The sequence below is a fragment of the Lepidochelys kempii genome, chromosome 3 (genome assembly GCF_965140265.1).
Source record: "Lepidochelys kempii isolate rLepKem1 chromosome 3, rLepKem1.hap2, whole genome shotgun sequence".
NCBI lineage: Eukaryota > Metazoa > Chordata > Testudines > Cheloniidae > Lepidochelys > Lepidochelys kempii.
The window spans coordinates 96,919,713-97,060,608 of NC_133258.1; the positions used below are offsets into that span (position 1 = coordinate 96,919,713).

General features: G+C 43.4%; 1 protein-coding gene across 2 annotated transcripts; it reads left to right on the forward strand.

Moving 5' to 3' along the window:
• The first annotated feature begins 26,586 nt into the window (after positions 1-26,586).
• On the forward strand, positions 26,587-115,740 carry RSPO3 (R-spondin 3). 2 transcript variants are annotated; one of them, XM_073335190.1, is made up of 5 exons: positions 26,587-27,541; positions 69,214-69,405; positions 74,829-74,975; positions 77,360-77,557; positions 115,560-115,740. In XM_073335190.1, the coding sequence occupies exons 1-5, from the start codon at positions 27,445-27,447 to the stop codon at positions 115,592-115,594; spliced, it is 669 nt and encodes a 222-aa protein (XP_073191291.1). In that variant the 5' UTR covers positions 26,587-27,444; the 3' UTR covers positions 115,595-115,740. The 2 variants fall into 2 exon arrangements, with proteins under 2 accessions (XP_073191291.1, XP_073191290.1); XM_073335189.1 differs by lacking the exon at positions 115,560-115,740 and adding an exon at positions 114,534-114,938.
• The last annotated feature ends 25,156 nt before the right edge of the window (positions 115,741-140,896 follow it).

The following is a 140,896-nucleotide window of genomic DNA, read 5'->3' on the forward strand; positions in this document are numbered from 1 at the left end:
GTGCCAGCTACCTTCCACCAACAGTTTTCCATAAGAATCCCAATTGCATGTTACAGCTGCCTTGCCTTGACAGACCCCCATGGGGGAAAGGGAACAGGGCAAATGCGGTCTGCCTCCCTTGGGGGTGAATCTTCTGTTGAAATCAGCCCCTCACTGATTAAGGGGCTGCAATCTGCAGCACCCGCAGTGGGGAATTCAAGCCCTCTGCATTCTCAACAAAACATGTCATAAGCATTATTCTAATGAGACTAAACATATATACAATGCTTTAATGTAATGGTGCCTGCCACTGTCTGAGTAATATAGCTGCCATTACCAAAAATAAAAAAGGAAAAAGAAATTAATAAGAAAGCTGGAACAAGGCAATGTTAGCAACTTTTATATATAAAATAGTCTAGAAATATCAAATATCAGGTTTTCAGTGTAGAAAAAGAAGAGTGCTGTACCTGCCATATTAAATTACTCTCGGTCATGTTTTTATCCCTCCTCTCCCCCTGGGATTTTAAAAATCTTGAAGAAATATGTGTGCACTCTTCAAATATTTCCTGAAGTCAGTAGATTCCATATGTTCTTAGGAAACAAATTGTTCTTTCTGACGGTCATTCTTGATGACATTTAGTTTTTTTAACCAGTACACTTAGGCACTGTGCCGTTTGCTTTTTCTTGGACTCAGTGATAGAGACGTTTCCTCCTCTAAAATATATTGGACAGCAGCACATTGTACATTTTAAGGGCAGGACAAAAGAAATACAGTATTTTTCTTAAACTAAGCCGAACACCTTGAAATTACTTGCACTAGTGATTGCATACATGATTTCTAAATTTAAGAGTCAATCATTCTCAAGGTAAAAATGATACTTCTAAAAATCATTGCCTGACCTATGGTGGTATTTCTGCATTAGAATACTAAAACAGAAAACAAATTCAAATCTAGTTTATGCTGTTAGTGGCTGTCCCCTTCCCCCACCCTCAAAAAAGCCCTCCTGCAGCCAGCTAAAAGAGCACTTCTTTAGCTGTCAGTAGCAGAGGACTGTGTTTGTGGCACTGAAGGACAAAAGTTGTAGTCCTAGCTCCCCAACACTGTGTGATTTATGCAGTGATTATGTCTGTTATAAATATATACATATGCTCAATCCTGTACTGAGAACCGTGAAAGCACACCCTTTTCTCCATATAACACCCCATTTAAGTTAAGTCTCATGTAGGACCATTGCAGGGTTGCCAACTTTCTAATTGCACAAAACCGAACACCTTTGCCCTGCCCCGCCCCTTCCTTGAGGCCCCGCTACAGCCCCACCCTTCTCTGAGGCCCCGCCCCCACTCACTTCATTTCCCCTCCCTCCATTGCTTGCTCTCCCTCATCCTCACTCACTTTCACTGGGCTGGGGATGAGGGGTTTGGGGTGCAGGAGGGGGCTCCGGGCTGGGGCCAAGGGGTTTGGAGTGCGGTAGGGGGCTCAGGGCTGGGGCAAGGGGTTGGGATGCAGGAGTGGGGTGCGGGCTCCGGCTGGGAGTGCGGGCTCTGGGGTGGGGCCAGGGATGAGGGGTTTGGGTGCAGGAGGGGGGTGCGCACTCCAGGGAGTGCGGGCTCTGGGGTGGGGCCAGGGATGAGGGGTTTGGGTGCAGGAGGGGGGTGCGCACTCCAGGGAGTGCGGGCTCTGGGATGGGGCCAGGGATGAGGGGTTTGGGTGCAGGAGGGGGGTGCGCACTCCAGAGAGTGCGGGCTCTGGGATGGGGCCAGGGATGAGGGGTTTGGGTGCAGGAGGGGGCTCAGGGCTGGGGTAAGGAGTTGGGGTGCGGGCTCTGGGAGTGGGCTCAGGACTGGGGCAGGGGGTTGGGGTGTGGGCTCTGGAAGGGAGTTGGGGTGCGGGAGGGGGCTCAGGGCTGGGTGTGCGTGGTACAGGCTCTGGGAGGGAGTTAGGGTGTGGGAGGGGATTCTAACGGGCTGGGGGTTGAGGTACACGAGGGGGTTCAGGTGCAGGCTCCAGCCAGGTGGTGCTTACCTCAAGTGGCTCCCAGTTGGTGTTGCAGCGGGCCTATGGCAAGCTCCATCCCTGCCCTCGGCCCCACCCCCGCCCGGAGCCCCCTCCTGCACCACAAACCCCTTATCCCAGGCCCCACCTAGAGCCCGCACCCCCAGCTGGAGCCCTCACCCCTCTCCCACACCCCAACCCCCTGCCCCAGCCCGGTGAGTTGAGGGAGTGTGGGTGAGGGAGAGCAAGTGACGGAGAGAGGGGGGATGGTGTGAGCAGGGGCAGGGCGTGGGGAAGGGGCGAGGCCCCGGGGAAGGAGCAGAGCAGGGGGCAGGGCAAGGGTGTTCAGTTTTCTGCACACAGAAAGTTTGCAACTCTAGCATTCTGGGATATCCTTTTCCAAACCAGGAAGTGTGAGAAGAGTTTTAGAAGGAAATTTGAATTTTTTTAAAAAGCAGCCTAAACTTATTTCAGTTCCAAGTTTCTCCCACAGCGTAGTTCGCAGGGTTTTCAAGATATATTTTGGTGCTTAATGTCATTTTCAACTTAACTTTGTAGTTCATCTTTACAGCTGTTGTCTTTGAAACAGCATAGAAAAGCCACCTGATTTTAAGCTTGATCTACTAAATAGCTCATTATCATCACTGCCTGCGTCTACAGAAGATGGATTAATTTTTTTAAATGAGTAGCACCTGTTCATATTGGTGAGCTGGATGAAAATCTTCAAAACAATGGAGTTTGCTGAACAAATACTCCATATAACATTTGTAAGGAAAGCAGCTATTCAAAGGAACCTGTTAGGAATGAGACCAGAGCTGTAAAAACGAAAACCTGTTTTGCAACCTTGTGCATTTTGTTCAATATTCTAAAAGTCCCCCTGGTGAAAAGCATGCCTTGCCATGTATGAAACACAAGGGGGCTCGATTCACAAGGGCAACTGTATATAAATACTTAAATATTCATTGGGCTGGCAAGTGAACGGTAATGACTATGTAACTTAGTGGTTAGAGCACCCATCAGGAAGAGCTGGGTTCAAAGCCCTACTCCCCATCATGCGGAGGAGGGATTGGGCCCTGGTCTCCCACATCCTAGGTAAATACTATCCCAGCTGTGCTATTGGGTAAAAGGGGGATGGGATAGCCACCCTGTTTTATGTGAAGGGTTAGGCGTTCTCTGAGTACGTCACCTGGCTCATGCCTTGCAGGTGAGATCGTGGTGGGGGAATGCCCAATTTGTGAACCCCACTGGGATTAGGCATGAATGAGGGGCACAGCTGCTCAGTAGTGTCATGACTCTGAGATAGCTGAGCATGTGCCCAGCCGCTGAAATGGGATGGAAACTTTGGTGGAAACTTTGGTGCCTATGGACTTTGGGCACCTCCAGGGCTAGGCAGCAGTTGAGTAGGGGTTTTGTAAATACCAGTGGTGCCTAATTGTTGGACTTTGTCCCTTAAGTAGCAGTCAGGCACCTACGTCACCTTTGTGAATCTAGCCAAATTGAAAATGTAGATTTGTTTTACTTATATCGTCATTTCTGAAGCTCTTGTTATTGTTACTTATCTGTATTTCAGTAGCCCATAGAGGTCCCTTCCCCACAGCCCTGGGCCCAACTAGCCACTGCCCTGGGAACTGTGCAAACACATAGCTAGAGCCAGTCCCTGCCACAAAGTGACCACAATCTAAATAGGCAAATCCAATGCAGGGTAGGAGGGGAAATGGAGGCACAGAGTGGGGAGGTGACTTACCCAAGTCACAGCAGGTCTGTGGCTGACCCAGATGTGGAACTGAGGTCTCCTGACTGCCAGTCCAGAGTTCTAACCTCTAGTCTAGACCACACTGCTCTTCATAAAAGCCCTGTTTGATAACTACCATCTTGTTGAAGAGCAATAATGTTGGCAGGAGGGGGGGACAAATGCTAGTGAATGAAAACCAGTCTGCTATGTTTACACTGAATTTTCAATGTATAACAGGAATAAAGATAGGCCCAAATCACAAAGTTCACAGCTAGATTCATAGCTCTGGGTTCAAGCTCTCTCCCAGTTCTGAGGTATTTTCATTTGAGATTTTTGTGCTGGCTGCTATCTAAACAAAGATTGGTATTAAGGAAAGTGACATAGAACAAGTTTTATTGCAATAAGTAAATGTATAAAAACTAGACTGATACTGAGGGCCTGTTTGCAGCATATGATTACAACCGAGTGATTGGGGCAGAGCAGAAGTGCCTGACCCCTGTAGAAACACAAGGAAGCACTATGCCTAAAGTAGGCACAATATCTCCTAGCTCTTTGGACAACAAAGAGAGAGCTTTAGTGGGAGACTTATACGCACAACCAAGGACAATATTTAGCTCCAAGTGTCTAAATAAAGTGTGTTTTGTCAAGAGATTATATTCAGAAAAAATGTGCACAGAGAGTTTCTGCAAGTTGCTTAAAGCAATTGTCACATTGTCTACACAAATCATCGCCAGTTACTCCAGCTAATCTTTGCAAACTATTTAAGCTTTCGATTCAAACACATCACACATGTTTATGTTCAGATCAGCAGCATTATTCAGAATTTTCAACAGGATATGAAAAATGTCAATAAATCTGGAAGTTTGTGGTCTGACAATTCCTTCTACTCGAAGTGAAGACATGTCAGCTGAACACACTATAATAACACAAAGAGCTGTTAAGATGCCTTCAAAAACAATAAGAAATAACACCACCTTATAAAAGTTAAACTGGGCTATTACTCAAAGGTATAACTGGGCTAGGATCAAACTGGACTAACCCCAGGGCTGTCTCTCCTTATATAAAGCAGAGGTGTTTATTTTTAAGCTACATTGTAGAACAAAATGACTTTGGCCCAAATTCTACAGTTGTTACTCAAGCAAAATGCCCATTGACATCAATGGGAGTTTTGCTCAAGTACAACAATCACAGAATTTGGTATCTTAATATTTTTATTGCCTTTTCTTTATCTTATTTCACATTTTTCATTCCATGCCCTTATGTATTTTTTTTTCCAAAAGAGGACCTTTCAACCAGGAGGCTCTCTCATAGTTACAGATGTTTCCAAGCCAAAACCAAGGATCTGAAGCTCCTTCAAATCTGAGCAAGTTTGAATCTGGATCCAGATTCAAATCCATGATGTTTTTTTCTACATCCTTGTTCTATTTGTTTTATTATCCTTGAAATTTTCCTTCTAAGTCTTTTAAAACTTTCTTTCCATTTTTCTAAAAACACCCAACCCTGTATTAAAAAATGTGATGCACAGCAAATGTTTCCCTTAACTCACTCTCAAATATAAAGGCTTTGGAATAGTCATCTTAAATATAAATTTCACACGTAATGGTGTTCAAATGAAATAACTCGATATCACCAGTTTCATTTATTACAATTTTTCTTCTTGTAAAATATCATCTTTTTATTTTAAAAACATCTGCAATAAATACAAGGTTCCAGATTCTGCTCTGATTTACACTGCTGTAAATCCAGAGTAACTCAACTGATATGAATGAAGTTACACTGGTATAAATCCGCAGTAAGTCAGATCAGACTCTGACCAGGCTCTCTGGATAGAGGTGCATAAGAATTTAATTTTGTCATGAGGATAATGGGTTCTCCTTTTGTTTGCTTTATATTTTTTTGCTGAGCAGGGTTGAATTTGGTCCTTTGTTCTGACAATGAAGGACTGATAATATTAAGGCCATTTCCAAACAGGTCTGTCAGTGCTCCTCATTTCTAGCTCCCAACACCCCACCCTGAACTTCTCCTGAACAGATTCTGCCAATCATCATAAATCGTGCAAAATTTGTGATGGATTTGTGATGCGGAAAAAAGTCCACTAGGGACTAATTTGACACCATCAAACTCAATTTCCCTTTATTACCCTAAGGCAACATTTAAACTAGTTTCCAGGGGTTAAAGGTCAGTACATTAACCCACGATGCTCACCTCAGCAGGATTCTACTTATACAGTCTTGAGCACTTTTAAAGTGTGCTTCACTACACAGTTCCTCTTGCTTTCTACATCCCTTTTTTGAGTTTTATTGTAGGGTTACTGTTCTAGTCTTCTTTTTTTAATCTACCCCCTCTTGTTATATTAGTACCTAACGTTCTTAGGGCCCAATTCTGCAACCCCTTTTTCATACAAGGCGGCCCACTGAGTTTGACTCATTTACTTCAATAGCACTGTTATTGAGGTAAATGGTACTCAATATGAGTCAGTGTGGCAGAATCAGGCCCACAGTAATTTAGAGCCTCCTCCCATTAAAGTCAACTGTAAAACTCTCAACAGCTTCAACTGGAGTAGCTCTGGTAAGATAACTCAGGTTGGACACACACTCATTCCTCTTTTGAGTTTCTTGGCAATAGGCTAGTTTAGTTCATTGTCCTTGTGTTTCTATTTTGTTCATAAGGATTGACTATTTTTCAGCAACTGTACACATGATGTAGAGTTTGCTGCAATATAAAAATTGAAAGAGGAGATAACTAGAATATAAATCACCTAGTAATGACAGGTGAAGTGTTACTTGTATGACATTTTGTAGTGGAAGTCTAAGTATTTCCAGTGACTAGTAAGACCATGGCTCAATGCCATTCGGGGAGGTGATTTACTGTGTTGCCAGAATGGGGGCTTATCTCAGCGGGAGACAATTTTGAGTGTAGATACGAGCATAAATAGGTTGATGCATGTTGACTTATGTCAACCTAACTTTGGAGTGTAAATCAATCCTCAGAATTGGGAGTTAAGAGCTCATATGTTTTAAACACAAGTCTTCTACCAACTTGCTCTGTGGCTTTGGACAAGTCATTTAACTTCTTTTGCTGTGTTTATATTAGCATTGTTCCAAAGAAAATTTTCACTGGTGCAGCTCCACTAGTGCTAGTAATAATGGTAGCACTAATGTAGATTTACTAGGAGTATTTTAACCACTGTGTCATCTAATTGTGGCTCAGAGCAGATCATGATAGTTAAAGTCAATATTGGTGGCTGCTGGTGGCCCATCTACACTAACTCTACCACCAGTAGAGCTGCAGCAGTGGTAGTGGGAAATTTTTAGGAAAAATGCCAGTTTGGACAAAGCCTCTGCCTCAGCTTCCCCTTCTGTAAACTAAGGCCTTCTCTACACTACAGAGTTTTGTCAACAAAAGGCATCTTTTGCTGACAAAACAATGAATGTGTACACACTGCGATGCAACTTTTGGTGTTAAAAATTCCCTGTTTTGGTGATAAAGCCACCCCATGGAGACACATAAGGCTTTTTGTACAAAATTTTTGTCAACAAAGTGCCAGTGTAGACACCCCCAGCCCCACCCCTTTCGTGCCCCCCATCAGAGCCCAGAGTTCCCCTCATCACAGCTGCCAGTCCCTGCCCCAGGCTAGAGCCCCCAGCCCTGGAGCACTGGGAGGGTAGGTGGCGCGGCCCAAGCCGGGGCCACCCCACAGGAAGACTGGAGCTATGTGGAGCAGGAAGGGGAATCTGGGGGCAGAGCGTGGACAGGGCCATGCCTCTCCCAGCCTGTGATACCCACCACCCATGGACACCACACTTGCTTTTATCACTTTAATTGGCCTCTAAGAGGTGTCCCACAATGTCCATCCTGACCACTCTGGTCACGACTTTGAACTCCACTGCTCTGCAGCCAGGTAAACAACCATCCGCTCCTCCCCCTTAGAAGCCCCGGAAAACTTTGAAATTCCATTTCCTGTTGGCTCGGCATGGAGAGGTCTCATCGCATCTTCCCAGGTGACCTTGGTGACTTATAGCAGCAAACGCTCTCCTGCTTGGACCACAGCAGAGCTGCTGGAGCTGCTTGGCATCTGGGGAGAGAAGGCTGTACAGTCCCAGCTGTGCTTGAGCCAAAGGAATTTTGATACCTACGGGTAGATTTCTTGAGGTTTATTTGTGCGAAAAGAGCTGTGATCGGGACATGCTGCCATGCAGAGCGAAGATAAAGGAGCTCCGGTGCTGCACCAAAGACCTGGTTCTACGAGAAGCTGGATGCTATCCTTGGTGGTGACCCCACCTCCACCGCCAAGAGCCCCGTGGATATTTCGGTGGGCCTGGAGGTGGCGGAAAGAGGACCTAACCCAGAGGATGAAGTCATTGATGAAGAGGTGGAGTTAGACGACGATGTGGAGCTCCTGGCGAGGTTGCCTGTTAGGGCAGGCAGCCAGGAACTGTTCACCACTCCAGAGGTGTCTACCCACTCTCAACGGTTGCTCTCCAGTGAGCAAGAAGCAGGAGAGGAGATGCCTGGTAAGTGGCTGTGGTTTGTGTAGTGCGGAGGTGGGTTCAGGGTATAGAAATGTAGAAGGCTAGCTGTGTTTCTGTGCTGGACATTCCCCTGTAGAGCTAATCAGTACGGCGGAACAGGGTGTTGATGCATGCTGAGATTTTACAGGAATCCTCCAGAGAGATCTCCAAGAAAGTTTCCTGGAGGTACTCAGCAATCCTCTTCCTTGGCAGAGCTGCTTTGTTCCTTCTCCCATTGTAGGAAACTTTCCCGCGCCATTCGGCAATCACTTGTGCAGGGACCAAAGCGGCACACAGGTGAGCAGCATAGGGACCAGGGCAGAAGCCACAAGCATGTAGCAGATATGCCCTTGCTTCCCTGTTTACGCTCAGAAGTGAGATATCTGCTACAATGATCCCCGCCTGAGGAAGAGTGTGGGAGAATTTTAGAATATTTTCCCCAGTTGGCTGCAACGCAACCCTTGTGAGTGCTTTTTTCCCCATGTGAAGTGCCCCGCCAACACTCACCATGCTTTGGGTGTTCGCTGAGATGTGTGCTTGCCAAGGGTCAGTGAGAAAGTGATTGTTAAGTTACCAGAGGTGTATTTTATTGAAATGTTTCAGTGCTGTTCGTGAATTTAACAACCATGCTTCTGTGCCTTGTTCCTTGTGCTTCGGCAGATGTGGCCTTCAGGAACACCCCCGCACACACCAGCCGAGCGTCTCCGCCAGATAAGAAAGCGCCCAAGATGGAGCAAAGAACACATGTTCCGGGAGGTACTGCACTCCTCCAATGCAGAGAAAAGGGAACACAAGGAGTGGAGGGAAGCCGAAAGACAGGACAGAAAAGAAAATCAGGAGTTTGTTAAAGACGCTACTGAGCGGATGATTAAAGTAACGGAGGAGCAAACACAGCTGCTGAAGTCCTTAATAACACAGCAGACGGAGCAGATCCGTGCCTGCCCTCCCCTGCAGCACAGTCAGAACGCTTTTCCGTGCCCCCCCAAACTCCACCTGTCCTTTCCGCTTTCTGGGACTTCTCGGTTTCCCCTTCACTCCACCCCCTCAGACAACTTTCATCATGATAGCTGGATCTACACACCGCTCTGAAAGCCTGCCCTTCCCTGGTACCTCCTTTGCCACAAAGCGTCTTTTTGTGTGTGGGTGTGTGTGTGGTGTCTTGTGCAATAAAAGCAAAGTTTTTGAACAGTCGCTCATCTTTATTTGTTTCCTACAAATTGAGACAGCAGGCACCACCAATGCATACTCAGGCCGTTTAGTCATTTGCTTACTGGAATATAAGGCCCCAAATTTCACCATTGCTTTCTCAGAAAAGTACATGTAAAGTAACACTGCAACACCAGTCACAGAGATATACATTACTGGTCCTCATTTTCAAAGTGTTGCCTCAAAGCTTCCCTGACTTGAATTGCCCCCCTCTGAGCCCCTCTGATAGCCCTGGTATCTGGCTGCTCCAAATCAGTGGCCAAGTGGTCTGCCTCAACACTCCACCCCTGAGCAAACCTTTCACCCTTAGCTTCACAAAGATTACGCAACGTACAACATGCAGCTATGACCATGGGAATATTATCCTTATTAAGGTCTAACCTGCCATAAAGGCATTGCCAGCACGGCTTTAATTTGCCAGATGCACATTCCACTGCCATCCGGCACCTATTCTGCCTGTTGTTGAACTGCTCCTTACTGCTGTCCAGGCTTCCCATCAGGGCTGTCCTGAGGCGTACATAGAATACATAGCTGCGTAGGGCATCATGAAATTTGGGGCACCAAATTTCATGGTGCCCTAGGCAGCTACATGCTGCCTACGCGGCAGCACCAGCTCCAGTGGCCAGCCCTATCCCCCAGCCAACCACCGGGGCAGGGCTGTCCCTAGTGGGGTGTGGGGCCCAGGACAACTCCCTCTGCCCCACCTCTTAGTGTTCCCTCCTGCTCCAGCCCTCGGCCCGCCCCCATTCTACCTCTTCCCACAGCGATGGACGCAGCCCGGAGAATTAGCAGGGGCCCTGCACCGGCAGCAGGGGTCAGGCCCGACCCCACACTCACCCGCAGCAGTGGGAAACGAAGCAATCCGGCCCCAGCCTGCTACACTTGACCAGCTCCCAGTCACGTCATTCCGCTTCCCGTTGCAGGTGAGTGCTGAGGGTGGTCCTTCCCCCTCCCCAAAATGACATGGCTGGTGCCGGGGTGGGGGAAGTGGTGCGGGCTGGGGGGCTCCTTTCCCCAAACCCCCCTACTCAAGCAACATGCCAGTCCCAAGCCCCCCACTAATCCCCTGGGCCCCACGTGGGGGCCCCCAAAGCAGCCCCCCACAGCTCCTGCCTCTGTAGCCCCTTAGCAAGTGGCCCAGACCTTCTGCAGCGGGAGGTAGGGGGATGTGGAAAGCAGGTGTTCGGGCTGAGTAGGGCACCATAATTGGTTGGGACGGCCCTGTTTCCCATGCAAGGTTTCATGAACCATGGCTGTAAGGGGTACACCGAGTCTCCCAGGATCACTATGGGGATTTCAACATCCCCCACTGTAATCTTCTGGTCTGGTCTGCTTACAGCTTTCTACACAGGCCGGTGTTCCTGAAGGTGCATGCGTCATGCACTTTCCCAGTCCACCCCATGTTGATGTCAGTGAAATGCCCACGGTGATCCACAAGCACCCCTTCCTATTGATGTACTCCATCACAAGGTGGTTTGGTGCCAAAATTGGAACATGTGTGCCATCTATTGCCCCTCCACAATTCGGGAAACCCATTTTTACAAAGCCGTCCACTATTTCATGCACATTTCCCAGAGCCAAGGTCCTTCATAGCAGGATGCGATTAATTGCCCTGGACACTTGCATTAACGTAGCCCCAACGGTTGACTTCCCAACTCCAAATTGATTTGTGACCAACTGGTAGCAGTCTGGAGTCGCCAGCTTCCACATAATGATCGCCAAGCTCTTCTCCACTGATAGGGGAGCTCCCATTCTAGTGTCCTCATGCCACAGTGCTGGGGTGAGCTCTGCGCACAGGCTTTCTGCATCCAAAAGTTCTGTAGCCACTGTTTGTCATCCCAGACCTGCATGATGATACAATCCCACCATTCAGTGCTTGTTTCCAGAGCCCATAAGCGATGGTCCACCGTCTGCAGCTGTTCCATGAATGCCAGAAGCAATCTAAAGTTGCTTCTATCCATAGTACACAGCATGTCAGGTGACTGGGAGTCTTCTTCAGTTAGGAACTTGTGATTAACTGCACTGCCATCCGCAATGTCTTCATGACAGTTATCAGAGCATAGGAGAGCAGTGTAGGATCCATCCCTTCACACAGAGATGGCGGGGTGAACAACAAAAAAGGGCCATTGAAAAATGCCATGAAAGAAAGTCAGACGCCCATGGAATGCTGGGACAGAAAACAATACATCATGGGACATTGAGCCATGTTCCAAGATGCACCGTGATCTGCTCTGCCTTCCCACAAGACCTAGCAGCAGAAGGTGTCCAGCTGGATTGTGGGATAGGTACCCACAGTGCATTGCCCCAAATGTGGATGCGCTCTGCGGCCAGAGGGAGTGAGTGTGAACATGCAATACCGATTTTTATTATAGCGTTTCTTGCATGTCGACATAACTTTTGTCAACAAAACTCCGTAATGTAGACAAGGCCTAAGTAGAGATAATGTTTGCGTGGGGTTCTGTGAGAAGTAATTAGTTAATGTTTGTAAAAGTTGTTCAAAGATGAAACTTGCTAAGTGTTATGACCTGAGTTCTCAGAGAGTAGTTACATTTAGGGGAGCAGCCAACCAGCTAAATAAAATAAAGTGCCTTGTCACAGTGTTCTAAAGATGCCGTTTCTTGGCTGTAGAAGAGGGCACATGCAGTCCATAATTTACACATAATAACACGCACAGACTTCAAAGCACTAGTTGTTCTTGGACTTTCAAAAACCTAATTTATCATTTTTAATAAAAAAGGTCTTTAAAAAAACACTTGCTGATCACATTTGCTGTTGGATTTAGGGAAATGCTTCATATTAGCCCAAACCTGCTCTCCACCACTCTCAATGCTGATTATTTTGCAAGACACACATATGGTCTTTCCAGCAGTCATAAGGCCTGTCTTGTTCCTCAGTGAAACTCAGTATCGTGACTAGAAGGAGTTAAGAAGCCAAGTTCACTCAAGACTGTGACTAGTCTTCTAAATCTCTAGGTATAAGAGGTGGGGGGACAAGAGCTGATCCTCTCCCATTCCCACCACCCTTATCCAAAGGCTAGACCAAATCTGATTACAATGGCCAGCATAAATAGACTCTGTTTCCAGAATCACATTAGGATTAATTTCTCCAAAAGTGCAAACAGTTTGGTGACCTTCTTACCCAATATACACCACTAGTAATAAAAATGTCCAGCCCATAATCACTGGGATATAAATGTCTCATTTAATTATTTTAATAGCTTTTATATTCCTTATACTTTAGTGCAGCATTTCTCAAACTGGGGTCCGACTTCAGGGGGTCTATGGGCCCCACTGATCAACTCCTCAGCCTCCCTCCCTCAACTTCTCCCCCTCCCTCCCAGCTCCTCCTGCATGCTGGGGAACAGCTGTTCAGCAGCGTGCAGGAAGCGCTGAGAGGGAGGGGCAGGAGCGGGGATGGGGCGCACTTAGGGGAGGGGGCGGAAAAAGGAGGGGAAGAGGAGGGGCGGGTGTGGGAAGAGGTGGGGCGGGGCCTCAGGGGAAGGGGTGGAGTGTGGGTGGGGTTTGGGGCTGAGCATGGGAATTGGGGGTCTGTGAAATTTTTTAAAATCAAAATGGGGGTCCTCGGGTTGCTAAAGTTTGAGAACCACTGCTTTAGTGCATCTACTTTAGATTCACTAGTCTCTTCTCAATGGCACTTTTATAATAGTCTTAATAAGATAATTTTTGAGGATTTGGGTTTTTTATATAACATTTCATACTCATCGTATTTTGCTTTACAAAAGAAATAGGTAGATGCTAGTGCAGTGATTGTGGTGCAAACATGAGGCCTGATCACGTCCCTGAAATCGACGCAAGGAGTGCTTCCTCCCTGTAGAGATATCTGTCACATACATAGAACAAGGGCTCAGACACTTATGTGGCCTCCCCCACGCCCACCTTAGGCCCCACAGAGTGTGTTGTACAGGTCTGAGGAGCCGTGCATCTAGCAATGGGGCAGGCTGAAAATGAGGCTGTGAGGGACATTCATTATTCCGCTGCTGCTCTGAAGAGATCAGAGAAAAAAATGTAACACGGACTAGGGCTGTATTATTGTTCTCTGGCTCTCCCTCTGTGGCGAAGATCCTTCCTGGGAGGAATCCACAGGTATCCACCAGCTGCAGAAGCCCTATGCTTGGAGCTCTGTTAGAACCATGGAGATCAGGGAATCTATGGCATTTTTGTGGGTTGATCATATCACCTGTTCCACAGGGTGGCAAGCCTTATTCCCTCAATGACTGGGGAGAAATCTCCATAAGGGGAACCTATGAGCATTGCCTGCCTTTAGTTCCCTCCTAATGAGCTTTTCTGCTGGATGAGAAATTGGGCCCATAGTTATTGTTAGAGATGGTTATTTCCTACTGTTGTTGAAGTGCAAAGAGATCTTTAACTTCCACCTGCACAGCTACTAAATAGAAGTAGAAAAGATTCTAGTCTAGCGCCAGATGGTGTGGGTGTGCAAAGTGGGGAGAGCACAAGGAGCCATGGCTCTGCCCTCTCTGAGACACATTCCCTCCTAAAGCTCCATCTAAGATGGTGCAGCTCTTTACCAACTCCAGCATGGGCGAGGGTCTTAAAAACACCATCAGGTGATCAATGTCTCATCCAGAAGCAGGAACATCTAATGGTGCCGAACCACTCTAGTATGATCGGCATTAGTTACCACGCCATGTTCTAATACAGGACTTGAATCCATAGCTTCTGGTCAAGAGGCAAGTGTGTTTACTGACATGATAATAAAAGGAGGACTTGTGGCACCTTAGAGACTAACCAATTTATTTGAGCATGAGCTTTCGTGAGCTACAGCTCACTTCATCCAAACCTGACATGATAATGTTGCCGGTTTCTATCCAATGGTAAATTAGTATTAAAATGATTTGGCATGTAATAGCTCGAGTAAATCTTAACATGGCCCTACATGGTTAAGTGATGCCAGAGATTAATTTAGGCTTTGTCTCCACTTCCACTTTTGTAAGTAAAACTTTTTGTCGGTCGGGGTGTGGACCCTCCCTCCCCGACCGACATAAATTTAACTGACAAAAGTGCTCATGTGGACATCGCTATGTCTGCAAGAGAGGCTCTCCTGCTAACGTAGCTAGCGCCGCTCATTGGAGTTGATTTCATTATTCCAGCAGAAGAGCTCTCTCCTGCGGGCAAAGAGCAACTATACAGGAGACTTTACAGTGGCACAGCTGTAGTGGTACAATCTGTAGTGTAAGAAATAGCCTCAGTGTCATCAGGGGACAATATACTGACTGTTTTACCTCAGGATTAGATGTACATAAATGAGGGGGAAATATTGTTTTTACTTTTATTATTTTTAGGCTCTGTAAAACTTAATCAAAGTCTCCTCAAAAGCACCTGAAAAGTCTAGCTCAATGCTTCTCAGATACTAGAGGTATACAAAGCACTCACGGAAATGATCTGACTTAGAAACAAGCTCTTTCTCTCTCAGTTTAGTTTATAAAACTTTAACTTTACTTTCGTTTCTTTTTTAGTTGCCAAGGTTCTGTTTAGTTAAAAGCTAAAACTGATGCTTGCTGGTTTCAAAGAATATCACGTTAAATAATGCTTTCTAAGTGCCATTAGCACATATCTGATCTGAAAATGTACAAATATATACAAACAAAAGCTCTATATTAATAGGCATGCCTAAAATAGATAAACAGGAAGCAACTAGAATGTTTCCAAAGAAGAAACAATGGTTGAAATGTATTAAAGATAAATAAGCTTTCTTAGATTTGACTCCCTCTAGAGTATTTTTAAGGAAAAGACTTGATAACAGAGATTTCTTTTCTATTACAGGTTTCAGAGTAGCAGCCATGTTAGTCTGTATTCGCAAAAAGAAAAGGAGAACTTGTGGCACCTTAGAGACTAACCAATTTATTTGAGCATAAGCTTTCGTGAGCTACAGCTCATTTCATCGGATGAATGCATCCGACGATGTGAGCTGTAGCTCACGAAAGCTCATGCTCAAATAAATTGGTTAGTCTCTAAGGTGCCACAAGTACTCCTTTTCTTTTTTCTATTACAGAAACCCTAGCACATTAGTCCACAAAAATGCAGTTCTTTCTAAATGCAATCTTTTTATGACGAATAGATTCTCTTACACAGAACGTTCCTCTCAGCGCCATTCAAATTCAGCCTCCTCAGAGCAAACAACAACACTGGAGCAAAAAAATGAAAAATGAAAAAATGTTCATTTTGAATAAAAATGTGGAACAGCAGGAATGGTATATGTACCCATATTTACCAGCCAGGTAGGCCTAAGCTTGCTTGTCTTAATCATGTATCTGGTCCTACTGAAGTCAATGGGCTGCATCCATGAGAAAGGGGAGTAGCATTTGGCTGATAATGACTACATTAGAATATAAAGGACCCATTCTTATCATTCCTTTATGTGCAAAACCCTTACTGACTTAAATGAGAGTGCCTTGTAGAATTGGCTCCTAAGTGGTTTCCATTCATGGTGCCTGACTTGTCAATTGTCAGGCAATGGTGCCCAACTTGTTAAACCACCAAAAAGGCCACTAGCTCTTCATTTAAATACTAACAGGTTCCAGGTAGCCTCTCACATTTCAACGACCATATCATCTAAACATATTCAGGACATCTTTACATGACACAGTGATAAAAATGCCCATCAGCCAGTGGCATGTTGTCTTTTTAATGCTCCTACTGTTGGTACCACGGATGGAGCTGCCATGGATCTGAGCAATGGTAGCACATGTATCAGAAAAAGGCTAGTGTAGAAAAAGCCATTGATGCTGGGAAGTGGTGTTTAGCAAGTTGAGTTTTCTGTAGAATTCCTCTTTTTGTTTTTCTGGGTAGCAAAAAAAGACTAGGGTAAACAAGGTGTAGGGTCTTTCAAGGCAGATTATATCTTAATTTATAATGTAAAAACAAGCAGAATACCACGCCACACTCTTGTCAAACTTCATACAGAAGCTAAAGAAGGAACAGTCTATTCACACCCCTACCCCTTTGCAGGTCACTTTGAAATGCAGTTGGGAAGGTCCCCAGAGAAAAAAATGCAAACATGCTATAGCTGTCTGGGTGCTGAAATAAGAAATAGGATTTGAATGATGGAACATAACCACAATTGGTGCATGAGTCACTGATTACTTCCCATCATAGGGTGGATCCTCAGCTACTACTTCCTTGAGATTGGTTAATACCCAGTCTTTGAGCACTAAGGCTCCTTTTAAGGAAACACTGCATTTTCTAGACTGCCAGACGAATGATTACGTACAGGGATGTGTAGATAGATTAATTCCTGCTGCAACTGCATTGACTTCACTGTAGTCACTCCAGGAGTAAATTTGGACCATTATGCCTCAGTAGCCAAAATGTCAACATGACATATTGCATATCCCCCTACATTACAAAAAAATTCCTTAACCAAGTATTTAAGTGCTCCTTTGTTCCCTTTTCATGTTATAGTTTCTTATGAAATATTTCAGTGGGTGATTTTGGAGGGTTTGCCGTGTTTCATGAAATCTATGCATGAATGTTTTGTTGAATAGAAGGTAAGCTCTATGAGAGAAGCCCTTTATAAACTGTAATTAATTTCATATAATACTTGAAATAAACTGATTTTGTTAAAAAAAACACATCTTGGTGTATGCTGACACAGAACTGTTATGCTTGTTAAAATGTAAAACCAATTCAATAGAAATATAAACCAAGCATGTAAACCTAATCAATAAATAAAAAAATAAATAATTGCTTACTTGTTTCATAATAGCATTAAAATACTATTATCTGATGAGCAATCAAGTGCCTCTCAGATGTGCCTTAAGTGTTTAATTCATCTAGCCCAGTGGTTCTCAAACTTTTTTTTTCAGCGTACCACTTAACTATCTTTCCAAATGTTTGTACCGTTAGCTAACTATTGTAAAGCGTTTTGGATAAAAGCACTATATAAAAAAAATTAATAATAAACTGTTTTTGTTCTACAAATAAAAGCACACAACTCACATTTTAATATCAGTAGTCTTACCTTTCTAATGCAATGGATGTGCCCTCTCTCCCCTGCCACCAAACTGGGGCTGGGAAGGAGCAGGGTCTCTTCCCCGCCACAGCAGCCGTCTCCCCCCCAGCAGCCTCAGCCCTGGTGCTAGGGAAAGTCTCCTCTTTCTCTGGCCACCGCAGCCCTGCACATCCCAAATTCCCTCCATCCCCTCTTCTCACTCCACTGCCTGCTCCCACCTACCCTCTATTCCCCCCAAGGCCACCTCACCTCACCTTCTCCAGGGTCCAGGCACCTAATTAGTGGAGCCATGCCTGTGCAGCTCCACCAATTAAGTGGGTGGCCCTTCATTCTTGTGTGCAGCTGCTGAGGTGCGCACCTTAGAGAGAACTATCCGTGGACCACCTGAATGGAGCTCGTGGACCACAGTTTGAGAACCTCTGAGCTAGCCTATCTCTACCTGATGGGTAGCAGCCCTTCAGATTGATCACTGTTATTTAATTTAAATAAATAAAATTGAAACCTGTTATTTAATTATTAACCTGACTGACTAGCATCCCACAGTACCACTTCAGAAATGCATGCAGATGATAATAGTGTGTGAGATTATTTATTCTTTGAAGCATGAATAAAACAAATGTTTCACATTTAAACAGCTCTGACCTCAGTTGGAGATTTAGAGCAGATTATATCTTTTGCAGGTTTATTGAGAAAACACAACCCTTATTTCCCACAAATTGCAAAATGTGACAACTAATCTGAATACTATTGCAGTGGATGGGTCCCTGTGATGTCTGCTAATGGACCCTTCCTATCCCACAGACTGGAGTTACTTGCCTTTTTGTTTATTTAAATGACACTGTTGTTTGAAAGGATGGGGGCTTCTTATCCTCTTGAGTCATGCATTCTTTGTCTGCGATCCTCTGTTTAGGCACTTTTAGCACCTCATTAATTACTAACTACAACAAAGTCATGCTGTTTTGCAACTCTAGTGCCCTTGTTAAGAAATCACAGTCCTGTGTTAAAATGTGAAAGGAGACTGTTAACGGCCATATACCCTGCGTGACTCCATATTCCAAAGTGGACCTCTAGTTCCTGTGAATGTGCATACATCTACACTATATAGTAATTTAGTATATTTTACTTGGGTTAAATAGCTTGCCAAGAGCATGAGGAGAAAGCAAGATTTAATATCTTGATTCCAGACATTATGAATAATGTTGTATCATAAGGACACAATTTCTCAATGACTATCCTGCAGTTCCATTATAAAACACACTCTAGTTGCCTTGTCATGAATCTGTGACCATTGAAACCCTCCCATTGAGTTAATTATTTACAGATTAAATAGCTGGAGACTTAATTTCAGTTTTAAAAGGCAGTTTTGGGGAATATTATGACCTAAGAAACTGAGAGGCCGTTCACCTCTATGTCTTAGTAGTAGTACTATTTTGTATCTATGTTGTTTTGCTCCATGAGTATGTTAGGTTGGTGGTAACTAAACGTTGTAACTGTCTGATGTCTGTGTTGTGGCATTTGTGAAATTAGTTTACTGATGTCAATCCAGCCCCAGTCAGTAGGTATCCAACTCACAAAATGCTTCATCACCATTGGCAGGCTGAGAGGAAAGGCCAAGGACTGAATGAATGTGGAATATGAGACTAACCGATTTATTTGAGCATAAGCTTTCGTGAGTTACAGCTCACTTCCACTTTCATGCATCCGATGAAGTCAGCTGTAGCTCACGAAAGCTCATGCTCAGGTAAATTGGTTAGTCTCTAAGGTGCCACAAGTACTCCTTTTCTTTTTGCGAATACAGACTAACACGGCTGTTACGGAATATGAGTAACTCCTCTCCACCTTAGAGGTGTTCCCTCCAAGTCATAAATAAAAGCATAGGTGGGAGTAGTGTCATAAAACTTCAATAGGACATGCTTAGCTCTCATCTACACTTAAAATTTAGATCGACCTAGCTATGTCCCTGAGGGATGTGAAAAATATACACTCCTGAGCACTGTTGTTAAGCCAACCTAGCCTGTGTTGTAGATGCGGCCAAGCCAATGGAAGAATTCTTCTATTAACCTAGCTACTGCTGCTTGGGGAAGTGGATTAACTACATCAATGGAAAAACCACTTGTGTTGATATAAGAGGCATCTACACCACAGCGGCATAGTAGCTACAGCACAGCAGCTGTGCCACTGTAGCACCCATAGTGTACACATGCAGTGAAATTTATAACGTGTTTAAGGCCCTGATTCAGGAAAGCATCCTGCTCCACGACAGCACAAAGCACATACTTAAATCCCATTGACCTCAATGTGCTTAAGTGCTATCCAGGATAAGGATGGACTTAAGCAAGGGGTGCTTTCTTCAACAAAACCTAAGGACTTTGCTGGATCAGGACTAAACATCAGACCTACTCTTCAGATCTGTTATTCCAGAATCTTTCAGGAACTTCAATTTACACCGTTAAAATAAAGAAAAGGGCCAGTTTAGTAAAATAAGTGTTAATTGATTATCAAAGGTATTCACTGAGGTATGTCATATCCATTGCATAATTACTAATGACTCAAAGGATAGTGATCCATGGCTTGATGTCTAGTTGGCATCCGGTATCAAGCGGAATGCCCCAGAGGTCGGTCCTGGGGCCTGTTTTGTTCAACATCTTTATTAATGATCTGGATGATGGGATGAATTGCACCCTCAGCAAGTTTGCAGATGACACTAAGGTGGGGGGAGAGGTAGATATCCTGGAGGGTAGGGATAGGGTCCAGAGTGACCTAGACAAGTTGGAGGATTGGTCCAAAACAAGTCTGATGAGGTTCTACCACGACAAGTGCGGAGTCCTACACCGAGGAAGGAAGAATGCCATGCACTGCTACCGGCTGGGGACCGACTGGCTAAGCAGCAGTTCTGCAGAAAAGGACGTGGGGATTACAGTGGATGAGAAGCTGGATATGAGTCAGCACTGTGCCCTTGTTGCCAAGGAGGCCAACGGCATATTGGGCTGTATTAGTAGGAGCATTGCCAGCAGATCAAGGGAAGTGATTATTCTCCTCTATTCGGCACTGGTGAGGCCACACCTGGAGTCTTGTGTCCAGTTTTGGGCCCCCCCACTATAGAAGGGATGTGGACAAATTGGAGAGAGTCCAGCAGAGGGCAACAAAAATGATCAGGGGGCTGCGGCACATGACTTATGAGGAGAGGCTGAGGGAAATGGGGTTATTTAGTCTGCAGAAGAGATGCATGAGGGGCAATTTGATAGCAGCCTTCAACTACCTGAAGGGGGTTTCCAAAGAGGATGGAGCTAGGCTGTTCTCAGTGGTGGCAGATGACAGAACAAGAAGCAATGGTCTCAAGTTGCAGTGGGGGAGGTCTAGGTTGGATATTTGGAAACACTATTTCACTAGGAGGGTGGTGAAGCACTGGAATGGGTTACCTAGGGAGGTGGTGGAATCTCCATCCTTAGAGGTTTTTAAGACCCAGCTTGACAAAACCCTGGCTGGGATGATTTAGTTGGTGTTGGTCCTTCTTTGAGCAGGGGGTTGGACTAGATGACCTCATGAGGTCCCTTCCAACCCTGATATTCTATGATTCAATGACTTACCTAAATTTAACAAAGCATCACCCCTCATGACATTTTAATAGTCATCTTCATTTAGCAATCAACACTATTTTACAAAATCCTAATTAAGGGCCAGATTGTGGCAGAGACCTTCCAGTGTCCCTTTAAGTAGGGACCAGCCAGTGTGTCTACGGAAAGGAGCCACTCTTACATTCTGCTGTTGGCAGTAGGTGAAAAGGATAAAAAAGAATGGGGTGATGTTAGGATTATGGCATCAACACCCATGCATCAGCGAGCACAGCTTGCCAAGCAGAGGGTGGGAATGTGTGCTACACTTGTTTAAAGAGTGGTGGAGTTGCCTTTTCAGTATGTGCTTACAAGAAGCCCAGCAGGAATTCTGGCTGACTCAGCCAGAATTCTTGCTGAGGGCTCCCACTGCAGCACAGCTGCGCTAGCATGGGACATTGCTGAAAAGCCACAGTCTTGCCCTCTGTGTGCAGTTGAGTGAATTTAGGGACACTTAATTCCAAGTGTGACCCATACAGTTAGATGAGCCAAAAAACAGAGATGCCAACTTTCTGCGAAATGCTAAAGCATTTTGTCTATGGGCACGCAAATACTATGAGTGCTATAGAAAAGCAAATAAATAAGCAAACAGAGTCAGAGCCTGTGGTCCCCATGAAAACCTTTGCTCTATGTTACCCATATCCTGCAGTCTTACTCCTTCAAAACTCCCACTGTCTTGGGGGCTTTCCAACATGGGAAAGTTATACTGGTATATACCAAGGTGTGAATTTAATGCAGCCAAAGTATACTGGTGTGTCTCCCTGCACGGTCCCACTATTCTGGTATAAGAAAGCCTTTTTTTTTTTTTTTTGGTCTAGTTTATATAGCTTTGCAAGGGATTTAAGAAAAGCCGCACCCTCACAAAAAAACTGACTCTTGTTCTGGAATAAGTGTCCATGTAGGGAATTATAGGTGTATCATTACATCAGTTTATTTATTATTTATGTTACTGTAGCAACTGGGGGCCCCAGTCATGGACCAGGACCCCATTGTGCTAGGCGCTGTACAAACACAGAACAAAAAAAAAGTCCCTGCCCCAAAAGAGTTTGAATCTAAGCATAAGACAAGACAGATGAGATACAGACAGATGGGGGAATACAAGGAAACAATGATTTAGCAATGGTTTAATCAGGATGATTATACAGATATAACTAGTAAAACTTTTCCATGCAGACAAGCTCTCAGTTTTATTTAGGTATTGATTATGAGGGCTCACCTGCTTGAACTTTCTTAACTAGGCTGCTTACTAAGCATTCCTACTACAGAATCTGCCCACATTTCCCCACAAATACTCTTTTATTCTTACATACCACAAAACAGAAAGTCAGCTCATTTCCAATAGCATCTAGACGGCCTGACCCCAAACCCACTGAAACTGATGGAAAGACTTGCACTAACTTTAATGGGCTTGGGATTGGGCCCAAAGTGAGGGACACTGATCTAATTTGCTAATTTAGGACCCAGGGCTCCATATTTTACACAGGCAAAACTGCCTTTGGCTTCAATGGGCTTTTATTACAGTGACAGAATTGCAGACATTAGAGATGGGAAAAACCAATTAGGTCATCTAGTCTGTCTCCTGCCAATGTAGGATTGTTCCCTATTGTACATTTTTACTAATACCCTGTCATTACATCTGTTAAAATGTCTAAAGTATAAGTTGCTTCTCAAAGACTGCAGGACTGGAGTTTTAGGAACCAGTTTGTTTTAAAAAAGAAGTGCAGCAAACAAACCATCGTAGCCCAAACTTACTGCAAGTAAATCATTTCTCATCACTCATTTCTTCCAGTTTATTTAAACTATGAGATCATAATTCCCTATTTGTGATATTAACAGCTATTGAGAATTCTTTCAATGTTACAGAAGATTAAATTCCTAAATTGAACATGACTCAGGAACAAATGGGTTATTTTAGGAAGCACACACACAAAATCCTAGTTATTCCCTTTTGTGTGCTTCCCAGGAGCATGTTCTGGCTGCTCTGTGTCTGTCTTGTTTAGCTTGTAAAAAGTCTGGGACAAGGACTGTTGTTAGTCTGGGTCTTGTGTCACCAAGCATATTGTCAGTGCTTAATAAATAGTCATAGTAGATGTGCTGTATTGTGACTGGGAACTTACACAAGGTTGAGCATTAGTCACTAAAGTAAATGGGGTACTTCTGGGAGTAAGTTCCCACCAATGTGAGTGTGGGTTGCACAGTCTTAGCACAGTGAGCACACCTGAAAAAGAAAATTATAGTTCATACAGTAGGTTTTATTCCCCTTGAGACTAAGCATCAAAATAACCCTAACTCCTTCATTTCTTGTGCTCTCTTCTTCTAAAAGAAAAGGCAAGTTGATGATCCTTTTGTTCACTTTTAGGCAAACTGTCTATTTCCCAGTGTGGTGAGGAATGACAGAGGGTCCGAACTGAGCAACCCTTGTTCAAGTGGGTAGTTTTTGACCAAAATATTTTTAAAACGCAAAATATCAACTAGTAATGGATTTTAAAAAGAATATCATGATTTTAAATTCTTATTTGGGATGTAATCTGAAATTCTTGATACTGGTTCCTTTTTATTCCAAGATAATTTGAAAATCTAAGCATGGCAATATTGCATAAAATGGAGCAGTTAACTGTTTTTAAGTCTAAAATTTATATTTGTTTTATATCAATAGAAAATTCTTAAATAAATGTACAGTAATATTTCCAATTGGGAAACCAGGATGATATTCCTCTTTTGATTACAAGATTTATTTTCATTAAAAAAAACCTGCAATGCACAACTGATGTTGGAATCCACTGCTGCTGGTTTTAATGATAGACCAATAACACAGCAAGCTTAGAAATCTTTCACTTTCCTGAAGCAATAGGGGGCCCCAGTCATTTTTTTCTTTAATAAAGTAAAATGTACACATACACCCCCCCCTCCCCAGGAACTGTGTCCGTTGGTTTCAATTGCAAAGAAATATTACATCCAACTCTCTTTGCTGTGTATTCTTCTGGCTCTTCATTTCTCAGGGCCCTGGCAATAGCAAACTTCACCAGCTCTGACTCCTGTAGGCACCTTGTGCGGCTGTATAGCGCAGTGCACCCGGGCCGTGCATGTTGGATTTGTGTTATAAGGGATGTCAGCGTGAACTTTGCCATTGATAGGTCATCATGATGAGGGACATTAAGGTAAAATCTCATGCCAGACTTTCCCTCTGGCACAAACTCCTTCCATACGCGACAGCCTGACACGAGCAATATGAATCTTCACATTTTAGCACATAACTGCAGCGACTGGTAAAAATAGCCTGTCAGAGGAGCTGGTTGGGAGCGGTAACCTGGCTCTACACACTGCCCACTAGTTCAGCTTCCCTGTCTCGTGGACTCTGGGCGGTCTTTGCAAATCCCAAGTTCTTGTCAAGTTAAGTCCAGCCTTTCTCGCTGGTCTGTGACTCTGAGCCTCTCTTTCCAGGGCAAATCGTCAAATCTTGCTCCCTGCGGCTCTTATTTTACCTCCGATCGCTCGTTCTCCCCCAAAGTAACCACTGAACCTCCCTCTCTTTGGCCCTACGACTGCACATGGGGATATGGTGCCTTGCTCTGCGTGTCTTTGCACCGACAGAGTGCGGTCTGCTGGGTACGATTCTGGGATGCTTGGGCGTGACACGTACAGCATCTGGGAAGTAAAGGGGGAGGGTAAATATTATGTGTAATGCTTCTTCCATCGTATAACGGGGCAGATGAGGAGGGAACCGGCTTGAGGCAGACGAGCTCTGGTGAAAGAAGTTGCTCCGATTGTCAGAGGAGAGCGGGACCGTACTCCCTGTTTATTTAATGTTTGCCTTATGTTTCCTCGAGGATGGTTTATTTTTTGACATGCTTTCTCTGCCCGGTGGCACTAACGCTTCTGGAGCTGAGCTGTTCCTCTTGCTGCAGGTTGGCTCGGACGCGTATCCCCCCAGTTCTTCCCAGGCGTCTTCACCTATAACCCACTCCTCTGGCTCGTCCTGACATTTACACGCACACGAAAGCTTGTATCACAAACAAACCAACCACAGCCTAACAAAAAGCGAAGGCCCCTTTCTTCATGTGAGCGTATGTATGTATCCCTGAGGCTGTCCACTGAATTGCTTTTTTTAATTTTATTTTATTTTATGTCTCCCTGGCAATCTCATCCTATCGGCTCAAGTATCCTGGATGAGAAAGACTTTCCCTGGAGTCCTTTTCAAAGGGAGCCTCCCACAGACCTTGAAATCCCCCACATTTTATGGTACAGCTATTTAACAACTCTGTGAGCGGGGCAAAGGCAGACGGAGAAAAACAGTTAAAAATGGGACTTTTATGAAGATCCCTGATTTAATCAAGTTGTTGCAAGTGGCTCTCCTTTTCAGAGACCTACAAATAGATAATATGCAAAGCGAGCAAGGGAGCTGTAGGTTGCAGCCTTTCCCACAGCCCAGATCTCACAGCAGAAAAAAAAAAAATTCTCTGCAGTAGAAAGTAGATATTATTCTGCTAAATAATAAAAGGGGGGGTTAAAAAGATATGTATCATCTTGATTATGTTTGGACTTTTAGCCATCTAGTAAAGGTCCCAATACATCTGACTGAAAGGCAAACGGGATACAAACATGCATGTTTAGTGGGAAATGGTAATATGTATGCAAGAAATAAACAGAGTAGCATGTTCTCCAATTGAAAACGCTCGCACCAGACCATACAAATTCCATGTGGTGTGTTTCCCCCCAAGCTAGCAGTCATTCCCAGCGCGTTCCCACTGGGGTTCAGGCGTTGAGTGCCATGTTATACCAATCAGCTAAATGGGCACATGGGATTTTTAACTTTGAAGGTTTGTGGAAAGGGACGCCTCTGCGTCTCCTAATGATGATTGTTTATTGGACTAAACCTCGACATCAATAATAAGAAAGGCTTTTAAAGGGGCGAGAGCTCAAAAACCTGTTCCTCCAAAAAAACAAAACAACAACAAAACCAAACCCCAAACAGTTACCTTTCCTAATCCTAAAAGACCTCTGTTTTTGAGGCGGAGAAAACTGTGTGAATCAAGTCCCTTCTTTAAAGGGCCCTGGGGGGGAGGAGGGGGGAGTCTAATCCAGTGTAAACTCAGCCGGATGGGAAGAGGCAGAAAATAACACTTAAATCCTGAAGGACATTTCTCTGCTACTGAAATCCTGCCAATGGGGTGCTCTGCTTTGTCACTATGCCAGTATCCTCCTGGAACTGACAAAGCAAGACGCTCAGTACTTCCAGAGAGAGAAAAGCGGCATCTCTAGTGCCCCCTTCCCCCGCCCCAATTGTCTTCGTTTTGGGGCATCTTCTGAGGCAGGCTGTGGTGCGGGCTGGTCGCTCTGGGGAAGGAGGCAAGACACAATGGCATTTCCAACGAGAGGGTGCTGGGCGCACACACAAACCCGCGCGCATCTCTCCCTCCCTCTCTAATCTCAGGCAGAGCAGCCAGGCGGCGATTGGAGGCTCCGCTCTAGGACTGCCCCACGGCCTATTGGAGTCCGCTTTGCACACTCCATGTGGGCTTGAAAAATCCCACCGCGGAAGGGGGGGCGAGAGAGGGAGGCAGAGAGATTGCAGTCAGCCAGCCCACCAGTGCTGCCAGGAAGGAGGCTGCAAGCAGGGCGAGTTCCCCTTACGGTGCAGCAGAGGGAGGAATTGCTGAGGCGAGCTGCAGCTGCTGCCTTTTGAACCCAGAGCCGCTGAAACGACCCAGGTTGTCTAGATCCTTCAACCCCACTGTGCTCTGGGCAGTCCCGGAGCGCTCCTCATCCTCGCATCCCAGCCTGCTGCTGCTTCAATTCTCTGTTGCGCTCGCCCTCGCCTTCCCCTGGAAGATGCTTCTGCTGCAGACTCCTCTGTGAGAGCCATAGGGGAATCCTTGACTCCATCCTGCGAGCTGCGTGGCTTATTCACTCCCGCTCCCCGACAGTTGTGGGGTGCTCTGGGTCAGTTCTGCACAGAACCCCCGCAGCCTGTGCTCTCCCCGGGAGAACTTCAGCAGACTCAACCAGCACCTCCTGCATGAGGCGTGGGGGGTTCAGTGGCACCCAGGAGAAACGGGGGGTCCCCACCCCACCTGCCCATGGAGGCTGTAGCCGAGGTACTGAATGTGAGCTAAGCAATCCCTCGCTGTAGCAGAGTTTGAGTCCCCCCTCCCCTTATCCCACTTCAACGCCGCACCCCCTAGAACCCTGCAACATGCTGCCTGCCTTTGCAACAGCATGGACCCTCGCCGCTGCTTCAGGGCTCCTTCTCCTCTGTGACATCCCTCTGAAATTTGCAGAAGACAATTGTTCGGACAATTTGAAAGTGCAATAGAGGAGGAAGGACCTGGATCTCAGTGGGAGACATCAGTGCAGGTATCTCTACTGCGGTGTTATTCCCCACCCCCCAAAAAAGAAGAGAAGGCGAACTATCCCGGGGTTACTATGCAATTGCGACTGATTTCTTGGTTTTTTATCATTTTGAACTTTATGGAATACATTGGAACCCAGCACGCCTCCAGGGTACGGCGACAGGGAAGAAGTAAGTGCGCAGAGATTTATACCTGCTAACTTCTAGTCCCTTCCTCGGCTATTCACCTGTTCCGTAGCCTCCTGTCTCCCCAGATCCTGCTGCCCTGGCAAAAGATATAGCCAGGAGTAGGAATTAAACTAACCCTCAGGTATTTCAACACTCAGATTTACTGAGACTGTAGTCTTTTCCTGTAGTTCATAATCATCAGTATTATTAATTACTATTAATTATTATTATTATTATTTTATTATTATTATTCATTCAGGCTGGTCTGGGAGGCGATGTAACGCTTTGGACTGTATTCTTTCTAAAGGGGAAAAAATCCCCGTGTATCCCCCCCTTATTACAGGTGGATCAGATTAACTCAGAATTAAATTGCAGATAACTTTCTGGAGCGATCGCATTACCCCACCCTCTGTCATCATTCAGGGATGAGGAAAAGGATATTTTTCTTTCCCGATATGGACTAACCATGTTGCTTTCTCAGGCATCTTTAACATCAACGGTGAGTCACTGGTGCTGGGCTGCTGAGATGCAGTTTGCTCACCGGCGACTTTGATCGCATTACTTGTCCTTAGTCATCAAGATTTTTCACCTGAGTTCTTGCGAGTCCTGCAGAGAAAGACCCTAGGGTTTTTTGCACCACGATTTTTTCCTAGAATACTGAGGAGACCCCCTAGTTCTAGAGTTAAGCTCGCTATTGTGAAAACCTCATGGAATGAAGAAAGTTAATTTGTGCCTTCTTATCCCAACCCATAACAAATCAAACAGGAGCCACATGGTCTTGGGGTGGGGTGGGGTGGGGGAGATCTACAGGGAAAATCATGGAAGAAACGCAGCTGAAGAACGTAGGTGCGTACTCCGCTGAGAGAGGATGGGTTTGCAATGCTGGGCTCAAGCACAGACGGATTTTGGGCGCCGCATTGTTGTCCCGTCCAGGTTAAACTGTTGTCTTCATTTGGTTTGGCCAGTAAGGAGCCTTCGGGGTCAGAATCCAGACTCAAGGCAGAAAAAAAACAACCAACCAAAAACCCCCTGAGAACACAGCTTGCAAAGAGGGCCCTGCCCAAATCTTGGGCAGTGGTGGGAAGGAAGCCCTTAGTTTGATAGTTTTCTGGGATAGTCTTCTCCGCCAGACTTCTCCCAGTCTACTCCGTAGGGGCGTTAGGATCTGATCCAGAATCCATGGGAGCCTTTCCATTGACTTCTGTGGGGTTTGGATCAAGTGTCGGATTCCCCTCCGAATAAACTCCAGTGAGATGGAGAAGAGGGTGTGACTGACAAGTCTGGAAAAGTCTGGATGCTCGCGGTGGAGTAAGCCCCATTCTTCTCGCTCATTTCTGCCCAGGCCCCCTGATCTAGAGCGAACCCGGCTTCCTTTGGCACTTTCTAGCCACGCTGCTTGAAAGGGGCTGTTTATTTCTGTCTCTCCCGACAGCTCCTGATATGAGGGGGAAGTGTCCGAACACAACGGCCGCCTGTATTTCATCAACCAGTACACGGGGTTATTTCCTAGCTTTTGCTCCGCTTTCCCCTCTCCACCTGGGCAGAACTGTTCCTTGAAAGCTTCCATTGTATCACTGGCCTCTTGAATGCAAGCTTTGATTCACCTAAAGTGCCCTTGAAAACGTAGCTCTAGAGTGACAGCCCCGGGGGCTGAAGTCTGCCCAGTCCCCGAGTCCGCTCAGGCAGGGAGCAGGGCGGGCAAAGTAAAACACATCGGGGCGCCCGATTTATTACCCTTGGCGAGGGAACGGCTCGTGTTCTGATAACTCCCCAGCCACTCCCGGAGCTCCCAGCGGGCACGGTCCCAAAAGGAGAGGCTGCCCTCCACAAATCAACCGGCTTCAAGCCCGAAGCAGCCTCCCTCTTCCCCGCCAGGCAAGAAGGTGGAAGGAGCGATCAGTTAGGCTGGCGGGGGGGGGGGGGGGGGGGAGAACACCCAGCTCAAACTACCCCGACGGGCTCAAACCCTGGGATCTCACCCTGGCAAACTCCCACGGAAATAAGGAGTAACTCGGGGAAGCCCTCAGGGTTTGGCCTATCATAAGCACCTAACACGCTTGGTCCTTAGCACTGTCTCCTAGGCTCGGTGCATTTGAGCCTCCTGTGGGCCACCCGCTCTGTGCCAGCAGCTGTCAAGTGGGTGGGAGGCTGTGTGCAGGGGGGGGGGGGGGGGGCTCCCTGCGGCTCAGACTGTCTCTGAGTCTTTAAACTCTCCCGGGAGGCGGCCTGGCCTGGCGGGGGTGGGGGTCTACTGATGAGCACCGGGGGCCACAGTCTGTTCTCTTTGCACGCACTCGCTTTATGATGAGTGGGGGTGCTTAGGGGGCGGTCCCACAGAACTGAGGATCCAGGCTCATCGTTTCTGTCTCCTTTGGAGGGGGGGGGGAGAGAAGGTTGAAGGTGGGGGCAGTAGCCACCGGGCCAGTCCCGAGTGTCTTTGCCTTTCTCCCTCTCTCTGCACCTTGCCTGCGTTTTCAGGCGCTTGTGCTGAGCTCCAATGCCGGGGGAGGTGCGACCCCTTGTGTCCTCTGCAGAGACAGACCCTCTGCAGGTGCAGATTTGAGCCCGGGAGCCCGGGGCGTGGGGCCAGATCTCGGCTATCGCCCCGCAGGCTGCTGGCTCAAGAGCTACCGAACAGGGAGGCGGTAGTGTCCACAGAGCGGCCCCAGTCTGATTAGCTCAAGGGCCCGGTCCTGCTCCCATGAAGTGTTGCTACTGATTGCAATGGGGGCAGGATGGGTCCCGAAGCGCTTGTATCTGGAAAGAATAAAGGCGAGTAAAGCGATCAGGTGACGCAGAACAGCTGTTTACACCACATGGTGGAGATTCATTTCTTATCCTTTGGACAAACTAATCAGGGAAAGCAAATTAGGCAAGGGATTTACATCAAAGGTGGCCGAGCTCATTGGGTCTTTGTGTTTCAGAAAGGGCCCGATATTCACCAAGAGCCAGAGCCATAATTTTCAAATTCGAGCGCCTAAAATAGGCTACTAAATCTCTGTTTAGGCACCTAAATAGGAGTGGGCTTCTTTATAAAGCATCTATAGCTCCAGTGGGATTTGTGGGAGCTGAACACAGCTGAAAATCAGGCCATTTTTATTAGGCGTTTATGATAGATTTAGCTGCCTAACTAGGTAGCCAGGTTTGAAAATGCTGGTTCAGATGTTTAACTGACTGTACAACACAAATGATTTTTTTTTTTAAAGAATGGATTAATTTTTGTAATTTTTCATAGGTCTAAATGCCATAGTTAAACTAGAGACATGCTAGAGAGGTCTTTAACATAGCATAACAAGATCAACTTAGTGGAAGCTGAAGCTAGAAAAATTCATACCAGAAAAAAGGCATACATTTTTGATAGTGAAGGTAATTACCCATTGAAAGAGCTTACCTAAGGGATTGTCATTCCCTTGAAGTCTCTAAATCAAGATTGGGCATCTCTCTGAAAAATCTGGTTTAGTTCCACTACCAGGTATTAGGTATAAGGGAGGAGCTACTGGGTGAATGTACACTGTGTGTATTATGCAGGAGGTCAGACAGGATGATCACAATAGTCACTAGCCTTAAGACCTTTGGTTTGACACTAGTGAATCTTTGAACTTGAAAATGATTAAGTGTGGATAAGGAAAACAACTGAAAAACCAATCTGTTTAGTCCACATAAAGATTTGCTCTTGACTTGTCATCTGCTTTACACTTCAGGGAAGCCTGATCTTTAAACCTGTTATTAAGAAAGCACTTTCAAAATTCAGTTTATTTATTTATTTTTAACAAAGGACAGAATACTTACAAACTAGCAATCAATCAATCAATCAATCAGTATGTCTGTATTTTCTCCTTTTATTAAATATCCAAACCACTTTATTAATTACATTTTTGATTTGCCCTTTTTAAAAAACAGATGATTCAAAATACATTGGGCCAGCTCCTCGGCTGGTATAAATTGGTAGAGCGCCATTGGTGACAACCGAGCTATGCTGCTTTATAAACAGCAAGAAGATCTGGCCCTGAAACTCTAACTTATTTTATGTAGTAATACAACGTTCTGTAAAGTGTTTTTACCAACACAAAAGCTTGATCCTGCATTCCTTGCACAAGTAAAACTCCACTGAAGTTAATGGACATTGAGAGTGTTCAGTCTATTTCATGATCAAGTTAAATGCCCTGTCCTGCAGACAAAACTCCCAATGGAGTCAACAACGGAGTGTGGACAAGGGTCCGGATCCTAATTCAGACATAAGTGACACAATGGGATAACAGTTCAAACACAAAGACACAGTTAGCAAAGGGATCAGTTGTTTTTTTTCTGATAAGAACACTAACGGTTAACAAATTAAGTTGTTTATTCAGGCTCTGCATGAGAGATTAACTTGATCAGAGCGTAGACTGACGTAGATAATAAAGTAATATTATAAACATGGCAGTAGATACAGAATTGCACAAAAAGGAATAGGATTAGGCAAAGTGAGTTATAAATTCAATGATTGTTCCACAGACCCTACATATGGGACCAGGGATATTTGTTCTGTGTATAAGAGGCAGCTAATGATATTGTTGTGATGCACAACTGACGTGCAGGTGTGGATTAGTGGGACATCCCTCCTGCTTCCTTTGTTTCTTCCCTGGTGTGATTGCATGTTCACAACAGCTAGTGATCATGTACAATTGTAGATCTCCCTTCAGCGGACCAGAGTAACCATTGTTAATTGAGGCCTGTCAGGGTTCCCTCCCCACTCTGAACTCTGGGGTACAGATGTGGGGACCCACATGAAAGACACCCTAAGCTTATTTCTACTAGTTTAGGTTAAAACTTCCCCAAGGCACAGATCCCTTCTTGTCCCTGAACAGTATTCACTGCCACCACCAAGTGAGTTAGACAAAGATTCAAGGAAAAGAACCACTTGGAGTTCCTGTTCCTCAAAATATTCCCCCCAAGCCTCTTCACTCCCTTTCCTGGGGAGGCTTGAGAATAATATCCTCACCAATTGGTACAGGTGAGCACAGACCAAATCCCTGGGTTTTTAGGACACTAAAACCAATCAGATTCTTAAAAAAAACCCAGTACTTTATCATAAAGAAAAAAAAGTAAAAGAATCACCTCTGTAAAATCAGGATGGAAGGTAATTTTACAGGGTAATCAGATTCAAAACACAGAGGATTCCCCTCTAGGCAAAACTTTAAAGTTACAGAAAACAGGGATAAACCTCCCGTTAAGCATAGGGAAAATTCACAAGCTAAAACTAAAGATAATCTAACACATTTCCTTGCTATTACTCACTATGCCTGTAAATTTAGATGTATCATTCAGTAGGAGATGGATTACTTGCTTGGTCTCTCTCTTTGTCTCCCGAGAGAACACACATAGAGCGCAAAAACAAAGCCCTCCCCCCCGGCCCCCGATTTGAAAGTATCTTCTTTCCCCATTGGTCCTTCTGGTCAGGTGCCAACTAGGTTAATTGAACTGATTAACCCCTTACAGGTAAGGAGATTCTGTACCTCTGGCCAAGAGGGATTTTATATTACTGCATACATAAAGGTTGTTGCCCTTCCTTTTATATTTATGACAAGGCCTCAGTCCTGCAAACACTTATGCAAATACTTAACTTTAAGTACATGAGTAGCCCCACTGAAATTAATGGTGAAAAGCACATGCAGTAAGGGCTGGCAGGAGCAGAGCGTGGCTGCATATCTACACCAATAACAAAATGGTGACACATAAAGGAATTGCTGTTTAGAACACTCCAGCATTTTGTTGTGTAGCTGCATTTTTAACTCCCTCGCTGGAGGACACCATTCATGTGGAAGTAAAATGTACATTTTTTATGTTTTTGACAAGAAAAGACACAGCTTCTACAAAGCACGGTGTAATTTTTTTTAAAATGTGCAATTACACATTGGAAGATTAATTTATTTGACTAGATATTTCCACCCACCAAATACTGAAATACATATTTTTTTTTTAAAAAAAAAGCCAGAACGTATTGAAGTTGATATGGCAATTTGACATGGCCTTCACAGCTGTAATATACCACAAATTCACTATGCCATAGGTGCTGTCATCCTAGATGCTTTATGCTTATTAAAGAAAGAAAATAAAGATTGTTACACCAACATTTCTAAACAGCCATCTGACGAGCAAACAGCCATCAGGCAAGCTGAATCTGTCCTTGGGAGGATTAAATGATCCATTGTGTATTTTCTTTCAAAGTATACTTTGTGTGCTCGCCCGATGATGTTTTCTCTCTGAGGATTGTACCGTTGTATTGGCAGAGTAACTGATTTGCTGATGACAAGCCTATCTTTTTTTTTCTGGTGAAAGTATATTCCACATTTTGGGGGGTCAGATCCTATTCCTCTTGAGGCAGACAACAAAATTCCCATTGTGTTCATTAGAAGCAAAAGCCAACCCTCTGTGAAAGACCCATAGCAATGTTTCATCATACTCTCATGAATCACCGCCATCTTCAGCAACAGCAGCATTTAAAACAATAGAATATATTGCTGAAGTCAATGGAAGTATTTCTCCTCCGACATTCTAAGCATGATTTCTTTGGCTTGGTTAATTTCCTGTTTTATATATATATTATACACATATAAATACGTTTTTAATATAGTTACACATCATGAAATTATATGCATTATAATAGTGCTGCTTTTTAAATCCCCAAATCTATCCCGAGAATAGAGGATCAGTATGAAGCAGTCATAGTGTCAACATAATTGTGTGTAGTTTGAAATTTAAGCTACTGAGGCAATCACTCGCTATAGTTAAAATTACAATTGAACTGAAAAAATATTTGTATACTTACAAGTTCTTGATGCCCCGAAACAAGATTGTGTAACAAGATTTTTAAAAAGCCTCCATCTTTCATCTGAAATGTATTAAATATTCTTTTTACAATGGTTTTAGAGTTTAAACCTGTTTCCATTGAAAGCAATGGAAAAACCTGAATTGACTTCAGTGGAGCAGGACTGAGACCTTAGTCTTCAGGACCTCAAGACAGGATTTTGGATTTAGGAGAAATCCTGTATTTGAGTACTTGCAGAGTTTCCCAACCCCTGTGTGGGAGTTACCCATGTAGGAGGACACAAGGCTCTGTCCTTTTTGTATCTAGGCTTGTAGTACATCTGGTAAGCTGAACTTTCTCACATATATAAAAAGGAATAACGATTTTACCACTTTAGCCCATTGTACCAACTCGTCCACTGAAATTTCCACTGATGCCAATTGATTTAGCTCAGTGATGAATGTGTCCCTTTAAGAATTGATATTAGTATGACAAATCCTGAAGTCCTCAGCCAGTTTTTACTGACTGACTTCTTACTCTGGCAAAATTCTCACGGAAGGCAATGGAAGTTTTGCCTAATGAAATGAAAGTAAGGACTTCAAGATCTGGCTTATTCATTATCCATTGCTTAGCCTGTTTGGATCCTTTTCTTTGTGAATAATACAAGCACTCGTCTCATTTCACCATAACTATCACCCAACTATTCACTGAGATTATTGGGGTGTCCAAATTTTAGTTTTTATCATGTAAGGACCAAAGGCCACTGGGAAATCTCATCTGCTAATATCCAGGGATCTCATAAGAACTTTTTCCCCTCCCCAATATTTTAAGTAAATTGCCTTATCTTGGCCTTGAAATAAATTATAAAATGCAATAGTCTGGTTAAAGATATCAAATAGCTGATAAAAGAAAAATTTCTCTCATTTGTAATTTTGGAATCAGAGCGAGACAGCATCATTTTGCCATCTTTGTACCCAAATTATTCATAACAAAATGCTCTTATCAGATAACAGAAGGCAGCTGAAACCATACACAGTTATATTAAAGTCTGTCTGCTTGCTGTTACCACAAGGAATGCCTCAGAAAAAATTATTCTGAAGAAATTCCACCATGCAAAAACAGTCCAGTTTTCCAAGAAATGCTAAAGTAATGCTTTGTAGATAATTTAAAAAGTTGGACTTTTGGCAATGGGAAAACTTTTCATACTGGGCATTGGAAATAATTAATTATTAGATACTTTTTGTCAAAGTAGAACATTCCAACAGGATTTATTTAAGATTGCCTTAACAACAACATTTTTGCAGCCAATAGTAATCAGAGTCAGACATAGTGCTGTTGTTAAAAAATAATAATAATAATAAAGAGAGAGAGAGAGACAGAGAGACAGAGAGAGAGAGAAACTTAATTGTATCGTACGACAAACTGGTTAATATATATATATTTTATCTGGTGCATTTCATTACTCTTTTTTGTGATTAAAAATAACACACATCGAACTAAGGAGCATCATCATTTAAGCCCCTCCAGTCATGCAGAACAATATCACTACTAAGGAGACTAAGACTGCAGCACCAATGAAGTTAATCAGAATTTTCCTATTGACTTTGGTTGACTGAACCCATCCTGGTCTCCATAGAAGCATTGCTACTTGGTATGTTACAGACTCACTGAACAAAATAATGGTTGGTGACAACAGAAAAAAAAATATTTACATTTAGAAAATTAAAATAAAACCCTGAAAGATATGTTTAAACTAAATAGTGTTAACATATAGCTATAAACTTCACCCTCCTCCCACTCAGCCTCACCCTATTGTTTGTCCCTGTCACCCATTGTCATGATTTATATTTAGACTTGAAAGATCTCTTAGACAGGGGCCCTGACTCTTGACATATTCTATGCATGCACAGAAGATTCTTGGGCACTGTAAAATAAAATAGCTTATAGGTTTGGTCTAGAATAGTGATGGGTGAATCCCTTTGGTCTACCAGTTGGGCTGGAAATCTCATGAATACAGACATATGTGGTTTCCATGGCTTCCCAGCATATGCCAGGTTAGAAACACCTAGAGAATAGACCTCTCTAGGGAGTGGGCACTAGTGAGTAAAGAAAGCTGTAGTAATCTTCCACTGAGGCAGCTGCTGAGGACAGGAAAAAGCTGGATGAGGATGTGACAAACACAAGGTAGGAACTTTGGGAATAGCACAAATCCTTTGTCAAAACATAAGATATGTCTACACTGCAATTAAAAACCTGCAGCTGGCCCATGCCAGCTGACTCTAGCTCGCGTGGCTCAGGCTAAGCGGCTGTTTAATTCTGGTGTAGTTATTTGGGCTTGTGCTGGAGTCTGGCCTCTGGGATCCTGCGAGGTAGGAGTATTGCAGTACACTGCAATTAAATAGCCCTTTAGTTAGCAGACACAGGCCAGCCACAGTTGCAGTGCAGACATACCCTAAAACTCTTTCTTTCATTTGCCCCTCTGTCACTCACACAAGGCCCTGCAAGCTTCATTATCATAATTCATGAGTGGTGCAGCTCTCCTGGTGGTAGCAATGATGAAGCTGCAATATAGGTAGGACTGAAACATTTTTACGACAGTGTAATCTCAGACAACCCTGCAAGATCAGGCCCTGTTTTAAGTGTATAGCTGTAACTGGATGAAAATGCAAACCAGAGATGTAGGAGTAACCAGCTGGTATAGCAATACCTGTAGTATGCCCCTTGATGCTCACATAAAATATCAACACAAAACAAAGCTGGTAAAACATGACACATTAATATGTCTATAAAGTTTACGTGTGTTATTGGCACACCCAGTAATCCCAACCAGATTGATGATAGTTTACTCTAATAACAACATTTTTGATTCATACCAGTTCAAACAGAGGGAGGAAAATCAGCCAGTGTCTGCACAGTGTGCCTCCCACACACACTTGACTGCATTATTGCATTGCTTGTTCACTGAGGTTACAAAGATCAGTACTGGCAAGTTGTTCCTAAACTTTTTCTAGGCTATTGAAGAAAGGAGGTTTACTTATTTTTTTTTTTCATATTACATTGCTGAATAGGATATTATTCTACATCCTCAATATAGAACTAAAGGAGGCCACAGGATATTTATTTAACATGAGAGTTGGAGGGAAATATTTGTATATGCATTTGCTAAACAGCAGCATTACTAGATCGGCGTGACTATTGCAATAAATATTAATATTAGAGTAGCATCGAGAGGCCACAACTGAGACTATCCCTCTTTGTGCTAAATGCAGTACACCCACATAACAAGAGACAGTCCCCACCCTAAAGAACTTAAAATCTAAATAAACAAGACTGACAAAGGACAGGAAGGGAAACAAAGACTGTTTCTGCAAACATTTGTTTGCAATTTGAAATGAATTGGCTTTGTCTTTAGTCGTGCCGGCTTTGTGTTCATGCTCCATGAATGCTCTCGCAAGCTAGCTTTGCTAGTGTTAATACCTGTGCAAAGTGAATTTTAAGCTCAGCTGCTCCAATATAGTCAGAAGTGAATATAGAATTCTATGTTGTAAAATTTGTAGTTCATGCTGTGTTACGGCCAAGTGTGTGTGAGACCTGAGGCCCTGGTTAGATATGTTACTTAAGTCATCCATCAAGGGAACTAAAACAATACCACATGGTGTAAGTAATTAACCAATATGATGCTGTTTTTAAATATTCGCAGCAAACCATTCATGAAGGATTTGCTGGCCACAAATGATTTGCTAAAGAAAGTGACAAACAATTTTGACTAAAGAATAAATATAAGCAAATTGCTAACTATTCCTCAACTGTTCATAAACAGAAAATGTCACAGGATAAATTGTCCACTCTGAATCATTCACCCAACTGTAATCATACATTCAACGCACTATGTAATGCTGCTCTCTCTGTAGGAATCACACGCTTCTTTCAATTACACTATTGACTTAGGGAAAAGACTACGGGTCCAACACTGCTAAGTGACCTCATTTCCCAGTGAAATTAATGGGATTTGAGAGTATTTGACCCCTTCATTTCAGTTTATCATAGAGAAGTGTCCCTTTAAATTTTTTTTTCTTAAGTATTGAATATCTCAGAACAACATACATTGTCCCATAACAGAATGGATGAGCTGGGATCTCAGCCAATAGTGCAACAGAGACCCAAATTATATTTGAGTATATCACAGCTTTGTGATCTCTTCAAGGGCCAGATTGTGGTAGGAAGGGTAGAAAGGGTAGGAAGGAGGTCTCAAGGATTCTCCCTTCCTGTATCTCCTCCCTAGGCAAGGATTGGTCACACAGATGACCACAAAAGTATCTAGAGTTCAAGGCCTGCACAAGTGGGTACAGTGTGGCAGGGAAAAGATAGTCCTGTTCCCATTTATGTCAGCAGTGTTGGCCAGCCACAGAGAGAGCTGTATACCATACTCTGTCAAGATGTGGTGCAGAGACCACACATCTCTTCCTGAAGCACAGTTCTTACCCTGGCTCCCACTGGAGCAGGGCCACTCACTCCAGCCTCAAAATAAGCCACAACAGAGCCCAAATTAAGTAGATTAATCCGAGATTTTGAGGGCACATTGTCTGGAGCCCTGCCTCATTCAGCATGCACTGGCTTTCACTGTTGAAAACGTTGAGCCCATCATAAGATGTTTGCCACAGTGCTGATGATGTAGTCAGATTGACAGGGAGTAAGGTAACATTACCTGCCTTTAGATGGTCTAAGGAGTGGGGAAATGTGGTTATCAGTGATGCTAAGGAGGTAGAGGCTGCATTTCCCCCAATGATACCCATGCAGCATGTTCACTGACGTTAATAGTAATTATGGTGTATTCCTGAGGGAGAATAGGACTCTTAAAATGCGAATTCCAACATTCTAATTGCAAATCAGAAAAAGAACCCCATTTTTCACTAAATAATCTTCATTAACATAGCAAGACCATTCTGGACATGTGCCTGATTAAAATGTGGTCTTTCATTAGAGTTCACTGTTGACCATTGACTGTCATAGGGACTGGATCAGGGTGAATTACTTCACAAAGCTGAAGAGCCTGATGCTGCTCTCAGATACACTTGAGTCCATTGAGTAGCTCCATTGAAATCCATGGAGCTATACCAGTAAAAAAACCTGCGTGAGATCAGTGTCCCGCCCTAGTGTTCAGACATTACCAGTGACATGCACCCTCATAAATTAAAAAGCATGATCATTGCTGGGGGATTTTTGTTCACACTCAGTGGCGGGAAGAGCAGCGATGTATGCAGTCTGTATTTCCTTTGAGAAGGGTGCTAGTAAAGGGAGGGAGAGTATCCACCCACAACAGTCATTTGTAAATAAGACTTCTGCAAATTGACATTAAATAAGGTGGGAGCAACACTTGTGTTCCTTTCCTCCTGCTATAATTTCTCACCTTGCCCACACAGCACAGTGTTGATGACTACAGCAGACTCTCTGATGTCTCACATTTTCTCACTTTGCCACCTTCCCAGTCCTAATTAGCATCCAGCCTTTCCCCTGCCCCCAGCAATTTACATGTGTTGAATTTGGTGATTGTTTCAGAGAGTGCTGATGTTCCCAGAGCAAGAAAAATCTTTTGACCTCCTGTCCTGGGATCTCCCAGCAGCCAAGTGTGTGAGGTTGCCCACGTGCATGTTTGAGGGATGAGGCTGACTAAAGGACAAGGTACATGTACCAAACAGGAGAAGTGGGGAGGGAGGGAGGAAGAGAGGATGGGAGCAGCAATCACACTGATACTTAGGCTAAATAATAATATGCCCAGCTTGAGAGTTTCTATTTCTTTAAACATTTTAAATTATTTTTAAAATTCCCTATCAAACCACCATGCTTTCTTAAATACCCAGTACCGCCCTCCTCCCAGAACAGGTGATCCTGAGTTCACTGATGATTCTTTTCTGTTAACTAATATCCATGAGTGTCCTTCCCTCTGAGGTACTGCCCCATCATGGACCGCCATATCACTGAGCCCAGCAGGGACCACTGAGCCAGAGACCACTGTCTCTGTTGCTCTCCAGGAGCAGGATAGAAAGTCCGTTGGTTAATTATGGAGCACATACACTGTAACTCAGAGCTGTGAAAATTGTCTCGAGGCGTGCCCACTCCATAACCACTCCAAATTCCCGCACCGTCCCCAGCCAGTACCACAGAACACCTCAGTGCCCAGACTGCTGACTTCAGTGTAGCTAGCCATCTTTTTTCCACACTTTGTGCACATCTCTATTCTCTGTCATAACTGCAACTGAATAGCGTCCATTAAAGGAACAAGCCACCTCCCTTTCTTGGCCTGCTATGGAGCATTAAAATATAACATGTTCCGTGCATGTGAATTTACTGGAGAAATGTGTTAGTTTGAAGCCACTGAAATGAAATTCGTCTCGTTCTCAGCAGGAAGTAAGTACTGTATTCACTATATTCTGTCAGTATTTCTCCACTTTCTTCTAGGTAGCCTGTACTGATGAGGGGGTAGTTGAGACTCCAACCCATTCAGTCCTTGGCCTCTTGCTGAGGCAGCCAGAAGGGTTGCCAGTTCTCAGAGCAGTTTTTATAGGGTGGACACATCTAAACAAATATCAGATGACAGAACTCTGAAGTCAAAACCAACCAGGGCTGGATTTCAACTGGCGATTTATTGGTAAAAGTCATCAGCTCCTATTACCTATTCACTGAGCCATCTGGTCCTTTGGCTTCAAACAATTATAGGGACTATTTTTGTTCCTATTGGCATTTTGTTGCTGGCTACAGTGGGAGCTGGGGAAGGCCTTCAGCTTTCCAACTTTCTGTCCATGTGCATCCAGGTTTCCATGAGTGTCTGTGGTTCTCCTTTTAAAGTAAGCTAGACATTAACAAATTGTCTTTGGATATAAAAAACTGTAATTCTGATTCTTCTCTCACTTACACCAGTCTTTATGGCTTCGGTGGAGTTACTCCTGATTTACACTGGCCAGAGTGAGAGCAGAACCCGCTCCAATATTCCTTATGCCTGGGTCATTGCTGCAGAACCCTGAGAGCATTCATGCCATCCCAGCATACATACAGATATAATAAAGTTGTCTGGATGCTTTTAAGTTATTCACCATTGAAACAGACTTCAAAGTTTCAAATTCTAAAATTGAAATAAGAAGAAGAAGAAGAAGAAGAAGAAGAAGAAGAAGAAGAAGAAGAAGAAGGGAGCCAGCTGCCAGGTGAACCACCGTTTTCACCAGTTCATGGGAATCTCCTATACATATTTTACTACCTTTAGTGCACTTTCTTTGCTTCCCCATGATATAAATGAATAGCCTGCAAGCACAGTAAAGTTAATATAGAAGAATAAATCTCAACTGTCGAATGTCAGGTCAGAAATATAAACCCTATCTAATATGCCAGGTCAGAAAGGAAGAATACTTTCAGCTGAAACTAGCAAATACTTTCCAGCACAGAGCACTCACTTTTTTTCCCTCTAAAAAATGTGCTGCTACTAATAAGACGAGTTCAACAGTCTCCTTTTAGAACCTCCGAAAGGAAAATAAACATGCAGAACAGAGTTAATTTATAAAATGCTCCAACGTTTATCTTGGCAGCACCGTTTCAGGCAGTGAGATTTCTCTCTCTCACACATGCACACGCATGCATACACCCCCCACACCCCCTCGTTGGCACGCACGTCTTATAACAAGGGCAAATCCTACAAATAATAGATATGAGAGCAGGGCTCTCCTCTGCTTTGAGTTAACAGGACAAATCCCCAGATCCTTATTCCAGCAAAATTCCCAGTTTGAAATTAATGAAAATTTTACCCAAGCAAGGCCCTGACCCTGCAAACGCTTTTGCAAGGGACTGATCCAAAATCCACTGACGTCTTTGTTTTGACTTTAGTGGGCTTAGTGTGTATCTTTACCCATGTGAGTAGTCCCAAGGACTCTCTGAGACTATTCCTGGGAATAAAGTGAATCATGTGCATAACTGTATGCAGGATCGAGGCCTAAGACCCAAGGGCCCAATCCTGCAAAGTAGCAAGCACCTCGGGAGAGTTCAGTGAAGTCAATGGTAAATTCAGGGAACTCAGCACCTTGCAGGCCTGGGCCCTAAGTAAACATCCACACTTGTTTGGCGTTCTCCCATCTCTTGCAGCAGCTGCCTTCCTTACATACAGTTTATTTACTTCAAGGTCTGCAAAACAAACCATCACTTCCCTTAAGATTAGCAGTGAGAGCGAAGTTTTTACAAGGGTAAAATACAAAAGTGGTTCTCAACCACTGTACGTGAATGACTCTTATTCTAGAAGTATCTTTTTGTTATGCAATCCCACCGTGTTACAGAAGGCAGACCCTGAAATATTAAGATCAACATAAGAGTGTAGCAACAAAGCCGTATTTTTTCCCTTCCTTTTTTTTTCCCCTCTGGGAAAATGCCAGTGATTTCCAGCACTCATTCTGACAACTGTTCTGCTGTAAATATTTAGAAAAATCCTTTCCATTAGAGATTAAACAAAGTGTAAGTAACTGTTCCTAAGTGATAGCTCTTATTAATGTTTGTAGCCGTAGGCACTGTACAAACTTATATGTGGTGTACCTCAACACTCCACATAGAAAAAGACAAGATAGAAGGCAGGAGCCAGAATGAAGTGTAATTTGAGCTTCACTGTGTTATCATTATAAATAATCAGTGCAGAGACAGCATTCTGTAATGTATGTACACAATGTTTGGAGATCTTCCTAGATAGTAACTGGCAGATCATGCTAAGGAAGTACACCAACCAGTACATTTTAAAATGATATATATCAAGCTGAAAATATATTCTTGTACAAAGGTCTCACAGTCCCGGGTTGGATTTTTTCTTTATATGGTCAGCATCTGTGAAAAATAAAGGGCAAAAAAAGTCTTTGCATGAACAAAAATACCATATCTTAATGTCACACATTAAAACATAAAATAATTACTCTGTCAGCAAGGTCTGTGCCTTAGGATCACTAATCTGGTGGAACTCACTACTTGTAGCATATTCCATGCTTTCCTGTTTGAACAGTGTTTGAAGTGTTTACGGTGTGCTCTGATATTATAGGTGGTGAAGTGGTTAATGGCATAAGTGGCCTCAGGACGCAAGTGAGGCTCTGTAGTGGTAACATTTACAGGGTCTTCACCACACTGGAGCCAATTTGGAGGTGAGAGGAGAGACTGATTTGTGAGTGATGTGGCATTTGTGAAGATCCATAGGCTCATTACACCGGGGAATTTAGTAGCTGAAAATATACCCAGGACTCTGTGAAGAGGATGAACATCATGCATATTATATTTCTATATCATTGCAGAATTTAGTTTTCTCAAATAGTAAAGGTTTTGATCCTGATTCTGTGGTCTTTACTCAGTTTCTTACCTCAGCTTGAAATCAATGAGAGTTTGCCTGAGTAAAGACTAAGTAAAACACTGAATAAAGATTGGATTGGGTAGGATTGGGCCCCAGGTTTACAGTATTGTACTCCTCACTCGGTGGTTTTAGTTTTCATTGGGAACCTCCCCTTTCTCAATTCCTTGCACTGTGTGACGCTATCATTCACTATTGGGTGATAATTTTCTTGGTAGTGCTCCATTCAGAGGAGATGTGTATAGTAAAGCTTGCAGAAGGTGGCAGTGTCTCACATTTCCAAGGTTGGAAGACCTGTAGCTGACCTAGGCTATCTGCCTTTCAAGGTCAGGTACTCAGAAATCATCTATGCAAGTTATTTCTAGTGCTCCTATCATCAGAGTATGTAGGTGTCAAGAGGCAGGCTGCTCTCTCTTTTCATGGGACTCCTCCCTCTCTTAAGGAAATGTTCTGAAGCATCCTCAGCAGGTCAAAACTTAAAGGTGGGCTTTCAAAAGAAGTCCCTTGCCCTCCTCTCTGACAGAAGAAGGTTGTCAGGAGGGTGTCAGGCGGTGGGGGTGAAGAGGAATACAACGGTTACTTCAGTTTTGTCTATGCTGGGCACTGAGTAAATGGGGCTAATGGGGCAAAACCCCCCGCCAGTGAAGGACCTGCAGCAAGTTGCTTAAGCATGTGCTTGATTTTAAGCATGTGAGTAATCTCTTTGACTTCATTGGAACTGTTCACATGTTTAAAGTTAGGCATGTGCTGTAAGTATTTTGCTGAATCAGGGCTGATGTCACAACTATGTAGTGTGGCTGAGGTATTGCAGGGTGCAATGCCACCTGCTGACACTGAGGAAATGCCTGGTGGGATTGGAGCTACCTCTGGTGGGCCTTCTGGTTCCCAGACTTTAGGTGGCAGAGGGAAGAGGTCTAGAGTGGCAAGGGTTTCTGTAGGGCTAGCTCCACATAGGGAGAGCAGAGGGTTGTCTGAGATGTTTCCTGCTGCCCCTGCTCCTGTATTATCATACCCAGCAACAAGTAAGGGAAATTTCTGAGCCTGGTGGGGGTGTTGGAATGAGGGGAAGAGTTTTGAGGGGAAGGGTTTTGAGCTTGGAGATAGGTTTTCTAAGCCAGGTGGCCTGTATGTGGGTGGGTGGTGTATTTGGGGTCTGTGATTATCAGGCAGGAAGGGTACGGAGCCCAGGGAGTGGTTCTGAGTGTGAAGAAGTTACATGGGAAGAGGATGGGTTCTCAATCTGGGGAATAGATACATTGGCGGGGATTGGGTTGAAAGGGCAAAGGGGAATTGGGGTCACATATAGCTAGTCATAAAATGTCAACATTAAAAATGTTGGTGCAATTTTTAACCAAAATTTTGAATGGCTGTCAATGGAAATAGTTTCCTGTCTGAACTAGTGATCCGATGGAAATAAGGTGTATGTTTTTAACAGTAAGAGTAATTATCCGTTGGAAAAACTTATGAGGGGTCATGGTGGATTCTCCCTCAGTGACTATTTTAAAATCAAGATTGGATGTTTTTCTAAAAGATCTGCTCTAGGAATTATCTGGGGACGTTCTATGGTCTGTGTTTTCTAGGAGGTCAGATTGCATGACCAGAATGGTCCCTTCTGGTCTTGGAATCTATCAAACTAAGGTGATCTTTCAGCAGCAAGTTAGGCAAAGACTACATCATTCTGGAGAGATGTATTCTTTTTAATACATTATTTTTTGTAGCATAGTCAGATTAATGTATTATTTAAGGTTGAATTTGGTAATACAAACATCCTTAGTGTTACTGGTAGTTTTATAATTTATAATAATAACTTATAATAATAATTGGTACATACATAGAATTTCATCTTTTCAAAATATCCTACCCAAATATCAATTAATTATTTCTCTAATTACCCTCATGGCAGATTGGTAAGAAGATATTATTGCCGTTTGACAGATGGGGAAACTGAGGCAGGGAGGTTAACGTCTAAGACCAACGTTTACAAATGAGAGTGGCCTAATTTTCAGAGATGCTGAGTACTTACAACCCTTGCTGAAGTCAAGAAGAGCTGCAGTGCTCAGCGCCTCTGAGAATCAATGGCTTATTGATGTGACTAAGGGCATTTTACAGCGCTGTACCTTTCTCGCTCAGGGGTGTGAAAAAACACCCCCCTGAGCACTGCAAGTTTCAGCGCTGTAAAGTGCCAGTGTAGACGGTGCACCGGCACTCGTGCTGCGGCAGGGCTTTAACGTTACCGGTGAAGACGTGCCCTTAGGAACAAATTCACTACTGCTGTAATTTGGTGCAACTCCATTGACTTCAATGGAATTGTTCCAGTTTACACTATTGACTAATTTGGCCCTAAATATGGATCTAGGGGCCTAAAGTTGAAAGTATGGGCCTAAGCAACTTGCTTAAGGTCCCAAAGTAAGGAAGAGGCAGAGAGCAGTTTTGAATTCTAGAGCACCTAATTCCTGGATGCTTGCCACTCAAGTCTGGCCCATCTGCCCCTCTGTAAATGGAAACAGAGGGACAGATGAGCCACACTTGAGTGGCACTGCATCCACAATTGATTTGGGGGCCCTCTCAAATGAGGGGGCCTGGGGCAAACTGCCTCTCCCTCCTACCCCCCGGGCAGCCGTCAATGCGAGAAATGTTCTGCTGCAACAGAGACGGGGGGTTTGGGGGTCAAAGCAGGATAGTCCCATGAAATACGGGACTGTTGGGAGGTCTGCACTCATTCCTTTAGATCTTAAACCTTCTAATCATGAGGACCACACCTTAGCAGAGATCATCTAGTGGACCAGTACCCCTCCCAGTCATGATTCTGCAGTGAAAACTAAAGGGATTTTTTTCAGTGATTTTCTCTACCTCTGCCTTTTATCTTGTGCTTTTATTTACACCTACATAAGGTGCATGCAAAGTGGGTGTAAAACACTCCCAGTTCAGAATGGTAGCATTTTGCACAGGTGTCAATGTCTACACAAGGTATAGGGTAGCAAAGAATCCAGACTTGCATTTCCATTACACTAGCAATCGCCTGAAAGAGATGCAAAAACTCTATGGAAAGAAAGTCCAGAAAATTGAAGTTAGATCTACTGAAGGGATATGCTGATTTCTTGTTTGGACAAGTCAGCTCTGCATCAAACTCACTAAACCTTTTCCTTATGCAGACACTACTTAAAAGAAAAAGATTTCTAGTGCCAAGGTGAAAAGGAACAACAGACATGTGAAGAAGAGATATATGTGAAAGATGGATGCTATGGCTTTTAGGCTCTTAACTTGAAAAAGTTGTTCCTTCTGCCTTTTGAAAGGACAGGAGGACTTTCACTGTTTCCATCCCACCTATACAAAGCAGCTTTACATTCCCTTAAATAAGGCACTCATTAATTGATGCAGCAAACTTACATGGTGTGAAAAAGGAGCAAACTGCATAGCAGATGTGTGATACTGAACAACTGTATGGACAGATGGTCTGTATCTGGAAAAAATATGTAGTTTTCATTTTTCTTTTGTTGTGCCAATAATTTCATGCAACAGGAAGGGAAGTCTGTTGAATTGCTTCAGAGCAGTTGGTTAGACCAACAAGAGAAAAATTATGTGAAATCAAAAGGGTGGTTTCTAACCTGATTTTTGAGACCCCCCCACCCTTGTTCTACACAAATGTATTTGCTTTTATCCAAAATTATTTCTTTCTCTTTTCTATTGGTCCTCAGAGTCAGACTGATAAGTATCATAAAGCTCACTGTTAGCGACGAGACCATAATACTGCTGATGCTCTCCCATGAAAAGTGCTAATGCCATCCATTGACTCATCAGTGTATAGTAGCTCCAGTCAAATGAATTATGTTGGGGAACAACATCTGACTATGTCTAAAGGGACCGTAAGGATTATGTTTCTGAAAACAGAAATAACACCATTGCTTTCAATGTCTCTAAATTATTCTGCATAGTGTCAAAGAGCTCATAGTTGTTCTATATATTGCATAGATTTTAAGGCCCTAAGAGATCACTATGATCATCTAGTCTGAACTCCTGCATAACACAGGCCATAGGACCTCACCCAACGATTCTTGCATCTAGCTCAATAATTTATGGTTGAACTAGAGCATACTTTTAGAAAGACATCCAGTCTTGAGTTAGAGACTCCAAGTGGTTGAGAAGTTACTACTTCCCTTGGCAATCTGTTTCAATGATTAATAACCTTCACTGTTCAAAATTTATATCTTATATACATTTTGAACTTTGCTGACTTCAACTTCTGAACATTAGATTTTGTTATGTGTGTTTTTGCTCGATTGAATGGCCTTCTAATAAGCTATGTTTTCTCCTTGAGTAGGTACTTATAGACCTTGAGATTTACACGGCCTACAGTATAATAGGTTCAATGGCAAAGAAAAGGATGTGTGCAAGGGTTCATTTCATACTGGAATTGATTTTGGAGAAAACACAGAATATTAACCTGGGTCCACATTTTAATGTGCTCCACTTTTTTGATACACATGGGGTATGAAGATCCTAATCTCACGCTAGCTTTACGCAGGCGTAACTCCATTGACTTTAATGGAGTTGTTTCTGATATGGTATAACTTAGAAAAGAATCAGGCCTATGTTGTTTACACATAGAAGAAACAAATTCCCACATTTTCAAAGTATCGTGAGGGCTATCAGTCAAACAGTTACATCTGATATAAATGGAATGTGCATGGCTAAGACTTGCTCCCTGCTTTGGCATCGTAGAAAAAAGCAGTCTATTCTAACTTTCCAGCACACTTCTACCATCCTAATGGCTATGCCACCTGCTGCTAGGTTCTCACACGTTAAGCAGGACCATACTGTGTCGGTACTCAGATGGAAGATCTTCAGTGAATGCCAATGTGCTGAAAACAGTGATGTTGGTGATTCAATAGGTGGCATTTACCCTTCTGAGATCGGTTTTTAATTAGAAACACTGCTGTAACAGGTTTCAGAGTAGCAGCCGTGTTAGTCTGTATTTGCAAAAAGAAAAGGAGGACTTGTGGCACCTTAGAGACTAACAAATTTATTGAAATTTGTTAGTCTCTAGGGTGCCACAAGTACTGCTGTAACAGTTCACTGTCGACATTCACTAAAGCAATGAGAGGGGTTCTCCCATAGCTATAGTTAATCCCCTTCCTGAGAGGCGGTAGCTACGTCAATGGAAGAATTCTGCTATCAGCTTAGCTGCATCTACACAGGAGAGTTGGTCGACCTGACTACGGCACTCAGGGCACGAAATTTTTCACAGCCCCCCCACTCCAAGCAAAGTAAGTGGGTCAACTTCACTTTTTAGTGTACGCCTGGCCTTAGTACTGATGTAATGTCTCTGTATGGGGCATTGTCCTGCTGGAGGTCTGTCTTTCAGCTGAGCTGTAAAGCAGTGATCAAAGCCTGATCACTTGTGGATGGTAACAATCCCATTGGCTTTTTAAATAAGAGTAGGAGTTTTGGCCATAGTGGTCTGTGCAAAGTTCAATTCAATCTGGTTGCACTAGTTCTCCCTAAAATTCCACCTGCAGTTTCAGCTGCATTCAGAGTTTACTTCCTTTCACAACCTAGTATACTGTTAAAGAGCTCATGCATTCACCCAAGAAGTAAGAAATACTTCACCTACCTTTTGGGTGAATGCAATAGGTCTTTAACAGTACACAAACTTGGGAGAGGAAGCACTTTACAATGATTAATTATGCATCCCAATTCTAAACTTAATTGGTAATTGTAAAGTGCTTTGAAAACCTCAGTTAAAAGTTCCTAGAGATTTGCACATTTTATCTGGATTATTAATTATTATTAATAGTATTATTGGGTTATATTGTACTGTATGTTTTTAAGCAGACTTCAGGTCACAATATGGATTTTGATTATTATACTCTTTTTCGTCAACTGAGAATGAAAAATATCTTCACATATGTTTTCCTGATTATTCAGCCTCAAATCTGTTTGACTTTCATTTAATCTGTGTTGTTAATTTTCTGCCACCTTGTTGTTAGCATGGGGAAAAAGCAAGATGATTGCCTCTGAAAATATTAATAAACAGTAAAATACCAGTTGTATGGTAGAAGAGATGGTTCAAGGATGGTTCTAGGTCACCAGTTTGATTCTAGCTAAAATTGTGAGTAATCCAATTCTTTACCCCTCTGAAGGTTGTTCAGTAACTCTTTAGTGAAATTAATTAGTTGTTTCAAGTAGGAAAAAAATTTGGTGGTGTTTTTATGATATAAATAATCGTCTGTTCAGCAAAGAGGCCTAGGCATCAGTATTGCCAAACCGAAGCATTTCAAAAATTAAGAGTCAAGCCCTGCCCCTCTGCAACCATTAAAACTAGAATCCTATTTTTATAAAAAAAGAAAGCAAGCTGAGATTCTCACATGGGAATCACATGGGTGGCTCTTACCACTGCTGGATTTCAGATTTTGTCCTGAACAGGGGGTAGGGCCTCAGGGGGAAGAAGAGGAGCAGGGACAGGGCCATGGAGGGGGCAGAGCTCCTGCATGTGTCCCCTTTTAGCATTTTGAAAAGATGGTCATTCTGCACAAAGCCCTTCTAAAAATACATTGTAATTGGTCTTTGAACTAGTTAAAGGGCTTGGAGATTGTTTTTACATTTATATGCAGGCAAATTCAATGTAAGGATTTTGTTTGTTTGTTTGTTTGTCTTACAGTTTAAGAAAATGTGTTGGTTTTAAGGACGGGGCCCTTATTCAGGAAAGCACTTAGGCATGTGATTAATTTTGAGCAAATATTTAAGTCTCATGGAAGTCAAGGGACTAGAACACATGCATGAAGTTAACCATATACTGAAGTACTTTTCTGTAAATAGGGATGTATTTAAGCATGTATGAATTGGGGTCAGGGTGACTCCTGTAAATATAAAAGGGATAGCAGACATAAGGAAGTTTTTAATGTTTAACCCAGTAACTACAGCATAAATTAATACTGGGCTGGCTAATGTTGATACTCAACATAGGGAATGAGAGGGGCCTTTTGATTATAAATTCCTCCTCTATCCCTGAAATTTCGGACCCCTTTTGTTATTTTTCTTTTTCCCTGCTGCTCTTGGCTCACCAACCACAGTTCTAGTTTGCTGGGGACAATTCCCAAAGAGTACATTCCTTGTTGGAGTAATTTATCCATCCTTTTTGCTTAATTTACAGGAAATGCAGCACCCCTTGCAGAGGGCAGAACAGATTCCTTTGTCTGTATGCCCAGTCATAAAAGCCTGTTTTCCAGTAGTCTAATCCAGTGGTTCTTAGTCTTTCTTAGGCTTCAGGCTCCTGAGTCACATCACCTGGGACTGAAGCACGTAACTTAGCTTTGTGGGGTCCCCTATGGCATAGGGTCCCAGGCAGTTGCCCTGCTTACCACCCCCTCACGCTGGCCCCACATTTGCAACCCCCCGAAATCCATCCCGTGACCCCCTCTGGGGGTCGGAACCCCCAGGTTCAGAAATACTGATCTAGAGGAGTTGACGTACCCCCTGGAAGACCTCTGCATACCCCCAGGGTACACGCATCCCTGGTTGAGAATCACTGTTCTAAACTTTCCACTCATAAGCAGAATTTAGAAATTAATAAGAGCTAAATTTTCAATTGGCCTCAACCCGGTCTTCAGTTCTGTGCATAAAAATTTTGTATGCACAACTGCTGTATACATGTCTGCATGTTCCTGCAGGGGAGATGGGTGCATAAAGTACCCAATTTACATGTGAAAATCTTTGTATCAGTGAACTGATCACATGAAACGAGTTGCATGTGAAAAATAGTGTCTGCCAAATTAGAGGCCACTTTTTGAAAATGTGGGTAAAAATTTTCAAATGAGACAGCCTAAAATGAAGCACTCAAATCCATATTGAACCTGTTATTAGTGTATTACGCATCACAACATTCGTATCAGACCAGTGTTATTCTTATTTTGAAGATGAAAAAACTGAAGAACTGAGAAGATAAGGCCAAAATTTTCAAACTTGGGTGCCTAACGTTAGGCACCTAATCTCATAATTAGACTCCTTAAATGGCCTGAATTTCAGAGATCCTGAGCAACTGCAACTCCCACAGGAATCAGCCCTTACTTGTTTAAGAGTTTAAATAAGGGATTAGTTGCCTAATTTTAGGCACCTAAGTTTGAAAATTTTGACACTAATTCCTTCCCTGCCAAGTGCAAGAATCTTCCTTACAGTGAATGCTTTATCCATGGGAGTTTGGTTATAAAACACATATGGAATGCTCATCTGCCCGGGAGGGCAAGACGCATGAGCCCATCAGACACTTTCACCAAGGCTGCTCCAGGAGCAACCAAAAGGGAATGCCCACATGGCCGGGCACAATTCAACTTCCCCTCTGTTTCTTTCCTCTTTCTTGTTCTTGGAGCTGACTGTGTCATCTAAACACAGCTTGGCTGTGGCAGCCCAGTGTTAAGAGTGGAGATGTTGCGGTCATTTGAAATACAAACTCTGGCTCATGGCAGCCCAATGCACTGCCGCAAGCCACTGGCCACCAGTCAAGCTGCCAAACATTCATAGTGTTGGACACTTTAAAAATAGCTGCTGTGATTTAATGTTTTTCTAATAATATCTGGGGGTGGTCAGTTTTCACAAAAGCCCTATTTAATTGTTAATTACATTATATTGAATGTGATTCTAATACTCTGTGTGGCCTACTTCTATCATTCATTCTGCATTCTCTGAAATTAATTATTTTGCAGCACGACAAATGTGCCAATTTTTCTCATACCATTGCTATTAGAAAAAATGCTCCTCCACAGCATCCTGTTAGGATACTTTAGAAGTGCCAAGAATATTTTGGAAGTTGGCTGAGTATTCTATCAACTGAAAAAAATTGTTATCTCATGCTATGAAATATCTAATGGACCATTCCATCTGACGCATTTTGGGCAGGGAGAGACGTTTCTGAAATGTGCACTTCCCTAAATGAGCATTGTTCGACTATAACTCTTGGTTCTTAGTGACACTGGTGTAATTCTGGATACATTATTTGACAAATATTGTTATTGTTGGTCAAATAATGTATTAAATTAATAGTTTTTAGCCAGTTGGCTGAATTTGGCAAGAAAATTATTTGTCACATATTATTTGGTGTATAACAGCAATATTAATTAAATAGCGTATCTGACAAACAAAATCCAGCCACCTCTAGGAAACCGTGAGCCTAATGCATAGAACAATTATCATGGTAGTTAAGTGTTTGTGGTCTGATGAACTTAAACTGATTCTTAAAGACACAATAGCTTTTTTTCCTATTTTTCCTCCTCATGGTGTTACTATAAAGCAAAGTTAGGGTTATTTGTGTGCCTTAACTGTGCATTTCTTACCTTAAAATATTTTGATGTCTTCAAGTGTAATCTTAAGTCTGAATTTCCTGGGTTTGTAATGCTTGGTTGTGGTATGATTACAATATCCTTGTAATTTTTTTTAAACCTCTGAGTTACCAATAAATACTCACAATCTTAACTCCATTTTAATTATTTTTTCTTGGACTTTCCTTGTTTTTTAAAAAGAATCGCTGAAAATGTCATACATGAACTCTAAACGAGGAACCCAAGGAGAATTCTAGCTTGTGATACTTCTAATGATTTGAAGATATGTATTATCAATTTAAATCATGTAAAAATTTTTAATTAAAGCTGATCAGAGAAATTTTGATGGAACCATATTTCATCAGAATATACGTTGGAATTGGGTCAATTTTTCCAGAATTTCATTTTGGAAGAAAAACCGAAAGAAAAAATTCTGACAATGTCAAAATGAAATGTTTTGATTTTTTATTTTGAAAAGACTTTTTGTTTCATTTTTCTTTTGCATCATATATTATTACACAATTTTTCAAAAAGGTAGATAATCAAAACCAGAATATTTCAATCGACCTGAAACAAACTTTTTTTAAAAAAAAGTCCTTCATAGAGAATTTGGAAAAAGTGAGCTGTAGGTCACGAAAGCTCATGCTCAAATAAATTGGTTAGTCTCTAAGGTGCCACAAGTCCTCCTTTTCTTTTTGGAAAGTTTTGGTTTGTTATAATTCAGAATGAAGCCAGATTTCAAAATCTCGAAATCCTTTGTGAACTGAAATGTTCATCCTCTGCACAGCTCTACTTTTCCCTCTTAAGGGCAGCCTTACCAATATACCAGAGTAGTGCAAAGCCTTGGAAGCACACTAACCAATTAAATTGTATGTGCAGTTGCTTCATATTGCCAGAGTTGCACTGGAGAATCTAGTCCTTATTTTGTAGCTGCTGTTGGTTCAGAGAGCTGTGCTGAAAGGGGGTGAGAGGAGCGCCGTCCGAGTGTGTGCGTTAAGATTCTTCCCAGCACTCATCCTTCAGTTCCCCTGGCAGTGGTACCACTGAGGCATCAAAAGTCAAGGAGTCTTTCAAGTACCAATGCCCAAGCTGGCATGCTGCCAGAAAACCTTTGAAGAATAGGGACAGTTGGGCTCAGTAGTCTACTAATGAGAACTTTTGATACTTGTGCCCAGTCCCCCTCATATCACGGACTCACTCCAACCAACAGAATTGTTGCATGCAAATTAGTTTCAGAGGAAGAGTGGTGGTTTAATTAGCAACCTCTGGTGTTATAATGGCCCCACTTAAGAGTTGTCTGAGCTGTTTACTTGACTCTGTTGTCTCAATAATCAGAATAATTAGATACAATAGTCATTACTCATTTAGTTTAATTGCAACTTAATTTCTTCAAATATTGCATGTGAATAATATTTCAATTAATGTTAACTACATGGAAAAATTGATGTCATCATCATTCTGTCATTAAGATCATTCAGGACAAAGAAAAGGACACAGCTGCTGAATTTCTTAAGAGCCCATTTTAATTCATTTTCATTAATAAACAAAATAAACAGAATTGCTTATAAATTCTCAGAGCGATGATTCTGGGCTCAAAGAGTAAATGCTGTAAGTCTGGGGAGGACATGACATGCTGTATTTTTCATAAAAAACAAAGAATTTGAATCTTTGCTTTCAGTGCAAAACGGAACTCAGCTTTAACTATAGAATTGCAACTAGCGCCCCCTGAATTTAGCTCTGTTGAAAATAAATGTATTCCAAGTAGTGTGTTTTAGCGTGATTGTAAACCATCTGGCATGGTTTTGTGCAGTGATAGATGTGTTACAATCATTTTAGGGGAAATAAATGGTACTTCACATACTAAATTTCTCTCATGTAGAGAGGTATATGTGTGAGTGGGAGAGAGAGAGGGAAGGGCACGTACCTCAAAGGCAAGAGATAGTGCATAAAGAGTGATGGAACTAGTCCCAAAGTGAATGCCAAACATATTTGCTTCACGAAAAGATCAAGACATTTGGAAAAACAGAACTGAGTACATTTAAGATGAGTAAAAAAATTATTTAAATCATATTCATCATATAACTAAAACCTAGCAAAATTGATTAGCTAATGGAGTTGGTATTCAAAGTCAAACAATTATATTGGAAACTACTGGCTACTTTAAAATGGCTGATTTAAAAAAAGGGGTGAAATTCTGGCCCCATTGAAGTCAATGGGAGTCTTGCAGTCAGCTGCCATGAGCATTGGCTCATAATGAACAACAAGCTCATAATCAAGCTCATAATGAACAACAATCAAGCGCAAGACCAGAAGGTAGGTACATTACATAGAGCTTCAGTGGGCTGTGTGTGTGTGGTTTTAAAAATAACTAATCCCACACTGCTGGATGGGGGACAAATGCTGTGATTGGCTTCATGGAAAAATGTATGTTGAGGAGTGATCTGAATGAGGAAAGGGTGGGTTCCTGCCAGAACAGGAAGCAAGAAAATTTTGCTTATACAGTACTGTAAGGGGCAACATAGAAGTCCCAGAGAAGAGAATATGAGATTCATAGATTCTAAGGCCAGAAGGGAACCATGGCAATAATCTAGTCTGACCTCCTGTATAATACTGGCCATAGGATTCCCCTAAATTAATTCCTGTCTGAACTAGAGAATATTTCTTTTGGAAGAACATCCAGTCTTTGATACAAAGAGAGTAAGTATTTCAGACGAGGAGGCAGAGCAAATGAGAGAGTATGAAGAGATGAAATCGGAGTTGTATGCTGGAATAGATTTGCTCAGACCCTTGAAGTTGAGGGCCTGGAGCTTAATCTAAATGTGGAATGTGAGGAGCCAATATGAGATACTGTATGTGTAGTGACGGGTAGAGATGTGATCATGTAAAAAGTGAAGCAGCCATTAAACTGCTTATGTTCAACAATACAGTAGAACCCCTCTTTTACGAATTGGGGATTGAAGTGTTCATATTATCATAAAGTTTATAAAATTGAACATCTCCAATTTACAGTTGATAAAGTGCATGAACTGCAATTTGGTGCGGCGCTGCTTTCTTGTCTTACAAACTACTGCACAGCAATGTGAAGTGCAATGAAAACATTAGACTGTGAAGGGATTTCAACTTGTTCTTCATCAGCATCACTTTTGTTATGTGATTTTTTCCCCCAGCCCCCAAACACTTGATTTTTATAACTGGTTGTTTGTAAGATTGGTGTTTGTAAAATCAAGGTTGTACTGTAGTTGAAATGAGGAATCTTGGTCACTAGAACTTATTCACTGGAAGATGGAATGTTGACTCAACATTTAGAATGTTCCCCCTGTGCTTCAGAAAAGTTTGATGAGATGTTAATTGCCCCTAAAACAGAAAGTAACTCAGTTTAACCGTACATCTAACAATACACTATCCCTTAGAATTACACAGTCATCACTGCATAGAACAGGAGTGGCCAAACTGTGGCCCGTGAGCTACATGCGGCTCTTTTATTGTTACCTCCATGTCCCCACCCTTTCTTCATCTACCAAAATGTGGGGGAGGCAGAGGGAGGTTGAGACCACTGCTTTAGAATCATAGAATATTAGGGCTGGAAGAGACCTCAGGAGGTCATCTAGTCCAACCCCCTGCTCAAAGAAGGACCAACACCAACTAAATCATCCCAGCCAGGGTTTTGTCAAGCCAGGCCTTAAAAACCTCTAAGGATGGAGGTTCCACCACCTCCATAAGTAACCTATTCCAGTGCTGTACCACCCTCCTAGTGAAATAGTGTTTCCAAATAACCAACCTAGACCTCCCCCATTGCAACTTGAGACCACTGCTTCTTGTTCTGTCATCTGCTACCACTGAGAACAGCCTAGCTCCATCCACTTTGGAATTCCCCTTCAGGTAGTTGAAGGCTGCTATCAAATCCCCCCTCACGCATCTCTTCTGCAGACTAAATAACCCCAGTTCCCTCAGCCTCTCCTCATAAGTCATGTGCCCCTGCTCCCTGATCATTTTTGTTGCCCTCTGCTGGACTCCCTCCAATTTGTCCACATCACTTCTGTAGTGGGGGGGCCCAAAACTGGACACAAGACTCCAGGTGTGGCCTTACCAGTGCCGAATAGAGGAGAATAATCACTTCCCTTGATCTGCTGGCAATGCTCCTACTAATAAAGCCCAATATGCCATTGGCCTTCTTGGCAACAAGGGCACAGTGCTGACTCATATCCAGCTTCTCGTCCACTGTAATCCCCATGTCCTTTTCTGAAGAATAACCCTTGCAGCAGGGTGGTGGGGTAGGGGTTTCTGCCCAGTGGGAATGGGGGGCTTGGGGCTTCAGCCCTGTGGGGAGGGGGGACTCAGGGCTTGTGGCTTCAGGAAGAGCATGGCTGAAGCTCCATGGGCCATCAGGCGCCTCCTGCAGGGCTGACACCCCCAGTCCCGGCAGATGTGCTCCAGCTCTTGAACTTCTGACGATTGTCATATGTGGCTCGGAGAGCTAGTAAATTTGGCCACCCCTCACCCATGGCATAGAAGTTCAAAGGTTGACGTATTCATGGGATAGATTCTGATTTACTATATACTGTGGTAAATCCAGGATAACCCTATTGAAGAAACAACAGATTTATTTTGATTTACATTGGTGAGAGTGAGATATGAATTTAACCCATAACCATAATCTTCTTCTTCAAAGATGAGAATGCCACTAACTGAGCCATACTCCTGATAGTTATTATACAATATATTATACAATTATATAATGTATGGAAAATATACAGATGTTTTTACCTATATCCTGTAAGGATGTTACTCCTGTAAGGATATTATTGCACAAGAAAACACTATTCCATTCACTTTAAATATTTGATCCAGGTTACCGATCAGAATTTACACACAGGATTGGGAAGAGGTGATTGATAGAAAACATATCTGTTGAGTAAAGCCAAAACAGTGGGCTGGCTGACTACATGACTCATTAATTTTTTTAAGATTGCAAACGAGGCAGTAGAAAATCATAATTTTTATATGGGGCTATGGGTTCTTGCTGTTTATATCCTTCTCACTATTCCCCAGCATGTCAAGTAAAAGCTGTTATTTCCTGCTGTTCTTTCTGTGGTTTGTGAAACAAACGGAGAGAGAAAAGCTCTGGTCTCAAAAGACCATGTGGGAAACTTTCAAATGCTACTACAGTTGTGTAATGTTGACAAGCTGAGCCGAGTGATCCTTGTACAGCTTGCAAGTAAATGAGCATCTCTGCAATACTCAACAATAAAAGTCTCTAGTGGGGTAAAGTCACAGCCAAGGAAACAGAGCTCTGGGGCCAGGCTCTGCTTTCATTTCTACCTGTGCAACCCCACTGACTTAAAGGTACTTTCCCAGAATTGCAGTCTTTAATACCAGGCATAATGTTAGTGGCACATAGAGAATCCAAAAGTGTATTTATGATTCAGAGGTTCTAAGGCCAGAAGGAACTATTGTGATCAGCTCCTGTATAACACAGGCCATAGGATTTCCCTGTATGAATTCCTGTTTGAAATAGCACATATCTTTTAGAAAAACATTCAGTCTCGAGTATATATACAGTATGTTTAGGCATAGTTGAGGTAAATAAACCTTCTCTTTTGTCCGGGAGAGAAGGAGGGTTGATGGGGGACACATCTCCAAATGGCATTCTGTGGTCCATTTTGAGTTTTATATAGAATCATAGAATCATAGAATATCAGGGTTGGAAGGGACCTCAGGAGGTCATCTAGTCCAACCCCCTGCTCAAAGCAGGACCAATCCCCAATTAAATCATCCAAGCCAGGGCTTTGTCAAGCCTGACCGTAAAAACTTCTAAGGAAGGAGATTCCACCACCTCCTTAGGCAACGCATTCCAGTGTTTCACCACCCTCCTAGTGAAAAAGTTTTTCCTAATATCCAACCTAAACCTCCCCCACTGCAACTTGAGACCATTACTCCTTGTCCTGTCCTCTTCTACCACTGAGAATAGTCTAGAACCATCCTCTCTGGAACCACCTCTCAGGTAGTTGAAAGCAGCTATCAAATCCCCCCTCATTCTTCTCTTCTGCAGACTAAACAATCCCAGTTCCCTCAGCCTCTCTTCACAAGTCTTGTGTTCCAGACCCCTAATCATTTTTGTTGCCCTTCGCTGGACTCTTTCCAATTTATCCACATCCTTCTTGTAGTGTGGGGCCCAAAACTGGACACAGTACTCCAGATGAGGCCTCACCAATGTCGAATAGAGGGGAACGATCACGTCCCTCGATCTGCTCGCTATGCCCCTACTTATACATCCCAAAATGCCATTGGCCTTCTTGGCAACAAGGGCACACTGCTGACTCATGTCCAGCTTCTCGTCCACTGTCACCCCTAGGTCCTTTTCCGCAGAACTGCTGCCTAGCCATTCGGTCCCTAGTCTGTAGCTGTGCATTGGGTTCTTCCGTCCTAAGTGCAGGACCCTGCACTTATCCTTATTGAACCTCATCAGATTTCTTTTGGCCCAATCCTCCAATTTGTCTAGATCCCTCTGTATCCTATCCCTGCCCTCCAGTGTATCTACCACTCCTCCCAGTTTAGTATCATCCGCAAATTTGCTGAGAGTGCAATCCACACCATCCTCCAGATCATTTATGAAGATATTGAACAAAACTGGCCCCAGGACCGACCCCTGGGGCACTCCACTTGACACCGGCTGCCAACTAGACATGGAGCCATTGATCACTACCCGTTGAGCCCGACAATCTAGCCAACTTTCTACCCACCTTATAGTGCATTCATCCAGCCCATACTTCTGTAACTTGCTGACAAGAATACTGTGGGAGACCGTGTCAAAAGCTTTGCTAAAGTCAAGAAACAATACATCCACTGCTTTCCCTTCATCCACAGAACCAGTAATCTCATCATAGAAGGCGATTAGATTAGTCAGACATGACCTTCCCTTGGTGAATCCATGCTGACTGTTCCTGATCACTTTCCTCTCATGTAAGTGCTTCAGGATTGATTCTTTGAGGACCTGCTCCATGATTTTTCCGGGGACTGAGGTGAGCCTGACTGGCCTGTAGTTCCCAGGATCCTCCTTCTTCCCTTTTTTAAAGATTGGCACTACATTAGCCTTTTTCCAGTCATCTGGGACTTCCCCCGTTCGCCATGAGTTTTCAAAGATAACGACCAATGGCTCTGCAATCACAGCCGCCAATTCCTTTAGCACTCTCGGATGCAACTCGTCCGGCCCCATGGACTTGTGCACGTCCAGCTTTTCTAAGTAGTTCCTAACCACCTCTTTCTCCACAGAGGGCTGGCCATCTACTCCCCAAGTTGTGATGCCCAGTGCAGCAGTCTGGGAGCTGTCCTTGTTAGTGAAGACAGAGGCAAAAAAAGCATTGAGTACATTAGCTTTTTCCACATCCTCTGTCACTAGGTTGCCTCCCTCATTCAGTAAGGGGCCCACACTTTCCTTGGCTTTCTTCTTGTTGTTAACATACCTGAAGAAACCCTTCTTATTACTCTTGACATCTCTTGCTAGCTGCAGCTCCAGGTGCGATTTGGCCCTCCTGATTTCATTCCTACATGCCCGAGCAATATTTTTATACTCTTCCCTGGTCATATGTCCAACCTTCCACTTCTTGTAAGCTTCTTTTTTATGTTTAAGATCCGCTAGGATTTCACCGTTAAGCCAAGCTGGTCGCCTGCCATATTTACTATTCTTTCGACTCATCGGGATGGTTTGTCCCTGTAACCTCAACAGGGATTCCTTGAAATACAGCCAGCTCTCCTGGACTCCTTTCCCCTTCATGTTAGTCCCCCAGGGGATCCTACCCATCCGTTTCCTGAGGGAGTCGAAGTCTGCTTTCCTGAAGTCCAGGGTCCATATCCTGCTGCTTACCTTTCTTCCCTGTGCAGGATCCTGAACTCAACCAACTCATGGTCACTGCCTCCCAGATTCCCGTCCACTTTTGCTTGCCCCACTAATTCTTCCCTGTTTGTGAACAGCAGGTCAAGAAAAGCTCTCCCCCCCCCCCCAGTTGGCTCGTCTAGCACTTGCATCAGGAAATTGTCCCCTATGCTTTCCAAAAACTTCCTGGATTGTCTATGCACTGCTGTATTGCTCTCCCAGCAGATATCAGGAAAATTAAAGTCACCCATGAGAACCAGGGCGTGCGATCTAGTAGCTTCTGCGAGTTGCCGGAAGAAAGCCTCATCCACCTCATCCCCCTGGTCCAGTGGTCTATAGCAGACTCCCACCACTACATCACTCTTGTTGCTCACACTTCTAAACTTAATCCAGAGACACTCAGGTTTTTCTGCAGTTTCGTACCGGAGCTCTGAGCAGTCATACTGCTCCCTTACATACAGTGCTACTCCCCCACCTTTTCTGCCCTGCCTGTCCTTCCTGAATAGTTTATGACCATCCATGACAGTACTCCAATCATGTGAGTTATCCCACCAAGTCTCTGTTATTCCAATCACGTCATAATTCCTTGACATCACCAGAACCTCCAGTTCTCCCTGCTTGTTTCCAAGGCTTTGTGCATTCGTATATAAGCACTTGAGATATGTGCACCTTTGAACTGTGCAAGGGTGTGTAGCAGAGTGGCCACCCGCTCCTGCCTTGAAGGGCTTAAAACAGTCCAGGAGAGGGCTGTGGCTGGAAGCAAGCAGTTCCCAGGCTGATTGGGGGAAGCAGGCTCAGCTGTGGCCACAACCCAGGACTCAGCTGGCCCTTAGAAGAGGGCAGTGGGGCAGGAACAGACAGTCTCCTCTAGCTGTGGAGGGAGATGGGCCTGGCTGCTGGGGAGCTTGAGAAGGTACCTGGAGTTGAGCAGGGCTGGGGGAAGGCCAGAGGAGCTGGGGAGCTCTGGCCTGGAAACCCCCAAGGCTGCAGGCCTAGTGTAAGCAGGGAACTTTCCTGGCTTCTGCATGCACTACCCCGGTGAAGTGGGCTAGCGAAAGGATTTGAATCCTTGCTCCCACTTCCTTTACCCAGTGGCCTCCCTGCCCTTGAGGACTCCCCTTCCACTCTCCTGTCTGGCAGAGTCCTCGTAACCCCAACAAGGCTGGGCCCAGGATTCCTGGGGGGCTCGACCCCCAACCCTGCTGTGGTCAGCAAGGACAGGGGCTAGGATGTCCCCTCTCTGGGGTACTCTCTCTGCACTGGGCAGTTCTCTGACCATTACATACAAGTTAAAGCAAATACAAGTTATTTAATCAACAATTAATTTTAAAAAGAATAAGGAAAAATGGGAAAGGTTAAAGGAAACACATCAACCCACTCTGTGGCAGGGAACATCACAGTGTCTCTGGAATGTCCGGGCAGTTCACAGTCTGTTCCCTGTACATCCCAGGCCTTCTTCTCAGGCCCTGGCGATGCTGCAGGGATGCTGTGGGTTGCACACTTGCTCTGGTGGTGGCCACACGCTCTCAGGCTCTAAGTGGTAGGACCCTTCTTCCCAGTGTCGCCCCCGCCCTGTCGGGGTTACGATCCAAGCCTGGCCTGCAGAGCCCCTTGGCTGAGGCGTCTCCCTGTGCTGGGCCTGGTGTCCAGCGTCTCCCTCCCTCCCCAGCTGCTCGCCGCACCCAGCTCCAGACTGCTCCAGCCCCAGCTGCACCACTCGGTCTCAGTGCTGCTGCTGCTCTGCCTCCAGCTCCCTGGGCTGCTTCTTTGGCCCCTCTGCCTCTGGTTGCTACAGCTCTGCTCCCAGGACAGGTCTGCTCTGCAGGCTGCTTCTGCTCCCAGCACTGACCTGCTTCCTGGGCTGCTTTTCTGGCCCCTCTGGCTCTGGTTGCTGCAGCTCTCCTCCCAGGGCAAGTCTGCTCTCTCTGGGCTGTGCCTCTGGCTTTGGGGCTGCAGCTCTGCTCCCAGGACAGGGTGTGCTCTCTCTGGGCTGCTTTTCTGGTCCCTCTGGATCTGGCACAGCTCTGCTCCCCAGCTTAGCTCGGGCCCTTGTTTTCTCCTTAGCTCGGCCCCACTCTGTCTGACCCAGTCAAATCCAGCTCACACGGAGGACGGGACCTCCCTGGCCTCCTGACTCCCTGATTAGCCTGCCCGCCCTGTCATTCAGGCTGACCTGGAGCATTGGCCTCTCCCCATTGTTTCTGGGGACTATCAGTCTCAGGGTCCTGGTTTCCCATAGACCCTTCCCCTTTCAGTACTGGGAGCTAGCCAACCAAAACACCCCCACTGAATGTTAGTAAGGGGGCAACAGTCCCCTTACATAAGGCCAAAAAGGGATCTTCATCTTGCAGGATTAGGCCATTAAAGGGACACCCTCAGAATATGAAGACAGTCATTTTGGTGCCTATTAAGACTTACATTTTTCCCTGATCTGATGAAGGGCTCCGTGTAAGCTTGGAAGCTTGTCTCTCACCAACAAATTTGGTCCAATAAAAGATATTATCTTATCCACCATGTTTCTCTAGTATCCTAGGACCAACATAGCTACAAATACATTGCATAAATTTTTCCCTTCCTCTTTTTTACCTTGCTTAGCATGAACACTTTCCCTACTAGTAGCTGAGAGATATGAACTGACTGGATTTTGGCTGGTGGTGACATTGGTCATGTAATTGCTGGGTCTTCCTTATTTTAATAGCTTATAAATTCCACACTGCCTTTTATATTATAGTCCATCTTGTTTAGAAATAAGGGGAGGTAATAGACCAGCTGCAGTCTGTTACGCTCAGGAAAGATTTATGGGCCCTCTTCTCTTGAGGGATAGGGGTCAGATAGGGATTTGGAAACAAATACAGCTACCTATGACAGTGAGATCTGTGGGTGATTTGAAGGACTCTTCTAATATTACTGCTTTATGTAGGGAAGATGGTTTTTGACCTGGGTTGTCAGAACAATCTTTTACTTAATCTAGTAATGTAGCTTTACCTTGTCGATCTACTTCAGCCCCTGCACTGCCTGAATTTCCCATATCCCTGAATTTTGATGGAGATATGCAGTGTGTATGGGAAAACAACAACTTAAACAACTTTCATTCCATCTCCATGCAAAGAATTTTTCAGTTTATTTACAAAACTCCCTGGAATGAGAGCCGTTTGTGGTTCCTGTGGCTGATTCGAGGATTATTTCTCCTGTGCTGAAGATGCTAGTCAGTAGAATTAAACTCTCTTCACCCCCTTGTTGAGGTTTTACAGTCTGTTGATCCTGTTTCTAACCAAATTGAGGGGGAATGTTTCTGGCAGCCAGCATATCTAATGATCAGGCTCATTGTGCCAGATGCATTTAATAATGCTGAGGCATTCCCCAGTGAATTCTTGGCCATGTGTGATGAAGGCCTGCTTGTTGGTTGATACCGCTATAAAATGGTCATGGATACTTTTCGAGGCTGTGGTGCAATCCCAGACTGACGTTTCTGTTGCTCTTTGGACCAGCTGACACTTGATGTGCAAAAGCAGTTCGTTTCTTTGCCTTCAGATGCAGAGTGCCTCTTCGGAGGAAATGCTCTGTCAAGCCAGACAGGTATCTGAGGAGATTTTCCCCCATCCTTTTGGGATCTCTTTGTGAAACTATTTTAGTAGTCTTGAGACTGTACACCCTATGCTTTGCACCATGGAAGGCAGCAATGGTCTGAAGTAAGACTAAAGTCAAGCAAGTCCTTTGACTCTGAGGAACAGACCCCTCCTATCCCATCCTCTTTAGGAGGAAATCTTCAATTGCCTGTGGATTGTGGAGAGGAAGGAGAGAGTTTATCTTGAACAAGGGGATCTCCAGACAGAACTATTTTATTTTTGTGACTACATCTCCTTTCCAAGTAAGAGTTACTAGAGTTTCAACAGATGTGGTCAAGTTTGAGGTTTGGTTTATATGGAGCTCATTAGCTTCTCTAGAGAAGAGCTACATGGAGGATTCCATCTTACAGAATCCTCTAGCTTTATGACTTGATGCGGGATCTGGTCCATTATGGATTACTTGTGACTGATAAAATTTAACATTTGCCTCACATGAGAGATTATTGGTCCAGGAAGCCATGAGTAACCATGTCTCCTTAGTGGGGATTGGGACTCACTTCTACAGCATGTCCATTTTAGGAGCTGGTCTCTACGTTTACATCTTGGAGTTGAAGATGATAGGCTCAGTAAACGGAAGGGCAGAGAGACTAACTGATTTGTCCCAGGCTACATTCCAAATCAACTCAGAGAACAGGAAAAGAATACAGAAATTCTAACTTCTGGCCTTTTCTTCCAATCACTAGGCCATAATCCCACCCAAATTCTATCTATCTAATCAGGGGGTGGGGATGGAGGTTGCTAGATTCCATATATCTGTAAAATCAAATGGCAAATCAAATTATGGGCAAGATGTAAAAAATTATTTGCAAATGTTATCTGTCTAGTTTAAAAATCTTTTTTGTTTTTCAAGTTTTAGTTGCTGCACATTGACATCTCCACTTATCATTTAAAATTAGGATTAAATTTCTTGTCCTTAACTCTCTATTATTTCAACTCACTGTTTCCAGAGTACAGCTTTGGAAAATACTATGAAAAAGGGAAATCCTAGTGATTTTATTTGCTAATGATACTCAGAATTATCATCTGAACAAACATCTTGCACATCTTAAAAAAGCCCTCAAAGGCAAAAGGGCTCTAAACTAAGAAGAGAAGCTGAATAGTTCACAAGCAGTTAAAAAACAGAGGGTCAGATTCTGCCTCAGTACACAAGTGGGTGGGCTTGAGGCAGAATTTGAATCTCTGCCTCTTCACCTGCTGTGGATATTTCATCCCATGTTCCTTCCTTGAGGGTGCAGGATTTTAGTAAATGGTCAAACTAACCTATGTTCAGACTGAAGGGGAGATGAGAGCATGCTCCTGCCTCTAGTGGATGCATTTCTCTCTGCCCTGCATTACTTTTATTCTGGCTCATAAAGATAACTCTGAGGAGTATGGGTTTTTCCCCCCCCCCCCTTTTCTGTTTTGCCTTTGGAATGAATTAGATTGCACCAGATGCCATGTGGTTTCACAAAAGAACATTTCTTGGACTGGTCTACAAGGCTAAAACCCAAATCTCTTAGCTCTGCAGCTAGTCCCTAACAAACTAGGCCACAGCACCTCTCAGCCAAGACATTGGATCTCTCTGTGCCTTAGTCATCATAGCTGAACATTGTGGCTTCTAACAATGCTTTGCACTCACATAGCGCTTTTTCACCTGTAGATCTCAAAGCACTTTCCAAGGCGGGTATGCATTATTTGCTCATTTTTACAGCTGACTTAACTACAGATAGAGATTTAAAACAATGTTTGTGTCAACGGCATTGTGATCAGGTTGTCGCACATTAGGATTCTGTTTCCCAGCTTTCCTGTGGCAAGTCACTCTGCTGTGCTGCAGTTACCCTGTCTGGACAAGAGGAGCAAAGCTACCAGTCCCCAAGAGGAGTAAAGCTACCACTAAGAGTGATGGTGTGAGGTCTCCCTAAGCATTCAACTGCGGCTTTACCACAGAGGCAGAGTAAGGGGCAGCGCTTAGTTTCACAGTCCCAGAAGCAGACCAGGAACTAGACTGTGACTAAGGGGTCTAGTCCCTAGTTATCCTGTTGCTCCAGGGGAAAAGTAATCTGCCAGTTTTATACCTAGTGTTGATTATTTCCCCGCTCCCATGCCAGCTCAGCTATATTGGTCAGTGCTTTGGAGGAAAAGGGGTGTATCAGAGCCTAAGCTCTGCCAACTTCCTGTCTACTCACTCGCCACCCCAGTGTGCTGGAGGGGACATACCAGTCCAGCAGGGGCTGCGCTCTCCTTCGCACATAGACCACTGACCAGGGTAGCACACGCAGGGGGTAAGGTGAATGGAGAGGAGACCAAGGCATGTCTACATTGCCCGCTGGATCGATGGGCAGTGATCGATCCAGCGGGGGTCAATTTATCACGTCTAGTCTAGACGCAATAAATCGACCGCTGAGTGCTCTCCCGTCAACACTGGTACTCCACTAGGGCGAGAGGCGCAGGTGGAGTCGACGGGAGAGCGTCAGCGTCAACTTACCGCAGTGAAGACACTGGGGTAAGTAGATCTAAGTACGTCAACTTCAGCTACGTTATTCACATAGCTGAAGCTGAGTAACTTAGATCGATACCCCCTCTTCCTCCCCTCCCCTAGTGTAGACCAGGCCCAAGTTTTACCACATTCTGGAGTATCCTTTTAGTTTTTTTTTTTTAACTTTTTATTAAGGCAAAGTTACAATAAAATGTTAACATCCAACATAACTTGTTACTCATTTAGGATCAGTTAATATTCAAAGAACGCAGATAAAGATTCTGGCTTGTGGGCTGGGGAGCCCTCCTCCTCTGAGTATGCTAAACAGGGTGACCAAATTTCTAAATACCAAGCCTCTTTTTGGCACTTCTTTTGTGTACATACTTGGCGTGAAAGCTTTTCCATCACAAGGACAGTCCATATTTTACCCTACCACAGCTCCACAGGAAGAGGAGTCACATTTTTCCAATAACGTGCATTGCAAAGTCTAGTTCCTAACAATAACAAATAAAGAAATTTGTCATTCTGTTTAAAAGGTAAATCTTTTACTGGAGCATTAAGTCAGCCGATCAGGGGATCTCATTTTTTTTCATAAGATGAGGCTTTAATAATTTTGTCCCAAAACTGTCTAAGTCCTGGACACAATCACCACATGTGCAAGTATGTTCCCTTTTCCACACAACCCTTCCAACAGAGCACCTCCCTAGTAGCAAAAATATGACAGGTCTTAACTGGAGTCAGATGTCATCTCTACAGTAATTTATACAAATTTTCTATATGAGCAACACAAATAGAATATGTATATCTCCTTTCCATTATAGACACCCACTCATGCAGATCAATTTCTTTGTTTAAATCCCTCTCCCAGCTTCTCTTGTGTGTTCTTATCAACATCTTTTCCAATCAAAATTGTATATATTGAGAAATTAAACAGTTTGTTCCTGGGTCAACTCCTTATATAAGGTTAAAGGTCTAGATCAGTGGTTCCCAAACTTGGTTCATGGCTTGTTCAGGGTAAGCCCTTGGCAGGCTGTAAGACACTTTTGTTTACCTGAGCGTCTGCAGGTATGGCCACTCACAGCTCCTACTGGCCGCGGTTTGTCGTTCCCGGCCAACGCGAGCTGTGGGAAGTGGCAGCCAATACATCCCTACAGCCCGCACCGCTTCCCACAGCTCCGGGAATGGCAAACCGCAGTCACTGAGAGCTGCAGGCGGCCATGCCTGTGGACAGTCAACGGAAACAAATTGTCTCACGGCCCGCCAGTGGATTATCCTGATGGGCCACGTGCTGAATGTTGTCGACCCTTGTTTTAAACTGTTGAAGGATGCACAGTGCCGTGTCCCCCCACCCCCCCACACTGTTACCCTGTATCACACTGAGAAATATTTCACTGACATCTCTAATACTGAAAAGGTATGTTACAATACCTTCCTATTATCTACTTTAAAAACAACTGGTGCATGTAAGTACAGCAAGAACCAACTATTTTTAAGCAGAGTAAACCAGTGTATGTCTCTATAGTAAGAGGCAATACAGTTTTTTTCTCTCTGAAGAAATAGAAGGATACAATTGAAAGTGGAGTATAACTCCTACCTCTGTTCCATGCTGGGATGGGGGTAGTCTAAATGTCACAGTTAAGTCCGAACATCAGGTTGTAATTGCTAGAGATTAAACATGCCAGAGTGAACATTCCAGGGAAAAAATGAAAGTGAGCAGGATGGTTCTTCGTATCTTCTTATCAAGGCAATTTTGCATCAGATCTAAAACCGCCACATTCCCATACAGCAGAATTCTATTCAAAAAGATTCTTAAACAATAAAGGAAATTACAGACTAGGGTAGGGTATTTTTTATCATCTAACTATGAAATAAAAAGCACAGGTAAATTAATGCACAATCTATTTATTTTTGCTCTGTTGTCCTACATACAAGGCCTACACAAGCACTGTCAGTAAAGCCATTGCTACTGAGAGAAAATCCTGATTATTCCCCAAGGTGCTACTGTACCACAATCAATTTCAGATGTAATTTACTGTTAGTTATTCTTGCAAAGTAGGAACATATCATCTGAGCTTCCCATTTTAATGTGTATGAAGGCAACTAAGAATATAATTGAAACAAAACGTCAGGTTGTAAGAGACGGAAGCAAAAATGAACCAGCCCTTGAAGGCTTTCACATAAGATTTCAACACAGCACTCAGAGTACAGAGGCATCATCATGCCACTGGCTTGTCTAATCTCTTTTCTCCTTTTTAAAATAACTTGTCTTTTCAGTGCATCCCAATGTGAGCCAGGGTTGTCAAGGAGGGTGTGCCACATGTTCCGACTACAATGGATGCTTGTCATGCAAACCCAGACTCTTTTTTGTTCTGGAGAGGATTGGCATGAAACAGATCGGAGTATGTCTTTCTTCATGTCCAAGTGGATACTTTGGAACGCGGTATCCAGAAATAAATAAGTGTACAAGTAAGTGCTGGGGAAAGCAACGCTGTACCTGTCTATTTTCTATTTCTGATAGGAGACTAACCCTCATATTGTGTATCGCTATGAATCAAGGAAGTTAAATATTAGATTCTTTAGTTTGTTCAGCCTTTTTATTCTGGTACAATTAATATTCACCTGAGTGGAAGTTTAGACTGAAATTCACATTACCTGGGCAAAGCTTAAGTAAAAACTTTGTGTATGGATGACCTATCCAGGCACTGGGGATGGACTCCTCTCCTGCATCCTCATTCAGAGGATACCCGTATAGTCCACCAGTGCCACAGCTACAGCTCAATGGCTGTAGCAGCAGACATGGGCCACCGCAACTGCACTGCGTGGAACCTGTGACCACGAGGTCCAAGCTGTTTATAAACTCATTGGCAATGCTCTTTTCAGTCCCCCAGCCTGCCTGCTGTTCCCCAGTGAGATAGAGATGGATACTGAGGAATACTGCTCCACAGTGAGGCTTCCAGAGCTCCTTTGTATGACCTCTCTGTAACTATACACTATGCACAGCATAACCACGATGCTGTGTTTGCGATTTGAGCGTGTTACTATGTTCTGGTCAACTGCCCATCTATGGGGAGATGCTGAACTGTCATTTACTTTCAGTGGGGTTAGATGCCTAACTTACATCTCTTCCTTCCTCCTACCCATCAATACTTTTTGAATTTTGACATTTTGAAATTCGAAACAAAAACCCGGAGAAAAACCCTTTTTTGACCAACTAAACGACTACATGGCACAAGGGGCCACAACAGTGGTTCCCTTAATCCACCCAGCAATATTGTTAATCTGTCCAACTATACTCTTAGCCCAGCAGAAGAATCTGTCCTATCTTGGGGCCTCTCCTTCTGCCCCTCTACCCCCACGAACATGATACAGTTCTGTGGTGACCTAGAATCCTATTTTCGACATCTCCAACTCAAGGAATATTTCCAACACACCTCTGAACAACATACTAACCCACAGAGAGCTTCCTACCAAGTCTACAAAAAGAAGGATTCTGGGTGGACTCCTCCTGAAGGTCGAAACAACAGACTGGACTTCTACATAGAGTGCTTCTGCCGACGTACATGGGCTGAAATTGTGGAAAAGCAGCATCACTTGCCCCATAACCTCAGCTGTGCAGAACACAATGCCATCCACAGCCTCAGAAACAACTCTGACATCATAATCAAAAAGGCTGACAAAGGAGGTGCTGTCGTCATCATGAATAAGTCGGAATATGAACAAGAGGCTGCTCAGCAGCTCTCCAACACCACTTTCTACAAGCCATTACTCTCTGATCCCACTGAGGGTTACCAAAAGAAACTACAGCATTTGCTCAAGAAACTCCCTGAAAAAGCACAAGAACAAATCCACACAGACACACCCCTGGAACCCCGACCGGGGTATTCTATCTGCTACCCAAGATCCATAAACCTGGAAATCCTGGATGCCCCATCATACCAGGCATTGGCACCCTGACAGCAGGATTGTCTGGCTATGTAGACTCCCTCCTCAGGCCCTACGCTACCAGCACTCCTAGCTACCTTCGAGACACCACTGACTTCTTGAGGAAACTACAATCCATCGGTGATCTTCCTGAAAACACCATCCTAGCCACTATGAATGTAGAAGCCCTCTACACCAACATTCCACACAAAGATGGACTACAAGCCGTCAGGAACAGTATCCCTGATAATGTCACGGCAAACCTGGTGGCTGAACTTTGTGACTTTGTCCTCACCCATAACTATTTCACATTTGGGGACAATGTATACCTTCAAATCAGCGGCACTGCTATGGGTACCCGCATGGCCCCACAGTATGCCAACATTTTTATGGCTGACTTAGAACAACGCTTCCTCAGCTCTTGTCCCCTAATGCCCCTACTCTACTTGCGCTACACTGATGACATCTTCATCATCTGGAACCATGGAAAAGAAGCCCTTGAGGAATTCCACCATGATTTCAGCAATTTCCATCTTACCATCAACCTCAGCCTGGACCAGTCCACACAAGAGCTCCACTTCCTGGACACCATCGCTTATTAGCACCGTAGTCACATAAACACCACCCTATACCAGAAACCTACTGACTGCTATGCCTACCTACATGCCTCCAGCTTTCATCCACACCACACCACACGATCCATTGTCTACAGCCAAAGCTCTACGATACAACCACATCTGCTCCAACCCCCCAGACAGAGACAAAACCTACAAGATCTCTATCAAGCATTCTTACAACTACAGTACCCACCTGCTGAAGTGAAGAACCAGATTGACAGAGCCAGAAGAGTACCCAGAAGTTACCTACTACAGGACAGGCCCAACAAAGAAAATAACAGAACGCCACTAGCCATCACCTTCAGCCCCCAACTAAAACCTCTCCAATGCATCATCAAGGATCTACAACCTTTCCTGAAGGACGACCCATCACTCTCACAGATCTTGGGAGACAGGCCAGTCCTTGCTTACAGACAGCCCCCCAACCTGAAGCAAATACTCACCAGCAGAACCACTAACCCGGGAACCTATCCTTGCAACAAAGCCCGTTGCCAACTGTGTCCACATATCTATTCAGGGGACACCATCATAGGGCCTAATCACATCAGCCACACTATCAGAGGCTCGTTCACCTGCACATCTACCAATGTGATATATGCCATCGTGTGCCAGCAATGCCCCTCTGCCATGTACATTCTGCCATGGGCAGTCTCTACGTAAAAGAATAAATGGACACAAATCAGACGTCAAGAATTATAACATTCAAAAACCAGTCAAAGAACACTTCAATCTCTCTGGTCACTCGATTACAGACCTAAAAGTGGAAATTCTTCAACAAAAAAACTTCAAAAACAGACTCCAACGAGAGACTGCCGAATTGGAATTAATTTGCAAACTGGATACAATTAACTTAGGCTTGAATAAAGACTGGGAGTGGATGGATCATTACACAAAGTAAAACTATTTTCCCATATTTATTCTCCCCCTTGCTGTTCCTCAGACGTTCTTGTCAACTGCTGGAAATGGCCCACCTTGATTATCACTACAAAAGGTTCCCCCCCACCCCCCGCTCTCCTGCTGGTAATAGCTCACCTTAAGCGATCACTCTCTTGTTACAGTGTGTATGGTAACACCCATTGTTTCATGTTTTCTGTGTATATAAATCTCCCCACTGTATTTTCCACTGAATGCATCTGATGAAGTGAGCTGTAGCTCACGAAAGCTTATGCTCAAATACATTTGTTAGTCTCTAAGGTGCCACAAGTCCTCCTTTTCTTTATTTACTAGCCACCTAGGTGACTAAATAAAACAACAGGAATTATAGCTAAGTAATTCTCCTTACTTCTTGATGAATGGATGCTGGAGCATAATCCTATATTCATATAACCTCCGAGCCACTAAATAACTTCAAATGATTGTGCACTTTTCTCTAACAATATCTCTAGAGTAAATAGAACAGGAGTACTTGTGGCACCTCAGAGACTAACAAATTTATTAGAGCATAAGCTTTCGTGGGCTACAGCTCACTTCATCGGATGCATAGAATGGAACATATAGATAGATACATACATCCAGGACACACCACACGATCCGTTGTCTACAGCCATGCTCTAAGATACAACCGCATTTGCTCCAATCCCTCAGACAGAGATGAACACCTACAAGATCTCTATCAAACATTCTTAAAACTACAATACCCACCTGCTGAAGTGAAAAAACAGATTGGCAGAGCCAGAAGAGTACCCAGAAGTCACCTACTACAGGACAGGCCCAACAAAGAAAATAACAGAACGCACTTGCTATTACCTTCAGCCCCCAACTAAAACCTCTCCAGCGCATCATCAAAGATTTACAACCTATCCTGAAAAATGATCTCTCACTCTCACAGATCTTGGGAGACAGACCAGTCCTTGCTTACAGACAGCCCCCCAACCTGAAGCAAATACTCACCAGCAACCACACACCAAAAACACTAACCCAGGAACCTATCCTTGCAACAAAGCCCGATGCCAACCCTGACCACATATCTATTCAAGTGACACCATCATAGGACCTAATCACATTAGCCACACCATCAGGGGCTCATTCACCTGCACATCTACCAATGGGATATATGCCATCATGTGCCAGCAATGCCCCTCTGCCATGTACATTGGCCAAACCGGACCGTCTCTACGCAAAAGAATAAATGGACACAAATCTGACATCAGGAATCATAACATTCAAAATCCAGTAGGAGAACACTTCAACCTCTCTGGCCACTCAGTAAAAGATTTAAGGGTGACAATTTTGCAACAGAAAAGCTTCAAAAACAGACTCCAATGAGAAACTGCATATTAATTCAAGCTCAGCAAACAAGATACCATTAACTTGGGTTTGAATAGAGACTGGGAGTGGCTGGGTCATTACACATATTGAATCTATTTCCCTATGTTAAGTATCCTCACACCTTCTTGTCAACTGTCTAAATGGGTCATCTTGATTATCACTACAAAAGGGTTTGTCTTTTTTTCTCCTGCTGATAATAGCTCATCTTAATTAGCCTCTTACAGTTTGTATGGCAACTTCCACCTTCTCTCTCTCTCTCTCTGTCTGTGTGTGTGTAATATATATACAAAATCTTCTTACTATATGTTCCATTCTATGCATCCGATGAAGTGAGCTGTATCCCACGAAAGCTTATGCTCTATTAAATTTGTTAGTCTCTAAGGTGCCACAAGTACTCCTGTTCTTTTTGCAGATACAGACTAACATGGCTGCTACTCTAAATCTAGAGTAAATGTAACCATGTCCTTTGTATATCACTTGCACAATAGTGTGTGTGTGTATATACATACATATACAAGTTTTACCATATTGTTAAAAATCCATGTCTGGTAGCTAGCTTCTATCCTGTATGAATGATATATAAACATAGTAATTATGGAAAATGCTGTGGGACTGCAACAAAAAGTAATGGAGCAGAAATCAATCAATATGAAAAGATAAAGAATTCTGAAATATGTTTTTAACTCTTCCTGAATGAATGGAGATATACTTGATGGACCTGCCTTGCATTTTAGCTAGTCGTTTACCCCTGTGCAATGGAAGTGCAATGTGGATGTCATGTTACAGTTCTGATCTGATGGCATTGTGCACCAAGTTTGCACAGTTCTCAATGACTACCCAAAGTGCAACACAGTTTTGAATGCAGCATTGTTGGCCGAATTCTCATTCTCATTTCCCACAGTGTAATGGGGACTTCACATGGATATGAATAAAATATATTCTCACTGGAAGGCCCTTGTACATTGCCAGAGTGGCATAAAGCGTAAACCTAAACTACAGCATACGTGCAAATCAGGGACTTTGTGTCTAACTGGGGTGAGTGAAAGTGACACAGGTTATAACTCTTCCTGTTTTGTATTACAGAATGTAAAGCTGACTGTGATACCTGCTTCACCAAAAATTTCTGCACAAAGTGTAAAAGTGGGTTTTACTTACACAACGGAAAGTGCCTTGAAAACTGCCCTGAGGGGCTGGAACCCAACAATCACACGATGGAGTGCACCAGTATTGGTGAGTAGAGTCTCTAGCCTAAGGCCCAACCCTGCAAGCCCTGCAAGTGTGGAACTCCTATTGACCAGACAAGGAGTCCGCACAAGGGGAGGACTTGCAGGAATAGGTTCAGAGTTAGGAACAGGAAACCCAACACTGCATCTGAATTATTTTTAAGAAAGGTTCAGTCACAAGAAGTGTTCTCCAGTGCCATGTCTTCAAGATGTTTTCTGAATCTGCCCCTGGCCCCTTCAGAACAATCCATTGCCCTCTGATGAGCAACTTCCACTTATTAGGGGGTCTCTTGTGCCAGTTAAGCATAGGCCAATGTTTGGGACGATATGGAACACCTCTGGAATTCTACCTCAGGGATTCCTCCCTAAACTCTCCAGCACGCAGGTGAATATCGGTTGTACTATACCCCTTCAGGAAATGCAGCATGCTTCGTCTTGCACACCGGGCCAGCTTCACTAACTGGCGCTTGGGGGTGGAGGGCAGGTGTCTTGCAGTATTGCCAACCTCATATGTTAAAAAATCACGAGTCAGCCCCCTTTCACACACACACACCCCGATCATGAGATTTTTATACAGATATTGGGGGTATTTTTATTTGTCTTCTGGTTTCTGAGGCTTTAAGGTGCCTTCAGGTCACATTTTTAAAGCTTTTGTCCAAAGCCATGAGGAGTAGAAACTCACTTAAAAACTAATGGAAGCTGAGATTCTGATGTAATCATGTGACTCCAGGAGGTGGGGCTTTAATTAAAACTTCAAATATTGTTGCAAATCAAGATAAAATCATGGGAATAGGCAACACTGATCCTGTCACTCGGAAAGCGCACAGAGGGGAACAGTCCTTATGCTTCTTGTACTGCCTCATGTTGTGCAGCCACAGAGCACTGTGCTACCGCCTGGCACTGGTGGAAGTCTGCTCACCCCCATGAATGTGGATGTCAATCTCATGGAACCAGTGGAAGTTGTGTGCATATTTGGAGAGGGAAGCAAAGCTTGAGCAGGTTTGAAAGGAAGAAAAACAATGTACAATAGTTTTGCAGCTCTCTTCCCAAATATATATTTACCTCAGGTGGGGGTGATGGTTTTGATAGTGGGATTTCCAAGCAAGGACTTTCATCCCATCCAAGAAACCTGAAGAATCATTTCCGCTTCTTTAGTGTGTGTTTCAAGCTGCCGAGGACCTAGCTGCTTTAACAATGAGTCAGTCTTTACTAGGAAAAGTCATTAAAAGCTGCAGAGAAAAAACAGACCTTTGCTGTGCATGTGAAGACCTATTATATTAACAGGAGAGCCTCACATGTAATATGAAACGCAAAATGAGCCACATAACAATTAAGTGGAGATTGCTTGAGATCAGCTGTCTTCCAGGGTTTGTAAAATTTGGAAATAAATTGCAGAGATGGAAAAAATCTATTAGGCCGTTAAATCCATCCTCCTCCTATTGTTGCAGGGTGTATTCCTCTAGATAGAGGATGTCTATAGTATTAAATGTATACTACACTTAATCTGCAGAAGAAAAATTAGGAGATGGGCTGAACTAGGACAATTATTCAAAAGCACACTCCTAAACATTGAGAATTATCTACATAAGCATTACCAAAGCGCACAAAATGCGCTAGGTGATGTACAAGTCTAGGAAGGCACACTCTTTGCTAAAGAATAAGGGAGCTGGATCCAAATCTCCCTGGTTTGGGCTTTGCAGAAGCAAAACCCTACCAAAAAGTTCTCCAAACCCAACATCTCTCCCAGTTTTGCCCATCTTTACCTGGTGTGTGTTACAAATAGCATCCCTTTCATGGCTCTTGACAAAGTTGTTCAATACCAAGACAGTGAACAGCATGGGCCTGTTTCTCCTCTTACCCGGGTGTGAATCAAGTTTGATTCCACTGAAGTCTGTGGAATTATGCTTCTGTAAAAAGAAGTGTGTAATCAGAATCAGGCCCAATGTCTCATTTTTGCCAAAACCAATTTTTTTAAATTTGGGGGGGGGGGGGCTATAATTCTGGAATGTAACTGGCAAAAGCAATGCAGCTAGTGTGAAATAATTGTACTTGTACATAATTGATTAGCATTATTTTACAGTTGAGTACATCCTGGACAGGCCACATTCTCCTCTTAGTTATACCTCTGTAGCTCCAGAGTAACTCCATTTAGGTAAACAGAATTACTCCCAATTTGGACAGGTGAAATTGAGAGCACTATTTGGCCCATTTCTGATCTGAGACTGGCCTTAGAAAGAAGATTTATTTACTCAAGGCCAGCCTGCTTTTCAGTTTAAAGATGAATTCATTTTTCTTACATTTTGGTTGGTGCATAATAAAATGAATATCTTGTATGCATTGTGTGCTCCTAAAGCTTCCAGTCCGGCTCAGCATGTCATATGTTTGTTACAGTGCATTGTGAAGCTAGTGAGTGGAGTCCATGGAGCTCCTGCACAAAGAAAGGAAAAACATGTGGCTTCAAGAGAGGAAATGAAACAAGAGTCAGAGAAATTGTACAGCATCCTTCAGCACAGGGCAATCCATGCCCAGCTACAAGTGAAAACAGAAAATGTATTGTACAAAGAAAGAGATGTCAGAAGGAAGGAAAAGGTACCATGTTATCATCATCATATGAGATTGACATTGGGTTTGTTTAATAATTCACCTCTGAACTCCTGGGCCTGCATTTCTTAAGCCACCAAAACGCCCACTGGCATTAGTGTGTGTTTGGCCTGAGTGAGCAGATGTGGAATCGTGTCCTTGCACAGAGTAAAAACTGCACCGACCCGTTACAAAATCTGCCTGATCAAACTCTAGAAGTCTCTCCTCTCAGTGGGTTCTGCAGGCAGAACAGCCATTGGCGTTTAGTGCAAGACCTGGCTGTGTAGTTAGAGGAAACCATACAGCTAAATAAGCTGAGGCCAAAAATGTTAGCCCCATACTCTAAGCTGGAAATTTGGTGGGGAAGTGCACTGCACCAACCCATATACCTGGCACAGCATTCTTCCCACAGCTACTCTGGCTGTCACACGGGAGGGGATGGAACCCACCGGCTCCTCCCTCCCAGTTCCTGCTTCTTCCTGCCCACTCCTCAACCACATGCGAAGAAAGGGTCACAGCCCCACAGAAGCTGTTCCCCCTTCTGCACTGTTACTCATGGTATGGGTAGAGCCCTGGGAGTAAGAAAGGGCCTTACACCCCTCACTCTCTGCCTGGACACACAAGATGGGCCATGCTTTGGGTCCAAATTAGTATTTAACTAGTAGATGAAAGCCTGTGCTGTCCTGCAGGTATAATTTGTCGTCACGTGTGTAAAAAAAAGCCCCAAATGGCTGTAAAATGAAAAATTGGCCATAACAGACTGCAAAGCCCATGGAAGATTGAACCTGGCGATCTTCTGAACAAGAAGAGCCCTCACCAGGCTTGTAGCTGTTTCCATCGCTTCACACTAACTCAACAGACATAAGCTTCAGAGTGATATTTGGGGTGATTGTGTGCGCTGGTTATGTGGTTGATTTGTGTCTGGGGAGCCAGTGTACGTGCGTGCACGCGCGCTGGGAGATTTGCAGTGAGTTGCGCAGGTGCCGGTTGGTCACATGGGTACTCCACCAACTGGGCAGTTTCCTGCATATAACCAATGAACTTGTTGCATGCAAATTAGCTGTAGAGTAAGGGTAGTGATTGGCTGAATTACCTCTGCTATCACAATGTTCTAGGACTCGTGGTATGACATACACATGCTTACTGTAGCTGTACACCTCACGGGTGTAATTCGTAAAATCAAAATGGCTGAGAGCTTTAAAACTGGATGGTAACAGACTCTGAAATCCAGTGACGAATCAACCTGGTGATATTCTGAACAAAGAGCTCTCAGCCATTCTTTCAGCTGCTTTCATCACTTCACATTAACTCTGCAGACATTCTAGGCTTCAGAGATTCCCAGAATCCTGTGTAGGTTATCAGTTACCAATGGTTTGCTGCAAGTTACGCATAGAAATGGACAAACTTTTTGCTACTATTAATATTCTTAGGGCTGGATTGTTTCATAAGACCACAGGCAACAATAAAGGATGGGGTGTTCCTGCCCCACACAGGAGCATCACAGAGAAGGAATGATGACTCAGGGAGCTACAATTCCCTTCCTGCATCCTCCTTGCTGTGGGAGGTAGTGATCAGGGCTGGCCTATGGGAGCAGCAAATTGTACTTTCCTCCACCCCGTACTAGCTTAGCTTTGCTGGGCAGCGTACTGAAGGTGGTGGAGCCAAGGCTCCATCCATTCCCCATCCACACCCTACCCATCTTCTCTGGCGATAGCGAACAGAAAGAGCAGAGCAGCCATTTATTCCTATATACGAGCAATTCACAAACAGGTCCACGCGGGCACTCCAGGGGATCCACGAGTCAACTGCATGCCACAGAACAGCTGTGGAGCGGGGGCGGGTCCTGGGGCTGAGCGCCTCTTGGAGCTAGCATCTGCACTGCTGCAAGAGGAGCAGGATCGGCCCGCCCGAAACAGCAGGGCTGCATGCAGAATTCACACTGTGTTTTCGGACGTGCTGGCCGGCTCCTCCCGGGCTTTCCTCTGTTTCACAGCTCCAGGCAGTCCACGAGTCATGGCCGGGGCTGCCGACCCTGCTGATCAACTCCACACTCAGCCCCAGGACCTGCCCCCACATCACAGCTGTTCCGCAGTGTGAAGTTGATTAGTGGGGCCAGTGGCCCCGGCCATGACTCTTGGACTGCCTGGAACCGTGAAAATCAGCAGCAGAGGAAAGCACAGGAGAAGCCAGAGCAAAGCAGCCCCTGCCAACCGGCAGGCGCATCTGAAAGCCCGGTGTGAATTCTACATGCAGCCCCGCTGGCTCGGGTGGGACGATCCTGCTTCTCTTGCAACAGTGCAGACGCTAACTCCAAGAGAGGTGCTCAGCCCTTGGACCCGCCCCCACTCCACAGCTGTTCTGCAGCATGCAGTTGACTTGGATTCAGAGACAAATAGGTTCTTACTTCCTCTGAATGCTGCTACGCAGTTGCACAGCTCGAGAGACAATCTAGCCAACCCTCAGTAACTAAGGGTCAGTAACCGTTTTTTGATTTTGGGGGGGGGGGTTTGCGAGGAGGGGCAGGGATATTGTTTTGTTTTTTGCTGCCAAAACCTGAGCAAACAACACAGGACTGAACATTAATGCTGGGATTGTAAATAACATTTTTCTTGGGTGATGATGATGATGTTGTGCATGCATATGGTATTTTGGCAGCATCTTCATATTGGTCAAGACATTTCACTTTGAAAAATGTCTGCTGTTCATGTGTAGTTAGTACTTTAAACGAAACTCCTCACGTATTTTACTGTCAATTCTTACTTTGTGCTTTATGGGACTTGTGCCAAACCATATTTGCAAAATATTGTATGCCACAAAAAGTCCTTTAAGGTAATAAATCTATTTTTGCAAAGTGCATAAGGTTGTTTCTTTTGAGCAAGTAATGGACCTGTTTTACACCCAGTATGGTATAATATACACTCAGTATAGTATGCCCTGTTTTATGATCAACCCCTTTGAAACCAGTGTGTGGTTGGATGAAGTATAAATTACAACAACATCTTTCCCAGTGGGATTTGTGTGTGTGTGTGTGTCTGAAGGCAAAATGGAGCCCTTTGCTCTTTTGAAAGTTTTTAAATCCACAGCTACAGCATACCCCTGTAACAGTAGCCATGATTCTCTGTCCTCTCCACTTTCATACACCTCCATAAAGGAGATGGATTTTTTAAAAAGAAAATCTTTAATAAAACCACGGAAATTCACAGAAAAAGCCAACTAGGTTAAAATAACATTAAGGACGGGATTATGGTGACACAAGCCAGGAAACTGAGACTTAAGGCTAAAAGTCTATACTTACTTTTCTACTGGAAAAAGGGAAATGAAGCTTTTCACCTTAATCTCCAGGCCACGTCTGCCTCCTCACTCTGACCTCCCCCTCTTCCACAAAAAGAAAGTTTTGTTCCTTCTTGAGTGACACCTCAAATATACGAGAGCTCCACAGGCTACATTCATTCAGCAAGCTACACAGTAGGAAGCAGGGGGAAAGAAAGTTCTAGAAAAGCAAAGGGAAAAAAAGCAAAACTGGGTTCACTCTTAAGAAAAAAATGAAAACCACACTTAAGTAACACAGAAAGCTATTTTGCAAAGCATATGTTGTTACATCTATTATGTTAAAGGCCACTGACAGATCTAGTAGTATCAGCACTGAAGTTAGTCATTCCTCCATGGTCATAAGCAGATCATTAGCTAGTTCAGCAAGTGCTGTTTCCATGCTGAATCTAAGTCTGTATCCTGACTGTTAGGGATTTAGAGCATTGGCAAAGGACAAGTGATGATGAGTTTGTTTGCCACAATTGTCTCTGTGACTTGGCTCAGGAAGGTGAGATTAGAGACAGGGTGTTAGTCAGCTAAATTGCTGGTATCTTTCATAGGCATTTGCCTTTGGTGAGTGGGCAGATTCAGATAAAGTGCATGGAAAGATTCTTTTCTTTCATTTGGCTATTGTGTTCTTTGGTCTATCAAGATGGGTTGTAATTCTGCTTCTGTTTTCTTCTCATTGAAGTAGAATGAGAGGTCTTCATTGGAGAAGGTGCTAGGTTCTGAGGCGGGATGTAAGCAAACTGGGATAATTAGGTGAATCAAACTGTAAATAGTTATCCCAGTCTCGATTTATCAGGCTACCGCTGCCCACATTAGCCAAGATGGACCACTGGTCTCATCCAACATAGCAATTTCTATGGTCTCATGTCCCAGGTAGGACACTCTAACACTTCCATCCTCACTCAAAACTTCTGAGGGTTTGTTTTGGTATTTTTTTACCCATTCCAAGCTATGATGCCCAAATTCATCCAGTCTGCAATATACTTGATCCTTTGCCCAGCAACTGATCCTGCTTCCCAACTGATCCCTTTCCTTTCTCTCCCTCATCTGTGTTTTCTGTCTTATAATCCATTCTCCAAGACACAAGCACCCTCCAGTTTAATGAGATGCTTCTTTTCCCTGCCAATGTTGAGATCCATCTTTGATTTTGACTTTTCAATGAAAATCCCACTGCGTGAGAGTCAACTGATGCACTAGTTTGCTGTGATCACTGCCATGAGACAGATGATGATACCAAGTACTGCTGAGATTTCCAGAGGTGCAAAATGCATTATGGGACACAATGGAAAAAGCACCATGGGTAGAATTGAGCAAATACTGCATATTATCCAGAAAGATTTCCTTACATTTTTTTCATAAATGAACTTTTGGCCATACTCGTGACCTTTTTTGTGGTTCTGCAAAGGTACATGAGATTGGCTTTTACTGGCAGGAAACCAAACGTCAAAGTTGCATGCACAAATATTTGTGGAAAATGAATTTTAAGTTTTTATTCATGAGTTTTTCTGCCAGAACTGCTCATCCAAATGTGGAAAAACTATACCATGTGACTTAACTGACCAGTCACAACTAAACAATACACTTGGCCTCACTACTATTGAATGCTATCAAAGAACATTTAATCATCAATCTGCCAAGATTAAAACATTAAAAGTCTCAAAAAATTATGAATCAAGAATATATCATGGGAAACAGTGTTTATTATCCAAAAAATATGCAGGCTAAATATATCATATACAGGTATTTGTTGTGGAACAGTAATTAATGTATTAATTATTATTATTTATTTGTATTACTGTAGTGGCTAGGAGCCCCAGTCAAGGACCAGGAACCCATTGTGCTCGCTTCTGTAAAAACACAGGAGGAAAAAAAGGACAGTCCTTGCTCCAACATGCTTACAATTAAGTATAAACTAAATAGACAACAGCAGATGGGATCAATTATTTTTAACTGGAGTTTAGTGATCGTCAACTCAGGGCAGCCTGGAAGCATGGTACGACTGTGCTGAGAATTGCTTTTGAACAGGCAGAAGAGAGAGCGCTCCCTGGAAGCAGGTTAGCCCAGGGGGTTTGATAGTACTTTGCTAAGGAAAACCAACTGGGTGCTTTGTGATTCTTCAATGCACCCTAGAAGTGGGGAGGAAGCAATCTCTTTGGGCAGGGAGTGATCTCTAAGTGAAGAATGCAAGAGACAAAGGAATAAGGGGGGAAAGAGAAGGATTTGGACAGGAGCAATTTTAATGAAGAAGGGATTATATTGAAATAAGTTGATGGAGCTAGATAGATGAAAAATGTTCCTATTCTCCATTTCATATATCTGAAGCTAAAGGTTCAAGTTAGGTTTGAATAGCCAGGAAGGCCAAGATTCAGGACAGTTCTGTTGTTTCATTAAACTAGTTCATTCATCCCTAATTAGTGTGTGTGTGTGTGTGTCCAACATATTTCCAGACCGGATCTGATAAATATGCAGTTGGCTCTGATAGATATAGTTGGAGTCCTATCAGGCTTTCATTAGATTTCCAAACACACTACTCAGCTAAAATTCCCAAAGCCATTCATCAAGGTTAGAGTAGCTGTTACTTTAGCTGAAGACAATGTAACATAATACCAACAGGCTTAAAATATTAAGTGATAAATTCCCCTTCCTTACACTCACTCACACGCCACAGAGTCACACACATCAGTGGAACACAAAGGGCTGCTAAGTAAAGTAAGCTGCTCATTTAGTATTTCTCTCGAAGAAAAAGTTGTGTAGCTGATCTCTGATCACTTTCTTTTGTTTATAAGCCTGGCTTTCATTAGCATTCAATTAAACTGTTCCAAACAGAACTGACAGAAAAATCACATGAAGTTTGTAACAAAAGATAAACAAAACAGGAAATAAAAAATAATTATATTGTGTATTGAAAATATAGCTCTCTTGGAGTTAATAGCAAATTCTCTGACATCATTGGGGCCAGGAATTCACTCTTATTGTTTAGTAACCAAAGGGAGCACTGTTGAGGGGCTTGATGCAAAATCCATTGAGATCAACAGGAGTCCCCCACAGTCATTTGATCCCATCGGTGTCAGTTTGCACCTACAAATGCAATGTTGGGCCTGCATAATGATTGAGTATGTATTGTGAGGGCCTCACTTGTGGAACAGGATGTTGAAATTTTGGACCTTAATGTCAACAGAATATCCCAGATTGCACTGATTGCACATAATCTTCTTTCTTATTAATGCAAAATAAAGAAACATGCAAATATGTTTTAAGGGGAGGTTTGCTGTTTGAGAAGTTAAATCTATAAAATGGGTATATTGGAATTTCTGCCTGGGTGTTTCTGTAGGGTTAGCAAGAGCACCTGGCTAGTAATGAACCCTACTGCTAGTATCTAGGCCAGTGTTGCCTAAAGTGTGAGGCTGGCCTCCCTGGCAATACTGTAGCCTCTTTCAGGAGAGGCACAGGCAGCCCAATGAAAATTGACAGGAGAGGGAATGAAATAGTAGATTATGTTCTCCTTAAGTCTTGACAAAACAGTATTATCATAGAATATCAGGGTTGGAAGGGACCTCAGGAGGTCATCTAGTCCAACCCCCTGCTCAAAGCAGGACCAATCCCCAACTAAATCATCCCAGCCAGGGCTTTGTCAAGCCTGACCTTAAAAACTTCTAAGGAAGGAGATTCCACCACCTCCCTAGGTAACACATTCCAGTGTTTCACCACCCGCCTAATAAAGTTTTTCCTAATATCCAACCTAAACCTCCCCCACTGCAACTTGAGCCCATTACTCCTTCTTCTGTCATCTGCTACCACTGAGAACAGTCTAGTTCCATCCTCTTTGGAACTCCCTTTCAGGTAGTTGAAAGCAACTATCAAATCCCCCCTCATTCTTCTCTTCCGCAGACTAAACAATCCCAGTTCCCTCAGCCTCTCCTCATAAGTCATGTGCTCCAGCCCCCTAATCATTTTTGTTGCCCTCCGCTGGACGTTTTCCAATTTTTCCACATCCTTCTTGTAGTGTGGGGCCCAAAACTGGACACAGTACTCCAGATGAGACCTCACCAATGTCGAATAGAGGGGAACGATCATGTCCCTCGATCTGCTGGCAATGCCCTACTTATACATCCCAAAATGCCATTGGCCTTCTTGGCAACAACGGCACATTGTTGACTCATATCCAGTTTCTCATCCACTGTAACCCCAGGTCCTTTTCCGCAGAACTGCTGCCTAGGCATTCGGTCCCTAGTCTGTAGCGGTGCATGGGATTCTTCTTTCCTAAGTGCAGGACTTGGCACTTGTCCTTGTTGAACCTCATCAGATTTCTTTTGGCCCAATCCTCTAATTTGTCTAGGGCCCTCTGTATCCTATCCCTACCCTCCAGTGTATCTACTTCTCCTCCCAGTTTAGTGTCATCTGCAAACTAGCTGAGGGTGCAATCCACACCATCCTCCAGATCATTTATGAAGATATTGAACAAAACCGGCTCGAGGACCAACCCTTGGGGCACTCCACTTGATACCGGCTGCCAACTAGACATGGAGCCATTGATCACTACCTGTTGAGCCCAACAATCTAGCCAACTTTCTATCCACCTTATAGTCCATTCATCCAGCCCATCCTTCTTTAACTTGCTGGCAAGAATACTGTGGGAGACCGTGTCAAAAGCTTTGCTAAAGTCTAGGAACAACACGTCCACCACTTTTCCCTCATCCACAGAGCCAGTTATCTCATCATAGAAGGCAATTAGATTAGTCAGGCATGACTATTATGTATTAGGGCTATTGTATTTGTTATTGTAATGGACATCCTGCCGTGGAGGAACACCTGCTTAGTCCAAAGTGGAAGCAACCCATGAGCAGGGCTCCGTGTCTGTCACAGAGGTTGTGGAAGTCTCACAGATTCCGTGATTTTCTGTGACCTCTGTGACTTCTGCAGGGGCCAGTATGGCTGACTCCAGGACCTCCCAAGCATCTGGCTTTAGGGCCAGCTGCTCAGGTGGCCCCCGGAACAGCCACACTAGCCACTGCTCTGGCGGCCCTGGCAGTGGTCCCTGGGCAGCCGGTTGGAGCAGCCATGGTCCGCGGCCCCCAATTGCTGGTGCTGTTGGCCCCAGGCACCCCCCCCAGCAGCAGCCCCCTATGTCCCTCCAGCAACCCCGCTCCCCCATGATTTAATCACAGGCATTTTTAGTATAAGTCATGGAAGCTCATGGGCCATGAATTTTTGTTTATTGCCCATGACTTTTACTAAAAATAGCCCTGACTAAAACATAGCCATACCCATGAGGAATGGGAAAGTAAATAGGTTGGCTATCCCTGTCTATTCCACACATTAAAAATGAAAGGCTTGATCCAAAGTCTATTAAAGTCAATGGGAGGCTTTTCATTGGTGTCAGTGGATTCTGGGTGAGGCCCATAATTCTCAAATGTACTATGTTTTAATAACTGCTCCTAATGTAAAAAAAGAACAGTCCAGGAACTCTGGCCATTTTTGGTACTGACTGCTCTGCAAGGTTACTTTTTTACTTACAAAGTTTTACCCAGAGGTACATGGGAAGGTATGATAGTCCAATCCCAGATAATGTTAAACCCTTCCACTGTCCCCCAGACATATATAGGCTAGTGACATTTAAAACAAGGACCCAAATGCTCAAAGCTGAGACATCACAGTAATACATTTCTCTAATGCAACAGTAAAGGAGTGCATTCTGTGTGAAAGAAACCAGTATGGCTATGGTTAATGACCTTGCTGCATGATTAGTCACCAGGCTTCTGAAGCTTCAAAATTAACATGAAGCTAATTACTGCATCCTTGTGTTTACATTGTGTATATGCCACTGGGTCATAGCTTTGGCCTCTTGTGTGTCCAAGCTACTATAATTGAGGAATCTGTCTTGTGAAGAGTTTGATTGTTTATTTTCTGTTTGTTTCTGCCAAGAGAGCCCTTTGTTTCCTTTCCTAGCTGGGGTTTTGACTCTTTAACTTTAACACATTTCTATCCTTCATTAGTAGCATTGCTGAGACTAAGGGTCCAGTTCTGTGTCCCTTTTACAGCTGTTCAGGGATTGCAAAACCAGTTTAAATGGCCTCCTGCGGTTTCCTCAAGCAGAGAGCTAGTGTAGACTGCATTAGGTCATCCCCACTCACAGCCCCAGGCGCATACAAAGTTAGGCAGGGAAGGATTGGCCTGAGTACTGTGTGTTTTGGCTATTCAAGACTGCAGAGCAGCCTACAGATGGCTGAGTGAAGCTGGTGTAAGTTAGAGCAGTGGCTGGTGCTTACAACCAGAGCTGCACTGGCCCCTGGACCAGCCCAGAATCTCAGAGGGGCAAAGTTAGCACAAAACCACCTGTGACCCACCAAACCTGAAAGGTGTAGTATGGAATCTGACACTTAAAGCCAGGGGTTGAATGCTGAAGAGGAGTTAGGCACCTAAATCCTAATTTAGGGGTTTAAGTCCCTGTTTTGGTTCCACTTAGATGCACAAAACTCTTGCCTAACCCTGGTAGGTGCCCAAATGGTCTAAATTTTCAGGGTAAAGGTTCCCTCCATGCCTAAATTTCTGCCTCTGGGTGTGCACACTGCTGCTTCACTCTAAGGGTGTCTGCACTGCAATAAAACACCCATGGCTGGCCCAAGACCTTCCCCATTCATGAGGTCCCAGAGCTTGGGCTTCAGCCAAAATCTGAAGGTGACCACCTTTTCAAAAGGCAAAAGCAGGACACATGCAGGAGCCCCACCCTTGCCCCTCCTCTTTTCCTGAGGCCCCACCCTGCTCCATCTCTTCCCCCTGAGGACCCATCCTCGAGCCAGGCCAGAAGCCAGAGCTGGGCTGTGGTAAGAGCTGACCAGGGAGCCTGGGCTGCTGTAGGAAGCCCCGGAACCTTCACCTGCCCTGGATGGGGGCCAGGGTGCTCAAGAGCAGCCCCTGACCCATGTCCCCACCCCTTGTGGTGCGCCACCCAGGGCAGGTGGAGTGTCCAGGGCTCCCCACAGTGGTCGAGGCTCCCTGGGAGCTCTTACTACTGCCTGGCTTCAGCTTGTGACCTGGCCACAGGGGGAAGAGGAAGAGCAGGGCGTGGGGCCTTGGGGGAGAAGGAGGAGCAGGGGCTGGGGACTTGGAGGAAGACCAAGGGCAGGGACTGGGCCTCAGGGAAAGAGAAGGGTCAGGGCCGTATGGCAAAGGGGGGGCTAAGGCCCACCTCAACCAGCCCCTTCCACCGGGAAGAGGCTGGCACCACCCTTGAGTGTGCAGACAGGTGCAGCGTGGTGCCGCAGGGAATCAGGGACAAATGCTGTCCCGGACTCATTCAGCCTAGACCAGGACTTGAACTCTGCATTTCGGGACTGTCCTACTCATTTCGGGATCGGGGGGGGGTCACCCTAGCCTGAACGTCTATATGCAATTTTATAGCCCTGCAGCCTGGTCCCCGCAAGCCAAAATCAGCTGACATGGGCCATCTAGGGGTCTTTTATTGCAGTGTAGACATACCCAAAGCATCTGGACACCTATGTCCCACCTAAGGCCCAGAGCAATTCAGGAAGACGGGCACTCGGACATTTAAGACACATACATGGCCCAACCCAGCAGCTGTCTATAGGATCAGGTTCCATTCAGAACTCAGCTGGAGGAGGAGGAGCAACAGCATGCCTTATAAATTTTAGCTCACTGGTTACAGGAGTTGCCTGGGAAGTAGGAAATCCAGGTTCAATTCCTCCGCTTAGGCAGAGAGGGAGAAAGGATTTGAACCCAGGTCTCCTGTCACTGACCTATGGGATTTTCTGATGTGGGGCTGCCTCAGTCTGCCCTGTTGAAGCTGTTCCACTGTGGCTTAAATACCTAAATAATCATTGGGACAGAGAAAGAGAGCAAGAAAAAGAGAGAATGACTTGGTAGCCTGGTGGAAAGGGCCCCACCAAGGAGTTGGAGACCCTGGGTCCAGGCCCTCTGCTCTAATTGTTGTTTTGTTTTATTATTTAGCCACAGTAGAATAGCTTTAGCAAGAGAGATTAAGGAAGCCCTGTAGCAGAATATCCCATAGCTCAGTACTTAGGATTTGAACAGGAGTCTCTTACCTTGCAGGTGCATGCTCTTTCTCCCCCTCTGTCTGAGTGGTAACTGAGCCTGGGTGCCCAACATCCTATGCAACTGCTCTAAAAGTTATAAGGTGCCTACCACCATGAACCTGTGAATTGCTATGCAGAGATAGGCTGCAGCCTGAGGTTAGTTGTCCATCTCCAAGAGAGGGGAGGGTATTAGCATACAGCCCGCTTGTTGGTATCTCCCATTGGCTAGCTTAGGCAGTTTCTTGCCTAACATGCTGGTGTCTGAGAATCACAGTCTAAGGCACCTATCTCCCCACATACATTGTATATGGGTCCTAGGTGCCAAACTCAAGCTTTATGGATTGCAGTGCCTTTTCCTCATTCAGCCCCAGGTTTTTAAAGGAATGTAGGCACCCAAAGATGCAGATAGATGCGTAGTAGGATTTTCAGAATTGGAACTAGGTGCTATCTGCATCTTTATGTGCCTAAAAATCTGACCCTAAGAGCCCAATAAAGAGTAAAACTATTTCTCATAACAACTAGACCTTTATGCTATCTCTTCATTTCTTATGTGAGAATTAATTCCGCATTATGCCTAATAACTCCAAGAGGAAAGGGGAGACAGGCCAGGGTTGGGCAATTATGTTACACTCAAAGGCCCACACTATCAAAGACCCTTTGCATGTGCAGCTGAGCTATTCTGTATGCACAAGATAACATGTGCTATGCACCTAGGCAAGCTGAAAATGTCTGTGGCCAAAGGGTGACTGTACAACACTAGGATTTTCAAAAGGGCCTTAGACTATCAGACTGCTTGGCTGGCTGCTGCCTCTGTGCCTCTTGGAGACACTCACATCTTCCTCTTCCAACTCCTCTCCTTTGCCTCCTTCCTTTCTTCCTTGTTCTGGCAGGACAGAGAGCAGTTGCCGGGGTCACTCGGCTGCCCTTAGCTCTTCTGGAACATGCTCTAAATTGTGCTGGACTCACTGCAAGTAAACAACCTTGATATTTGGTTAACGAGGACATAAACCATTTTTAAACTTAAAAACATGAAGTGTGTGGTCGGCTGCTTCTGTGAAGGGAACACAGAGAAAGCTGTTAGTGTTTGCATGTTGAAATGCTGACTGAGCTCTAGCCACCCTCCCCACATCGCTAAGTCAAATAAATGAACTAATTAAACTGTTTTTCTTACCATTAATGAACCTTTATTGTGCCCCCTTATGTTCCCGGGGGTCTTTATCCTAGATGCCTCATATCTGCAAGAGAAAACAGAAGGTGAAAAATACAATAACCTGCTGTATCACAAGCCCCTAACCCTCTGCCTTCACCTTGTCTGCCAGCCCATAATCATCAGCACTTCTGAATTCCTCCTCCCTGCCACAAAAATAGAAAGGGGCAACTTGCCAATTTACTCGCTCTCCACTCTCTAGCAGAGTGCTGCAGACCGGTCAATCTTGCCTGGGTAGTACTGCCATATAGTGGTGATGAAGGGGACTGGAACTGGCTAAGCTGGCAGGAAGGGTTAACTAGCACAAACCTGGGCCCTTCCCCATTTTGATTTTTTGGGTCTTGGAAAGAAGCATGAGAGAGAGAAAAGAAAGTCACTAGTACATCTAACAAATGGGGTCAAAGAATGCAAAACATTTGGAAAATGTTGGCCACAGAGTAAAAGAGGCAGTGGATGTTTTCAAGTTTAATGGTGACGCATACAACACTGTTTAATCAGAGTTAAATCCTGGTCCATGGAATACTTCCATGTATAGCAATGCTGTTATGGCAGTGTAAATCACGGAAAGCTATAGTACTCACTCACTGTTGTATAATTTGCCATATTTGTGATCGGCCTGATCCAGAGCTCACAAAAGTCAGTGGGATTTGGATGAGGCTCTACGGGGTTATTTTCAAAATTCCTTTATTATAAAATGAAAACAAAGAAAGACTTTCCAGCTGCTGTTCCTACTCATCCTGCTGAATCATTGTCTATTCATTCCCACCCAGGCAGTTCCTCCTACTCAGCTCTCTGCATCTCTGGTCTTGTATCTTCTCAATGAACCACCCCAGCTCCATCACCAGAACTTCCACCTGCTTTGCGCAGGCCAGCACCCCGCCCCTGGCTTCCAAGAACCTTCCCCACAGATTTTAAAAAGAAAATACCTTCAGCTATAGTTTTTTATTACAAAGCTCTAAGAGGAGCTTTAGAATGCTCCCCATTAGGTGTCAACATCAAAAAATATTACTATAGATTCATAGGTCTTATGGCCAGAAGGAAACATTATGGTTGTTTAGTCTGTCTTGCTTCATAACATAGGCTATCAATGTCATACAGTGATTCCTGAAGCTTGCCAAACAACTTGTGGCTGAGCCTGAGCATACCTTTTAGAAAGACATCCAGTCTTGATTTAAAGATTCCAAACAATGAAGAATCCACTACATACCTTAGTATTTAACCTACTGAAAGTCACAGCTGAGTAGCAGTTTAAATTTGGCTTGTGTGTGTGTGTGAGAGAGAGAGAGAGAGAGAGAGAAGTTTAGCACAGCTCATCGGACAATCAGGAATTTTGTATTAAACCCTTACAGTTCCTTAGAATTTAATAGAGAATGAAAAACCTTTCTACAGTTTTGTTAGCCAACCTATGGAATTATATACAACAGTAGGGGCATACTAGATGCTATAGATTGATTATAATATATGTCAATATCAGTATAGATAAATATATATGTGTTTATACATACACACATTCCTAGGAAATACTATAAGTAATTATAATAATTTCTACAGTGCCCTATTACATTTCCATAGAACTCCATTGTTTTCATCCCTATTAAATGTTATAGGACTTCTCCGGAAGGGCATGCTTGAGCCACAAATACTAAATGTAGAGCCTGATCCTCTGCCCATTTGGGCCAGACCACCCTGAATCAGGGACATATAATCAGCTCCCTGTATCCCACCCCCTCATTTCACTTTGTCCATGTAAATGGAGAAGCAAGTTACCATGTCTGGCTCAGTTTTCTATAGCTCTTCGGAAGCCTAGGATCGCTATGGTAGGATGCACGCAGGACTTTGCTGTGTGCCAGTATTTCACAAAGAGTTTCAATGAGGTTGGTGAGAGAAATTGGTGTAGCTCCATTGGCAGTTTACAGTAGTTGAGGATCTGGTCCACTGTGTTTGCATATTGATATATGTTACGGCCATGGAGAATGTAATTCCTTTTTGAATTAGTTGCAACAAATAATGTTTATTTCTCAGTATTTTTTTTTTTTTAGTTCGTTAACATAACTTTTTGCACTAGCGGGAACTTAGGAAAAAACAACCCTAAGAACTAATTATTGATTAAAAATTCAGTGACTGCAGAAATCATAATTCATAACATATTCCAAAAAATCAGTGTTAATAATCATACCATTAGTTCCTTGCAATAGAGAATGACAGCAAAATCATGAGCCAGTTGTCTACAAGTGAAGCATACAGTACATGATTTTAATTCTCCCTCTCTGTGGATTTTAATTATTAACTATAGAAGGTTTTTTGGCCCACTGTTTTTTGGGTAAAGAGTGAAATCAGCCATGAGTGACATTTCAGCCGATATCTATGGCAAACAGTAGCCCCAATAGGAAGATTTACAGCTACATTCAGGTCTCTACTTTGTTCTTAAGCTTGTATTTACTTTTACCCATTTGCTTTCTGAAATTCTCACACACACACCCCCCCCCCGCATTTGTCATCTAAAGAACTCTGTTTAAAAGGAAAAGAGGCTTCAGACATGAAACACAGCTACATTCCTGAAACATGAGCTACACAACCTTTAATTCATGCAACCTTTCATTTACAGTTATGTTCAAGGGATGGCACAGTGTCATTATGGACAATGCCTCTCCTTGTTATTAGCCTACATAAAGGTCTAAAATGTTTAAACATTTGAAGGAATACCCTCCCAGGCTTCATTTTCTTTCCCTTTCCCTTCCCCCATTTCCCATCACCCTTTCGGGTTGCTCTTGTTCTAAGTGCATAATCTAAATGCTGTGCACTGCAAACTGCACTTATTGTTGGCTTCAAGCTTACAAGGATCCTTCTGAACACTTTTTATACAAACTCTAATGAGGTCAGATTTGGAAAAATCTCAGCTGCTGGACTTGGATCCCATGCGCTAGTGACCATTTATAATTAATATTAATGAATGGCAGATGTTTATTGCTTAAGTAGAAATGTGGATTGCTAAACCAGAAGGATTTAGTTTAAACCCAAAGGAACTGACTTTATTTCTTCAACAGTTTGGTGGGTGCATGGGGAATATGCCAGTGCTGGTGATCCAGCCACTGCTACCATCAAGTGTGAGCAAGCAATGACCCTCAGGAAAAGAGCACCATGAGCTCCCTACTCCACTTAATAATGATATTTGTCTTCTTGTGGGGCCTGATACAACATTAATTGAAATCAGTCAGAGTCTTTTCATTGACTTCAATGGGCTTTGAATCACACCCTGTCATCTGTAGATCTCAAAGCACTTTACAAAGGTAGGGAAGTATCATTGTCTCTGTGTTAGAGATAGGGAACAAAGGCAGGATAGGGAACAAAGGTGGCATGGATACTGTGTTTTAACATGGTTCACACATGGTCAAGGCCATACTCCCTAATGCAATATATATTTTTGTTACTTTCTAATGGTCTTAAACCAAACTAAAAGCATCAAACATAAGACTTAGCAAAACCTGAAATTGGCTCAGATGGTAGACCCCAACCCTGCAAGGTGCACCGTGTCAATGGAGTCTCCCTATGCCTATATGGCTTTCCATTGACTTAAATGGGCCTTCATATGAGTACAGGGGCCCACCTGCATGAATCACTTTGCAGGATTAGGGCTCCAGGGTGGCTAAATTTTCTCCCTGAAAATCACTCTCATCCCATTAGGTTCAACTGAACCCTTTATCCTTTCAGGATAGATACCACTGAGTATCTGTCAGTTTACTGGGGGGGGGGAGGGGGGAGGGGGTTGTCTTTAGAAAGACACCTAGGAAATGAAAGTCCTAGGTAAAATTTCAAAAGTGCATAAAGAAAAGGAGTACTAGTGGCACCTTAGAGACTAACCAAGTGTCTTAGGAGCCTAAGTCCCATTTTCCAAAGTTAGCTAGGTACTTCAGGCCAGATTTTTGAAGGTATTTAGGTGCCTAACTCCCCTTGATTGTGGCTTCCAACTGACTTAGGAGCTTTTGAAAATGTTACCCTCTGTCTGCTCTGCCTGTACATTAAAGACTTCCATAGCACTTGCTGAAGAGTATGGAATTCTTGGCCAAAATGTCCCATTCCTCTCACTATCATGAAGTGTGCTGAGCATTAGATGGTTGGCGTATTCCTGCTCCAGGGTATCTGCATATCGGAAGGGCTGTATGCAGACAGCCTGCAAAACACTTTGGGGTGAAATACCTGTGGAAAATATTATCATTCATTATTATTAGCCACTGGTGACTAAAAGAGTTAGACTGGTGAATAAGGGAATAATGTAGGCACAGTGCCTTCCCCTAGGAAAAGCAGCCGTGTGACAGGGCATTATTCGTGGCACTCTGGTCACTAAGGTTGCTGCAGCACTGGGAAGAGTGAAGGCTTAATTGAAGCCAATCAATCAGTTTCTGTTGGGGGATTACTGACACTTGAGTGCAGCACACTGGGTAGCGGACAGAGGCATCCTGCGAGATGCAGGGGCTCATCTGGGAGCATTAGCCCTCTCAGCTGAGAGAAGGACACTTGAGGGATGACCTGAGCGAAGGCAGGGGATCCGGACACAATGGACGAGATGCTGCACTGGCTAGGGGAACAACAAAAAGAGATGCAGAAAACCTAGCAGGTAGAGAGGCAAGCACTTCTGGGTTGACAGGCAGAGCAGCAGCAAACATTACAGGAGTTCACCAAGCAATAGGCCCAGGTATAGCAACAGCTCGGGGACTGGAAATCAAATGGTAGACCTAGGACTATGTAAAATGGCCCAGAGGATGACCCTGATGCCTTTTTACTAACTTTTGAGTTGGTGGATATTACCACCAGATGGGACAAAGGTGCATGGGAACTTCTGGCCTTGAGGCTTATCTGGCCAGCGAGGCTCAGGGGTCCTATGTGGCCTTGAATGAGCACCATGCCGAAGATTATGATAAATTGAAGGCTGCTATTTTACATAGGGTGGGCCTGTCACCAGAGAAATACCACCAAAAGTTCAGGGTGGCAAGAAGGAACTGCAGGACACATCCCTGGGTCTTTGCACAGAAATCGTCAGACTGGGACACTCTGTGGTTACAGCCAGATAGCCAGGACACTGAAGCCCTAATGGACTCTGGAGTTTACAGAGAGCCTCCCTGAGACTACATGGCTCTGGGTCTGGAGACATCTGTCAGAACCATTAGAGGCAGCAATAAAATTAACGGAGGAATATGTGGAGGCAGATTTTCCATAGAAAGAGCTCCATACCTCTACGCTCAAGGACAGGGTGGAAATAAGGTTGAAGAACCTCATGCAATGAAGCCTGGGAAGGGGATTCATAGGATGAACAAGGGCATAGGCACCGACTTCCCCTCTTTTCCGTGGGTGCTTGACCTCCTTTTCTGCCCCTGCTCCCCCCCACTCCACCCCTTCCATGGCGCCCCGCCTCTGGCCCACCTCTTCCCACCCCTTCCCCGCCCCCATTCCAACCCCTTCCCCAAAGTCTCTGCCCCAGCCCTGCCTCTTCCCCTAGCGCACCATGTTCCCGGTCCTCCCCCATGTCCTGGAGCATGCAAATAGCTGTTTGGCGGCAGCAGTCAGGAAACGCTGGGAGGTAGGCGCAGGAGCGGGGACACAGCGCGCTCTGGGGGAAAAAGGGGAAAGGCGGGAATGGGAGCTTGGCTGCCAGTTGGTGCAGAACACCCTCTAATTTTTCCCTGTGGGTGCTCCACCCCCACAGCACCCATGGAGTCGACATCTATGAACAAGGGTACCGCAATTGCCCATGCAGTAGCTTGCTACCAGTGTGGGGACAAAGGGCACATAAAGAGATACTGCCCTGCATGGACTGAGGGTTTGCAGAGTTCTGTGGGTGGACAGGTATAAAAGAGGGGACCTGGGATTAGGACAATTCCTGTCAAAAGTCAGCTGAAGAACAGCAAGGGACATTGTGGATTCAGTGGAACTGTGTTCCCTTGTATGGAGCCTCCTGGTTAAGCTTCAGCGGCGACAGGAGGGAGCAATGATAATGATTTATTGTATACAGGGGAAAAAGGCATTTATGCCCCCTGGCTGTCATCCTCTTGGAAGTAGGAGGAACATTTAAATAGCAGAGTGTAGGCATAGTAAAGTTGCTGCCTTCCTCAGTAATTCTAGGAACTGACTGGACCCCCATTCCCCTTATGGGAAAAGGAGAGCTGATGGGGGAAGGACCCCAACCAATGGGTCTACATAAAAAACTCATGAGTGTAGACCCTCCAGATAGTCCTCCAGGTCCAGTGTGTGATAACCTAAATATATGGTAACAAGCTCAGAAAGATGCGACACATTGGAGGACTTGTGGGGAGGAGAAAAATGCAAGGAGGAGGCGGTGAGGCAGGGAATGCTAGATCAGGAACACCTAGAGGCAAAGGGAGGCAGCAGCTTGGTCAACTCCCAGGAAGAACAAGCCTTGGACAAGGCATAGGATCAAAAACAAGTCAGAATGGGAGAGGGGTCCTGACAAAGAAGCCTTGGTGAGTGAACCTGCCCCAACAGTCCTGAACCAGGGGCAAGATAAGTCAGGGAAAGAGAGGAATCCCTAAACAGTGGCTCTAGAGGGACAATTCATAGAATCATAGAATATCAGGGTTGGAAGGGACCCCAGAAGGTCATCTAGTCCAACCCCCTGCTCAAAGCAGGACCAATTCCCAGTTAAATCATCCCAGCCAGGGCTTTGTCAAGCCTGACCTTAAAAACCTCTAAGGAAGAAGATTCTACCACCTCCCTAGGTAACGCATTCCAGTGTTTCACCACCCTCTTAGTGAAAAAGTTTTTCCTAATATCCAATCTAAACCTCCCCCACTGCAACTTGAGACCATTACTCCTCGTTCTGTCATCTGCTACCATTGAGAACAGTCTAGAGCCATCCTCTTTGGAACCCCCTTTCAGGTAGTTGAAAGCAGCTATCAAATCCCCCCTCATTCTTCTCTTCTGCAGGCTAAACAATCCCAGCTCCCTCAGCCTCTCCTCATAACTCATGTGTTCCAGTCCCCTAATCATTTTTGTTGCCCTTTGCTGGACTCTCTCCAATTTATCCACATCCTTCTTGAAGTGTGGGGCCCAAAACTGGACACAGTACTCCAGATGAGGCCTCACCAATGTCGAATAGAGGGGAACGATCACGTCCCTCGATCTGCTCGCTATGCCCCTACTTATACATCCCAAAATGCCATTGGCCTTCTTGGCAACAAGGGCACACTGCTGACTCATATCCAGCTTCTCGTCCACTGTCACCCCTAGGTCCTTTTCTGCAGAACTGCTGCCTAGCCATTCGGTCCCTAGTCTGTAGCTGTGCATTGGGTTCTTCCGTCCTAAGTGCAGGACCCTGCACTTATCCTTATTGAACCTCATCAGATTCCTTTTGGCCCAATCTTCCAATTGGTCTAGGTCCTTCTGTATCCTATCCCTCCCCTCCAGCGTATCTACCACTCCTCCCAGTTTAGTATCATCCGCAAATTTGCTGAGAGTGCAATCCACACCATCCTCCAGATCATTTATGAAGATATTGAATAAAACCGGCCCCAGGACCGACCCTTGGGGCACTCCACTTGATACCGGCTGCCAACTAGACATGGAGCCATTGATCACTACCCGTTGAGCCCGACAATTTAGCCAGCTTTCTACCCACCTTATAGTGCATTCATCCAGCCCATACTTCCTTAACTTGCTGACAAGAATACTATGGGAGACCGTGTCAAAAGCTTTGCTAAAGTCAAGAAACAATACATCCACTGCTTTCCCTTCATCCACAGAACCAGTAATCTCATCATAAAAGGCGATTAGATTAGTCAGGCATGACCTTCCCTTGGTGAATCCATGCTGGCTGTTCCTGATCACTTTCCTCTCATGCAAGTGCTTCAGGATTGATTCTTTGAGGACCTGCTCCATGATTTTTCCAGGGACTGAGGTGAGGCTGACTGGCCTGTAGTTCCCAGGATCTTCCTTCTTCCCTTTTTTAAAGATTGGCACTACATTAGCCTTTTTCCAGTCATCCAGGACTTCCCCGGTTCGCCACGAGTTTTCAAAGATAATGGCCAGTGGCTCTGCAATCACAGCCGCCAATTCCTTCAGCACTCTCGGATGCAACTCGTCCGGCCCCATGGACTTGTGCACGTCCAGCTTTTCTAAATAGTCCCTAACCGCCTCTATCTCCACAGAGGGCTGGCCATCTCTTCCGCATTTTGTGATGCCCAGCGCAGCAGTCTGGGAGCTGAGGGTAGAGACAATTCACAAGGGTAGAGATAAGCCGGAGGAAAGACCTGTGGAATATGATTGGTGTGATGACCAATGGGCTGAGATGGAGATGTGGAGAAACCTCCACCTTCTAGGTGTACCTTTTTTGGGTGGAATCTGGGAGTCCCTCACCAATGGTCCATGGAATGCCAACCCCAAAAGGCACAAGAACCTCCAGTAGAATCCCAACTCTGTAACGAGGGCAGGGTACTGACAGCAAAGAAGACCTCTTTCAGAGGCAAGAAAAAACCACAGGTACAATAAGGGGAGGAGGAGGTGTGTGACAGGGCACTATTAGTAGCGCTTTGAGTTCCTGAGCAGTAGCTGAGACTCCTGTAGCATTGGGAAGAATGCAGGCTTTATTGATGCCAATTAATCAATTGCTGTTGGGGATTACTGACCCTGGGGTGATGATTGCTGAGCTATTGGGGCAATTAGCTCAGTACTGGGAGGATATAAGTGGGAGGAACAGGAAGCAGGGGAGAAGCTCAGAGGGTGAGCTTGGGCTGAGGAGTGAAGGCTGTGGGGACACCTCCTTTTGCTGTAAGCTTTGTAAGGAAAGACTAAATGCACAAGTGGCGAAAGGGTAACAACAGGGTGTGTATTTGTGACTTTGAGGCCACACAAACTGATCAGGCAGTGCAGTACACTGTGTAGCAACAAAGATACCAGGTAACAGGCTAATACACTCAGATGTGGGGGAATTGTCAGTGGTTTCTCTTTTTTACTAGGCCTAAGGCCCATTTAATAGTGGGATGGGAAACAAAGTCTATAGATTACATATATATTATATTGATTACTTAAGAATCCCCAGGGTTGACAGGTTCTTGTCCCAAGATCAGGCCCACTATTATTCAAATTATTATATAGTTGGGAACCCCGATGTGCACAGTAGCAACACTCACACTACAGGAACTCTTCTATATTTACAAATAGTTTATTAATACATTTAGCACAGTCACAAATACCTCAACTCAGTTAGGTAGATAGAGATACTACAGAATGTAGGTCTGCACATCCATATACCTACACCATTCCTTGCAGAACAACTTGATACGCTAGCCATCATCTTCCTCATCACCATCACCTTCCCCCTCATCACCAGTGGCCATCATTCTGGCACCTCCCAAGGACTACATCTCCTTCTCCTACTTCCCCTAGGCTGGAATGCAGCTTTTATATGTGATGCAATGACATCACTATGTTTAATGCATATTCAGTAGGGGTATTTTTCCTTTTCCCTATTTGTATATCTTCACCTTATTAATGTTGCAGTGTCCTTCTCCTATAGGTTAGTATATCAATGATTTCAACTTATTATCATATATGTCAATTCGTTGCCATGCCCTCTTGTGGTTAGATATCTGCAGATGTAGCTGTTTTGTACTTCAATTTATTGTTATGACATTTTTATGGCTGGACTCTTGGACACTCTTGTGGTTGGTTGTTCTTGTGATCAGAAATTCCCCTTAAACGCTCTGTTTTTAGCTTCCCAGTACTTGGGGTTTCCCATTGGGCCATTTATCTGTTCAAAGTTCATAGGCCTCTACCTTACGCTAACTTGCTGAAACTAATGTCTTACAGGATACAGGCCTGTAGGTTCCTTGCATTACCGCTGAATATAATGTAAAACAGTGAATATAATAAAGCCAAGATAGCCCTATGGGCTACACATAGCAGTTTCAAACCTGGATTGAAAATGCTTTTGTTTATAGATGGACAGTGAGCAAACTTTGCTTAAAATTGAGTTAGCTTGGCTTGGTTTTAAACTGGTTCAGGTAACAGTTTTTGGACTGGTGTACATGGGTTGCAAGAAGAATTCAACTCCTGTATTCAGCAGTACTAAAACATGGGTGACCCAATGAAATTAATAGGTAGCAGGCTTAATACAATAAAAGGGAACGCATACAATGCACAACTAATTTGTGGAACTGATTGCCTTGGGATGTTGTGGTGACCAAAAATATTACTGGGTTCAAAAAAGGACTGGATAAGTTCATGGAGGATAGATCCATCTTGGCTAATAGTCAGGGATGCAATCTCGTGCTCAGGGCAACCCTATACCTCTGACTACCAGAAGTCAGAAGTGGAAGATGGGTGGATCACTCCAACTACCCTGTTCTGTACACTCTCCCTGAAGCTCCGGTATAAGCCATTTAATGGGCAAGCTGTACGAGGGTCTGATCCAGTATGGCCATTCTTATGGTGCTGTGAACATTCTCCCATTTCTTACCCTGTATACTCCTTTGTTGTGCTTCTAAGGATAAGGACATAAAATAATAACAATACTTCATTTGTATTGCACTAATACCCTGAAGCCTCACTCAGAATCACGGTGCCCTACTACTAGGTAGTGGACAAACCCGTGGGCCTGACCTATACTAGACTTTGGAGGGAATCTCCTACCTTTGCACTACCATCCACACCATTCTACCATCCACTGGTAGCAGTGCTGGTGATGATAGGCCACCAGACGTGTTTCAGCTCAGCCTGCTCAGAACGGGTCTAAGGGACATGGTGTTAAATGTCCAGTACAATATTAAATAAACTGGACTGGATTTTTATGTTATTATTTGGATTAATGAAAGTATTCATTCTTTACATTCCACTATGGTCTGTTCATAAAAGCTTGCTGTTAATTTCAGTGCACAAATGTTATTATTACAAACAGCTTTAGACCCACTGCTTGGAATAAACTTGAAAAATCCTGGATAAACCCTACATTTAGGAAATTCACTTAGTATCTTCGGTTCATTTTAGGTTGCAGACTTCCATCCGAGTGCAAAAAATCCAGATCCAAAGTTTCATGAATAATATCTGTCAGGATAGCATGGCATACTGTTCCATTAGAAGGGGGTGGGTAAAATGACTCTAACACTTAGGCTTGTAAATCTTTTAGGTGTTTTTGAAAATTTTACACCATAAGTCTATGAAGAATTTTGACCGTAGAATTTCTACTAATGTTGAATGCAGGAAGTAACATTTGGGAGAAGAAAAGAGGAGTAAATGTGTAAAAGAGGATAGTATGAAAGGAGAGATAGTAGCAGAAAGGGGAAGTAGAGTAGAATGCGGCAAGAAGACGAGGGCAGAGCTAAAAAGGAGAAGAAGAGAAAAGAGAAAACTAGCGATCTAGAGACTTCAGAAAAGAAAGACAAAAGCTACTTATTACATAAGAAATATCACCTTTTTGAGGGCATAGACAAAAACCCCTGGCTTCAAAAAAGTCAATCCAGGTTTCAGGGAAGGCAGAAAATCTGCCCAAAGACAAGAAAAAAAATATGGTGTATGACCCTTACTGTTAAAATGTTAGTCTCTCTATTTTATAGAGCTGGTTAGAAATTTCTCCAGGGTGCAGTTTTCCACTGGAAAATACCAATTAATCAAAATCGAAACATTCCACAGGAATGTGTTGATTTTGATTAAATTCCAGCAGAATCCAGGCAAATTTCTAAACCTTCTTGCCAGGTAAGTTTCCATCAGAAGCCTACCTGGTTTCCTGCCAGCTCCCCTGGTTTCTCGGCAGCCGGCCTGGTGAGCAGACGGGGAGCCAAGAGTCTGGGAACCCCAGCCACAGCTCCTCATCAGCTAGGACTCCCAAAGTCCCAGCCTGCCAGGTGGACTGTCAAGGATCCAGCAATTCCAGGCTCCTGGCTGCTCAGCAGTCTGGGAGCTCTGGCTCCCTGGCTCCCTGGCTCCCAGGTTCCCTGTGCTGCTCGGCTCACTGCTTGGTGGGTTGCTGGGGCTCCAGACAGCTTAGAGAGCCTCATAAATATTTTGGAAAATGTAGAAATGCTGCTTTGACTTTTTAAATGAAATCTCAGAATTCCTGTTCCAGGGGAAATTTCAACTTTCATTCCATTTTGGAATGCTTTTGTTTTATTTCAGAATCTCCCTCAGAACAGAAATGCCTGTTTCCAGCCAAGTCTAATATTTTACTCATTTTGGTGGAGAAGGGAGAGAGAGAAACTGTCCCACTTCAACCCATTTCTGAAAAGAGCCACCGGGAAAATTCCTCATGTGTTTACACCAGTGACTTCATTGGGTTTGCACAAGTGTAACAGAGGGCAGCATTTGGCTCCTTGTGGGTTTAAATAGTCTACTATTTAACAAAAGCCAGGTGAGTCTTGAACTGATATTTTAATGAAGGTGTCCATCAGAGGACGGTTTTCCCAGAATCTATTAGGCATTGAAGACTGGGTGACTAGTGATAAATCAGTCAGATTGTATTGGTATACTGGAAGTCAGCCAGCCACCTATCAGCATGTGCTACATTTGATGTGAGAGAGGAAACAAATTAGCTTAGAAGACCAAACGACTGACCCACAACGAGACAGCCAAAGACTTATCCTGATCAATCTGCTCTGTGGCACTCTAACGTGAGCAACAGAGGTTCCCCTTTGGATAAGGAAAATGGCACAAAGGGCTTGCGAACACTTGAAACGCTGCTGTGGCAGAAGTTGTGCCGTTGTAGCATTTCAGTGTAGACACTACCTCTGTGGACACGAGGCGTTCTCCCATCAGTGTAGGTAATCCACCTCCCCAGGAGGCGGTACCTAGTTGACAGAAGAATTCTTCTGTTGACCTAGTGCTGTCTATACCAGGGTTAGGTCAGCTTACCTATATTGCTTGGGGTGTGGATTTTTCACACTCCAAGCAATGTAGTGATGCTGAGGCTATTTCCCAGTGTAGATGAGCCCAAAATCTCCAAGTGTCATAAAGCCAGTGTAGCCAGCTCCACACTATGCATTCCCAGTCCCCTTGGTGTAGGGGGCATGTTGGGAACAGAAAGAGGGGTGGCTGGAGTGTTTTTCATTCTGGAGTGTCCTTCCGCCCCCCCTTTGTAGCAGCCTCAAAGGGCCATTACAAACAGGTACAATGTAGAACAGACTTTAAACTGCTCTGAGTTTGCACTAGGAGCAGAAAGTTGGTGGAAAGCCACCTTCCCCCCCCCCCCCCCCCGCCTTTGCACCAACTCTGGCACACCTGAGGATCTGAGATACAAATTCTATCAAAGTTTAACCATCGCAAGCATATATACCATCAGTCCTAAATTAAGCCCCCACTCATGCAACAGGATCTGATGACTTCTCTGGGACTGGAACAAGCTTAAGGGTCTGCATTAGCGATCTGCCTTCAAGATCAGGTCCTCCACCAACTAACGGTACTTGACACATACCCATGCCAGGCCCATAGTCAATTAGGGAAATAGCATACAGTTGATGCTACAGCACTCCATGTTTACAGATTCATTGGAAATTTTTGGCTGTATGGGTATTCCAAGAATTTACACACTGGTTTATTGCAATTATTTTAAGTCAAAAGTTTTTTTTAAAGAGCTGCCACTGTTCATCCCTCACTTAATTATTTGATTACAAATTTGATAAATCTAAATGAACAAAAGTTTCTTTGGTTGTTTCTCCTTTTTAGTATTGTACTAGAAAGAGTTCAAATATCTGCCGAGGCAGTAGCATCTGTCTCTTATCATGTATAACTTTTCCTGATTATTTCTAGAAAGGCAGACTAAACATGCAGTTCTGACATAATGCAGCATCACATTTTCATTTCTGGTTTGCTCAAATGCCTGCACCCGCTGAACTAAGTCTCTGGAAAGGGCAATATCCATGACCTCAAGCAAGGCTAATGGGAGGCTTGGATTATTCTTGCCTGAAACAATAGAATCAGCTATTACAGATTCCTGCTAATACTTTGAAACCACAGTAGGGTGTGGGCTTTTGTGCCAATAACACATATCTCCATTTTTTAAAAAAAAGTCGTGTTTTCATATAATTCCATTAGGCTTAAAAACGGCTATGCAGTGGATCCACCCTAAATGAATTTATGTCTAATTTATGCCACCTTTTATGTAAATATAAAATTGCTATTGTCGTCATACCATTAAGTCATGAGCCAGAAAAGGGGGGCTAACACATTCACTTGTCTCAGCATACACATGCAAAATAATATAGGCCCCCGAATGCTCTAGTGTGCAGATCAACATATGGCAATAAAATGTAACTAGAGGAAAACACAAATAGACATAGAAATCTGCCACCACTAATTGAGTACTTGACAAGAAGGTACTATTTATTATTTTTAAAATTCTGACAGTGTGTGTGTGCGACTTCACAAGACGGAAATATCCAGACAGTCTACTCCAAAGAGCGTATGATTTTAGGATTAGATTGTGACTTTGCAGTGAGCCCTGTCCATAAAGAGGGTGTATAGCTACGCCAGCCCACAAGCAGCACAGGGAAGGAATTATGCCTGAGAAAAACACAATTGCCTCCCTGCATCCCGGTCACTCGAGCACTATAGTAACTTGCTGCTTGCTTATGGCCGCAGCAAATTGACACCCCATGCAATGGCTCAGCTAAGCCAAGGTTCCCCCCCACTCTCCTCCCCTTCCTACCCACCTGCTTGGGGTAGTGAGTAGTTGGTGTGCAGTGTCTGATGATTCCTGTCTGCTCAGTCCCAATGTCCTTATTCCCTCCAACATTCCTGCATGGCCATGAAGTCGAAGGGATGATTTAGCCCAAAAGCTTGAGAAGAAGACAAGGGGCAAAATATTCAAAGGCACATAAGTGACTTAGGAGCCTAAGTCCCACTTTCACAATTGCTTAAGTAACTTAGGAGCCTAAGTCTCATTGAAAGTCAGCGTGACTTAGGCTCCTAAGTCAATTAGGCACTTTAAAATTTTTGCCCAAGAGCCACTTCAGCAATAAGTGCGGCTTTAAGAGCAATTTAAATAAGTGTGAGAAACACACAACCATTTACTATGAACCATTTACTATGTGGGTAATTCATAAACTGTGACATTCATGTGTTCTCTGCCCATCAACATTCCTAATGGTTAGGTTGACCCTGTCACACCTTTGGTAATGTCACACTATAGGGACATAATATTGATAGGTTTGAATTGCTTGAAACATGCTGGGGGTAGGGTGGCCAGATGTCCCAATATTATAGGGACTGTCTCGATATTAGGGACTTTGTTTTATATACGCAACTATGCCCTCCCCCCCCTGAAAAAAAGTATCCCAATTTTTCATACTGGCTCACCCTAGCTGGGGGCAAGCAGGCAAACACAACTAATTGTGTTGTTAGGCATTGCTATGACAAAGACCTGTTTTATTAGTTTGAGGCCTAATGTGATATGCTCACGCTAAGGATTTATTTTAAGTGAACCAAGCAAGGCCCAAGGGCTTATCCCTAGTATATGAAGTGTGCCTTCTCATTCTGTGTAACAAGCAAGTGACTGCACAGGTACATCTCAAGCTTGCAAAAGGTTATCTTGAAATAGGGGGTCAGTTGGGGGCAGGACCTTTTGCAATATTGTAACTAGGCAGTTAGACCTTGTTGTCATACAGGATGTATTAAGAAGGTGATGGATGCAAACGCTTAGATTAGTGATTGGAAGCATGATTATGGATATCTGGAATGTCACTTATGGATAATGGGCAGGTACAAACCTGACAAAAATGGTCACGGAACATGGGCTCATATGGTTATGTATCTGAATAATTACATAAAGGAGGGGGTATAAAACATCCGATTTAGTTCCCTAAATTTGGGGTACCTTGGGCTCCTGAAATGATGTCAACTGATTCATGGCCTTCAGAGGTGCTCCACTGACTGTTGTTTCTATCTTTGCTTTCTCATTAATCTTGTATGAGTATATTATGCTAACTATCTCAAGAGCAATTGCTTTATTACTTTTTTTGTTGGATTATATTAATAAGTAGACTTATTTGGTTTTTATGTAAAGGCCTTATTGAGAGCATATAGCTCTGTCACAAATCACATCAATCCAACAATGAACAAGAAACTTCTGTGTAGGCAATCTGGGAAGAACCTGCAATAATCAATAGTTATGAATGTGGTGAATTAACAGTCCCATTATTTGACAAGGAATAACCTATAACTTAGAATAAAATGATCACTGAAGAGAAAGTTGAGCTGTTTAAATTTTGAAGGCTCTGAATAAATGAGTCATTTGTTAATGGTTTGTGAATGAAAGGATTATCTCTTTTGGATTGCATAGGATCATTGGGACAGGAGTCCTTAATATTGTTTTTTTTGGCAGACATTTGTGAATTTCAATGGGCATATAATTTATAGTTTCACTGTTACAGAAAATGGGTCATGCTTCTTGGAAATGAGAAGGGACCTAGGAATTTACATAATATTGCATTAATGGACTGTAGGTGACTGGACACTGACCCAGGAACAAGCAATAGTTGGCAGCAAAGATTTTTGAGAGGTTGGCTCTTCCAGTCTCAACTTTCTCCCCTGGGAATTCCTGATTGAATTCACAGCACACATTCTTTCGCCTATCCTTATGATGTTTTCCCATGATTAATTTTTTAACTCCTTCTATGAAGGTAAAAGGATTCTACATAAATTAAGACAGAGTTACAAGTTTAACAACTCTGCTCATGGACAAGCATAAAAGAATGGTTTGTGCTATCGGATGATTAATTGGCAAATGTTACACAAAATTAATTCCTGCACTCATACTATCCGGTAACTTTGGAGATATCAAACAACAGCACCTTGAAATAGTTCTACTCTGATCCAACCAATTACCTAGATATGTGTGTAACTTTACGCCCACGAGCAGTCCCACTGAAGTAAATGAGGTTATTTATTCGCTTGCTTAAAGTTACCCATGTGCTTCAGTTATCTATTGAACAGTGCTTTGCTGTATTTTGCATGAATTCCCCCTCTGTGACATGGAATACCCCTTGAGGAGGTCTTCAGGGGCAGCCACAGTCAAGGAGCTCCTAGCAGCAGTTCTTGCAGGAACTCTACAGACCAAGTCCTACAGGGAGCTGGGAGGAGGAGATGGGGCAGCAGTGCAGAAGTAATGTCTGTGCTCAGATGTCCTTACCTGTGATGAATCCCCCACAGGTTTAAACAGGTTGCAGGGAATCTTCAGGCTTAGAGGATAGTATCCAAGCCTCTTCATTGAGAGAGAGAACTTTATCCCTAACATAGAAGAATTCCATGAAAACTCAGTTGAAATTCATAGGTCCAGGTCCTCCAGCTGGGGGTGCAGCCCCTGGAGTTTCAATACCCTTACAGAGGAATAACCCTGGTAGTGGACACCTAGATCTGTGACGCAGCCACCACAGCAAGGCAGTTCAAAGGATGAAATTCTATCCCTAATGCTTCCTGTTGTGTTTAGGTATTTCAGCCCATACTTTAAGTAAGACGTAAACAGGCAAGTGCTCTGAGTCGCCTGTCGTAATTACAGGTGAGTACAACAGGACAGGAATAGAAGATAGTCAAGTTTCCATCTTTGGAACCTGAATTGCTTAGTTTGCTTGTGTCAGGCTTGATGTTTTTGGTGTGGGGCATTTTGTTAAATGGTATTTAAAATACCAGTCCCATTCACTTCCCCCTCAGGAAATGAAAATATTTACCACCTGAAAGCACAACAGTGGATGGAATAATGTAAATGCTTCTCTGGAACAATCTATTATGGGCTACATATTTAAAGATGTTTTCAGATGTGGATTATATAAATATATGTTTAGGGATTTCTTAAAACATGGATCACAAATTAGATTTACAAAAACACAGTGCCTTCAAACAGTAAGATCTGTTGTGTAAGCAGATACATAGTGTACGCTCAATTTCACCATCAGAATTCAATCTGAAGTACTTCTCAAATTGGTAGCTTATTTGTAGACTGACTTACTTCACTATACAAAGTCATTTATTAGTAGTAATAATAGTCTACATGGGGAAATGGATCAGAGCAGCTATTCTGGAATAAACTATTCTGGACTAAAACTCCTTTTTTTCCAGAATAGCTACTCTGCAGAACTTTTGAAGATGTTGATGAACTGGCATTTTCAGATGGAAAAATGTTGTTTTTAGAAAATTTTCAACCAGCTCTAGTTACAATGATTTATTCTCCTTGTTTTCATCACATGGATTTATTAACCAATAAGACATACCAAGCTATGTTGTGTTCAGGCCAACTTGCTACAGCAGAATGCTGCAACTAGCTGGGAAGTGGTGATATCAGTATGTCCCAGCACAATACACCACCGCTCAGATCCTCTTACTGGAGTTATAAAACTGTCCCAATATACATACAGTACTAAATAGAAAAGGAAATAGAATAGTGAATATAATGCTGGGGAAGGGTTCTGGATTGGAAGCATTTGAAACTAAAGTCCTCAATTTAATCCAAGAGCAGGTATAGTTTAGGCAAAGAAGCTTCCTCTATACTACCATGCCTACTTGTTTCAACCCTGGCCTGGAGGGACCCCCCTCTAGGAGGAACAGGGTTATTCTCCTTTTTACAATGTAAATTCCACTTTTTACAACATAAAAACTCTTCCTTTGAGCAGCCAAAAGAATGACCAAGGAAAGCTCAAAAGTGCCCCCCAGTGGAATTTTACTTGTAGTTCACCAAAGAAAATGTAATACAACTACTTGATTAATCAAAGCAGTACTCTATGGAACAGCAAATTATTATTCTCACACACACACACATTTGAGCCCTAGCAGTTTAGGGTGGATGCTCCTTTTATTTCACTCTATCTTCCTTCCACAATTTGTATATAAATGCAAACATGTATATGTAATTTTGAAAGAACTGAGAAAACTTTTTCAAAGGGAGAGTTTCTATTTAAGTTACGCATGCAAAATGAGCTAATAGACAGATACAGGCATGCCATTTATCAGGAAATTTCAGCTTACCAGAGCCATCAATCTGTCAGATGTTACACCATCTCCTTGCAAAAACCAGTGTAACTTCTTAAAGAGATAATATTATTTAGTATACGTATAATACTACTTATCCCTGGATCTTAAGTGCTTTACAAAGATGGTAAGCATTATTATCCCCATCTTAGAAAAAGGAAAAGAAAGGCACAAAAAGGTTAAATGATTCATCTAGAGCCCCACAGTAAGTTTAGGTGAGAGCCAGGAAAAGAACTGAATTCTACTGATTACTAGTGTAATGTCCTATCCTGTAGGCCACTCTTTCTTAATGCATCATGGGAGTTTCTGTACAATGAAATAACCTGCATACCAGAATTTGAACATTTTCTTATGGGTTTTATTATTCATTTTAATTTACATCATTATTCAACATTAACTTTTCTTTTTTCCTTGCCTTTTGTTTTTCTTTAGATGCAAATAGGTGCCATATTTAGAGCAATAATACTGAAAGCTGTGCATGCCATATATTTCATATAGCACCTTTCATTTCATAGAATCCCTTAAGCACTTTGCAGCTATACACACAAAGCTTTAATGCAATGCCACCACTTCTGGGCTGGACAACAGTGCATAGTACGCTACATAATATCTGGGGAGGAATTTTTTTTCCTCTGGCATAAAAGTCTTGTTTTCACCAAAAGTGTCACAGGATGTTCAGACAGAACAGAGAAGCTATTGTTCTTGTTCCTTGTCAGTGTGAGAATGCAGCAAAAGGCATCAGCTTGTATTTTACTAAATAAGTCTCCAAATATCAATCCCAGCTGCTGCCCATGTGACTAAGTGGGGGGGGGTTGGGTAGGGGGGGAGGGAAAGGTTTAGGGAACTGAAGAGAAGGGCAACAAGCAGCAAGAGGCATTCACAGTAGAATTCAACTCAAACTCCTCCCAGTTCCTAGTGGAAAACTAAGGGAGGAGTAACTTTCCCCTTCTCCCCCTAACCTTCAATTGCCACAAGAATCTATAGCCCAGAGAGGATGGAAACAAAGTAACACCATTATATACATGTTTATAAAAAGAGTAGTTAAAGGAGCTAATGAACCAGCACTGCATGATGAAAGATTAGTGCCTGCTTTACAAAAACTGCAAAGATTACTCTTTTTGGTTGAATTGTTTTTCCAGAGCAGCAGAATGCAACATTCTAGAGCAGAGGCTCCTTCGCAAAAGGTGGCAATATGTGGCCATTGGTGGTAGGCTGTGTTAAAAGCTTTACGTGCAGAACTATGCAGAGGAAGCCATTTGCAATGCAAAACAAGTTTTAAGGGTCCTAGTCCAGAAATCTCTTGCTGTGCGGAGGATGGAAATTCCATTTCGTGAAGGATTTCCAAATTTGCCTCTGTTCTGAATCGGAGTGAAACCTGAAAACTTCAAAATCGCCACCAATGAAAATTCCCCCCCAAAAAATTGGTTTCGGTTGATTTCAGTGTTTTTTGTTTTGACAAAATCATTTCGTTTTGATTTTGACTTTTGATTTTGTATTTTAAAATATATAATATAATGCAAAATAAACAAAGACATTCAAAAGAAAGTCATTTTAAAGCAAAAATCAAAACAGTTTATTCCAAATATGCCAAAAGAGACTGCTTTGATATTGGTGGAACTTTTTTTTTTCAAATTTTCTTCTGAAATGACATTCCAATGAAATTGACTCCGTTTCACAAAGTGTTATGATTTTGATGGAACTGTGAATTCTGATGTATTATGTTTCCATTGAAATTTCTCTGCCCAGGAATGATGGCTTAGTCCCTAAAGGACTGCTCTAGCCAGCTTAATTTAGATCAACTCTTATATTATGCTGGGAATCGCTGCAGCTCCTAGTCAGGCCAATGACTGGGGAGCAGGAAGTTATCTTAGATCCACCTTCTCCCTCACCTTGGGTCCTACACCAAGTGCAGGTAGGCTGGGCCCAGCAGTGTGCTAAGGGGCATCAGTGCAGTTTGTTCTCAGTCACTGCCAACACTGGCTTTGGTGTAACTCATCACGGTGGGACTGTAGCTTTTAAGTGATTCCCCTCTCCGGAGGGGTGAGTGGAGTGGCTGAGCTGCAGAAGGACTCTCCAGGTGTAGCTGACTGGCTCCGCCTGATTTTTGTCATAGTGCTCCTGCAGAGTCCATGCTGACGCAGCAGCTCCACCACCCTTCCAGTAGACTCCCCTCCACCTCCAGCCAGCTTTAGGTGCTGTCTCCATTAGAAACGCTACAGCTGCTGTAGTAAATCCATCTCCTTGAGAGGAGATAGCTAGGTCAAGGGAAGAATTCTTCCTTTAACCTAGCACTGTCTACACTAGGGCTTAGGGCAGTTTAACTACAGCTCCCAGGCATGTGATCTTTTTTAACACTCCTGAGCAACACAGCTGGGTCAAGCTAATGTTCTAGTGTAGACCAGCCCATAGGGTAGCTAGTCAAGAACTCTCCACTGCGACTATGCCCAGCCCTTCCGCAGCAGCACAAGAGGGAAGACACTCCATGTGCCCCTTACTCCTCTTGTGCATCCTACAGAGCCAGCCACACCCCTTCCCCCCTCGATTTTTGTTTAATTCAGTGTTCTGCAAGACCTATATGTTGCACAGTAAATTCATGCTGTTACTTTAGAGCACTTCTCAGACCAAATCCTCATTCTTGGGTAACAGGAATATTACTGAGTTTCAAGTTCTTTCCAAAAATATCTCTGCCTGTCTTAAGTAATAATTACATCAGTTTGCTTTTTAAAAAAAAAAAAAGTCCCAGGGCTAGATCAGTGAGTTGCCATGAGCAGCTAAAAAAATTCCAAATCAATCAGTGACCGAAGACGAGGGAAGGGAGTGCCTTTCCAATGTATCCAAAGCATTGCAGTTAGGAGGTCACAATATTGGACCATCACCCTTGGACCATTGTACAATATTGGACCATCACCAAGTGAACAATGTCAAATATTGAACGTCTGGTTGATTTCCACTAAAATAATATTTCATTTGGGGTCAATAGTTTTCACAGAGGTTTGGAACTGAATTCAAAATGGTCACTGATATATAGATATATAATGTTAGAACTGGGCTTGATGCATGTTCACCTCCAAAAAGGAATTCAACATGGAAATGGTACATAACCAAACACTTTCAGACTTCTCTCTTTGAGAACTGGGCGCACATTCCACAAGTAGTCATTTCATTTCTGCTGCCCTTCACACTGTGTGCTGATCTGCCATTCAGGGAGCACCTGCTGCTAACAGGGTTGTCTATTTGTTTTGTCTAGCCATCTATAATCATTGGAATAATTCTGGATTAAAAGCAAAGCAATATTTCAAGTTTCTGAAGTAACAGAAGAGAGACTCAGTTATTCATCTATATTTAACTTAGGAAGTGTAAATACCCTAACTTTCGTCTGAATTTATTATCAGCTAGAACTGGTCACAAATGGACTGGTTGGGAAACAAGCCAGGAAACTATGCGTAAGGCTGTGTGACTTTCCGCGACCTCCATGACTTCTGTAGCAGCCCCGCAGCCAGCTGCACCAGCCGCTACTTGGGTGGCCCCAGGCAGCTGTCCCTGGGGACTGCCCGAGCAGTGGCCAGTGTGGCCCACCTCAGCAGTGGCTGGTGGGTGCTGGCCCCAGGCCTCCCCATAGCAGTGACACCCCAGAGGGCTTCTAGAGCAGCACCCCCTGGGAGCCCCCCGAGCAGTGGTGTCCCAGGGCCACCCAGATAAGATTTAGTCATTGTATTTATAGGAAAGGTCATGGACAGGTCACAGGCCATGATTTTTTGTTTATTACCTGTGACCTCTCCATGACTTTTACCAAAAATACCCCTGACTAAAAGTCTATGCATCAAGCATGGGCTACAACATACCCCCACCCCTTCATTCTCTAGCCTTACTCCTTGCCTCTCTCCCCAATCTCCAAGAAACCCTTCATGCTGTTGTGTCTCGTCCTCCCTTAGTCTGACACCCCAGCCTTGTTCTCTCATCTTTCCTTAGACTGAAACTATTCCCTTCCTCCATCCTGAACTGGCTTTCAATCCCCCACAAGTTACCAGAGACTCTCACCATTATTTTCATGTCTGGGCTTGACTTGGTTTCCTATATTGGTCACCCTCTCCATTGCAGACAACACAGAGATCTATTACCTAGGAACCAGGTTTGGTTGACTCTGTTTCCAGATACATATGTCAGGAAACCCAGAGTATTTCTGATGATATACAATTATGAGACCTGGACTAAAGTATTTTTTTGCTGTAATAAGCAGTGATTGTTGTTTTCAGCATACAATATTTGCCATGGTGCCATAAAACAGTTAACTAGGTGTTTCTCAATATTGCACAAACAGTGAAATTATCCCTTGCGTAGGGAGCTAGCACAAGGCCCATATGCTACTTACACCTCAGTTAAAATACTGTTTTGAAGCATACCTGGGATTCTTCTGCATATGGGTAAATTTCACTAATAGGGTTCAGTATATGGACTAATTCTCACATACAAAAAACCCACTCAGCTTTAAGTTTGTTTGTAAAGCCGAGTGTAACTGTCAGTATTTCATATGTGGAGCAGTTTCTAACGTAAACCTAAGAAATAGAAGAATAAATGCTTTGCATGTATAATCCACAGAAATAGCAATCTTTAAATATTCTTTAAGTGAACAGAAACTTTACTCAAGAGAGCCTTGATGGTAGCAAAAGCCTCAGAATTCTACCCTCAGAGATATTTAAGAAAATAAAGTAAAGTGATTGAATTCATCAGGTTTGTATCAATGGGTAAAAGGTTCAGCACTTAAGACGTTAATATTTTCTCTTATTATGGTCACATACCAGTGCTGGAGTCAATATTATTCAAGGGAGTTCTCCCTGCAGGGAAGGAAATCCTCAGCAGGAGAGGGAGAATTTTAAGACTGTGGATCCCAGATATTCTCCTGTGCTGAGCAGAGCTCTGGGACAGAGATGGGGAGTAAGCAGGGAGCCAGTTACAGCTCCATGATTTACTAGCCACATTTGCTCAGATTCCTGGCTCAGGTATAAGTTATAGCATCCTAGGGAGTGCTTTATCTTGCGTCAGCTGGAGCATACACCAAATGAGAATTGAGAGAGTGCAGGTCACTCTGCCATGCTCACAATGACCTCTGTTGGTGGGGCAGTTGGCATAGAAACCCACTATGCCGGCTTTGTACCAGCTAAGAACTTCCCCCACACAAGAAGAATTTTCAGCTGTCTGGTTATGGCCAGACTCCAGCCACTTTGCTCAACTCAGGGGGTAGAGAAACTCGCCCTAGGTCAGGACTTTACCTGATGACCTGATTCACAGATGGATACCTATGATTGCTCTCCAGACAACTGGGTTAATGTTTGGTTTTAACCCTCAGCATCATGAGCTTGTAATCAAAGGGCAATTTTTCAGGCTGTTGGCAAACAGACGAGATTCAAAGACTGGGATGGTCTGAGTATTGCTTATAATGTGCCATGTATTTTTATTTCAGGGAAAAAAAATAGAGATGAGAAAGGGAAAAGGCCAAACAAAGAAGAAAGTAGGGAGACAAGGCAGGAAAACAAAGGCCGAGAATCCCGAAGACAAAACCGAGAACAGCGGGAAAACAAAAACAAAATGCAGCCGAAGAAAAGAAAAGCCCAAGATAAACAACAGAACCCAGTACCCATCAGCACTGTACACTAATGGCCTTACCTGATTGTTTTAGATTTATGATGCTGCTATCTCAACCAGATCCCCATGACAGATGCTCAAGCCATTCAAACCACAAATGGACAATGCTATCAGTTATTGTTAAACCTTAAACAACATTCCAAATAGTTCCTATATTCTCCAGGCAATCATAGTTTATTAAAAAGACTGATATGAGCCAAGAATTAAAAAAAAAAAAATCTAAAAAAGGGATACTTTAAAACTGTTACATTATATGCTGCCATGCATCTGCAAAAGGCAATTAAGAAATTTTGTATATACTTATTAATAGGGTATAAAATATAGCAATATAATGAATGACATCTGGATGAAAACCTGCTTCCTCTGTAAAATATTTTTCAAGGTATTGTTTAAGCAAAGTATGAGACAAGTGAGATGTCTAAATCAAAGACAAAGTATCCCGTTGTATATTGTACATAAATATTCAGAGAGGGGCAGGAGGGAAACCTTTTTTCAAGAGCCAGTAGGAATCTAAGGTTTTGCACCCTGTGGTGGATCTGAACTGAATTACCCTGGGGTTCCCCGGAACTTGTTCCAGACTCGTGAGAAATGCCAGGGGGAATACCTGCAGGGTGTTGAAAGTTAAAGAAGGAAAAGAAGTGGAAGCAACTGCAGCTTCAGAGACTGAAGTTCCTAAAGGAGAAGTGGTGGCGCTTTGCTCGTATAGCACTCTTGGCTATGGGACAACACAATGTTTTCTGGTCTAAACAGTAGTACAGTGCATGCTGTTCTATGCTTTTTATAACTATGTGTAACTTAAATCTACATTTCAAATCTTCCAGTGACTGACAAATTGTATTTGTAGGAGACAATGCTGAGTTAATAAAGAACAGAAAATAGACCACGGAAATACGTGTCTTTCACAGTCGTGGGGGTTTTCTTCTTCTTTTTTACTGGAAGAATCTACTACTTTATAATCAGCTTTATGAACGTCATGGAGAGAAAAGGATACTACATCTTTAACAATGTATATCTAGTGAAAGAGAAGCCACTACAATAAATATATTTGTGGATTGAGTGGATAAAGTTTGGTCCATTTTTGTTTGCTTGAAAATCATGCTACATATGCCCCACTTATTCCCTCTGGCACAGCCAAAGTGAAATTTACCACTTGTCAGAAGGCCAGAAAAGGCCCATGCACCACTTGTGTCCTGCTTACACCCTAGTTTGAAGGCTACAGTGATGCTTAAGTGGTGGGTAGGCTTTGTGCTGGCTCTCTGCTCATGGATGGATTTTATCTTTATAGAATAACATAAAGATGGAAAATGCCTAATAGGACATGAGTGAAATCCTTACCCCATCAAAGTCAATGACAGAACTCTCCTTGATTTCAGTGGAACCAAATTTTGCCCTGAGAGTCCAACCCAAAAGCACATTGAAGTTAATAGAAAGATTTCAGTGGCATTTGGATAAGGACCTTGGTAATGCAGGATGCTTTCCTACATTTTGCTTACCCTTTGGGGCAGAGACCACCCTTTTAATTCATGAAGAGTCCCTACCCCAAAGGGGCTGTGATTCCTGACTGGGGCCTGTAGGTGCTAATGCAATGCATATATTTAATAATAATATTCTCCCGTGCTTTGTCCAGTTCTTCAAATGTCCCAGCTGCTAGCACTTCCGCCATTAATTTGGGAGATTATTACACAGATTATAGAGTTCTTTGTTAGGAAATGTTCTCTGATATTCAGCCTGAGTAAGGTACAACGCCTCAAGAGATCCCACTGGAGCAGTGACCTCCCTAAACCCCTACCTTGAGCAGTGGCTAACGAGGCACAAGTTAACCTATTGGGTATTGTTGCCTATTGGGTATCAGATGTCCAGCCCCTACTTACCTTACTCTTCACTTACATTCCAAGGGCTATCTTGGTACTACTGCTGTCTCAGTGTCTCCCTCTCATCAAATATCTATTTCACATTATTCCCCAAGTATGCTAGCTTCCATTTTTCAGATCCAGCCCAATCCTGTCATTTCTGTTAGACATTTCTAACCACTGGGGGTGCCAAATTCTGCCCATTCCTCCGTAGCCAGTGCAGAATGGGAGTCAGGATTTGAAAAGCACATGTGGGATGTATGTGTCTCTGCCAGCCATTCTCTCCTAGAAAGGGAAGCACACAAAACACAGAGGCGAGCTCTGGGGCTTGGGAGGGAGGATTCCTTCCCCCACCACTCACTGTGGAGCTCCCCAGATAACAGCCTGACTAGTTAGGCAGCATAATTGTTCTGACATTTGACCATAGGGCCCTCTGTATTATTCTCGGTCTCCATTGGTATTTGGCTCGCTTCCTACTATAACGGTGACTGGAATAAACATGTGGTTTAGCCTTTCTTCCAAAATACTAATGACAATGTTAACTAAGGCTGAGCCACTTATCATTCGTTGTGACTCCATACCTAGCACCTCCCCCTGTCTTGACACATCCCCTTTACAGTATGTTTCATTCACAGCCCTTCAGATAATTTTCACCCAAGCTAATATTCTACTTTGTGGGGTTTTATACCATGCTCATCACCATTGTATCTGAACTCCTTCCAGGAGTGCATTAAACGTCATGACCAACATCTATCATGTGTGGTTTGTTCTCATTCTCTCTCTCACTAATTTTACAGTTGCTGTGTCTAATGCTTTGCTAAACATTTGCTGTGTCTAATGCATTTGCTAGACATGTTACATTTGCTGCTTAGATGGAAAGAGACATTCCTCCTATTAGAATTTCCTCCTATTAGAAATTCTACTCAACAGAAGAATCAATGTTTTGTTTTGTTTAAAGAGGGAAATTACCAAGTAAGCCATGTTCTCTGGAGACTTATGTGCTGACAATTAAGCAATTAAGAAAAGAACGCCATTTTAAAAGAAAGAGTTAAAAAAAGTCAGGTGGGCCCCATAAGCCAAGACCATAGTTTAGGGGTCAGCAACCTTCAGCATGCAGCCCATCAGGGTAATCCGCTGGCGGGTCATGAGACATTTTGTTTACATTGACATCCGCAGGCATGGCTCCCCGCAGCTCCCAGTGGCCGTGGTTTGCCATTCCTGGCCAATGGGAGTTGCGGGAAGCGTCGGCCAGCAAGTTCCTGCGGCCCGCACCACTTCCCTCAGCTCCCATTGGCCAGGAACGGCGAACCACAGCCACTGAGAGCTGTTGGGGGCCATGCCTGTGGATGGTCAACGTAAACAAAATGTCTCGCGGCCTGCCAGCAGATTACCCTGATGGGCGGCATGCCAAAGGTTGCTGACCCCTGCCATAGTTCATTGTTAAGGGGTCACCTTAAATTAAGATATTGAATACTATGTGGCTTTAAAAAATGCTAGAGATTTTATTCAGTGAAGAAACACTTGTTCAAGGGATGAGAGAGTATTCTTTGCAATTTTCTTATGTGTGCTAAGGAACCCTAGGAGCAATTTCATACACTAGAAAATGTGGGTGTACTATGAACTTAGCACTGAACTTCAGTTACCTCAGTAGGAGGTTATAGTGCACAATATCTTCATTGTATCCAAGATGTGATTAAAGATGTATCAGATATTTTTCAATATAGAAAGCTTTGGTTTCTGATTACAAGCATAAAACAAGTCATTGGTGCGGAATTATGGGAATCATGCTTTCAGGCCTATACAACCTACTTAGTGTGCCTGGTTACCAACTTTTACTGAAATGTTACTTAATAAAAATAACTTGACTAGCACCATGCAATGTATCTATAATTTAATACACAGAGTTGGAGTCATAATCGCTCAGCTAACTCATACCAATCGTGGGGTGTTCAATTACTGCCACATTTTGAAATACAGCGGAGAGTAATGTGGAATTTCAATATTCATTTGGAAAAGTACACATTCTCTGCATGTTAAATGGCAACAGACAGTGCAAAGTATTCAGATAAAGAGGTCTTTGAGAGAGCATTGCACTTTTCAAAAAAAAAAAAAAAAACCAACACAAAAAAACCCCACAGTCAAATGCTTCTCTCTTTATATAGCTTTTCATTTTTTTTAACATGCCATTTTTTGGCATTGGCTTCTCAGAAGCCTTGTAGTAAAAATTCCTTTACTTACCAGTTTTTGCTTAAGAAATAATTATATAATTTACAATTTCACCTGAGGGCTGAACACAACATGTGCTCCCCTCTGTGGTTAGCCTGATTTGCTGTTGGGCATGGAAAGAGGTCAAGGATATGACCTCACTTCCTCCACACCCACTTTGCAATGGCTAGTGTTGGTAGCATGCACAGTCTTTATGTTCTGGTGAGCACAAAAACTGTGATAGGTATTGGGACCTCGACAGGGGATAAGAAGGCTCACCATGAACACCTGAAATTCAGCTTCTCACAAACCTGACAGCACCTGTGAGAGTAAGATAGCAACACTGTGGTGTGGTGGATTCACGATCTTTAAATGAAGAGTGGATGTTGTTCTAAAAGATAGGCTCAACCAGGTATTATGGGCTTGATGCAGAAGCCACTTGGTGGAAATATATGGCCTCAGTTAGGCAGATAATAGGATTAGATGATCATAACGATCTCCTCTTGTCTTCAAATCTATTCATCAATCATTTCATCCGCCTCTTGTCTCTGTGTAATGATGCAAAACAGCACTAGTTTAGGTCAGGAAGTGAAGAAGAAAATAATAAGCAATTTAAATGTTATGAAAAATCTAGGCAGGCAAAATTAATCTTTGGCATCCAACTTAGAATTTGCCATTGGCATCACATTTCGCTCCCCTTCTCAGTGTTGCTAGCTCTCTCAATTTTATCATGAGTCTCACAATATTTGATGCTTTTCTTAAATCCCAAGCTCCCAGATTCATGCGTTTATATGAGAATCTCAGATTTAATATTTTAAAAGGGTTTAGTCATAGTCATCGAAAGTTGATTCAGGTAAACCCTGAAGTCTCAAAATTCATGCTGCAAATAAAAAACTCTACAGTTTTTTTAACTGCATAATTTTTAAGCTAATATTTTGATTCTGGAAGGCCCTGGCTCATGATTTTTGAATGCTTGGGGCTGCCAAAATTGTCTCCTTGTATAAAAAATCCCATGGGATTTGAAATGGCAACTTGTAGTCAGGGCTTCGGTTTTATTTCTGATCTGAAAGACATCACCAGTAGTAGAGTACTTCCTGTTGCTTTGCTGGGGTTCATTACTGACTCTGTGGAAAGCTAGCCATTGGATCAACAACGCTGTTTTCTGCTTCACCTATGTTCCTCTTGGTGGTTATTCACCAAAGGATTGATCCATGACAACACCGTTTAGTTTGGGGGATATGATGTGCACCACAGCACTATGTCAAACCATCTAAAAACATATCTGTGTGCTGAAGTATATTCAATCAGACACAGCATCAATGGTTATCAGGTAACAGCTTCTATTGAGCCACCAGAGGGAGCACAAAACACGCTTAAGCAGTTTTCCCAAAAGTTAGTTCATTTTATTTGCGTATTTCTCAATGATGGAATGAGAGATTTTAAACAGCAGAGATATTGAGAAGCCTGAGTATTTTCCATTTTGGGAAGGCAGGTCAAATTTTGAGCCTAAATCTGTTGACAATGCCCCTTTAAACAATAATAATTGAAAAATTAAGAAAACAATTGGATTTTTTTTCACAAGATCAGTCAAAACTTTGGTTTCAAAGCTGTATTGTTTTCAAAACACTAGCTTAATTTGATCAGGGTACAGTGTGCTACCATGCTTTCATGAGTCACTCAGGGATGAGGGAACTGATAGATTTATACCTTTGAGCAATAGCTGACCTGCCATAGCATGGTTTCACCTTGGCAAGCTAAAATATCCAAACGCCTCTATAAGCACTAAGTCCCAGATGATACACCCTCTGCTAAAGCATGGGCCTCTTGAAATATGACCTTAGAATATGAATTATAGAAGAGATCATACCATACCCTAGTCATTTAATACATGTCTGGTTGGAAAGCATACTTTAGTGCAGTATTAAATAGAGTTGGTCAGGAATTTTCCAGTGAAGTCATTTTTTCTGTCCCAAAAATGCTAATTTGTTGCAACCGAAACTGTTCACAGGAAAGGGTCAGTTTCAGTGACAATCCTGATTTTAAAAAAAAATCAATATGTCCCATTTTGACAATTTCTAAATGAAAAGTGTCATTTTTCATTTAAAGCTACTTGTATTTCAAAATTTTAGTTAATTTATACTAAAAAGGGTAATTTTTTAAAAAAAGGATGAAATTTAAATTAAATTTTTGAAACGATCAAAATGAAATGTTTCAATTGATTGATCTGAATGGTTTTCCAGATTATTGGTTTGTGAAAAGTTTTTGACTTTTTTGTTCTGATTCAGGAAAGGAATTTTTTTTGAAACATCAAAACATTCTTACATGATGGGAAACCCATTTCCCATCTAATATTTAAAGGAGAACTTCACTGTTAGAGGGTTCTCATTCAGTTGAGATGTTAAACCAAGTGCCCCATATGTCTTATCAAGTGGTTACCCCAGTGGAAGTTAAAGATCCCATGGGTGTTTTGAAAAAAGATGATAGGTAAAATTTTCAAAGACCGCCTACTTAATTTTGGAGCCCAAATCCCATTTTCAGAAGTGACATAAGCACTTAGGAGCCAAAGTCTCACGGAAAGTCAATGGAAGTTAAATCTCTAAGGCCATGTCTACACTACGAAAGTACTCCGATTTTACAGAAGTCGATTTTGGGGAACAGATTGTATAAAGATGAGTGCATGTGTCCACAATAAGCACATTAATTCGGCAGTGTGCATCCACAGTACCGTGGCAAGCGTCGACATTCCGAGCGGTGCACTGTGGGTAGCTATCCCACAGTTCCTGCAGTCCGCGCTGCCCATTGGAATTCTGGGCTAAGCTCCCAATGCATGATGGGGCCAAAAATTTGTCACAGGTGGTCATGGGTAAATGTCGTTAGTCAACCCTCCCTCCTTCCGTGAAAGCAACAGCAGAAAATCATTTTGCGCCCTTTTCCCTGGATTGCCCGAGCAGACACCATAGCACAGCAAGCATGGCTCCCGTTCAGCTCACCACAGCAGTTATGACCTTTGTACACACCTCGCGCATTATCATGCAGTTTATGCAGAACCAGCACCTGAAAAACCAGGCGACGGCAGCGCAGTGATGAGGACATGAACACACTTTTCTCTAAAACCGTGTTCACCTGCAATTTGGAGATTATGGTGTTACTGGGACAGGCTCATGCCGTGGATCGCCAATTCTGGGCCTGGGAAACAAGCACAGAGTGGTGGGACCACGTAGCGTTGCAGGTTTGGAATGATTCCCAGTGGCTGAGAAACTTTTGCATGCATAAGGCCACTTTCCTGGAACTCTGTGAGTTGCTTTCCCCCACCCTGAAGCACAAAAATACCAAGATGAGAGCAGCCCTCACAGTTCACAAGTGAGTGGCAATAGCCCTGTGGAAGCTTGCAACGCCAGACAGTTACTGGTCAGTTGGTAATCAATTTGGAGTGGACAAATCTACTGTGGGGGTTGCTGTGATGCAAGTAGCCAACGCAATCATTGAGCTGCTGCTATCAAAAGTAGTGACCCTGGGAAATGGGCAGGTCAAAGTGGATGGCTTTGCTGCAATGGGATTCCCTAACTGTGGTGGGGCTATAGACCGAACGCATATCCTTATCTTGGGATCGGACCACCAGTGCAGCCAGTACATAAACTGCAGTGCTGCAAGCACTGGTGGATCACAAGGGACGTTTCATCAACACCAACATGGGATGGCCGGGAAAGGTTCATGATGCTCATGTCTTCAGGAACTCTGGTCTGTTTAAACGTCTGCAGGAAGGGATTTACTTCCCAGACCATAAAATAACTGTTGGGGATGTTGAAATGCCTATATAGTTATCTTTCGGGACCCAGCCTACCCCTTAATGCCCTGGCTCATGAAGCCGTATACAGGCACCCTGGACAGCAGTAAGGAGCTTTTCAACTATAGGCTGAGCAAAGGCAGAATGGTAGTACAGTGTGCATTTGGATGTTTAAAGGGTCGCTGGTGCAGTTTACTGACTTGCTCAGACCTCAGCAAAACCAATATTCCCATTGTTATTGCTGCTTGCCGTGTGCTCCACAATCTGAGAGTAAAGGGGAGACGTTTATGGCGGGATGGGAGGTTGAGGCAAATCACCTGGCCGCTGAATACGTGCAGCCAGACACCAGGGCAGTTAGAAGAGCACAGCAGGAAGCGCTGCACATCAGAGAACCTTTGAAAACCAGTTTCATGACTGGCCAGGGTACTTCTCTTCATTTCTCCTTGATGAAAACCCACCCCCTTGGTTGCCTCTAAATTCCCTGTAAGCCACCCACCCTCCCCCTTTCGATCACAGATTGCTTGCAAAGGAAATAAAGTCACTATCATTTAAAAAACATGTATTCTTTATTAATTGATTATAAAAATAGGGAAATAACTCACAAGGTAGCCTGGATGGGGTGTGGGAGGAGGGTAGGAGGGAAGGAAAAGGCCACTTCAAAACTTGTGGAATGCCAGCCTTCGGTTGCTTGGGCTGTCCCCTGGGGTGGAGTGGTTGGGTGCCCAGAGGCCCCCCACCCACGTTCTTGGGCATCTGGGTGAGGAGACCATGGAACTTGGGGAGGAGGGAGGGCAGTTAAACGGGGGCTGCAGTGGCAGTCTGTGATCCTGCTGCTGTTCATGAACCTCCACCAGACGCCAGAGCATGTCCGTTTGATCCCACAGTAGCCCCAGCGTTGCATCATGCCTCCTCTGATCTTCTTACCGCCACCTCTCCTCACGTTCATCGTCCACTTTCCTGTACTCTGCTATTGTGTCCCTCCACACGTTCTGCTGAGCTCTGTCAGTGCTGGATGACTGCATGAGCTCAGAGAACATTTCATTGCGCGTGCGTTTTTTTCACCGCCTTATTTGAGATAGCCTTTGGGAGCGAGGAGGGAGGCTTGAAACATTTGCAGCTGCCGGAGGAAAAAAAGGGAGTGAAGTATTTAAAAAGATACATTTTACAGAACAATGGCTATACTCTTTCACGGTGAATAACACTATTCACATTACATAGCACATGTGATTTTGATACAAGGTCGCATTTTGCATCTTATTTTGAGTGCCTGTGGCTTTGGTGTTACAGATCACACACACAGTGCTGGGCTACCGAATTTGGCTTGCAGGCAGCCATGGTAATCCATAGTCTTTCGGCTTCTGCAACCTTCATAAGAGCAGCGCCCTCCTCTCCCATACGAAGCAAAGCACTTTGAGTTGGCCATTTCGTGCTGCAGTTTTTCCTGTTAATGTGAAGCAGCAGAAACCAAACTAACTCCCCCACCCCCATCCAATTCTCTGGAATGATCGCTTTACCCCTCACCCCACTGCGTGGCTGGTATCAGGGAAGATCCCTGCTAGCCAAACGCGAACAGCTCAGCGCCAATGGCCCGACCCCGCCTCCTGCGGGGAGGATTTCTTTTCAGCCACAGGCAAACAACCCAGTAGGAACGGCCACCTCTGCATATCCCCTTAATTTAAATTAAATTCCCCTATTTCAACCAGGTTACCATGAACAATATCACTCTCCTGAGGATAACACGGAGAGATAAAGAACGGATGTTGCTTGAATGCCAGCGAACACCAGTACCATACGCTGCCAGGCTTTGTCATGCAATGATACCAGATTACTTGCTACTAGCATGGTGTGGTAAAGTGTCCTATCTTGGAGGACGGAATAAGGCTGCTCTCCCCAGAAACCTTCTGCAGAGGCTTTTAGAGTACCTCCAGGAGAGCTTCATGGAGATGTCCCTGGAGGATTTCTGCTCCATCCCCAGACACGTTAACAGACTTTTCCAGTAGCTGCTCTGGCCACGAATGCATCCCAAGTCCTCAGGGCTACTTAATCATTAAAAAACACTTGCTTTTATAACATGTATTATATTTAAAAAGGTACACTCACCAGAGGTCCTTTCTCCGGCTTCGTTGTGTTGGGAGGGTATTTCAGTCAGGGAGATAAAAAGATCCTGGCTGTTGGGGAGAACGGTGTGCTGTGTGCTCTCCTCAAGCTCATCCTCCTCCTCATCATCTTCCCCTTCCGCAAAATCCTCAGGCATGGCGGAGAGTACCCCATCATCGGAGTCCACGGACAGGGGTGGGGTAGTGGTGGCCCCCCCTAGAATTGCATGCAGCTCAGTGTCAAAGCAGCATGTCTGGGGCTCTGTCCCAGAGCATCTTTTGATTCTTTGGTTTTCTGGTACGCTTGTCTGAGCTCCTTAAGTTTCACGCAGCACTGTGTTGCATCCCTGCTGCAGCCTCTGTCCCTCATGGCCTCGGAGATTTTTTGAAATGTTTTGGCATTTTATCTTTTGGAATGTAGTTCTGATAGCACGGATTCCTCTCCCCATACAGCGATCAGATCCAGTACCTCCCGTTCAGTCCATGCTGGAGCTCTTTTGCGATTCTGGGACTGCATGGGCACCTGTGCTGATGAGCTCACCTAGCCAAACAGGAAATGAGATTCAAAAGTTCCCGGGGTTTTTCCTGTAAACCTGGCCAGTGCATCTGAGTTCAGAGTGCTGTCCAGAGCGGTCACAATGGTGCACTGTGGGATAGCTCCTAGAGGCCAATACCTTTGAATTGCGTCCACACAAACCCTAATTCGAAATGGCGATATTGATTTCAGCACTAATCCCCTTGTTGGGAAGTAGTACAGAAATTGGTTTTAAGAGCCCTTTACGTAAAAAGAATGGCTTCGTTGTGTGGACGGGTGCAGGGTTAATTCAATTTAATGCTGCTAAATCTGACATAAACTCGTAGTGTAGACCAGGCCTAAGTGTCTAAGTCACTTCTGAAAATGAGACTGAGGCCCCCAAGTCACTTTGACACAGTTAAAAATTTTACCCTAGAACAACATAGTAGTACTTTAGTAGTCAACATTTCGGCCCATTGATTAAACAGAATCTAATGTCTAAGGCTGAATGTGTTTTAACTGTGGTTGTACATACAATGCCTAACCATGTCTGTCTACACAGCCACTGCACTACCAGTAATAAGGGGAGATGATAGAATACAGTGAAGAACTGTCAGTAGCCCTGGATGCGTCCTGCAAGGAATGGGGTGAAGAATTACCACTATTCTGGTCTCCATACTCCTCAGTTGGAAAGGAGGGATGAATAAGTTCAGTAACCCTGGCTGTGGTACGTGGTGCAGTGGCATAGAATGATGCCCAGGGGAGAGATGCAGCCAGTAAAAGGGCAGCTTGAGCTGGGAAGGGAGGCATAGAATCTGCCCGAAGGGGGCAGTTGGAGAAAGTTGTGAGAGAAGAAGGAGGGAAGGAGAAGAGGCTGGATGTTGAGCTAATGGATGAACCAAAGCTGGGGTAAGAGGTGAGGGATTAAAATAAAAGAAGAACAAGAGAATGAAAGTAGGGGACTGGGAAGTGAGGAGGAAGAAAGAAGGAAAATAAGAAAGGTTTCAGGTCAGAAGCAGAAAAAAAACAGGCCTGGTTATGTGAGCAGGCACTATTAGAGAAGAGAAGTAGTAATGAGAAATAAAATGTACAGATGTGCCGGAGAGAGAGTATCAAGGGGAAAAAATAAAAGGAAATATAATCAGTGAGAAAGGCAATTGATCAAAAAGCTGTGTTAGATGAAAACAGGTCCTGAAAACAGTAACAAGATACCCGCCCACAAAGGACCTAAAGTACATGGACCGAGAGAATGACTGTTTGAACATCTATTGAAGGAATACAATTCAAAGGTATCTAATAGACAAGTGAGGGCCCACTAGGTGAAGAAACCCCACTTGGGGATAAACTCGATGCAAAGACGTACAGCCACAGGAACATGGAAGCTAAGGAGCACCTCAAGCCAAAGACAAGCAAAGAACAGGACACCAAGAATGGAGCAGGACTTACAGCCAAGAAAAGGAAATGTTGATTCTTCTCTGAAGTGACACAGTATATTGACACCGCCTTATTTGAGATAGCCTTTGGGACCGAGGAGGGAGGCTTGAAACATTTGCAGCTGCTGGAGGAAAAAAAGGGAGTGAAGTATTTAAAAAGATACATTTTACAGAACAATGGCTATACTCTTTCACGGTGAATAACACTATTCACATTACATAGCACATGTGATTTTGATACAAGGTCGCATTTTGCATCTTATTTTGAGTGCCTGCGGCATTTGGTATTAACTGCACAGAGTGAGGAAGGAGCACGGTGTACAAGTTTGTAAAGGTTAATGTATTGGTAACCTACAGTTTATTATTATAAGTAATAAGCACTTGGTAAAGTATTATAATATTTATGCACCTGGTCCCATTGAGGTTTTTCCTTACTTGGTAATGTATTATAATATTTATGCACCTGGTCCCATTGAGGTTTTTCCTTATAAAGTTTAAAAAATTTAAAATGATTCCTTTTGTCTTGGTTTGCCTCTACCTCTCCTCATAGCCGGGTCAGTGCATAAGGACCTGATCAGGAGGAATGGAGGATCAGGAAGAAGTACATGCCACAGGTGGGATAGAAAATTTGGTGTGAGCAACACAGATGAGACAATTTTTTTTATGTGGAATTTTATTAATATTTAACATGGCTCATGGTATTTTTTTTCTGAAATTTTCTATTACAAAAAGAAAATCCTAATCATCATGCTTGACTCTAACCCCCAACACCCTGCTATGATTTTGGCCTTAGGGTTAAATCCAGGGCTGGTATCTGAGCAAGTAATTATAAATTATGGTTGTTATAAATTTTTTTCCTGACACAATGTAGTTGTATATTACAAAACTAGTGGGCTTTTATTGGTTGGTTGGTTTTGGCTTTTTCTTTAGTGGTCAGACATGTTAGTCTGTGACACTGAATTTCTCAGATACATATATTTCTCTCAGATTTTTTTTCCCTGGGGTCATCTATTGAAGCAGTTCAAAAGATGCTAAAGTCTCATCACAGGACTTCCACCTAGCTTCTGAAAAATTTGTGGAACCCAAGTCATCCTAAAAATGCCTTATTTTCCAATTTCATGACAGAATCATGTCATATAGAAAATGAAGGCTGTAAACTTTTGATATTTGTAAGGATTGGATTAATCAAATTTTGATCCATTTGTGGCAGGGTAGATAACTCTGTCAAGGGATGTCCAGTCACATACAGTCAGCAGGGAGCTTACACCCCAATTGCTACAGTCTCTCTGATGGCTAACCGACAAAACAGGAGAGCGGGGCCTAGCAGTCAGAATCCTTTGGGCTACCCTTGCTCCCAGAGCAGTGTGACCTAGCAGTCAGGGTAGATTGGGCTGCCACTCAGGATCTCAGGCCCTCAAGCAGAGTAGAGCAATAAATCAACAGTCTGTGGTGCTCCAGCCTTCAAACAGGACAGAGAAGCAGCAAACAATCTGGGTTGCTCAGGCCCGCAGATAGGGCGGAGCAGCAAACTCACAGTCTCAGTAGTCTAGCGTTCTGACTTGGGTGAATGGTAAAAAACCGCAAGCTTCTAGGCCTAAGGTAGGGAGAAGCTGCCATGCTGGTGTGGAGCTGGCAGCAGGAGAAGGGGGACCCAGGCCCACCCACTCCACCAGGTCCTAGCCCAGGGCCTTAACAGTGGCAGGGGGGTCCCACCACTGGGTCAGCAGGGATCCCACTGAAACGTGCTGATGAGTCTCCTGGTCCTACAATCGGACTAGTATCTATTTCCCCTTCCCCTGGGCTACTTCCTACCCAGTCTCCCAGTACAGCAGTCCATGGGGTCTCTCGGGTCATCTGGTGACGAAGTCCACTGTGGCTTAGTCCCTTCCCAGGTCTCCGATGGCCAGTGTCCATATGGGGTTCAGCGTGACTGGCCTCTGAACTGGGGCTCCTGCAGCTCTGTGGAGGGAGCTCACAATACACATCCACCCTCCTCAGCAGTCCGGCCCAACTGAGCTGGGTTGCTTCCCTTTATACTTGTCTCCAGGCTGAGCATGCCCAGCAAGGATGTTTGGGCATGGCTTCCTCCACCTGTAATGCACCGTTAATCCCTGTGGGGCCAGTTCGGGGTAGATACACCCCATCACATCATGTGACAATACAAATAATATACAAAAACCTTATATAATATGTCAAATATATCAAATTGGAGATGGATATTTAATTATCAAAAAAGTGAAAATTACTGAATATGCATACACACAACTACGATCAGCAATACACAACTATATTCGCAGGTCAAATCTTGAGCTTCTTACCAGGCAGACTCCTAATGGAATTAATGCCTTAGTGAGGACTGAGGAAAAACTCAAGGTAGATCACTACCGCCATGGGGAAAAAATGCAGCTGATGTGGAGGAGGAAGAAGACTCCATGAAATTCCTCTCATGAGTTCTCATCAAACTATTCCATTATGGGGTGGGGGTTCCCTGCCCATTCAATGGTATGGGCAGGCCCCAGAATCTGAAATCCCTTGAGATCACTGTGTATATGGGTGGATCTGACACAGATCAGGGCCATCCTTATGTAGGCCTAGTATTCCTTCACTTTCTCCCACTACCCTATCAGTATAGCTCCAGTGGAAAAGTATTGACAGGCTTTCCTACTTTCCACTATCTCAGGAATCCGCCTTAAAGGGGAATGGGATTCCTAGCATGGAGGGATTCTGTGGAAATGGTAATACAACCTACCGCTTATTACTTGAATTTAGCAGTATTGTTGACTTTTTCTGTTAGGGAGGTGACTTTTAATACTTGTGAAAGTGAGAAACTAGTATCACTAGTGAAAGCTTTATGCAAGTTTCCCCATACAGTTCAATCCCAGCCTGAAGTACTTCTGTCCTGAGCCTTATGAAAGGCCCAAATCTTCCAGGTGATCACTTCCTGCCAAGTGCTGACTATTCTCAAATCTCACTGCAATCAGCAAGAAAAGAACTCAGCCCCTCCTAAGACGAAACCCTGAAGCACAGAATGCCAATAATAGCAAATTCATGTGTGGGTAAAGGTCCAGTCAACAAACACATTTTCTCTCTAGTGTAAGCCAATTTTTGTAGGTGTAATGGGTTGTACCAGACCTTTGTGACCCCCTATTGGATGCCCTGCTGCACCCTGCCTCAGGAAACAGTTGTCTGTGAAGAAAATGGAAACCATTTTGGAAACCTGCGAGATCTGGTCTTTTAGCAGCCAGAAGGGCTGCAGACCAGCAATAGTGAATAAAGGCCCAGTATGCTGAAGTGGAAGCAGCTGCCTGGTTGCAGCAAGTCAGTTCCTAACTGGAGCCACAGGCATGAGGAGGGGCCAAGCATATTATTGGCCCCAATCAGTGGCAGGGACTAAGAAAGAACCCTGCTCATTCAGTCCTAGAGAGAGAAGTTAATCCAGAAAGGATAAGAAACTATTTTTTAATAATTGGCCCTGAAGGGCAAGAACCTGTTTCTATTTTTTTAGTTTGTTTTCCCCCGGAAGAGGTTTGGACTGTATGATCCGGCTGGAGGGCCAAGTTGCAGAAGGCCAGATGACAGCCCTCAGGGACTGCTGCTAACTGAAGAGAATGGCAGCACCATGAGTCAAGGGTCAGGGGTGCTCAAGAGGTGAGTACAACCCACCACAATAGGCTAGCACACAAAATTCCTGTTGTGCTTCATTGACTTCCTGTACGCTCAATAATATCATTGGCAACTTGGCCCATCTTTTCTCAACAGGTACAGAGAAAAGGAAAGGAAAAAAATTTTCACTAGGAGGGTGGTGAAGCACTGGAATGGGTTACCTAGGGAGGTGGTGGAATCTCCATCCTTCGAGGTTTTTAAGGCCCGGCTTGACAAAGCCCTGGCTGGGATGATTTAGTTGGGGTTGGTCCTGCTTTGAGCAGGGGGTTGGACTAGATGACCTCCTGAGGTCCCTTCCAACCCTGATATTCTATGATTCTATGATTGAACCTGAAGGGACAAAATAAAAGGCAAAGAGCAAATGGAAGTGAAAACAGACATGCCCCCTAATAGTCAATGAAACAGAGCTCAGCCCACCCCAAAATCATTTTTTTCTCACCTCAAGGCACAATCTATCTGCAAGATGGCTAATATATCTTGAAAACATTAAGCATCTTGTTCTGTCATTACATAAATAAGGGCCAGACCCTGCTCCTACTGAAGATGCAATGGCTCAGATTTTCAGCTGTGGCCAAGGAGTGCTCAGTGCAACTCCGGAGAAGAGTGCACAGTTGGCTTTAAACCATTTTTATGAGCCCCCAAAACCTGGGACCACTGTGCACTGGGCTGAAGGCTGATTTAAAATACCCTAATTGCCAATAGCACCAACATGGCAACTGAGGACCACTGTGATTGAGAGGAGTGCCAAGTATGTTCCCTTTCCCCCAGCCATGCCTCTTACATGGGAAGAGGGTGATGCAAGAACTATTACAAAGGCTTCATATCACTCACTACACTGGGTGATATTCCCCTGGCCAGTGGAGCTGTGCAAAGCAACCTTAACACAGGGGAAAGTGTGGACTATTGATTTAGTAGGTACGGGATTGGGCCCTGAGGTACAGCGCTAAATCATGGCAGTAGAAGGACTGACACTTTGTTTTGTGAACCCATAATAATGTTTTAATTAGATTTTTAATTTTGTAAATACAAATGATTGTTCTCCAGTGCATAGGCCAGACAGATAATAATTTCTTTGTTGCAAGTCTGCCAGGACACAATGCTTTTTGTTTTATAATAGCGACTAGAATAATTTATTTGCACACAGGGAGGTAGTTTCACTGGCTAGCCTTTAGCCCTTACACTTTCTATTGTTTGGAAATAGCATCATATAGATATTGCAGTAAGCCTGCTATTACTGGATAAATCAGTTTAATCAGGCATGAACATGGCTCATGCATAGCTACAATTACCTATTAAGTTATGGGCACCGGCAGTTCACAATACTGCCCTTTCTTTGTGTTTTGAGAAACTGAATTCCTTAATTTAAATATATTCAGCCATCAACAAGACTTCCATTGTTAGAGAATATTATGGTAATTATTCTATTACTGTGTTATTCCACCTTACTGCACTAAGAGGGACAGTGGCAAGATGGGCATTTTAGTGTCCCTTGTGTACATTGGAGAATCTATTAATTCCCCTCATCTCCAAGGAATTTTCATGTGTAGTTCTCATTAACTCTAGTGGACATCTCAGACGTGTAAATGCACAGGACCTGATCCTCCACTAGGTACAAACTTCATAAGCTGCACCAAATGGTCTTAGCAGCCCTGTACAGTGCATAGCAGTAACAGACCCTATTATCAGTAGCATCTCTGTTGCTTACAAATACTGTGAAAGAGTTTTGCCCCTTCTCACCGTTTACCCCCAACAGTTTTCTGATGTGTAAGCATCATTCCCACTAGGAAATTACATTAAAATATTATCAGATCACTTCCGACCTACTCCACTGGCTCCATATTTATTTCAGGGTCCCATTCAATATTGCTTTCTTGTTTTTCAGACTGGTCATGATTTCACCCCAGTTTAGCTCAATGACCCTCTTTCTCTCTGCTGCTCCTGCTGCCAGGACTGGCCTTAATCAAAAGAAAGACCATTCAGGACTTCAGGCTCCCACAGTAGTCTCAGTAACTCTTCATCCAATCTCTTCCCTCCAGCAGTAGGACTGAAGTGGGTAGCCATATGCCTTTGGGAAGCCAGGATGAGCTATTCATCTGATTTAACCCCCTTTTGTCAAGTATGAGTGGAAGATTATTTTAGCTCACTGAGCTCTCTCCTCCCCCTCTATGCAGCACACATGTACATGGATGCCAACAAGGTTGTGGAATTACAGAGAGGTAGCATCTGTTAAGAATGATTCAAATGATTTGTTTCGAAGCCACAAAGTGACAATTACAAGTTCTGACAGATGCCATGCAGGAAGAAGAAGGAATGTTCATTCCTCCCCTGCAACTAGACCTGTAACAATCTGAAACTCTGCCTCCACTCAGTGAAAACAACTTCCAACTCTATTAATATTGTACACTTCTATAGCATCTCCCACACAAAGGGTTTTACACACACTAATGTATTAGTAAAAAGAAAAGGAGTACTTGTGGCACCTTAGAGACTAACCAATTTATTTGAGCATGAGCTTTCGTGAGCTACAGCTCACTTCATCAGCTGTAGCTCACGAAAGCTCATGCTCAAATAAATTGGTTAGTCTCTAAGGTGCCACAAGTACTCCTTTTCTTTTTGCGAATACAGACTAACATGGCTGTTACTCTGAAAACTAATGTATTAGTCCCCACAATATCCTGGTGAAGTAGGTAGGTATTCCCATTTATTCAATGAGGCAACTGGCACAAAGAGGACAGAAGACTTGTTCAAGTTCACAGCTAGGAACAGAACCCAGATTTCATGATGCCTAATCTTGTGCCGTACTCACAAAACCATCCTTCCTCACCGAGACACTCTAAGTAGGATAATGGAAGCTTTGCCCAGTTCTTTTGTGTAACCTGGTTAATGAGGATTCTTGACAAAATTTGGCAGTTGTTTGCCGGTTTAGTCAAGTATGTCTGGTAAAGAAATTTGCCTGCTGAATCTACTGTCACCTCCATTTCTTCCTTTTGGTGATGCTGACTTGTGCACAATGCATTACGGAGGGCAGCAGCTAACATAAAGCCCTCAGCAGCTCCATGCTGGGAAGCAGGGCTCTGGCATACAGGCAGCTGTCTTGGGGCTCTCAGACCGCTTGCTGCTCATTTACTGAGGAGTAGATTCATCTTCAGGAGCTGACTGCGGAACACTGAGGATGAGTACATGTGTCCTCAGTGTGCTGAGAATGAAACAATCATAAAATGAATGTGCTTTAAAAATAAAGCCTATTATTTAAATATTAGACTTTAACGGTCTGCTGTAAACATTGATTTAGTTTTCCAATAAACTCCAGCGTCGTGGCCACTTGATCCTATTAGACGGTGCTCAGGTTTCATTTATCCATTCTGGATAGTGCAATCAATGGAAGCCCTTTAACCAGGTTTATAAATTGTCCTGTCATTTTTTACTGCTTGGCACCAGTTCAGTTCTTCAATTAGAACTTTAATGTCAATACCTTGTCTTGGCTGATCTAGCTATAGAAATACGCTTTTCCGGCATGTTATCCCAAAGCCTGCACAAGTTTTCTTATACTGCCATATTTAACAGTTATTCTTCTTTCCTGTATATTCTAATATGAAAATATTATGGCCTAAGCCCATGCGTTCTGCAATTCTGCTCTAGAATGCAAGCTTTAATTAAAAAAACCCACAAGAAATCGTGTAAACCACTTCAGTGGTGTCTGGCTAAGTCTGGGGACACTCTGAAACAGTAGCTGTAAGAAGTGGCAGTCCCTCCTGTTCATATCAATGTAGCATTAACCCTGAAGCTTAATGATGACAGCTTAGATGTCAAAATTACTACTTATTTCACTGCTGAACCTTTCAGTAGAAATATCCAGCTGATGTGCTTCCCACACAATCCCAAACTGCTTCCCACATCTTCCCAACACCCCAGCCGGCCCTAACCCAGCTGGCAAAACTTCCACCTTCTCACTTCATAATTTCTGCAGTTCAGTCAGGAGCTTTCAGCACAAAATTCTTCACCATCCTGAAAACTGAAGATATAATGGTGATGTAAAATAAATTGAATTCGCTATCAAATTAAATAACACAAAGAATTACTGCATTGATAGTATTAGTATTTTCACACTTAATTGAATAGAAACCTCCATTTTTTAATTTGCTTGGAACTGCTGTAGAATTTCTGTTTGGTTGGCCTGGAGGCCTAGATCCTTAAAGGCATTTAGGTGTCTATCTCCTATTTAAATCCTAACTCCTTTTGAGGCTCTGAGCCTACATGCCATAGAAACTTTGCCACAGAATGTAGGTCAAATCAGCCACGGAGTATGCAGGTCCTCAATAACTATGTATCTTATCCCCACCTAGGATGGCTAAATTCTATACAAAAACGGATGATTTCCACACCATGAAAGCATCGGCAAAGCCTTAAGCCCATCTCTCACTACAGCTCCGTGTTAACAGAACCATCTTTCTTATAAAATCTAACACTTAATCCTCAAAATCTTTAGTTCCGCAAGCTTTGTAGTGTGAATCTGAAATGATAAATTAATTCAGTCACATATATCAGGATCCCCTTTCCTATTCTTACTGCTCACTCTCCAAGACCATTCACACCCATTCAGTTCTCCTTCACCATCCACTATTGTGGACTTTAATCTCATCTTGGATAAAGCCATAGGGAAATATTCAATTAAGGGGGGATATGATTGATAAATTCATGACTGGTATGGAGAAAGCAAATAAGGAAGTGTTATTTACTCCTTATAACACAAGAACTAGGTGTCACTAAATTAAATGAATAGGCAGCAGGTTTAAGACAAACAAAAGGAAGTATTTCTTCACACAGCACACAGTCAACCTGTGGAACTCTTTGCCAGAGGATGCTGTGAAGGCCAAGACTATAACAGGGTTCAAAAAAGAACTAGATAAATTCATGGAGGATAGGTCATCCATCAATGGCTTATTAGCCAGGAGGGGCAGCGGTGGTGTCCCTAGCTTCTGTTTGCCAGAAGCTGGGAATGGACGACAGGGCATGGATCACTTGATAGTTATCTGTTCTGTTCATTCCCTCTGGGGCACCTGGCATTGGCAACTGTCGGAGGACAGGATACTGGGCAAGATGGACCTTTGATCTGACCCAGTATGGCTGTTCTTGTGTTTTTATGTTAAATCCTGGTGTAGCCCAGTGTAATTGCATTGAATTTAATGGAGCTACAGCTACTTACATTCACACTGAATCTAGTCCATATTCATTAGGACTCCCCATGTAATAAGATACTGCTCAACATGAGTGATGGTGACAGAACTGAGCTTGAACATAAACAGATAACAAAAACTGAGTCCTAGTCTATATCTGTGAATTTAGAGCGAGGATGATTTTGGCCCAATCAGCTTGCTGTTCACAAGCTCTGTAATTTACAGACTTCACACTATTCATTGCTAGTACAGGTGGATGCAGCTCTGTTAAATTCAGTGAAAATACAATGTGGTATGCCGACAGTGAATGCATCCCTATGGCTTTATCCAAGACATGGTTATGGTCAACTATTTTGAACATTGACATAAAATTGAATAGACATACGGAGTGAGATCTTCAAATCCCATTTCACAATGGAAACTGCATCCAAATCTATTAATTGAATTTAAAAAGTAAAAATCCCACCACAATTGTCCTGAAAAGAAAAGAATAGAAATAGAAGGAATTGTGAGAAATGAGAATGAATTAATTGAAACCAAGAAGATTACTCATGGAGTAATGTACTCCTCAGCATGAGTAAGGGTACCAGAATAAGGCCTGAAGTATTGTATTATTCATGCAGAATGAGGCCCCTAATCTATTGCTAATACTCTCCCACCAGTGCACTAGCTAGGCACCATCAACAGGCAAGAAATGAAAAACACATTACTTAATTTCTTTTTTTTATTCGTGTTCATATTCCATTTAATCTGAAATCTTTTCTATTAAAATTCATGTGAGTATTCAACAAAATTGTAAAATACGTATTGTGTTTAAATTAGCCCTTTTAAAAAAATATACAGAGTGCCAAATCACGAGTCTTACCATATTATTAAAAGGGATTTAAAAAACAAAGATTCTTCAAGTTACCTAATCCACAAAACAAGCACTTTAGCCGAGTTCACTCTTACTTTAATTCCATAAGGACGAATAATGATTAACTGATGCACAGACTCAGGCTGAGGATCAGGTGCAATGATTCCCCAGAGTAACAACCCACAAACTGGGCAAATCAATTTCAGTTTTAGCTTCAATCAACCAGTTTTAGAAAAAAAAGTTAAGTCACGTACATATAGATTTATATGCAAATCGTAGATAACAAATGATAAGCAACTGTGTCTGAGGAATAAATATATACCTTATAGGGGCCGCTGGTGACATTATAAACCTCAAAAGGATTGGGATGTCACATAATAATGTTACTTTGCACTTTTCATCTTCAGAGTACTTTAACTAATTAATCATCACAAGGCTACTGTGAAATAGTAAGTATTATTATCTCTCTTGTAGATGGGGAAGTTGAGGCAGCCAGATTAATTAGTGACTTGGCAAAGTCAAGGTCAGAGCAGAGCTTAGAACTCAAGAGTTCCTGGCCCTGAAACCCATCTCTCTCTAGAATCACAAGGTATCTTTTGTCCTTTTGTGTGCCGTTCTTCAGCCTAATTCCTTTCCCTGACACTCCTATTTCTTTTACTTGAGCGCTTATTTACATTCTTTCCTGTTTCTTCAATGCACCCACTCAGAAATTTAAAAAACAACATTTTTAAACTGGAAAAATAAATTCCTGAAGCTCCCAAACAACTACAGACCTCCAGAGTAATTCACCAGGAGAGGGCTCAGATTTCCCTTGGCCTCTCATTGCAAAACCTTTGCTGAAAATCACCCAGACTCCTGATTACCAGTTCACTTTTGCCCATTGAGAAGTGGTATGTATTCTACCATGTCTCTTGTAATTCCAGCTAGAGTACGTGTGTGTGCCAACATGGGAGCTGGTTTTCAAAGAAATGGAACAATGTATGGTGGGTCTGAGAAGGCTGGATGAAGCTCTACAACAAAAAATGTCTGCCTCCAAAATGCCAATGCCAACAAATGTGGCTTTTGTGTCATGGTGAGCTAGTTAATCAGAAGTTTGTACTATAATTTACATAAAGGGTCCTCACAAGGTGAAGAATGACCTCAACTCCCTTTGACTTCAGTAGGCAATGACTGAGGGTGCTTAGAACTTTTCAAGAGGTACTCGCCTCATGTCAGAATTGGGCCCAAAGAGGGCAACCTTTATAGAAATTAAAATGGATGCTGAACTGTAGGCCAGGCCAGGTGCTAAAATACTGCCCTAATTGATTCTAAATGCAGCAGAGAACCTGCCTCTTAATGGCTAATAGTCCATTGCTTGGAGAATTGCTTTACCCCACCAGCATTGCTCTTTGTCAGGCTTCACACATCCTTTCCTTCCCCAAGCTGATGCAAATGTAGCCTAGACTTATCTTGTTAACTAGGCACATGCAAGAGGGAAATCAGTGGGAGAGTTATTTGGTGCTGCAGCTGCCAAGAAAGGGAACGGTATATAAAAAGAAGAGTTCTCTATTAAGCAGGTGTATTCCATAAAGGATACAATGGTGCAACATATGATGTCACAGGTTCAAGCTCTCCTCCACACACAACCTGATCCATGTCCAGTTCTCCCAAACATGCTCACTAATGCAATTTAATGTCTCCCATGCACCCTCACTCTTATGCATCCAGTTCTCCACATCTACTCACTGATGTGCATACATACATGATGATATATATCCTTTCTCCCCATATATGCATGCTACTGCTTAAAGTATCTGTTCTTGTCTACATTGACGTACACACCCTTCATTTCTCTCACAGGTATTGAGACACAGTGGTGATGGGCACAATGCAAAAAGACATTAGCTAGATGGAAGCTTATTCATTCTCCCTCACATGTATTTTTGATGCCTATCCCTCCATAGATTTGCTCCTTTGCAGATTCACTGATGCATGCCCAGTTCTCCCACACACTTGCTTACACATATCCAGTTCTTCTATGTACACACTTGCTTATACTTATCCATGACTTCTCCATAGACTCACTGCTGAATATCCAGTTCTCATAGCCTTGCTGAGGCATACCCAGTTTTCTACAGTCACTTGTACATATACATTGCTGCTAGTTTTAAAATAGTGAGTCTACAAACTAGACGTGAAAACCAATGCATGACCAGCTCCCAGCAGAGCACAGGTATCCAACCTGTGCAGAGGGAGCCCCTTGTGGGTCTCAGTTGTGGGGCAACTGTGTTAAGAAGAAAATGTTTATTTGATTATTAATTCAAACTGCGCTCCTTGAGCTATGCCCTGTGGTTTTTACACTGAAGTGTTTGAACAAGTGCCAAGTTTTCTATTTGTTTGTTTGTTTTTACTCACTGCTGTAAGTCCTTGGAAATATGAAACTGAATTTTCTTTTCTTTATTGCTTTCATCAACATCCATTGTGTGTACTCACTGGTATGATGCAGGGTTACTCGGAGAGGCTAGTGATAGCAATGAATAATTTGTTTTGGGGGAAAAAACCATGTAAGGTGTACATGAGGGCCTGATCGTTCCCCTGACACGCAAAAAGAGGACCCTCTAAGTGGGATCTCTCTATCCACATGGGAAAAAGGAACTGGATCAGTCACCTCATGGCACTGTCCTTTCTTTCCTCACGGTGGGAAAGGACAGCTCTCTCCAGCCTACTGGAACTATCCAGAATGGACTGGAATCGATGTACTAAGAAACATATTCATTTCCTTTCAGCAACCATGCAGGGAATCTGCAGAACAGTTAATATGGCCAGAGGCTGTGTTACTCTTTCCATGGAGCTGCTCCTTTGCTAGAGGCACCTCTGTCAGAGGGTTTCTGGGACAGTAGCTTAGTGAAGATTCCCTAGCTGTACAGCTGCAATAGAACCAGTGGGAATGCAGCTCTCACCAAGATTCATCCAGATCTCTATGGATCCATGAATTCTGGACCCCTCGCGTGTTCCCATTCTGGGGGAGGAAGCAGGAAATCTCATCCCTGCCCCCCATTGAACAATCTAGGGGAAAACTGCACAAGAGGAATCTCACTCAATTTTCCTGGCCCTTTCCTATGAGGTTTTGTTTTTCCCATGAGAGGGAGTGATAAGGTCCAGAAACTTTGGTAGGTATAATTTGGGCTTACCAAACTTTACGAGATATATATATTTGAATGTTTGCTCTGTCATCCACTAAAACTTAGTTTATTTCCTTCACTCAGCTTTCGTTCTGTATTTTCTGTATGACCTAATTAGTATTTCCTATCCTTACCTTGGTGTCTGATTCTGCTCTCTTTGAAACCAATGGGAGTTTTGCCTTTGGCTTCATGGGAACTGGACAGATTGAGCCTTTGGGCCACAATCCTGCGACTCTGAAGCATGTGCTTCACTTTATGCAAGCGAGCTGTCCCATTGGCACCAATGGAACTATTCACCTGTGTAAAGTTAACCATGATCTTAAGTACTTGCGGGATCAGGGCCATGGTATGTAACTATAATCATTAACTTTCAAATTTTAAAAAAAGTGTATAGTTACTTTGCAAGTTGTGCTGCACATCACAATATCGGCCGATGAATGCTATTTCCCCTCACTGAATTTGTTAATTAAAGAGTAAGATATAACATACGGCGCAGCACTGCTGATTAATGCATGCCTCGGGTGCATAGCAAAATCCTATAATCTCAGAGGCAGTAACACCGTGAAGTTCATTATTCTGCACTATAGAGGAGTACCATCTGGAGTGACTCATTATGATTAGAAAATGGACATCAAAGCAGATAATGGCATATATTTTTAATTTTCAAAATTGTTCTTCTGTTAAGTATCTTGTACAATATAGTCCTTAAGGAATGCATTCATAAAAATTACAATTATAATATTTTAAATTGAGTTATGGAAGATTCTTTCAGGTTTTGTGAGGCCAACCCTGTCTTCCCTCCATACCCTGTGGGGAAAACACCAGAGAAGAAGTTAAAATGTATTTTTTTCCTCACTGACTTAAATTATTTTGCCTCACTGGTTTATGTATTTTATGATACACATGAGATTAAAATCTACTACTGCATGGCAGTGCTAATTATTGCATAGTTGTTAAATGCACTAAACCAATGGTCTGATGCAGCATTCCATGCACTCTGCAAAGTCTTCTGAACATAAAAACATCTGACCAATGGTCCATCTAGCCCAGTATCCTGTCTTCTGACAGTGGCCAATGCCAGGTGCTTCAGAGGGAATGAACAGAACAGGCAATCATAGAGTGATCCATCCCCTGTTGTCTACTCCCAGCTTCTGGCAACCAGGGGCTTGGGACTCCCAGAGCATGGTTGCATCCTTTATAAGCTTGGCTAATAGCCATTGATGAATCTAGCCTTCATGAACTCATCTAATTCTTTTTTGAACCCTGTTATTGTTTTGGCCTTCACAACATCCCCTGGCAACGAGTTCCACAGGTTGACCGTGCATTGTGTGAAGTATTTCCTTTTGTTTGTTTTAAACCTGCTGCCTATTAATTTCCTTGGGTGACCCCTGGTTCTTGTGTTATGTGCGGGGGTAAATAACGCTTCCTTATTCACTTTCTCCACA

Bases quoted from the DNA above. Each gene is read 5' to 3' on its own strand.
- RSPO3 (XM_073335189.1), top strand. From the start codon at position 27,445: ATGCAATTGCGACTGATTTCTTGGTTTTTTATCATTTTGAACTTTATG. The intron at 74,976-77,359 runs GTGAGTAGAGTC...TGTTTGTTACAG, and splicing joins GATGGAGTGCACCAGTATTG to TGCATTGTGAAGCTAGTGAG. The intron at 77,558-114,533 runs GTACCATGTTAT...TTTTTATTTCAG, and splicing joins ATGTCAGAAGGAAGGAAAAG to GGAAAAAAAATAGAGATGAG.